This window comes from Octodon degus, unplaced genomic scaffold (assembly GCF_000260255.1).
Source record: "Octodon degus isolate 3935 unplaced genomic scaffold, OctDeg1.0 scaffold00282, whole genome shotgun sequence".
Lineage (NCBI taxonomy): Eukaryota > Metazoa > Chordata > Mammalia > Rodentia > Octodontidae > Octodon > Octodon degus.
Window position 1 is genome coordinate 695,735 of NW_004524858.1, and position 113,214 is coordinate 808,948.

Genomic DNA, 113,214 nt, shown 5'->3' on the forward strand with positions numbered 1-113,214 from the left:
AAAAAAAAAAAAAAAAAAAGAAGTGATCTAAGATGGTGTCGTGGGATGAATGGAATAAGGACCAAAAGGCGACCCATTGCTGTGCAAGGTGGGAAGGCAGGCTGGCCTCGCGTTACCGTAAGTGTTCAAAGTCTGAGGAGGCTAAGCATGGAGGTGCACACCCATCAGCCCAGCAGTGCTCAGGAGGCTGAGGCAGGAGGGTCGCTGCAAGCTTGAGGCTAGCCTGGGCCACACAGCAAGGCCTGTTTAAAATTGTAAAAACAGTAAAAAACAGTCACAGTTCATTCCCAGACATGAGCTGATTTAAGGAGCCAGGACCTCTTAAATGATGGGAGAACAGATCCCCTCAAAAAGGAACTGGGGTCATGGCTGAACTTGTGTATGACGTTCATCTTTTTCCCAGCTCCATTTCCAGGGAAGCTTTACCTTACGGAAAGGAAGGCCAGTCCTTTCAGGGACAGCTGGACACTGACCCGGAACTAGTACTGATTCCCTGAGACACATGGCACCACTGTGCTGCCACTTTCTGAGGGGCCCTTACTGAGGTCAGGTGGTTAGCGGGGCTCTGGCTCAGGTCTGTCTCATGGCGGGCCCAGTGGACCGCCAAACCCATTGGCCTGATTTTGGTGGACACCTGAGATCTAAGCCATGACATTCCACTCTGTTCCCCAAATGGCTCCTGTCTGTTTCATTATACAAAATCCATGTAGTCTACCTCTAAGAGTTGCTAGCCTGGTGTGGTGGCACACAACTATAATCCAAGCACTCAGGAGGCTGAGGCAGGAGGGTCACTGCAAGTTCGAGGTCAGCCTTGGCTGCAAAGTGAGCTCAAGGCCAGTCTGAACTGCATATGAGACCCTGTCTCAAAAAAAAAAAAAAAAAAAAAAAAAAAAAAAAAAAAAAAAAAAAAAAAAAAAAAAAAAAAAAAAAGTGAAACTACAAATGAAAAAGGAAGTTAAACACACAGGGTTGTGTCCTAGCACACATTGTTAGAATAAAGTACAGCTATTCCAACTTCAGGCTGCCCTGTTTAGACTTACAATTTGTCTTTTTTTTTTTTTTTTTTTTTTTTTTTTTTTGAGAGTGGCATTGTAAGGCCAGGGAGATAGTTCAGTAGAGTAAGTGCTTGCCTGGCAAGCGCAGGGTCCTGAGTTCAATCCCTGGTATTGAAGAAAAAAAAAAAAAGAGTGGAGCTCTATATACTTTGTTTGTACAGGCTTTTTTCTTTTTTTGGCACAGTATGTCTGTGTACACAGAGCTGTGACTTCTGCTAATCGTGCCGCACAGAACCTCGCTGCAGCCTGAGGTCTCGTCACCTGTCACGGCACTGCGTGGAAGAGCTGCGGAAGTCGAAGCAAAGCCACCCCGGGGCCTGCTGGGTCCCTCCTCGGCCTGCATGCTGTACTGGCCTCCCAGACACACTTCCTCATTCTTTCCATTTTTGCACCTTGAGTGCGGGGTCTGCAGGGTCTCACTGCACAGATGGGACTCCCAGGGCTCCTCCTGTTTCAGTCTCCCCAGCGCCAGGATTGCAGGCGTGCGCCACCACACTGTCTCGAGCGCCGTCTCAGCATGCCCCTGGGGCCAGCACAGCATGCCGGGAATGGAACCCAGTCCCTGCCTAAGCAGGCACTTTAATCTGCTGAGGTATCTGCCTGCCTGGCAATTCTTCACATAGCCATCAATTTATTTAACAAGCCCACAGCTCGGCCATTACGCAAGGAACATCTGTACTCAGCAGCTACCTGCCCAGCAAGGACCACAACAGTAGGAAGACCACGTGGAGCCGTGGACACGGCTCTGCCTCAGAGAAGCATAAAACAAGAGCAGGGCCACGCTGCTGGAGGGACGGCAGAGCTTGGTGTCACTGTTAGGATCCAAGGCCCAGGGGTGGCAGCTCCCGCCCCGTCCTCCTCGCTTGCCCATGTGGACCATGGAGAACACAGGTGGATAAGCCAGGAGCGTAGCACCTGCCTGCAATCCCAGCTGCTTCAGAGCTGAGGCAAGAGGATCATGAGTTGAAAACCAGCCTTAGCAACTTAGTCTTAAAATAAAAATCACCCAGGGAGATAGCTCAGCAGCATAAGAGCTGGCCAGGCAGGCTCAGGGTCCCAAACTCAATCCCCGGTACAAAATAAATAAATAAAAATAAAAAATAAAGAGGAGGGCCGGCGAGATAGCTCAGTGGGCTAAGCACCTGCTTTGGTAAGTGCAGAGACCAGGGTTCGATCCCCGGTCCCAAATGCCATGCTGGCCCCGCCCCCGAGGTGCGCTGAGCCATCGAGAGTCTGGACGTGGTGGCGCATATGTGTAATCCCAGCGCTGGGGAGGCTGGGGAGGATCACTAGGAGTATGAGCTGCGCAGTGAGACCCTGAACCAGATATACAAATGAAAAACAAACAAATAAATAACAAAGAGGGCTGGGGATGTAGCTCAGTGGGAGTGCACCTGCTGAGGTGCCATTCCAAGTATCACAAAGGAGTAGGAGAGAAAGGGAAGGAGAAACAGGAGGAGGAGGAGGAGGGGGCCCGATGGGCAGTAGTAAGGTGCCGAGTGGCACCTGTTGTTGAGCTGCTCTACCAAATGCCATTTCACTGCTTAAGCCAAGCAACACAGCGCCGGGCCTGCTGCACAGGTATGGCCTGGCTGACATGTTTCCTTGGGCTTCTCTGTAAAGACCACCAGGTGCAGCTTGCTTTCACCTGCTGAAGTCACTCTGCGCCTTCCCGGTGGCACCCGCGTGGTCCTTTGTCCACCAGGCTCGTGGCTCTCGGGCATTTGCCCCTTCCACAAGACGGGCAGCCCGTTGCACAACGCCTGCAGCACCCCCAGGGGGACAGGATGCGGGGAGGCAGAGAGAACTCTAGATGTGTTGGCAAGACACTTGCACGTCAGAGGGCAGGAAATCAATCAGAACTTCCAGAGGCGTCTGTGACATTGCTCAGCTTCCTGCAATTTGGAACAGCAGTCCTCAAGCTTTTTTTTTTTTTTTTTCTTTTTGAGACAGGGTCTTACTATGTATACCCAGGCTGGCCTTGGACTCACAGTGTTCCTCCTGCCTCAGCCTCCTGAATGCTGGGACCACAGGCACATGCCACCACACCTGGCTGCTAGCACCACCTGGCTTTGTGGAAGACAGTTTTTTCATTGACTGGGGTTGAAGCTTTGGGGGGATTGAAAGCAGTGGGTGACCTCCATACTGTGCGTGTGCAGTTCACAGTGTGGGAGGGGTCAGTGCTGCCTGAGAAGCTACGGCCTCCTGGGATCAGGCCGTGACAGGGTTCAGCCCTGGGGACCCGGGTTCCCTGACTCAGGCAGAATACATGGCTGGGTCTGGTCGTTCCACAGCCAAGATAGGAGGCCCAGATGTTAATCAACTTTCTGGGTCCTGAAGACACTGCCACAGCCTGGGACTCTGTCAGCTGTCCTGGCCGAGTCACAGGCTCCATCCAGCACACCCAGAGGTGCTCTGGGGCACGTGCCAGAGCGGAGTGCTGGGCACCACCCCCGAGGCTGTGAGGGAGTCGCTCGGGCATGCGTGGCGAGGCTCTGCGCCCTACGCCGCTGCATTCCTTTGAGAAACGCCTCTCATCAGGCTGGAGGTGGTGGCGCAGGCCTGCGATCCCTGTGCTGGGGCGGCTGAGGCAGGAGGACCCCTGCGGCCCCAGGCTGAACCTCCGGCCTTTCCTTCTCTGCTCCCCTCTTTCTCTTTACATCTCACGCGTGAGCTCCTGGGCGCTCTGACATCACCAGACTGAGGCGAGAGGGGCTGGCCCAGTTCACAGGGGCTCCTGTCATGGGCGGCCACCACCCCAGAGGGGCCGCTTGAGCCTCGCCCACACCAGATCCTGACCCGTGGGCCATGGCCGTCGCCTTTGGCCTGGGGCGCCGCAGGCTTGGCAGGATGCTGGAAGTCAGTGACCGGAAATGTTGGGACAAGAAATGTGAACAAAGCTCCCTGAATGGCGGAAAATGGGGACATACTGGTGTCTTGTGGGTGTGGAGCCCAGGGTGGCTTCCAGAGGGAGATTTTAATGATGGAGCAATGGGAGGACCCGTCCGAGGCCACCCGTGCCATCGCCCTGTGGGCTCAGGAGCAGGGCGACCCAGGGGCCCGGGTGTGGGCACTCACCAGGGCCACCCCCCAGGGACTAGGCCAGAGGCCGCAGCTGATGGGAGCCCCCAAGCCAGTGCCGCCGGTGGCCAGCTGTGACCTGGTGGCAGTTTGGTTATTTTGGGCCACTTTTTTCTAGGAGACATCATCTGACCGATGCTCTGGATTGAGACTTACGCCCCCAGACACCAGACTCGGCCTCATGCTGCCAGAACAGCATCCACACAGCACTATGAGCAGCTGGGGTGCGCCTCATGCCTGAGCCGCAGGGCGGCAGTCCTGGCCTGCGGGCCTCCCCATGCCTTTCTTTCTTTCTTTCTTTCTTTCTTTCTTTCTTTCTTTCTTTCTTTCTTTCTTTCCTTCTTTCTCTTTCTTTCTTTCTTTTTTTTTTTTTTGGCAGAACTGGGGATAGATCTCAGGCCCTTGCACTTGCCAAGGAAGAGCTTATTCTGCTGGGCCCTCTCCCCGGCCCACCGTTAGATTTTCCAACTCCTATGCTCCTCCTGCGGCTCAGTGTCCTGGATTCCAGAGGTGCTGCCTGCTCGCTTCCACACCCTGCGGCCCCAGCCCGTGAGAGCCAGAGCAGGGGCAACGTCTATCGTCCTGCTCCACCTCACAGTATGCTCTACACCTGCCATGTGACACACTCGGTTCCTATCCCGGACAGAAGCGGGGTGCCCTGCCAGCAGGAGCTCATTCGCCCTCGGCAGTAACCAACAGCTAAGGGAAAGAGGATGGGTTCAGGCCAAAGACTGCAGTCCATTCCTGTCTTTCTGAAGCAGCTGACTTGGCAGAACAGGCCAGGATGCCCTGAGGACCTGGTCATGGGCCCAAGCAGGAGGCGGCCCCCGCAGAGGTCAAGGCTCTCCCAAGAGCCGTTTTGGGTCCAGGTCAGCGTCTAGGCTCCAAGGCTGTTTCGGCCATCGCTGACTCTCACAGCCCAGGAGTGGGAGGCGGGGGGACAGTGCCTCTCCCCTGCAACCCTGGTGACTGCCAATGAGATGTCCAAGGTGCAGAGGAGGCCACTGGGGCCTACGTCAAGCCGGCTGGCTTTTCGGCGCTGCCGAGGCCTGCAGTACACACGGCAGGGCATGAGCACAGCCCAGACCGCGGTGGGCCCTGGGATTCAGGCCTCCTGGCCAGACGCGCCTCCTTCCCTAGGACAGCAGGGGTTTGGACCATGCAGTGGTAAGCCAGGCCTTGCTTTCGGGCTTTCCTACAGGGACAGCTGTTACCTCACTGGGGGCAGCTGCCCTCCCCGTGACTAAGACTGTCGCAAACCAAGGCTGAGCAGTCACCCTGAGCCTGTGCTAGGCATCCACGTCCACCTCACCGTCGGATCAGTGCTGGCTCAGCAGCTGTACTTGTGATCTTGCTGGTGGATTATAGTTTGTCCCATGTTGGGCCCACCTTGTCACGTTGCCCTGCAGGACAGACAGCCCAGTAGCACCCACTTGGGAGCCCTCCTGTCTCTCAGGAGCTGTTCCCCATTGTGTGTACCCTATATCTCTTTCTGTAAACCTTTCCCACATTTCACTGCTACTGTTCCTTGGAATTTATTCTTGATTTCAGGGAACATGAACAGATTAGGAGTTGAAGCTCACCTATGTCAACCTCGCCACCAAAAGAACAAGGATCTGGCCACACGTGGTGGGGCACACTTGTAATCTCAAGCACTCTGGAGGCTGAGGCAGGAGGGTTGCCACCAGTTGAAAGCCAGCCTGGGCTAGAGTGAATTGAAGGCCAGCCTGAACTACATAGTTGTATCTTCAACAAACAAACAAAACAAACAAAAATTTTGGACAAGAGCTGGGCATAGTGACTTGTGTCTGTCATCCCAGCACTCAGGAGGCTGAGGCAGGAGGATTTTGGGAGTTCGAGGCCAGCCTGGGCTACAAAGTGAGCTTAAGGCCAGCCTGAGCTGCAAAGCAAGAGCCTGTCTCAGTGGGACTCAAAGCTCAACGGATTAGAGTGCTTGTTGTTTCAAAGCTCAATGGCTTAAAGCACATGCAAACAGGCACGGGGGCCAGGGGTTCAATCCCTGGGCCTGCCAAGACTAGGCATGGTGGCGCATGGGCAACTGAGTATGGCATGCGCCTGTAATCCCAGCTCTTGGGAGGCTGTAAGCAGGCGGATCACTACAAGTCCGATCTAGTAGTGAGACCCTGAACACCCTGTAGACCCTTCCCTAAAAAAAAAAAAAAAAAGCCTCTCTCAAAGAGACAAACAAAAAAGTGTGAGTCCAGCCTGGGGAATTTAAGAACTTAGAAAGACCTTGTCTCACAGTCAATCCAATCAGTGGGGTGGAGTTGTAGTTCAGTGACATGACAGGCCTTGAACTCTTTTTGTAGCCCAGGCTGGCTTCAAACTCAGAGAGATCCTCCTGCCTCAGCCTCCCGGGTGCTGGAATGACAGGCATGCACCATCATGCCTGGCTGCTCCAGCTGTTATGTCTGGAAACCTTTGTTCTGACTCTTTTTTTTTATTTTTTTATTTTTTTTATTTTAGTACAGAAGTCTACAGAGTCTCACTACACAGATCGGACTCATAGTGATCCTCCTGTTTTCAGCCTCCCGAGCGCTAGTTATAATTTTGTGCCACCATGCCCAGTCTTTTCCTGCCTCTTTTTTTTAACAATTCATTATGGAAATAAGAAAATTTTGTAGACCACTTGACATCCAGCCCAGCTGGATTCCAGACAGGAGGATGCTGCCCACAAGCAGGACCAAACCCGCCCTGTGTGGGTCCACCAGAGCCTCAGGCCTGGATTCACAGCTCAGGCCCTAGTCCTGGCCCCGCTCCAGGTGTCCCCGCCCCTCTCCGAGGTCCCTGGCAGCTCTTGGACCCAGAAAACCAAAAGAGGTTTTTTTTTTCTCTTGTACCAAAAGAGGTCCCCCGAGGGCAAAAGCAGCAAGCTTGGCTGCAACAGGGAAATTCCGCAGCCCTGGAAAGGACACTGGGTCTGGGCTGCATCCCAGCTTGGCCCTGGCTTCTGCAAAGCCCCCACCATGAGCCCTGGGTGTCTAGTGACGTGGCCCTGCTGTCGCCACCCTGGCCAAGCCTCCCTGTTGGCCACCAGGGCGCCTGTGGGCCAGGGGCTACACTTCCCTGCCCCATCCCGGCTGAAAGTGCTCTACAGGCCTCACCTCCCATGGTGGCCGCCGGCCCCCTTTGATGGTGACCACAGTCTTGGGTGGGGACGGCTGGCGGCCACCTTGATTCTGAAACCACAGGTTGCTTTTTTGGGGAGCGGCAGGGGTGTTGGGGGATGGGTAGGAGCCTGACTCAAAGCCTATTCCCTGTGGGCACTCAAGGCTCCATTGAGGCATTGAGGGCAGTGACAGCCGCCCAGTGTGTCCCAGAGGGGTGGCTCCGGGGACCCTCTGAAAGGACTTGTGAGCCCGGCTGCAGGCTGGGAGTTATTTGGGTGGGTTTCACTGCAAACAGAGAGAGGGAAGGAATCTAAGCCACACCTCCTGGGGCCCTGCCTCTCCCCACCCCGAGTCACCCTGAGGTGGGGGGTCGGGGCCCCCAAGTCACAAGCCAATGGCTGGGTGGCCTGATGTTCCAGCGGCGAGATGGAGGTAAAGCAACATCATTAGAGATGTGTCACCCACGTGTGTCACCCGCGCATGGTGCGTGACGTGCCAGAAGAGGACCACGGCACACCTATAGCGATGGCCTTCAGAGGCTGGAAGTGATGAGCAGCAGAGTGGGGGTGCTGGGGCCGTGTGCAGGGCATGGGCTTGTGGAGTGGCGCAGCGGCTGTGGAAAGCAGGCTGACCCAACTGTAGCAGCCTACAGAGCACCAGGGACTCGGAGCACGCTCCCTCTGCAGGTATTCTTTGCAGCTTCCTTCCTGGGTAGAAAGTGGGAGCAACCCAGATGAGACAGATGGGTACATGGGTCCAGTCTGTGCTGCAGAATGTTACTCAGCCCCGAGAAGGGGCACACTGCGTGGGAGGTGGAGATGTCCTGCCTTCAGACGGTGGTGACAGCGCCATGGGATTGTGAGTGTGCTACATGCCATGGGCCGCTCACACTTTGGGGATTGAACTCAGGCCCTTCTGCTTGCCATGCAAGCGCTTATTCTACTGCGCCATCTCCCCAGCCCTTCAAAACACTTGATGGTGGCTTTTATATTATGTGAATTTTATCTCCATTTTAAAAATTGCTTTGGAGGGCTGGAGAGATGGCTCAGTGGTCTAAAGCACCTACTTGAAACAAGCTTGGCAAAGCACAAGGACCACGGTTCAATCCTCCAGCACCACATGCCAGCCAGCCCCGTGCCCTGGTGGGCTGAGCTGGCCACACACACACACACACACACACAATAAATAAATGTAATAAATAAAAATAAATAAATATTTTTAAAAAAATAAAATAAAAATAAAAATTGCTTTGGAGCTGAGCATGGTGACGCACGCTTGTAATCCCAGCACTGGGGAGGCTGAGACAGGAGGATCACTGAGTCCGAACTGCATAGTGAGATCCTGTATCAATTTTTTTAAAATGTACTGCTAAAAAGACCAAAAAAAAAATTGCTTTGGAATCACCCAGGCACCTTGGGGAGATGCCATGTTGCCCAGAGACATTGGCACCAATTCTTAAGTGACAGTACACAGAGTTGCAGCCATAACCTGGGTGTGGACTATGGCAACCATGTTCAAATCAGTCCAACTCCTCCTCCTCCTCAAGGTGTGTCATTTGTGCAGGGTGTGTATCTTCTTCTGGGAGCTTAGTCCTCAGTGTAATTGGAATTGAGGTGGAGGATCCTTTAAGAGGTGGGGCCTAATGGGAGGAGGCTAGGTCATAGCTCCACCCCCCAATACACAAAGTCTTTCTCAGGAGACTGGGTTGGGTCTCTGCTGGGAGTCAGGCTACCAGAAATCAGGTTTAGCTTCCTGTCATCCAGGACTCTGGAAGGCCAAGGCAGGAAGAACACAAGCTGGAGCCCAGCATGAGCAACTTAATGATCCTGTCTGAGAATAAAAAATAGCTGGGGAAGGACCTCAGGTGAGGGCCCTGGGTTCCATCCCCACCACCGAAGAGAGAGGTGGGGCAGTGGGGGAGGAAGGGCAGGTTCGGCTGAGGAGGAATGAGTGATGTGGAACCAGGTGGCTGAAATAGTAGGCACTCCGCCTCTCAGGGCTCCGGAGGAGAGCATCCCAGCCTGGGGACAGAGGGTGGCCCCCGTGGGCTGCGACAGTCTCCAAGCCTCTGCCCTGCTTGGCAAAGGCTCTCTCCCTGCGGGTAGGAGTCAGTCTCCAAATGTCACCTCTCTTTTCCACGCCAGGACTGGGCACATAGTAGCATGCACCACCACATCCACAAGTGGGTAGTTCCTCAGGAGGTTAAACCTAGCGTGGCCGCATGACCCAGCAATTCCATTCTTCATGTGGACCCAAAGAACTGAAGACAAACAAGGTGCAGACAAATCCTTGGCAGCCATGGGATGCCCTCCTCCAGAGCCCTGAGAGGCGGAGTGCCTACTGTTTCAGCCACCTGGTTCCACATCACTCATTCCCAACAGCCAAAAGGGAGAAGCCAGCCAGGCACCCATCAGGCAATGATGGGTTTGGAAAATGTTGGCCATTCACCAGAAGAATATTATGTGGCCATAAAAAAGGAACGGACATCTCCACATGCCACAAGCTGCTACTAAATGACACAGTATGTGACCATGTTGCCATGAGAACTCCAGCCCAGGGGAATCCACAGACACAGGAAACAGGTCAGTGGCTGCCAACCAGACAAAGGATGGGAAGGAGGGATCGTTCGTTGGGCTAGACACACTCTGAAGCCCACCAACAGGGGTGGGGTGGGGCCCTGCTGCCTGCCTAGTGCCTTTGGGACAAGTTGGTTCCCCCCATCAGCCCTGTGAGAGGGGGATCACTGAGAGGCCCGCTTTGGATCTAAAGAGGCCAAGGCAGGAACTCAGAAGGCAGGAGGCCCTGGCCCAGGGAAAGGAGGGTGGCCTGGGCCAGCCGCGGGGCAGCAGGCGCAGCGTGACGCGGCCTTTCCACTCTGCAGTCCGCCTGCCGCCTGCCCGGCCCAACAGCCGTAAAACAGCCAGGCTCAGACGGAAACCTTACCCTTAATGTGTTCCTGAATGCGCTGGCGCGAGGGGACATTCCTGGCTGATGAGGAGCAAGGCTGGGGCGCTGAGGCTGGGCCTGGCCAGCGTAGGGCCAGGGGCTGGCGGGCTGGGTGGTTTCTGTGGACAGGGGGCCTCCTGAGCCCTGTGGTGGCCAGGACGGCGGGTGGCCCGGCCATCTGGGGACAGGCATCCACAGGAATCCACACAGGCCACTCCCTAGGACACCCCTGCTGCTGTACCCTGCAGCTCCCCAGTGCTCTGAATGGAGTCCAGGTCCCGCTGCCCCAGACCCCGCTGGCCGGTCCAGCTCTGTCACCATCTCCTCTCCCCCGTGTGACCTGGGCCACACCACACCCAATTCCCAGAACACCGCCTGCTGCAGCTTCTTGGCTACCTCCAAGCCTTGCCCCTCCCGCCCCCCCCCCCACAACTGACCTTCAGTCACAGGGGAGCAGTCCCTTCTCGAACCCCTGCAGCTTGCAGGCCACCCCATCACGCCTGCAGCACACTCTGTGCTGGGAGTGCCCCCGGACCCCCGGCTCTCACCACTGAGCTGCACCCCAGCCACACTCTGGCATTCATTCGGGGAGAAGCTCCGAGTTATAAATCCTGGGCTCCTGCTGGGCGACTTGTGGGTCCAGACTTGTCCCTGACCTTGTCTGACAGGATGCCACTCCGCCTACCGTGTGCCCACTTGTGGGGGCAATGTCAGTGCCAGTCTCAGGAAGATGCAAAAGAGGAGATGTCGCGGAATGAAGAGTTTGGATGAAAAAAACAGTGTTCGGGTGAAGTTGTGTCTGCTCGGAGTTTGGGTGGGGCCTGCCGGGGTGGTGACATCTAAACCAAGGCCTGAGTGGCAGAAGGTGCTGTGGCCATAGGAGGAAGATTCCGGAAAGGGGGTTTGTGCAAAAGCCCTGGGGTAGGAAAGGGTGTGGTTGTTGGGGGACAAGGGAGGGGGGGTCGTTGTGGCTGAGACAGTGGAGGGAGGAGGGCGGGGAGGCCAGGCGAGCTCAGAGCACAGCAGGCTTTGAAGGAGTGGGCTGCCCCAGCAGCCAGGGGGAGCCATGGGAGGCTTGCAAGCAGAGGAGGAGCGTGATCCCAAGTGTTGTTTGGTGGGGAGCGGGGTGGAGTTGCAGGGAGGGAGAAATGGCTAGGTTAGTGCCTTCTGGAGGCTGGGAGACCTGGGTGCCAAGGATGGGGGAAGGAGACTTCACGGCTCTCAGGTCCAGAACCAGCACTGGAAGGATGATGGGGTTGTTGACTGACACAAGTGCCTTGGAGAGGTGGCACTGAGGGGCCAGACCCAACCTTTGTGCCAACAGGAAGGGGCCCCGTCTCCCCCTCCTGTACCCCCTGGTCCTGGCTGAACACAGGATGGAGCAGAGCTGGCCAGCTGTGGCTTGGGACAGTTGTGGCCTGGCTGGGTGGGGACAAGTCAGCTTTGGCCTGGCTGAGACTGCAAAGGTTAACAAAATAACAGCAGCTGCCCTTACTGAGGCATGGACGCCAGCAGCAGGCAGTGAGAACAGGCTCCTCCACCCGCAGCTGCAGCCTGCAGCCTGCAGCCTGCAGCAGAGACCTCAGGGTCTGGGCAGTAGCAGGCCCAAGGTCTGGGAGCCCAAATAAACAAACAATGAAAGGGCTGAGGATGTAGCTCAGTGTGAAAGGACCTGAGTTTGAACCCCAGGACCAGGAATTGGGGGGAGCAGAAAACCAGGATGGTGGAGAGGCTGAAGTCAGACCCACCTCTGCACGCTGTGACTGCGCAGGCTTCCTGCCGTCTCTGGGCTCCTGGCTTTGGGTCTTCCCACCCTAATCCCAAAGTCATTGCCCCAGACTCTTTGTGAGCCCCTCTCCACCCTCCAGGGTGCTGGGGGCTTGTGCACAGATGCACGGGAGCAGCGTCCCATCAGTGACCTTGCCAGTGTCCCGCACCTCCACCCACCATAGCCACTTGGAAAGAACAGAGTGGTGGCGGCGCCCGGCCAGCACGACTGTTTTCTTGTGATGCTCTGGGTTGCCTGGTGCCTGGGAGGTTGTGAGGCTAGCAGAGCTGGGAGGCGCCAGCCAGCCTTGGCACCACCAGGCACTGCCTAGGGCAACGACGTGGCCTCCAGCATAGCAGGTGCCTCTGGGGCAGCAGACAGAGGCCTGGCTGCCACCAGGGTCCCCCATGAGAGCTTCTGGGGCCCCCACAGTCCAGGAGGCAGGAGATGAGGGTGGCCCTGCCCACTGCAGCCTCCAAAGGTCACAGGCAGAATCCTGGACCGGCCAATCCAAGCCCCCCACTCACTAACCACTGTGATTAGTTCAGGGATGTCCAGGGGACCTGAGTTGGGCCAATGAGAGCCAGCCCTGTGATCTTTGCTGGGCCAATCAGGGGAAAGATGCTCCCAGGCACAGTGGACTGGGACATTCAAACCAGAACCGCTGGGACCTCTATGTCACCCCAAGGGACAAGCACACAGCTGACAGATGAGGTACAAATTTGAGTCTCTGGATATCAGAAAATGTGAAGACATTCTTTGGTATTGGAAGAACCAATACAGTGAAAATTGCCTTACTTCCAAAATTGCTATGCAGATTTAATGCAATCCTAATCAAAATACCATCAGCATACCTCACAGGTCTAGAGAAAGCATTTCTAAAATTCATCTGTAACCAAAAGAGACTTACAATAGCAAAAGTAATCCTGGGCAACAAAGGCAAGGAGGAGGCATCACAATCCCTGGCTTGAAATTATACTACAAAGCTACTGTTATAAAGTCAGCATGGTACAAAAAAAAAAAAAAAAAAGACCTGAAGATCAATAGAACAGATTAGAAGATACAGACACAATTACAAGCACAGTCAGCCACCTTATTTTTGACAAAGGGGCCAGACATGTTCATTGGAAGAAAGACAGCCTCTTCAACAAGTGGTGCTGGAAAAACTGGCTTTCCACATGACAAAGACTAAAACTCGATCCATGCCTATCATCCTGCACAGTCCAAAGGAACCAAAGATCTAAATATGAAAATAGAAACCCTAAAGCTACGAGAAGACAAAGTAGATTGAAATTTTGAAGACACGGAGCTAGGCAGAGAGTTCACGAACAAAAACCAAACTATACGGGCAATGCTTCAAAGAATCTACCGGGATCTTATTAAAAACTTTTGTACAGCGAACAAAGTATGAACAGAGTGAAAAAATAATCCACAGAGTAGGAAAAAATGTTGTCAGCTGTTCTTCAGACAAGGGGCTACTATCTAGGACATATAAAGAACTCCAAAATATCCGGCCCCCCAGATTTAAAGGCCTACTCTAAAAATGAGCATCAGTTTGTTTTGTTTATTTATTTATCTATTTATTTTGGAGCACTGGGAATTGAACTCACACCCTTACACTTGCTGGGAGGTGCTGTGCCCCTGTACTACCTCCCTGGTCCCACAAACACAGGCATCTGAAATGAACAGACATTTCTTCAAGAAGTAGAAACGGAGGGGCTGGGGAGATGGCTCAGTGGTCTAAAGCACCTTCTTAGAACAAACTTAGCAAAGCGCAGGGACCGCGGTTCAATCCCCCAGCACCACATGCCAGCCAGCCCTGCCCCCTGGTGGGTTGAGCTGGCCACACACACATAAATAAATAAATTTTTTTTTAAAAAAAGTAGAAACAGAAAATAAATATATGAGGAAGTATTGAGCATCACTGGTCATTTGAGAAACACAACTGCAAACCAGCCTGTGATCGCATCTTCCACGGGAAAGAAAGCCTGTCATCAAGAGATCAGCCGGTGACACGCTGTGGGGCTGTGGGCAGAAGGAGCCTTCTCCAGCTGGCGGGAGTGCAGGCTGGTGCCACCACTGTGGCAGTCAGTGTGGAGAGTCCTCACAAAGCTAGAGGTAGCGGTCCCATGCAAGCCAGCTATTCCTCTTCTGAGTATTTTCCTGGAAGAATTAAAACCCTCATAGCACAGTGACATATGTGCACCCATGTTTATAGCAGCACAACTTGTAACACCTAGATCTTGGAAACAAGCAAAACAGTTATCACCAGACAAATGGATGAAGAAGATGTGGTGTTTTTATAGACTACTAAGCAATAAAGGATCTGCTTGACACATCTCTAGGTAAACAACATACCTTGAGACCATTCTCTTAAATGCAATAAATCAGACACACATGGGTAAGTACCACATCGTTCATCTAGTGGGAGAAGCCAAAAGTGTAAATGAGGACCAAAATGTATAGCAGATACTGGGGAGCCGGGGAGATGGCGCAGTAGAATAAGCACTTGCCTGGCAAGTGCAAGGGCCTGAGTTCAATCCCTGCTTCCGCAAAAAAAAAAAAAAAAAAAAAAAAAAAAAAAAAAAAAAAAGGTACTGGGAATTGGGAAGAAAATGTTCAAAATAGAAATGGAACAAGAGAGGAGAAAGGATGGAAGAGACAGGAAAAAAGAGAAAGGAATAAATGGAAACAAAGCTTTTATAAATGAGGAGGGGAGTAGGGCCAGCAAGCTAGCTCAGCAGACTAAATGCCTGCTTTGGTAAGTGCAGGGCCAGGGTTCGATCCCCGGTGCCACATGCCATACCGCCCCGCTCCCGGCGTGCACTGAGCCAGCAACTGAGTCTGGGCATGATGGCGCACACCTGTAACCCCAGCCCTGGGGAGGCTGAGGCGGGAGGATCACTAGGAGTCAGAGCTGCAAAGAGAGACCCTGTACCAAATACATACATGAAAAAAAATGAGGGGAAGGAAGAGAGGTTGGGAAAAGGAAGCAAGCTGTACCGCATGCGGGCACAGAGCCCTGTGATGGCTATGATCATGATGTAACCCTAAAATGTACCAAAAGAAAAAAATGAGCCTGCGCAGGAGGCCGCCTCAGAGCCAGGCGTGGTGGCCCAGGGCAGTAACGCTAGCAGGCGGGAAGGTTGCCTGGGCAACCTAATGATTCAGCAAGGTCCTATCTCAAAATGAAAAATGAGCTAGGGCTGGGCTTGGAGGTGCACACCTGTCACCCCAGCCCTTGGGAGGCTGAGGCGGGAGGATCACCGTGAGCTCAAGGCCAGCCTGGGCTAAATAGTGAGCTCAAGGCCAGTCGGAACTACATGGGTTCAAGCCCTACTACTGCAAGAAAATTCTTTTTAAAATTTTAGGGCCGGCCAAATAGCTCAACGGATTAAAGCACCTGCAAGCAGGCATCAGGACCCAGGTTCGATTCCTGGGGCCTGCCATGCTGGCCCCACCTCAGGGGTGCCGAGAGGGTAATTGAGACTTGGTGCGCGCCTGTAATCCCAGCTCTTGGGAGGCTGTAAACAGGTAGATGATCACCACGAGTCTGATCTAGAGTGAGACCCTGAACACCCTGTAGACCCTTCCCTAAAATACAAAAAACAATAATAAATAAAATGTTATAAAGAAGGCCGCAGCACATGCCAAGTCATGGAAGAACTCGAAGACATCTCGCAGACACCGCAGGCCATGCGGCGCATGCCTGCACTGAGGAAACCAGAAGCGCATGGGAGGCCCCCTGGTGCAGCGGAGCGGAAGAGCCGACTGCTGCGGGCAGTGACTGCCATCGGGGAGATGACCGTATCCTGGCAGGAGAGCTGTGGGCGCCAGACACACACCGGATGGACGCCGGCGAAGCGCGCACCTCTGCTACTGAGTGAGTGGCTCAGGTCAGGGTGACTGCGTAGCTGAAAGCACAGGGACAGGCAGGCGGCTGGGCCCAGCCATGCCCGAAGGCCGGCGCTGCGGGCCTCTGCAGCCCGGAGCCCGTGCCCTCCCTCACAGGGCTCCGCACAGTGTCAGCCTGCGTCCCTACGGCACAGCACAGGGAAGCTGGGTCTGCCTTCCTGTGGACCCAGCGATGCAGCTGTCTTTTCTGTGGCCAGGTCACCGTGGCTGAGGTCCCCTCACTGTGCCGTTGAGGGAGAGACAGTCAGAAAGGCGCCGTGCATGTTCAGCAGGCGGCACTGTTGCTGCTGTTTTCAGTCCATGGTTGGAGGAGCCCACAAATGCAGGCGTGAGAGGCTGGCTTTCTTGTTTTGCCACATCTGGAAGCCAACATCTGGGACCCCAGAAGAAGAGGGGCTCAGGGGCCTCACCTGGAGGGCTCCCACGTAGGCCAAGCCAGACCTGAGTTCAAGGAGCCTCAGTTCAGGGCCACTGTGCTCCAGGGGCAACCTGTGTCCTGCCCGGGCCTCAGTTTTCCCCTGCCTGAAGTGGGCTGGGGCTCTGGGCATCAGGATGGGGTCAACCGGGGAGCCCATTCCCATGGCTGAGTCTGTAGCAGTCTGAGCTGGCAGCCACCCCACACCCTGTTGCTCTTGGCACTGGACAGAATGCCGGTGGAGAAGTGGCTCATTGATTCTTTTTCCACTTGTTGTCCAGCACTTGGCATCCTAGGCGCCTGGCAGAGGCTGGCCCTGGGTCCTGGGGCTCGGGTGGGCAGCCATACCAGGAGGAAGGAGGCCTTCCACCAGCCAGGGGGATGTGTGGCTGTGGCTCTGTCCTGTGCTTTAGGCCCTGGAGGTCTACAGGCCCCAGGAAAGTACACTCACCCAACCTAATGGAAGGCATGTCTAGGTTCCCCAGAGCCTGGCCAGCTCCTGTGGCCCAGTGGCAACCAGGCCATCGCCTGTGATTATCACAGCGCAGTCTCCTCCCATACTCCCCAGCGGCTGAGGCTGAGGCAGGGCTGCTCACCGGAGGGGTGGGGTGAACATCTCCCCCTCTTGGAGGGGCAGTGGGCAGCTTATAGGCCAAGGGAAGCAGAGGCCAGGCAGAATTGGGGGGACAGCTCAAGGGCCTCTTCTTGGCACCAAGGCTGGAGGAAGGTGGAGCTGGGAGCAGGAGGGGCAGAGGGGGAGGAGGCATAGCCAAGGCGGCTGAGACCTAGCGGGGGGGAAGCACTGAGAAAACACAGAAATGACCTACTGTGCAGTCACCTTCATTCTCATGAACTCCACACAGTGATCTCTGGATGGGGGTGCTACACATCAAAACTTCCAGGTGGATCCATCTGCCCACCATCCCTCCATCTCCATCTCCATCCACCACCCATCTACCCACCCGCCCATCTGTCCACCTAGCCATCTATCCACCCACCCATCCACCTATGCATCTATCTACCCACCCACTCACCTATCCACCCACCCATCCACCCACTCATCTATCCATCCACCCACCCATCCATTCACCCACCCACCCATCCACCAATCCATCCATCCATTCACCCTCCCATCCATCCACCTATTCACTCCCTCCTCACCCGTCCACACGCCCTCTCATCCACCCCACCCACCCACCACCTATCCATCCTTCAACCTGTCCTTCAGCCATCTGTTCTCTGCCCTACTTGAGTCCACCCTTGACCTCACCCATCCTGTGTGTACCACACCAGAGCCACAGAGGGGACCAGATGGCATAGGGCAGCATCCTAGAGAGGTGGCCATGTGCCACACGCTGCCCAGCAGTGCCCACACAGTGTGTCGAGAGCTTGACAGCACACCTGCCAGGCGGAGGCCAGCTTGTGGGCGAGGGATGGCGCAGGCAGGAGGAGGGTGCGGTGCCAGCCGGGGCCTGTGGAGTGTGGAGAGGCGGGTGTGAGACCTGCCAAACCCGGCTGCAGCTCACATCTCTGGTACATCTCTGCGCCTGCTGAGGGGCTCTCCCACTATCTCTGCCACCACCCAGTTGGGCCTCCTTGCGGGTGCCTCCTGGGACAGGGATCACATTCATGTCCTCCCAGTCCCTCCTGAAGCTCCCAGCCCAGGGCTCCACCTCCACCAGGAGCTCCCTGAGAAGGCAGCCTGCACCTTCTCCAGCACCACGGCCACGTGATACAGGGTCCCATCTGGCCGAGGATGGGGTGTGATCTCGAGCAGCCCACCCACCAGCATGGACTGGTTCCTTTCAGGAAGTGGCCCCGCGACCCTCCCCACGGCCTTGGGCTTTAGCTGTGTAGCTGGGAACGGTGGCCTCGTGCCTGCTAAGCGAGCACTCACTGCACTTCAGCTTTTCCTGTGGGCGGCTCCGGCTTTACCTCCTTCGCTGGGAGCAGGGCCTGGGGAACAGATGCCTACAGCTCCTCCTCCTCACAAGGACAGATGTGCTTCTGTTCTGTAGTACTGCACTAGGTGGAGGAGCAGGGAAGGGGAGTGTGCACCCCCGCAGCTGTACCTGGGGAGCCAGCAGGGGCGTGGCTGTGTCTCACCACCCTCTGAACACGCACCCACCAAGAGGGAATGTGTGCCCTGCCAGCTGCTTGCCTAGTGCAGTTCTTTCTCTACTCTTTGGTAGGCTTAACCCAGAGAAGGAAAACTTCAGGTAAAATAAACTTTGAGAGGTAACAGAAAGAATGAGATAGAGAGATGAGAGAGAGAGAGAGAGAGAGAGAGAGAGAGAGAGAGAGAGAGAGAGAGAGAGAGAGAGAGAGAGAGAGAGAGAAAATAGGGAGAAAAACCAGAAGAAACTGAGGCACAGAGGTGTTGAGCCAGTGCTGTAGGTCACACAGCAGTGCCCCAGGTGCGGGACTCAAGTCCTAGGTGCCAGAAACGATCCCCTTCCTCACTCACTGTCCCTGCTGCCTTCTGTGGTCACAAATTCCAGGCAGGAGGAGAGGGCAAATTCACCAAAGCCTGATGGCAAAGCTTGGGGCACTTGTGCTTGCTCCATAAAACTGTAGCTCTTATGGTTATTGCTTTCGGTCCCTTTCTGGTCATCCCCAGGCGGGCTGAGGTGGATGGGGACAGGGCTGCAGGCCCAGCACAGCAGTGCTCTGCGCCCTCCTGGGCAGGCAGGCTCTGGGCCCTGCTGCTCCCACTTGATGGGCTCCGCAGCCCTGCTGGCCAGGCCCAGCATGCTTTCCCAGGGATTCACTGGGAGGCACTCCCAGGGCTGAGCTGGGCGCCACGCGTCTCCTGGCCCAAGGCAGCTGCAGGAAGGGCCCTGGGGCCTGGCCCGGCTCCCAGAACCAGCAAACCTGGTGGGGCAGGAAGGGGGCAGCTGGGCTGACTGGCGCGTGTAGTCTGGATCCTGCTACTAGTGCCATCCCACACCCTTCAGGGCCGAGCCCGGCTCCTGTCTGCACAGGACACAAGTATCTGAGACGTACTTGGGTCTAATTCCACATTGTGAAGCCTCATGTACAGGGAGCCTGGCACTGGGCCTCTGATTCCCACAAGGAATTCAGTCCTGGCCACAATCGCTCTTTTTCTAGGTGAGGAAAGGGAGGCACAGACAGGGCAAGCAGCCTGCCCGTGGTCACATAGCCGGGCCATGCTCACATGCTATTCGGAGCCAGACTTCCAAGTACGGGGCTTTGCAGGTTACTATTATGAACAGTAGCAAGGACATTGAGTATAAGGAGCAGTGATAGGGTTGTGCTGCTTCCAGGGGCGTGCTCCTGGCTGCCCAAACTTCTCAGCCTGTCCTTCGTGTGCCAACCCAGGCCCCTGCAAGCCCTGGCAGCCCAGGAGGGAGGGAGAGAACTGCAGACCGGCTGAGCTCCTGCTGTCAGGGCTGGGAATGCTGGGTCAGCCTGGCCACATCTTTCTGCCAGGAACTAGGGCTTGGGAGGGCTTCCCAGAACAGGGAGCATTGAAATTGCCCCAGGATGACAGGGAAAGCCACACAGGTGTGGGCACAGTGGGCCCCGAGACCAGAAAGCCTACTAAAGCAAGGGGAAGCCAGCATAGCCTTGCCTGGCAGGGACTGCACCCAGAAGGCGGACTGCAGGTCGAGCGAGATCCAGGGTCCAGCCCCACACAGCACTCTGGGGCCCTGCTGCTCAGGCTGTGCATGTGACATCCCCAAGACCTCGGCCCCGGGGGTCCCCTCTGCTGAATTGCAGCCCTGTGTGTCCCACAGCCAGCTGCTGCGAAGGCCACATGTGCCGAGCCCCAGCCCCGTGCCTGGCCTGTGGCAGGGCCTGGCTGCCATGTGCGCCTGTCCCAGGTGCAGCAGGCACACATGAGGCACAGGGCCTGGCTGCTTGTGGTTTTCCTGAGGCCTGGTGTTGGCCCCAGCTGAGGGCCAAGGCAAACAGGAGGTGAGCTCACGGCTGTGGCGCAGCAGCAGGGCAGACGCCTTAGGGCTCACGGAAAATGCCCAGGCAGGGTGGCCGCCCCCGTACGGCGCCTTCCTCTCACCCTTGTGGTTCCCGAGTGCCCTCAGAGGACAGCTCGAGCCTGCGCCCACCTTTTCATGCCCTGTCCCCTGCCTCTCTCCAAGCCCTAAGATCTCACTGCCACCCTTCTAGACCCCTCCCTTCCCCTACAGGTCACTCCCCTTGGGGACCCCAACCATTTCTTGTAAGTCTCCTGCACCCCTTTCCCCTCCGCTGCTCCGAGGCCGCTTTTCCATCCGTCCCCTCCCCACCTCCTCCAGGAAGCCCACTGAGATGTCTCTGCAGCTGTGTGTTCTCCAGAGACAGCAGATCGGGCTGACTCTGGGTCTCCTCCTGCTGTATGGGGCGGCCTCGACCAGTCCCTTCCCTTCCCTGGGTCTCAGTTTCCCCGGCTGGAGGATGTAGGATGTCCTTGAGTGCTGCAAGGCGGGAGTGGAGAGGGTTAACAGGCTCCGGAAAACCAAGGTGTTTTATAGCTCAGGAATATAGCTGAGAGCAGGGGAGATTTTCCTGATTAACAGTGATTTTTATTTTTATTACAGGCTGTTCCCATTTGTGGCTGCGAGCTGCTGGGAAGGTATGGCGCAGCTCAAAGGAATGCCAGCCCCTGGCTCCCTGGGACCTCTGCCTCCTGGAGCCACCTCTGGAGGGCCTAGTTAATACCCCACCCACGCATTTGCTCCTTTGTGTAAACTACCAGGGGCCCTGGGCAATCCTGAGGCCTTGGCCACTGATGGAGAACCCCAGGGAGGGGGACCCTTCTGGGCCAGGGGGGCCACTTGGAAGCTGTCAAGATGGGGGACCTCCTTTGGGTGGGGCAGGATCTGGGGGCTCCCTGCTCACCCGCCCCTCCCTCACTGTCCTATAATGACAATCACCAACTCAAACGTTATCACTTCTGCTGTGAAAGGGGGAAACTGAGGCACGGAGCCACATCCTGGGCCCCAGAATCCCTCACCACCACACCAGGGGTAGCTCAGGACCTCTTGAGTGCCAACAACCCGCATGGCAGGTGCCCGGCCATGGAGCCACACTGCATCCCTTTTAGCTGGGGCATCCCATACCTGAGGATTAACTAGGGGAGAAACGGGGGACCTTCTCACTAAGTAACATTCTCAGCCCTTTTAAATTTTGATACAGGGTCTCATTAAGTTGCTAAGTTGCCCAGGCTGGGCTAATTTGCCATCCTCCTGCCTCAGCTTCCCAGGTGAGAGCCACCACACTTGGCTATTGGCCTGGGCTCAAGGCAAGTGAGGAGAGCGTGGCAGCCCAGCCAAGCTGACTTTCCCAAGGGGAGCTGTCTGGGGAGCCCTGCGACACCTCAGGCTGCACAGGCAGGTGCTTGGTGGACTGGAGCAAGCCAGAATGTGGGGAGGGGGCCCAGCCGGCCCTGCCCGTGGTTCCTGTCCTGAACCCCCAGCCCCGCAGTGTCTCCTCCTCGCGGGGGGCGCGGCCTGGAGCGGCGGGTGTTTACCCTTGCGGCGGCTGGGCAGGGCAGGGCCAGGATCCTGGGCATAAATATGCTCCACAGCCCCGGTGCAGGAGCTGCAGTGCCCCTCATCCCGTGTTCCCGCCATGGCCCACGCTGCCTCCTGCGTCCTGTTGCTCGTGCTGGGAGCCCTGGGTGTGGCTGGCCAGGGCCAGGTTTTGCTCGGTAAGGACAGGGGACACTGTGGACCCTGGGGAATCCGGGTCACCAGCTCCACCGGGCTGGCTCCGAGAAGATCGCGGGAGATGGGGTGCAGAGAGCGAGGGCAGGGCCGAGCTGGGCGTCCAGGTCTCTCATGGTGGTCAGGTGAGGGTGGATGGGGACCGGACCGATGCCACTGCATCCTGGCCCACAGGCGGAGACCTGGGCCCACAGATGCTGCGTGAGCTGCAGGACACCAACGCGGCGCTGCGGGAAGTGCGCGAGCTGCTCAGGCAGCAGGTGCGGGGTCCACGGTGCGGGTGTGTGTGGGGGTGTGGGGCTCGGGGCCTGAGGTGCGCAGGGAGAGGGTGCTGGGGGCTTCTTGGGAAGGAAGCTGCACGACGGGGCCCCCGACGGGTCTGGAGCGGCGGGGCGCGGCCAGGGCCAGGGCCAGCGACGCTGACCGGCCCTTCTTCAGGTCAAGGAGATCACCTTCCTGAAGAACACGGTGATGGAGTGCGACGCATGCGGTGAGCGCGGCTGGGACGGCGGCGACAGCTGGATGGGGCAGGCGAGGCAGGAGTAGGGAGCCCGGGACGCGGGAGCAGGGTTGGCGGGGAGGGAGGAAGAAGGTGAGAGAGGGAGAGGTGGACGCGGAGGGCAGATGGAGGCCGCGGGGATGCGGGTGCGGAGGGAACGAGGAGGTATCAAAGAAGCTGAAGCAGAGTCCTAGCGTGCCGGGCTACTACAGCGCGGGGCGTGGCCTAGGCGGGCCCCGCCCACACCAGCTGCGTGTCGCGCCCCTGGATGTGACCACAGCTCCATTCCGCCGCGCAGGGATGCAGCAGGCGCACACGCCCGGCTTGACCGTGCGGCCTCTGCCCCTGTGCGCTCCCGACTCCTGCTTCCCCGGCGTGGTCTGCACCCAGACGGCGAGCGGCGCGCGCTGCGGGCCCTGCCCCGAGGGCTTCACGGGCAACGGCTCGCACTGCACCGACGTTAACGAGGTGCGCGGGGTCCTGGCTCATCCGCCTTCTCCCCACCAACCTCCCGCCATCCCGACTACCCTCGCCTCCAGTGGGGGCCTCCCCACCGCCAGGGGTCGCCCACCAGGACTGTCCCCGTCACCTCCTGCTGCGCCCACCCTGCCGCTATCCCCTACAGCCAGTAACGCTCAACTCTCAAGACTCCTGCCGCCCCAGCCACCCCGCTCGATGCCCAGGGTCCTCTGCCCCAACGGGCCTTCTCCGGCTCAAGGGCTCCCGGCTCCACCGCCCCGCCGCCGCTTGGCGCGCTCTCCCCGGCGCCTGCTCCCTCCTTCGGCAGGCGATGCCCGTTCCTCAAACTTCACACCCCGCCCCTGAAGGAACAGACCCTCCCGGGACGCCCTCTCCCATACCCCTAAAGCTGATTGCCTCCACCAAACCTGGAGCTCAAGGGCTGAGTGAAGCTCTTGAACCTCCAAACCCCGGAAACGCTGAGGGGGCTCTTGGGGAGCAGCCTCGTGCGCTCTGACCCCAGGACCTGTCCCCAGTGCAACGCCCACCCCTGCTTTCCTCGCGTCCGCTGCGTCAATACCAGCCCGGGGTTCCGCTGTGAGCCTTGCCCGCCCGGCTTCAGTGGGCCCGCGCACGAGGGCGTCGGCCTGGCCTTCGCCAAGGCCAGCAAGCAGGTGAGGGGTGTGGGGCCCCCTTTGCCGAGGCGGGAAATGAGAAGCGGCTTCCTACAGCTCTGCTCCGGTGGGAGGGTTGATGCCAGGAAGGGGCCTCAGCGATAGGATCAGTCTGGGAGCAGTGTCGTGGGGGACCCACACGCAGGAGGCGTGGATGAAATGTGAGGTGGGTGCGTGACCCCTGAGTCCCCTCCTCTAGGTCTGCACGGACATCGACGAGTGTGAGACTGGGCAGCACAATTGCGTTCCCAACTCCGTGTGCGTCAACACCCGGGTAAGGTGGGAAGGGGAGCGGGGTGGTGGAGAGGAGCCCCAACCCGGCAGCGTGCTGACCGCCGCCGGGCACAGGGCTCCTTCCAGTGTGGCCCGTGCCAGCAGGGCTTCGTGGGTGACCAGGCGTCTGGCTGCCAGCGGCGCGCGCAGCGCTTCTGCCCCGACGGGACGCCCAGCCCGTGCCATGAGAAGGCGCACTGTGTCCTCCAGCGCGACGGCTCCCGGACCTGTGTGGTGAGTGCGGGCGGGGAGGAGGAGGGACTGTGGCCCTGGCCACGGCCACCTCGCGCACCCACTGACACTCCCCACAGTGCGCTGTCGGCTGGGCTGGCAACGGGCTCCTCTGCGGGCGCGACACCGACCTGGACGGCTTCCCAGATGAGAAGCTGCGTTGCCCTGAGCGCCATTGCAGGAAGGTGAGCAGGGTCGAATGGGCGTGGCTTAGTGACATATGGGGGCGTGGGTTTAGGGCGCATGGGCGGAGCTTCAAGTCACGCCCTTATGCTATCCTTCCGCACACTCCCAGGACAACTGCGTTACAGTGCCCAACTCAGGGCAGGAGGACGTGGATCGCGACAGCATCGGAGACGCCTGTGACCCGGATGCAGATGGGGACGGGGTCCCCAATGAGGGGGTGAGGCCGTGGGCAGGTTCTAGGCAAGACAGGATGTGGCCGGAGGGAGAGAGGCCCTGCACAGGAGCCCAGACCGCCCAGACCCAGGGCCTGCCCATGAAGTGATCTCTTCCCCTAAATTGCCTTTATACCAGGACAACTGCCCCTTGGTGCGCAACCCTGACCAGCAGAACACAGACAATGACAAATGGGGCGATGCATGCGACAACTGCCGGTCCCAGAAGAACGATGACCAGAAGGACACAGACCGAGATGGCCGTGGTGATGCCTGTGATGATGACATCGATGGCGACCGTGAGCTGGGCTGGGTTGGGCTTAACCCTCTCACAAGCCCAGGAGATGAGCTCCGTTTTACAGGGCTGGGCCAGAAAACCATGAGCTGGTCCCTGAGATGGGGAGGGGGAACAGGCCATTGAAGAAGGGGAGGTGGTCTTTGCACCGAAGGCTGCAGGCCAGGCACTGGCCACTCTTACCCCCATAGGCTCAGGAGGCCGGTACCGGGTACCCAGTTTGGATGCGTAGGGAAGGAGGGCCATCCCCTGGCTTCATTCACTAAGGGTTGTAGGGGCTGGGCTGTGTCCCAGGCTGGCCTGAGGCCTGGCCCAGTCATGGTCCTGGGCCCTGTCTCGCCCCCTGGTTCCTGCAGGGATCCGCAACACGGTGGACAACTGTCCCAGGGTTCCCAACTCAGACCAGAAGGACAGTGATGGCGATAGCGTAGGGGATGCCTGTGACAACTGTCCCCAGAAGGACAACCCCGACCAGGTGAGAGTAGGCTGGCCCTTGATCCTGGCTGAGCCCCAGCTGGGGGTTGGGGACCCCAACCCAGTATGGAGTATCTACCTGCCCTTTGGACCCACATCCTCCCAGCCCAAGATGCCTGGGGGTCCTTGGGATCAGCAGGACCTTGCTGTAGAGCTGGGGGATGGGTGTCATCTGAGCCTCTACCCTGATCTGACCGTGGTCTCTGTTCCTGCACCTTCTCCTACCCCAGGGGGATGTGGACCATGACTTCGTGGGAGATGCATGTGACAGCGACCAGGACCAGTAAGGAAGGCCCCTGAGAAGGCTTCTGGGCAGCCCTGGTGAGTCTTTCTGGGTGTCTCATTGTTGCCTTGTCCCCCACCCATTCTAGAGATGGGGACGGGCACCAGGACTCTCGGGACAACTGCCCCACAGTGCCCAACAGTGCCCAGGAGGACTCAGACCATGACGGCCAGGGCGATGCCTGTGATGAGGATGATGACAATGACGGCATCCCTGATAGTCGGGACAACTGCCGTTTGGTGCCCAACCGGGACCAGGAGGACATAGATAGTATGACAAGGGCAGGGCATGGGGCTGTGGAGCCAGTGCCGGCTGTGGGTGGGCAGTGTGGGGTGGGTGTGGAGGGAGGGACTCAAGGTGGGGGGACTTTGAGAGCTGAGCCCACTGGGGGATTGCCTCTTACTTCCTCTTAGGGGACGGTGTGGGCGACAAGTGCCAGGGTGACTTTGATGCTGACCAGGTGGTAGACCAGATTGACGTGTGTCCAGAGAACGCAGAGGTCACTCTCACCGACTTCCGGGCCTTCCAGACAGTTGTGCTGGACCCTGAGGGGGATGCACAGATTGACCCCAACTGGGTGGTGCTCAATCAGGTGGGGGCCAGGCTCAGACGGGGTGGGCAAGTGGGGGCTGCATAGGGCCTCCACAGTGGGTCTGAGCTGGGAACAGGAAAAGTAGGGCATCCATGGCTGACCCGAGCTCTTCTCTTCCACATCAGGGGATGGAGATTGTGCAAACGATGAACAGTGATCCTGGCCTGGCTGTGGGTGCGTGCAAGGGGTGGGCCCCTGGAGGGGCTTCCGGTGGGCAGGAGCAGTTGCTCTGGGGGCGTGGCCCTCTGTGGGTGGGGCCAGGGCGGGATAGGGCCTACACCACTGCTGTGCCATGAACAGGCTACACAGCCTTCAACGGGGTGGACTTCGAGGGCACATTCCACGTGAACACGGCTACGGACGACGATTACGCGGGCTTCATCTTCGGCTACCAGGACAGCTCAAGCTTCTACGTGGTCATGTGGAAGCAGATGGAGCAGACGTACTGGCAGGCCAACCCCTTCCGTGCTGTGGCTGAGCCTGGCATTCAGCTCAAGGTGCCTGCGCCAGCCCTGAGGCCTCTGCAGCCCCCAGCCCTACATCACTGTGCTGACCTCATCTGGTTCTAAATCCCCCTGCTCTAATTCCTGAGGCCACAGCCTGGTCTCTGGAGTCCTCCTGGGGCTCCAGGCCATCCAGCAGACACCTGGCCCCGCCCCCGGCCTCAGAAGCTCTCTGGGCCCAGGAAGGCGGCTTGAGGGACTACCGCCCCACAGCGGCCCCCCCCCCCCCCCCCCCCCCCCCCCCCCCCCCGCCAGCCCAGGGCCTGCAGGGTTCTGCGCTCTGACGCCTGTTCCCTGTACTACCTCAGGCAGTGAAGTCCTCCACAGGACCCGGGGAGCAGCTGCGGAATGCGCTGTGGCACACGGGAGACACGGCATCGCAGGTCCAGCTGCTCTGGAAAGACCCACGCAATGTGGGCTGGAAGGACAAGACGTCCTATCGCTGGTTCCTGCAGCACCGGCCTCAAGTGGGCTACATCAGGTGGGGCTGGCACTCTGGCCAAGGGCTGGGGGTGCCCTGCCCTCCCTAGCTCCAGGGCCCTTTTTCTGTCAAATGGAAATGCTGGTGCACACTCGGGGAGGCTGAGGCAGGAGCATCCCAAGTTCAGATGCAGCCTGGGGACTTCACGACTTCATGAGACCTTGTCTAGAGCAGCGGGAAGCACTGAGCATATAGCTGAAGGTGGCAGCCCAGAGTTCAGTCCTCATCACCAAAACTCAAAACAAACAAAAATCAAACTTGTGTGGCCCCGGGCACGTGTGCTGAGGGGAACCCAGTTAGAACTTGATCCCTCAGCCACGATGCTAGGGTGTCTTGGCTTACTGCACAGCACCTACTGTGTGCAGGGCCCTTTGTATGCATTCTCATGAGGACACTGAGGCCCAGGTCAGGGCTCCCAGGGCTCTGATGCCACCTGGAGGGGCAAAGGGGCCCTCTTCCTGTCTGCAGAGGCTCTGAAAGGGAAGGGCCAGGTAGGACCCTACCTCAAGTGTCCCCTGCCCACAGGGTGCGGTTCTACGAGGGCCCCGAGCTGGTGGCTGACAGCAACGTGATCCTGGACACAACCATGCGGGGTGGGCGTCTGGGCGTCTTCTGCTTCTCCCAGGAGAACATCATCTGGGCCAACCTGCGTTACCGCTGCAATGGTGAGTGGGGTTGGTGGGTGGGAGGGGGGACGGGGTCCCCAGGCCCAAGCAGACCTTCACCCGGCCACCCTCCCTCCCTCCCTCCAGACACCATTCCTGAAGACTATGAGATCCAGCGGCTGCAGAGGGCCTAGGGACCAGGCTGGGGACCTGCTGCCAACCAAGGACACCCTCACTGCAACTGGGCTGGAGGGCAGGGGAGGGGCCAGGAGGCAATAAAGTGCGCATGTGCGGGACACACTGAGCCTCTGCTGTGGGAGCCTGCCACTAACCCCAGGCCCTTGGCGACCCCAGCTGGCCTGGTACCTCTCCTGCCAACTCCCACTGCAGGACTGGGGCACTGGTCTTCCATCAACACAAGCATAAAGACCCCTTCCCTGGCCTGGCATTAGGGTACAAGGCGGGTTGGTCCTACCTGTGATATCAGGGAACAACTTCGCAAGCCTAGGGCTCAGACTGGAGGGAGGAAGGGAGGGAAGAGGCAGAGACGAAAACGTTGGATTTTTATTACATTTCATTACAAAGGATGCAAAGGTACAAAGACAAAAGCGTCCACGCCAGAGGGCAGGCAGGGGCGGCCGAGAGTGCCCTGAGCCGCCTGCCTCCGGCCTGCCACGGAGCCCGGCCACTGCGGCAGTGCATGCATGCTGACACAGCCAGCGGTCAGGGCTGCGGGGCAGGGCCGGCAGGCAGGCAGCTTGCATATATCTGTGGCACCAGCGCTGGGCAGCTTCCCTGCGGCACATGGGCCTGTGTCCCTGCACTGGGCTGCTGCCAAACTGCACCAGGTCTCCATACCTGGTGTACGCTTCATGAGCTTCAGAACTACCTAATTTGTCTCCACATCCTGGGCCTGGGGTATGGATGCGGAAGCCTGAAGGAAGCTGGAGGGGTGGCGCTTGGGCCCAGCACCCCCCACCATGCCCAGGAAGCACCCAGGGCCCTGAGACCTTCAGGTCTAAGAAAACGACGGGAAGAAACCGAGACTCTGGTCCCAGGAGGCTCACTCCTGACCCTACTGCCTATCTTCCTAGAGGGATGATGGCATCTGTGATAGTGACATACTGCAGGCCACAGGGCAGCTGAGGGCATGGTTGGCTCAGGCTCCAGTGACAGGGAAAGGCCCAGCCATCCTGCAGAAACCCCCGGAGGGCGTGGAGGACCAGGGCCAAGGGACCCAGGTGTTTACCCACTACTGGGCCACAGCCCCACCACTGACTGGTGGCCCCACAGCCTGTGGCAAGCAGTTTCTAAGGGCCAGTGGAGGATGCAGGCCTGAGTCCAGAGCATGACTTTGGAGCGATGTTTGGTTTGGAACCAGCCTGAGGCCCACAGAGGGTGGGAGGGCTAAGGGGGTTTCAGGCTCCCGCTAGCAATGTGCAGCAACACAGGGTGGCCGCCCCACGCCCAAGCCTAGCTGGCCCAGTGGACCTCTGGCCTGCTCCTGTCCCCCATGAAGGAGCCGTAATGAGCTTCTACAAATGACCTCGCACTGGCACCCCAGCTCCAGCTGCCCTGTCCTGATGACACAGAGTGACACACAGCATGGGAAGGCCTCCTGGCTGAGTGGCCTCTGGGACCACATGTACTATGTTAGACCCTGCTCCCACGCCACCCAAAGCCCAGAAGCCAGTGCTGGAGGGGAGGGCACAAGCCCTCCTCAGCACAGGGAGGCACTGCCTGCCTCCAGCCTCAGCTGATGAACCTCTTGGGGAGTAAACTCACCCCTTGGGAAAAGGAGGACAGAAAGCAAACCGAGGCAAGTAGGGCACAGCATTCTTGGGAGCAATGCCCATGCTGCCATCCCAGGAAAGAGGTGTGCATGGCCGGGAGCCTGGTGGACGCCAGGGCAGCAGGAGGGGTCGGGTCCAGCCTGTCCAGGCCAGCAAGGACGAGGGGCGGGTCTATATACAGGACACGGTGGGGGCCGTCTGCTTGCGCACACGGCGAGCTCGGCTGAAATCACAGTATTTTCATGTTACAAAGGGACGACTCCCTTAGGTTGTCTTATTTCTGAAAGTCTTGGCAATTCAGGAGTAAGCGGTAGAAAAATGATATTGAGAAGTCGGAAAAAAAAACCTATCACAAGCCCCCTGTGCAGGCCTGGGACAGTGAGACCACTCGAGAACACAGGGCTGCTCCAGCCTGGCCCCACGCCCTGGCACAATGTCACCTGTGCCCTTGCTGTGGGACACTTACAGGGCGATGTCCCCCCTCGCCTGCCTGTTTGCACCGAGAACCTGGAAAAACAGAGGGTAGTGGCCAGACAGATGGGAAGGGGGGCTGCTGGGCTCCCTGTGGGGTCGCCTACCCGCGCCTGTTTGAAAATGGCATCCAGGTGGGTTGCATGTCATTTTATTAAGGCCATTTTTTAAAAAGTTCTACATACAGGTCTAATGGTAACCAAACACTATGTACATGTAGTTTTTCTTTTATAAAAGACAAAGTCCCCACTCTTTGCTCGCAGTTTAACCTGCAGTCAGACTGGGCCTGAGACCTGGGAGGGTGGGGAGGGGACGAGGCGCAACAGTGGCTCAGGGGTGACTTTCTCATGCCAGCGGCGCCGGCAGGTGCTCGTGGCACTGGGACAAGGGTTCCCACGGCCCCGCAGAGGGGTGGCTTTGACACCACAAAGAAATATGCCAGCAGGAGGGGTGCCTGGTGGGGCGGGGCTGCCGGAGCAGCAGGGGCCAACTGGGCAGAAGGCCAGAACTCCGGCAGAAGCCATGCCTGTGTCACCGGCCCCTTCTCACCCTGGCCTCTATGGAAAGGCCCTGCTTCAGTACCTGACCAGCTGCCACAGAAATGCAGGCCCCTCAACCCCCACCTCTAGCTCATCCTGGCATAGAGGCCAGAGCATGCGGCCTAGGGACAGCTGCCCGACTGCAGGGACAGGCTGGGCTGTGAGAGCAGGTGTGGAAGGAAGCGCAGCCCTTTCTGGCTCCTGCGGTTCATCCTTCCTGCCAGCCCCGACACCCGGCCCTGGGTGCTGCTGGTGGTCAAGGCGGTTTAAGGCGCCCGACCTGGGGTCTGCGGGGCACCCGAGGGGTGGGGTACACAATAAAGCCAAGGCCACTCCCCAGAAGTCTGCCACATGGCCTCAGTAATGAAGGGCCTGGGCCACCAAGGGTCTTGACAAAGTCCATGCTTGTCCCCACCAGCCTGGAAGGAAGCAGCTCTTTCATTTTTAAGGAACTTGGGAATGAAACGAAAAAGGTCGGGACATGGAGGGGCCTGGGCGCTGGGGTGGCCGTGCACCTGCATTTCCAGTTAGCTTCAGAGATGGGCAGTGGGGGAGCTCGGGAGTAGAAAGACATGCTCTCAGGCAGGCGCTGGCTGGAAGGGTTCAGCTACTCGTCTACAACCCACATGTAACTACAAACCAGAGAAGAAGGAAGGCCTACAGCGAGCATCCCACCCCTTGAATAAACTGCACTCATCTAGCACGTCTGCCACGAGCAGGACAGGGATGACCCCTGCCTCATGGTGGCCCGGGAACCCCTCTAGGGCCTGGGCCCGGATGAAGGTGGCCCCAGAAAGACCTGGCTTGGGGGCCAGGGTGAAGACAGTGGGGGGCACCGCTGCTGAGCACAACCTCCTGCACTGCACGCTCTGCCACAGAAAGACTCGCCATCAAGATAGTGTTTATTTCACTCCTCACCCACCCCCACTCCCCACTGGATACCTGGCCTGGGCCGGGGCAGACGGCGCGCGGGTGTGGGGACCAGGGACCGAGGAAGGCAGTGAGAGCTGAACAACAGTCGGAAAACGCACCTCTGCCCAGACACCCCACCTGCACTGACCGGCTCCCACACGGTTGGCATCTTACAAGGGGCACCTGGGGTTGAGCGCAGGGACCATCCCAGCCTGGCTTGGGCACCGGGCAGCAGCAGGAGGTGGACAACCAGGAGGCGGGCTGGTAGGGGCGCTCAGCGGCATTGCAAGCTCAGAACCACACGCTTGGCCGTTGGCGAGGGATGGAGGCGGCTGTCCCCAGGCTCTGGGAGATGCCGGTGGTGGTGGTGGCTGGGTGCTGGGTGTGGTCACTCACAGTCGATCCATCCGGAAGGTGTCCTCAGTGGCCGGGTCGGCCAGGACCATGTCAGGGTCGTTGAGCATGTGCAGTCCGTCAAGGGTCAGGGGGTCGATCTTGAGTTCGTCCAGGGGGAACTGGCTGTCGGGGTCAAAACCGACGTCGCTGACCCCAGCCAGAGAACTGGTCAGTTCTTTGGAGAGACTTGGGGGTGACTCTCCTGTCACTAGAGGGGGACAAAGGATACAGCTTAGCCTGGGCTTCACCGCACTAGACATGGGCTTTCGTGGCCCTGGTGTGCTCACTTTGGTGGTACTGTCCTCCAGGAGACGCGGCCATGAGTGGGATGTCCTGGCCACCACCACTGGGGGGCGGTGGCAGACAGAGATGCTGTTCAGTGCCTCGGAGGGAGCACAGCGGCTGCCAGCAGCAGCCGAGAGTGGCGTCCAGCACTCCCTCAGTGCCACCCAGCAGGAGCACAGTCACTCTGCTCTACCAGGTGCCCTGGCTCTAGCGTGGTTCTTTGTAGCACTACTGGGGCTGTTTCCAGATCTGGAAATGGCCTGAAAGCCTCCGACTTTCTGAGCTGTCTGCGGCATCTCTGGCCCTGCACCTTCATGGCAGAGCAGGGCACTGGGCTTTCCAGGTGAGCTGGGTCATGGGGTCTCTGAGGATGCTGCTCCTCCCTGGAGACATCTCTGGGGACCACCAGGAGGAGAACCAAGGGGAAGACAGGGAGGGGTGGCCTCTGGACAGCACGGGTCCCTCCTTCCCACCACCGTGCAGGACCAGGCGTCCTGGGCCTGTCCTCAAGCCTGCAGTGAGCCTCATCCCAGCAGGAGGTGGGTGTGGGCTCCTGGCACCTCACCTGTGAGGATGATGTTTGGGATAGCGCTGTGGCCGGCGTAGCCCAGCTGCTGTGCGTCCTGCAGGCTCCCAGGGCTGCCCGCCAGCCCCATCATGGCCACCTGCGAGTAGTTGAGCGTGGAGTTCGGGCTGTATAGGCCGCTGGGGCTCATAGCATTTTCCACCATGTTGAACTGCTCCAGCTGGGGACAGAGGGCACTGGGGTGAGCACCGCCCACTGTGGCTGGCACCACTCTCCCAAGACTCATGGGTGACGGATGATGGGAGAGTGATCCGGCACCCCAAGGCCCAGGCCTGGCCACCATGCAAGGCTGCCACACGGCTCACAGCAGCTCTCCCCGCGTCCGCCCCGCCTCCTTGCCCTGGGCTCTATTCCGCTAGCTGGGCATGGAAGCCAAGGGGCCGAGGCCAGTCATCCCACTGCACCTTGGTTTCTGCAGCCCAAGTAACAGGATTGGGACCAAGGGGGCAAGCAGAGCGCCTGGCAGGTGACTGGTGCGAGAGGCCTGGGTCCTGGCAAGTGCCTATTATGGCACCGGCCGGCGGCCCGGACACCCGCTCACCTGGTGGGACAGAGCATTAGCCTGCCTGGCCGCCATCTGCTGCTCATAGTACACGTCCCCAAACACGCTGCCCAGGGTGGAAGAGTGCTGCAGACAGAAGAGAGCCTGCTGGGGTCCCAGCCCGAGGCCCACGGGGCTGGGACCCTGCTGGATGATGTCTGGACTCAGGAGGCTGAGGTCCATGTCTATCTTGGGCCGCGGCATGCATCCCAATCCTAGATTACTGCTGCTTCCCCCAGCTGTGCCCTGCATCTGGTGCTCCCGGAAGTGCTGCCCCTCATCCCTGCCCTGTAAACCCAAGTGTGGGAGACTGCACACAGGGAAGATGGGGACAGACACAGGTGCCTAACAGCTCTATGGGAGAGCCTGAGGTGTGGCTGTGGCAGAGGACCCCCATGGGACACCCAGGATGGGGTTTGTGCTGGGTGGCCCTAGACTGGTCCCAGGAAGACAGAGGTCAGAGCATAGGCCATGTACGTGGGGACAGGACAAAGCACAGAGCTGGCCACCAGCTGGACAAGTCAGGGAAGGCCAGGCTGTGGGATGAAGGGGTAGAGATGCTGGAACAGGGACTCTAGAGCTTTGCGTGGGGGGTGGCACCCAGAGAGGATAAAGGAGGTGGATCCCCAAGGAAGAAGACCTCAGAAGACAGTCCAGCCTGGGTAGGGACAGGAAGGCCCCATGGGAGCCACCAGCCCTCAGCAGGCCCCAGCTGCTCCTAGTGAGAAGAAAGGCCCAGGACCTCCTTTGCCTGAGCACCTGGCCTGGACTTTGTCTAGAAAAACCCCATGCCCAGGCCTCCCAGAGCTTGGAAGCCAGGCCCTCAGTCCCAGACAAGGGTGGGCTGCAGGCTCAGCAGCCGCCATCAGGCTGGCAGGGGTTGTGGGAGGGCGAGTACTCAGATCAGACACTGACAGAAAGTTAAAGGGACTTGAGAGGAACAGTAAAATGGCAAAAAGCAAAACAAAACAACAAAAAACCTTGTTGCCCTAAAATCCTGCTCTTTCAGGGTGGGGTGTGGTTTGGTGACAAAGTGCTTGCCTGGCATGCACAAGGCCCTGGGTTCCACCCCACACTGTAAAATCCAAACAGCAGCGCCCGATCCAAGCCAGGACACCAGCTCCATTGGGAAGGGTGGGCCCCAGAGGGTCCTGAGCCCTAGGGTGTGCGGCTGGGCCTGGCTGGGATAACGTGACAGCTGGCTGAGGGCAAATGTGGCAGGTGGAACAGGCGCAGGGAGCTGGCCAGGTTACGAGCTCATCCTGGGAGACTGGGCCCAGCCGGGGGCAGGTCTGGCCCCTGCCTGGTGCCTGGGCTGAGGCCCGTCTCTTGTCTCCTGCTGTACTGCCCTCATGACCTATAGCAGACACAGATAGGGCTGATGGGACAGTGACATGCCCTTGCCCACCAGGCAACCAGCCAAGCACGATGGCTCACCCTCTGTGAGGACTCCCACCCCAACCCTGTGCTGTCCAGCCTGCCACACAGGAGTGGCACACACACCCAGGCAAGGGCCCGCGCTGCCCAGCTAGCACCTCCACCCTGCCCCTGGTGGCACTACACACAGAGGCAAATGAAGCACTCACAGCATGCAGGGGCCTGGGGGGCAGAGCCAGCTGACCCCAGCTGCCCTCCCCTCCTCACTGCAGGGCTGCAGGAGGCACATGGTCCTGGGACCCTGCAGACCCAGAGACAGCCGGCAAGGCCCCTGGCTTTGGCGCTCCACACTCTCCTTCTGGGTGAGGACAAGGCCCCAAGGGCTGCTCAGATGAGCTTCCGGGGCAAGGGCCCCTTGGCCAGTGGAGGAGAGGCAGGTGGCTGGGCTGGCGTGGCCCTCCTTTAGGAGCAGATGCTGACCTCAGGTGAGTCCTGAGGACAGAGGAGTCATCCCTGAAGCTGAGCTGCTGAGCACGTTGCCCAGGTATGGTCACCTATGCCAATCTTCTGTGTCACTGATCTGAGAGAAGCCCCTGCCACCCCTGGCTGGCAGCATTCTCAGAGACCACAAAAGCCGATGGGAAGGCGACCACTTCCAGGAAAGGGCTCTGTGTGAGTGCTCTCCTCTCCGAGCCCCGGCCACCCTCACCAGGCCACAGCCCCAGCAACCCGCCGAGTACACACCAGCCGCCCAGGGGAGGGTGGATGTGGGCAGAAGGATGTCCACAGCAGCTGAGCATCAGCAGGCAGCACAGTGGGCAGGGCAGGTGCTGGAGGAGGGAGTGGGAGGGACAGGCACTGGGGAGCAGTGGGAGGGGCATGGGGAAGGGCAGGCACTGGGGAGCAGTGGGAGGGGCATGGGGAAGGGCAGGCACTGGGGAGCAGTGGGAGGGGCATGGGGGGTGGGTACTGGGGGAGCAGTGGGAGGGGCATGGGGGGCAGCTACTGGGGAGCAGTGGGAGGGGCATGGGGGCAGGTGGAGGGTGCCCAGTGCATGAAGTAGGGCTCTTACTTGCGGAGAGCTCCCTGGAGAAAAGCCTTGATTGGAGACCGGCGAGGTGGGAGACTGGTTAGCCGGGGAACCAGCGCTGGTGCGGTACTGCTGCAGAGCTGGCGCCTGCGATGACGGACAGGTCAGGCCGGGAGGGCCACTGGGCCCCCCAGTTGCCTCCACCCTGGCGCCTGGTGTCTTGCCTTGCTTGTGCTACAACAGCTCCTGCAGGCACCCTCATCAAGGATGCCACGATGCCAGTGCAGCTCCCAGGTGGCTGAAGAACCCAGGCAGCTCGCAGCCCTGCATGAGCCTGAGCTTCGCAAACAGGGCCTGGGGGGTCGCCACGGAGCTCTCAAAAGTGGGGGCAACCTAGCTCAGCACATCTGGGGCCCGGTGGCACCATACAGGCTCACCCACTGACGCAGTCACCCAGACACAACGCACAAACACACACACCCTCAAACTCATATGCACATACATCCACACATGTAAACCCACACGTGCATGGCACACCCATGTACAGACTTATGTATGCATACCTACAAAGATACATGTAGCCTCATGTGTGCATATACCCACTTGTGCACTCAGGACACGCACACATGTGCAAATGGGTGCACACCACACGTACACACTCCTGCACCTGAGCAACATACTCCCACTTGCACCCACATGTGCACACTGGCAGCCGCAGCCTCCTGACTCCCCCTCGCTCAGTGCCTGGCAGATTTCAGCCCTCTGAGCCCCAGGACTGCAGTGACAAGGCTGGTACTCCTCAGAGGGTAGTCACAGAGGCAGCCACCACTGCAGGAGTCGTGGGCCCAGCTGCGACGTGGGAGGGTACCCAAGCTTGAGCCCTGGGAAGGCAGCAAGGCCAGGCTAGGACCTGAGCTCGCCCCTGCTGCCCTCTAATGGCTGTGGCCTTGGGGGCCTTCCTGAGGAGTCTGGAGGTGGGAGTGGGGTGTGGGTGATGCAGGGGCTGGCACAGTCACTCGGGGATGACAAGGTTGGCTAAAGAATTTTTATTGGGGGCAGGGGTCCCACAGAGGCTGAACCAGCTTGTGCCCTGGGGAAGCTGCAGTCCTAGGAGGGTGAGTCTCTGGAGCCCTAGGTGGACACCATGTGTGCAGTGTCACCCACTTCCAGGCCAACCTAGACACTAGCTGGGTCCTCCAGTCTGGGGACCTGGGTGGGTCAGAGTCCCTGCAGCCAGTACCAGGGAGGGGCCTGTTTTCTGCAAAGCACCTGGTCACGGGAACCCTGGGGCTGGCACCCAGGCTAAGTGGTATGCTTGCTGTACTCTGGCATGACCAGGATGCTTTTCCCATCATCTGGAAGGTCCTGGAGTCCAGGAGCTAACAGCACCAAAGCCCCTGCTCAGCTGACGTGAGCCAGGGAACCTTGCCACTTGTGTCATAGAGCATCCTTCACAGGCCTCGTCCCTCCTTCACCTGTCCCCAGCTTCCAGAATACTCTTCCCAAGCCTGGGAGCTGCAGGGGCACCTGGGGGGACTCTAGGCCAGCGACCCTTGCCTGCCTGGTTCCCCACCTATGCATGGAGTGACAGCCTCAGATTGGCTTCTACTGGGACCCCAGAATCCTCCTCAGCAAGCCCCCCTCTGGCTTCCACTGGGACCCCAGAATCCTCTGCAGGTACCCCCTCCCCTGGGCCCATCACAGGCTCACCGCGGTAATGTCGATCCCCATCGATGGCTGGCCAGGATTCTCTGGGGGGGACTGAGGGAGAGAGGATGGCATGGTGACCGCAAGTGGGGGCAGCTGTGGCCCCCGTGTCAGGCTGGCACTAGGCATCAGAGGGCCACCAGGGGGGAGGCCAAGGGGCACCTGCGGGGGCTGCGGCTGCTGGGAGGCAGGAGGCGGGGGTGGCGCAGGCTGGGGCTGTGGGGGTGGAGGCTGTTGGGAGCCCGCCTGGGTGAAGAAGGCGTAGGGCAGCTGTTGCTCCAGCGACAGGGCATCCATGGCCACCGCCTGTGGAGGGAGAAGGCATCAGGCGGGGCACACTGGCCCCTGGAGTGCTGGGCAGGGGCAGGTGGAGGAGCCCAGGCCAAGCCTTAGGACACCCTGCAGAGCATGTGGCAATGGAAACTATCTCAGGTCAGAGCCGCCCAGGCCGGAAGAGCTGAGCCAAGGGAAGGCAGGATGCCCACCCAGTATGCAGACCTGTTTTGGGGCAGGCGGGGTCCCTCACTCCCTATAATGCTGGATGGGAAGCCTGGCCTCCCAAAAGCAGAGGGGACTTGGTGAACAAAAGACTTGCTGGCCAGGAGTTGAGCTGCACTCCTGTCACCTCAGCCATGTGGGAGGCTGAGGCGGGAGGATGAAAAATTCAGCGCCAGCCTGGGTAACTTAGTGGCACAGTGAGACCCAGTCTGAAATATGAACAGGCCTGGTATACAGCTCAGGGTACAGCACTCACCTAATGTGTGCGAGGCCTTTGGTTGAAATAAATACTCTTATTTTTAAATGGAGTTTCCAGAAAGGAAAGAGGCAGGAGGCAGGGTGGACAGCAGCCAGCCCAGGCAGACTGCAGACGCAGCTGCAGGAGCCCCCACACTGCATGGTGGGGCTCGGGGCTCCCAAGTAGGAAGAGACAGGAACAAGGGCAGGGGGCAGGCCTGGCCTCAGAAGGGTCCAGGAATTCCTACTGCTGCTTTGGTGGTAGACAGGCCACACCTTGGCGTTAAGGTTAAAAAATAAAACAATGCATGTTCCCTATTCGGGATTTTAAAGTATAAATAGTGGCTAGGGCGTGGCTCCCAGGTGGAGCCCTTGTCTAGCATGGGTGAGGACCTCAGTTCCATCCTGGGTTGGAAAAAAGGGAGACAGAGACACAGGAGGAGGGAGGAGGAGGAGAAGGGACAAAGAACAAACTGCTTGAAACACTTAAATTACAAAAGCTCAACAAAGAAGAAAGAGAAACCGGCAACAGCCTTAGGAGACCGGAGCTGGGAGATGGCTCAGAGGCATAAGTGCCTGCCTGGCAAGTGCAAGGGCCTGAGTTTGATCCCAGAACCAATAGACAGACAGGGGCCGGGAGAGGGCTCAGTGGAATAAGTGCTTCCCTGGCAAGCACAAGGGCCTGAGTTCAATCCCCGGTTCCGAGAAAAAAAAAAATTACAATAGACAGACAGCCGACAGATGAACGGACAGAAGGACACTACATCAGCATAAAAAAAAAAAAAAAAAAACCCTCCCAACAGATTGGGTGAATTCCTTGGTAAATTTTACCCAAGATTTAAAAAAATTTTTTTTTTTTTATTTATGTGTGTGTGGGTGTGTGTGTGTGTGTGGCCAGCTCAGCCCACCAGGGGGCGGGGCTGGCTGGCATGTGGTGCTGGGGGATTGAACCGCGGTCCCTGTGCTTTGCTAAGCTTGTTCTAAGTAGGTGCGTTAGACCACTGAGCCATCTCAAGCCCAAGAACTGAGCTAGGGCTGGGCCCCCCCAAGATTTCAAAGAGAAACTGAAATGCATTTTCCAAGCAACAGGAAAGAAACCAATTCTGAACTGGTTCTGCAAGGTGGGCGACTTGTGTGATCAACTGGGGTTGGGCACAAGGCAGGGGCTTCGCGTCCCATCCACTTCCCAGGGCCAAGAGGGCGGAGGAAGCAACATGAGCTGTTGTGAGCCGCTCTGTGCCAGCAGGCAGGAAGGCGAGAGCAGAGGGCCAAATGCACATCAACACTCAAAAAAAAAAAAAAAAAAAAAAAAAAAAAAAAAAAAAAAAAAAACCGGAAAAAAAAAAGTTAAAAATACAAAAACCATAATCCTAGCACTCTGGAGGCTGAAGCAGCAGCATTTCCATGGAGTTGGAGGCCACCTCAACTACACCTAGCTTCTGCCTCGAAACATCAAAAAATGAAAATAAAAACCAAACTCTAGTATTTTATTATGAAAACTTTCAATTACCAGACCAAAAGCAAAAGTGGCAAAGTGAGAAACACTTGCTCATACGGGGCCTTCACCAAGGACACTGGCCCTGCTGGAAACAGGCACCCTCCATGTCACCGAGCTCGGCATTTTCTGTGAGACTGAAGATCTGATGGTAAGAAGCAAACTCAAGGGATGTTCTCAGCACCCTATGACCCCATCTTCCCACTCCCTTGCCCTCGTACCTGTGTGATGGGCGACACCTGCTGGGCCTGCTGCCGCCTTGCCTCTGTGCCCAGGGCCAGGGGGCTGACTCCAGCTGGTCGGTGTTGCGGAGACGAGCCCGGTGTGCTCACCCCTGGAGAGAAAGATGGGAGGCAGAGGGAGGCTAAGGAGACGCCGCTGCGGCCGCGCCTGTGGGCGCTGCAGGGAGGGCCGGCCCTACTGGTCCGGGGTAGCCCTCCAGGCCCAGCCCTGACAGCCCTGGCTCAGGGTGCAGATCCTTCCCGCAGGCCCCCATCCGGGTGTTCCTGCTGGCCCAGCCAAGCAGCATGTCTCCCTTCAGGACTAGCAACTGTCCCTCCATAACCAGGCTTGGTCAATGAGAGCCTGCCTCAGGTCTTGGGAGGGAATTCCAGGAAGGGCTGGCTGCGGAGTGTGGGAGACATCAGGAGTGGGCTGGGGAGCTCGCAGAGACAGGTGGCACCTGGCCTCCGCCCAGCCACCCCAGCACTCTGGCTTTGGGCAGTTACGCATCCTCTTTGCTGCTTAACCAGGCTTGCGTTGCCCTTAGCATTGAACAAGTCCACTGGGCGTTGATGCAACTCCAACAGCCTCGTGGCCTCCAACAGCCTCGTGGCCAACCAGATGCTTTTCTGGATGGACTGTCTCCTACTGCAGCTCTAAGCGCCCTGTGGCCCTCATCCGGGCCTCCCTCGCACACCTCACGCACTCCAGCCCCTTCACTCTTCCCTCCCTGCCGCACACAGGCTCTGCCTGGGCTTCTCACTGCCCCTTCCCTCACCCTGAGCAATCTGATTCCTGGATCCAGGGTGGTGAGGGAGGCTGGTGAGATCAGGCACAGAGCTGTAGTTGGGGCCTGCTGGGGGACCCTGGGGCACTGTGCCAGCCAAGGAGCAGGCCCCTGTGATGACATGGGGAGCCCTGAGGGCCCAGTATGACCCCCAATCAACCCTGAGCCTTGGCTGCAAAGATGACAGCACCCTGTGGGGTTTACCACGCAGCCAGTGAGGTCATGAACAGGCCCTGAAGAGGGGTTGGCCTGCAGCCAAGGCTGGGTGCAGCCACCTGACTCACCAGGGAGATCCGGGCCCGTCCTGCCGTGGGCACCAGACCAGCCCTGTTCCGGCAGATGGCACGGCAAGGTTACGAGCCTGTGGGAACACACCCAGAGTGTACAGGGGAGAGTGTTGCTGTCGCCTATGCCCCAGGCAGCTGCTCCACGGGGCAAGCCCTGTCACAACTGCACTTCCCTTCCTCTGCTGCAGCGCCTGGGGGCCAGACCTGGGCCCCTCTGCAGGCCTCAGTGCCTACAGACCACAGGACGCCTAGCACAAGTCCAGAGCGGATGCCAGACAAAAGGGCAGAAGCAAAAGCTGAGTATGGGGTCCACAGGGGCCAATGAGCTCAGTGGCCTGTCCTGGGGTGTGGGGCACTGGTCCCAGGCCACTGGGTCTGCTGACGTCATCTTCCCCAGGGACTCACATATGCTAGGCAAGTGCTCTATACTGTGCTATACCCCAGCCCTTTAAATAAGTTCTTTTTCCTTTTGGTTTTTTTGAGACAGAGTCTGCCTACGTAGCCCAGGCTTGCCTTGAACTTGTAGTGAGCCTCCTGCTTCGGCCTGCCCAGTGCTGGGGTCATAGGCATGAGCCAATACACCCTACAAATTCTCTTTTGGGACAGTGCGGTCATGTTGCCCAGGGTGACCTCAAGTTTCCCATTCTTGTGCCTCAGCCTCCCAGGAGCTGGGGCTACAGGCGCACATCGCGATGCCTGGCTCCCTCCTGACCTTAGGGCTCTACCTGCATTTTCCTGATTTTTAAATGTCAATCTGAAGTGTCCCATGCACTCTTGCACAAATATACCAACATGCGCATGGGCTACATGAACGCACAGCGAGCGGGCCTGGCCCTCGGCCTGCCACTCCACAGCGCCTGTCCTCAGCACAAGGGTGCTCCGTGCCCATGCTGGGTTTTCGGGCACATGCCCAACCTCACCACCCTTGTGGCCAGCTGGGCCAGCAGGGCGGTCGGGATACCTGGATACCTTACTGTAGGGCCCTTTTCGCAAACTAGGTCACCTTTGGACCAGGAGTGCGGCCAGCTGGAAGGGAAGTCTGTGGCGGGCGGGCAGGCAGGTGGGCCGGCAGGGACAACAGCCAGGAGGGCAGGTGGGTGGGCCAGGCGGCAGGGGCCCGCCCCATGGCATGCGAGCCCTGCTGGTGGGGCCGGCTGGCCTCGGAGCTGGGCCAGGCGGGACATGGGGGCCTGCCCTGCTCCTGCACACTGTGAGCTGCCAGAGACACAGCCCAGGTAAACGCAAAGGAAGCAGCAGGGCAAGTCTCCAGGCCCCTTCCTCCTCCTGGGGTGGCAGAGGGAAATGAGAAGGGGCCGTGGCTTGGTCTGACCTAAAAGGCACCCAGAAAGCAAGACCACTGCTGGGGAGCAGCAGGGTCACAGGGCCACACGTGTTAGGCCAGCCAGGCCCCCGGGCCCCAGGCTGTGTCCCCACCTGCAGTGCAGGTCCCTCCGAGCTTGTTCAGCCCCTGTGGGCTGGGGGGTCCACAGAGTGGGCCCTCGAGAGGCTCCTACATGGCTGTATGACAGTACTTCTGTTCGGCCGGATGGCGACACCAGTGGCTGAGGCTGCCTGTGGGCTTCTCATGTCCACCCTATGTGGCAGAAGGTGTCCGCCCGGCCAGGGGATGGTACATCTGGGATTACCCTGAACCTGCACCTCCCTTCTCCAGTGTCTCCTGTGCCCTCTGCCTGGCAGTGGAGCCCTGGCAGCCACCAGGTCAGGGTGTGGAAGGACAGCACCGGTGCCCTGGGGCCAGCCCTGCTCTCCTCTTCAGTTCTGGCCTCACCCCTCGGATGCCAGCCCAGGGCAGGGGCTGGTGCGGCTCGGGCCTGAGCATGAGCCCAGTGCACAGGAAGCATCCATGCCACCTCTACCCTGACCTCATGCCCACCTCCTGCCCCATTGGCACCACAGTGACCAGGTCCCTGTCTACTCCACCCCTGGCCACACTGATGTCTCTGCAAAGCTCCCACACCAACTCCTGGCCCTGCCCGAGAGTGGCAGGGTAAGCCTGAGCCTGGCACCCTCAGGAAAGCCCATAGTGCTGCCTACAGAGCAGACATGGATACAGCAGCAGTGGGCAAGTGCACAGGGAGAGCCAGTTTCACCCCAGGCCTGGCCTGTCCCATCCCCTAGGGCTGGTTGAGCCACTGCTGTCCTCTGTCTGCTGCTCCAAGAATGCAAACCCATGCCCCACAAAAGAGTGCACTGGGGTGCAGGCAGATAGCATGGACAGGAAAACCGAGGCTCAGCCCAGGCAGCGGATGAGGAACAGAGGAACAGTGGTGCCACGGGTGAACACGGAGCAATGGCGGTGAGGTGGGGACAGCCAAAGGCCAGAACTGCAGGTCTGGGCGGCAGGTGCAAAGTCCCAAGCTCATGGTCCAGCCACGGTGCTAGAAGTTGAGAGGCAGGGTCAGGATAGCCCAGGCCCAGCCCTGGCAGTCTTGGGCTTTCGTGGGGAGGAGACGGGGAACCATGCCAGGCCACACTCAGGAAAGACAGGTGAGCTGGGCTACGTCGGGACCTAAGGGTGGGGCTGAAAGGTCCTGCCTGTGATACACAGGGGAAGATGGGGAAGGTGGGGAAGCTCTCCCATCCTTGGTGGAGCCACCAGAGTCCTCAGGAAGACAGGACAAGCACCCCAGGCTGACCCCACAGACCAGGCAAGGCAGGTAAAGCTCAGGAGGTGCCAGGCCACGGTGCACAGGCGGGCAGTGAGCTGCCAGTCAGAACCCATGAGGGGTTGCAAAGAGGCAGTCTGCTGGCCCCAGGGCCCTCCAGGGTATCCCAGCTTCCCCAGAAGCCACCTGGAGTGCCCACACCCCACAAACCCCAGACGCATCTCTGCCCATTCAGGCCCACCCCACAGGATGATGTAGCCCGATGGCCTCACCCTGGCCGGCGCCACCAAGGCCCAGGTGGGTCAGGTTGCCTGCCAGGTTGCCAGTACTGCTGGAGCCACTGAGTGTGGGGAATGGGGGCTCCTCGGGATCCAGCGGGGTCGGCAGCGGGGATGGAAAGTGGATGTTGGTCAGGTCAGGCAGGGAGCCCCCTGTGTTGTGGGTTGCGGGGATCAACGCCGTCGTACTCTCCTGGTCGGTAGATGGGAAGATGCTGGGGAGAGGCCAGATGGGCAGGGTGAGCTCAGGGCTCAGGGCTGCCCCAGAAGCCGGGGGAGGGAGGGTGAGGGTGCATGAGGAGGGCCTGGCCGCCAGACGGGCAGGACTTACTTGATGCCTGGGACCTCGCAGGACTTGGGCCTGGACCCTGTCTGAAAGAGACGATAGCAAAGGCTGAGAGGTACACTCCAGGGCTGGCCCAATCTGCCCTTCCCGACAGAGGCCAGCTTGCCAGGGATCTGAGGTCTCTCAGTGAACAGTGGTGTCCCCAGGGGGTGGGGTCATCCCGCCTGTGGGGGCTCTAGAAGGAGAGGCATGGGCCAGGAGCCACAGCACCATGAGGGCAGGTATGGGGGAAGTCACAGCAGTCCCTGAGGACCAAGGCCAGGGCTTTGGCTCTGCCACCATTCTTGGTCCTAGGAGAGGCTGCACCTGTTCCCAGCCACGAGGGAGTCCATGAGCAGCTGGCAGTCTCCAGGCGAGGGAAGGACAGGGGGAGGCGCCCCATGCAGCTTGAAGCAGGTGCCCCAGCACAGCCGAGGACGGGCAGATGTGTGACGCCCACACAGGCCCTCACACCCCCTGGGCTTCAGGACAGCTCTCTGCTGGGCCCTGGACGGCAGCCCCGACGCCCCTCCCTGTCCAAGGGGAGGACTCCCCAGCCAGAGTGCATCAGCAGAATCCGCCCTGAAGTGGGAGACACACCTCCATCCCAAGCACCCGGGCCACAGGCTGGGGGGACACACCCAGCCCCTAGTCCCCTAGCTCAGCCAGGGGCAGGCCACCAGACCCTCCGTCCTTGGGGCCGGATGTTCCTGGCCAAGTAAACGCTCCCTCTTTCCCAGGATTTCCACAAAGCCCTGCTGCTGACTTTCTGGAGACAACTCTGAAGAGTGCTCTGCCCTGCCCACCAGCCAGGAGACAGAACGCGACGGTGGAACACAGCAGAAATGCCATATCAGAGGCCCCGCCTGGGTGGGTCCTGCCCTGCTGAGAGGGAGGCCCACAAGCTGGGGCCACAGACCCACCTTCCCGCTACCGGACATTGAACTGGCTTCTGGCTGCATCTGGAGGGCCTGGTGTCTGGTTTTGGCTTGGGGCTTATTAGTGCGCCAGGTGAGCACCCCGCCCTGTCTCGCCAGGTGACAGCATTACTACAGGTCTTCATTTCTTCAGAATTCCTTTATTTCTTTACTTCTGTTGCAGTACTGGGGGCGGAATACAGGGCCTTTATATACAGCTACAGTCCTGGTCCTTTTTTATTTTTCATTCTGACACAGGGTTTTGCTTGGCGGCCGAAGCTGGGCTCAAACTCCAGATCCTCCTGCTTCAGCTTCCTGAACAGCTTGGATTACAGGAATATGCCATGGTCCCCAGCCGAGATGAAGACCTGTGCTGCTGTCCTTGTCACTGTGACGGCTGGACACTGCGTTAGCTGCTCTGTGTGTTTCTATTATTCGTTTAGTACAAGGTCTTGCTATTCAGCTTGGACTGCAGCTCAGACTTGCCGTGATCCTCCTGTCTCAGCCCCCCAGTGCTGGGACTGCAGCATGCACCACCACGCTTGGTTTCGGAGCAGGGCACACCTGGGGTTCCAAGGCCAGCACAGCATATGGCACCAGGGATTGAATCCAGGTACTTGCACTTTCCAGGCATGCACTTAGACTACCGAGCTAGCTCCCCAACCTCTTGGTGTGCTTCTCGCCAGGGAGAGGGCCTAGTGTCACTGAGGCACAGATTGGAATACTCCATTTTGGGCAGTGGCACATCTGAGCAAGGGCCACTCCTTGGGGCGAGGGGAGCCACTGCAGTGTGGCGTTGGCTCGGAAAGAGCCAGGCAACCAGTAGCCCTTACCTTCTTGGCATCCCAGGTCGGCTTGGACAAAGTCTTGTCTGCCTCTGATGTGGCCTCGTCCATCCCTGGGACCGTCAACAGCAAGACTGGGGCGGAGACAGGGACCTTGAGGGCAAAACTTCACCACACAGCCCCCTGTGGAACATGCCTGACTCGCTAGGACTGCAGGAGACCTTATCTTATGGAGACCTCGAAAGGGCTATGAAAGGGTCCACTGATGAGCAAAGACTGGCATCTTATAAAAAACAAGAAGAGCTCTGCACTCAAGGCTGAGGCCCCCAAGGACCGTGGGGCCTACTGCTTCTTGGCCTTTTGGCTAAGGCCAAATGCAGAGCCACAGAGTCCTGAGGCAGCAAGAAGAGCCCCGCCCCACCATGCTGCACCCTCCATCCCAGCTCCACCCCCATTCAGGGTGTCAGGGAACACAAGTCCCAAGCACAGTCCCAGGGCCCCAGGGCCCTATGCTGGGGCACCCACTGGAGGAGACTCAGGCACACCCTTGCTCGTTCCTGGACTCCTGGCCCTCCTCTTGGGACAGGATGCCACTGTCTGTGGTGAGGGTTGCAGGCGCCTCCCACGTGCAGTACTGTGCCAGGCAGGCCCCCCCTCCACGCAGACCTCAGCATGCACCCCTTGCTTGAAGCTAAAGGTCCACCCCTGGCTGCCAAGTCCCCTCCCTGTGGGCTTGCTGCCCTACATCTGCAATAGCTATCTGTATCCCCCCTCCCCCAGCTGCTATGAGACAGTGTCCATTCACAGGAGCATTTTTCTCTGCCCAGAAAACTCCGATGTACTCTTTCAAACCCACCCCCTACCTCTGACGGTGTCCCTGCACCCCTCATCCCATATCACAGGCTGACCCTTTGATGATCTGTCAGCCCATCGGTGGTGGCCTCCCAGAGCACAAAGGCCACCTGCTGGCCCTCCTGACCCCACTGGAGACCCAAGTGCCCTGCCCATACCTCTCTTCTGGTGTGTGTCCTGAGACCCCCCCATGAAGGGCTCCAACTGGGTGGGCGTCATTGTGCTCTGGTGCAGGGCAGAATCAGAGTTGGTCCTGGGAAAGGGAGGCAGATGTGGGGCTGGGCACCGGGCTGGGGTCCCTCTGCCAGTGCCTGGACTGCGGCCCAAACCCAAAGACTCAAGTCCAGAGGACACTGCAGTGGCTGTGCGGGCCTCGGCAAGCAGCCACCCCACCCTCTGGGGCAATGATGCAGGGTGAGGAACGGCAGGGCCCTGCACGGCAGCCCCAGGGAGGCGGCTGTGCCACAGGGCCCCACAGCAGGCACAGGCCCTCATACACACGTCAGCTGTGGCACGAATGGGTGCAAGGCCCAGCCTTGCCCTTAATTCTGTGCTGTCAGAAGGCACAGAGCCAGGCAGCCCACTCCCCGAGCCCCAGCCATGGGGGAGCTGGGAGGCGCTGTGCTCTGGGCCTGTTGGCGGCCACCCAGGATAGCGAGGACAGAGCTGCCCAGGCGGTCCCCAAAACGGCTCCCTGGCTAGGAAAGCCTGTGTTGGGGCGCGGCCGGGAGTTTAAGGAGCACAGGACACCTGATGGGGATGCAGTGACCAGAAAGGAACCTGGTGCAAGGCCAAAGGTCATAAGGACCCTGGCCCTGAACTACGCCCCTGCGGGTCCCTGCAGGTCCCTGCAGGTCCTGAGCCAGTGTCAGAGCTCCCTGCCCAGCTCCCTCCTTGCCTCCTGGCCTCCTTTCGTGCATGTGTGCATGTGGGGACTCCAAGGCCTGCGCTCAGAGCTGCACCAGCCGCTCTTATTCTGAGACAGGTGTGCACGAGTCACTGAGCTCCCAGGGGACTGCACTGGACCTTGCAATCCTCCCGCCCCAGCCACAGCGCCAGGCCACAGGGGTGTGCCCCCGTGCTCAACCATTTCGATCTTTCCTGATGACAGCAACAATGAGGGCTCCTTTCCTTCTGACAGATATAGTTGTGTATTTTCCTAGTTTTCCATCATTGATATAGAACACACTATAATTTTTCAGTGACTATTTAGCAACATATAACGAACCCACAACATAGCATTAAGTTAGAAGTGAGCAGCTTCGGGGGCACGGTGCCTGCCTGGCAAGTGCAAGATCATGAGTTGGAGTCCTGGTGTCACACACACAAAAAGGAGCAGCTGGGCCTGGTGAAGCGGCCTCTTGTCCCAGCTACTGAGGAGGCTGAGGCCAGAGAATCACTGGGGTGCAGGACTCTAAGAGCCCTTTCACAAAATAAAATGTAAAAGAATAAATAAAAATGACATGGAACATCCAATTTTGGTTGAGGAAAAAAGCAGCAGAAAAAATTAAGTCATAAGTAAGTGGAAGAGGGCTGGTGAGATGGCTCAGTGGTCTAAAGCACCTACTTAGAACAAGCTAAGCTAAGCAAAGCACAGGGACCGCGGTTTAATCCCCCAGCACCACATGCCAGACAGCCCCACCCCCTGGTGGGCTGAGCTGGCCACACACACACACACACACACACACAAAATTAATTAATTAAAAAAAAAAAAAAAAGTAAGTGGAAGGGCCTGCCAAATAGCTCAGAGGATTAAAGCGCCTGCGCGCCAGCACTGCCCCGGGGGCACACTGAACCAGTGATTGAGACTGGGCATGGTGGTGCGCGCCAGTAATCTCAGCTCTTGGGAGGCTGTAAACAGGTGGATCACTACGAGTCTGATCTAGTAGTGAGACCCTGAGCACCTGGCAGACCCTTCCCTAAAATACAGAACAACAACAAAAAGTAAGTGGAGACTCTGAAGACTCTCCAGGCTGTGACCTCGGTGTGGCGGGAGGGCCCACTTCCAGCAACTCCCAGTTGTGCTGAGTGTGTGGCTCTGAACGGCGGCGCCTGCTTGGCACACGCACTCGGAGGACACAGCAGGCAGCCTGACACTGACCTCCTCCAGCTGCTGTCCGAGGGGGGCGAGAGGTACACGGTGCCATACGGGCAGCTGTCAGCGTGTGAGGAGTTAAGGGGACTCAGCTGTCACCTCAGACCCATTCAGACGGCACCCGCGCCTTGCTCCTGGCCAGGGCAGGAAGCCCACAGGCCCTAGACTGCACTGCGGGGCTGAGGCAGGACTTCCTGCCTGCCTTCATGCTGATCCAGGGCACCCTATGACCACCCCCGAGCACAGACCCCTCACACATGCGCGCCCAGGTGTGGCAGGAATGGGGCTCAAGGCCCAGCCTTGCCCTTAATTCTGTGCTGTCAGAAGGCACCAATTCCTCCAGGAAGTCCTCCCAGGTTGGCCTGATTCCAGCCCTGGAGCTGGCAGAAGCTGGCAGTGGGCAGCTAAACCACAGCCTAGTAGGCAAACTCAGGGTACAGCTGCCACTGGGGCCTAGGCTCCAAGGGGCTCCATCCTGGGAAAGGATATCTGCCGTCCATGCTTGTCCACCGACAGGGGCCGGCGGTGTGGGGACCCGAGGCGGCCACGCTCACGGTACACTCTGTCCACCAGCCCATGGTGTCGGGTAGTCCGGCTGGTGTCCAGGCCCGAGGACTGGAAGGGCGTCTGAGGACGAGGAAGGGATGGAGACACAGGGCGGGAGGAGAGGGAGGGGGAGAGAGAGATACGGAGGCAATGGTTACAGAGTGCAGCTTGGGCTGCCCTAGTCCCCTGATTGGATCTCAGGGACCCCGCTCCAATACCCTAGATGCCACGCTGCGGCCAAGATGGCCTCCTCCTGCGGCCTCAGCCCCCAACCCTGAGCACAAGAACGGGGCACATGAGCCAGTGGGGGGTCCCAGGCTAGGGACACAGGCGAGCGGCACAGCTGGCATGCACGGCCAGGCAGAGCGGCACAAGCTCAGGGCCTAGCACCGGCCGGGTGCCAGGTTGCAACGGCTGAGCAGCCCATGGCCAGGTGCACACAGGCCTCCCCACACCTGACCCTTGAAGGGTTGCCAAGACAGGGCCAGGCTTCCGGCAGAGCCAGCTGCAGGGCTGGCCTGGCCAGGCACGCACTCTGGGCTCCGGGCACCGTCCTGGGCTGCCCTCCCCCACACTCATCCAGGCCTGCCAGAGCCAAGGCAGGCCCTGGCTGGACGGGACTTCCTTCCGGCACCCAAGCCGCCTGAAACCTGTGCTCTGCCCGTCCTGGCCCTGCACTGCCACCTGACCAGGCGAGATCTGCTGCCTCTGCCAGCTCCGGATGGGGTGGGGTGCCTGCCTGGCCATCTGGTCCCTGGACCCTGTCTTGTGCAGGCAGCGGGCACAGGGCGAGGCTGACATGAGAGAAGCCTCACTCGCAGAGGTACCCACAGCAGGGATCCTGGGGGCCCACTTGCCCCAGGGTCCAGCTGGACCCAGGAAGGACCGCTGCAATGGGTATTCCAGCACTGTTGCCCCGAAGGCTGAGAGCCCAGGAGATGGTGACTGAGCAAGGGCAGGGAACCTGCTGGCTCTGAGCAGCACCTAGGCCATGGGTAACCAAGGGACAGAAGCCAGGGGAGAGGAAAGAGCCGCGCAGAGCCTGTGGCCTGCTCTGGGCTCTGTGCACACGCATGTGCAGAGGGGACCATGCAGCACGGGACGCATGCTCGGATCCCACTTGGTGCACCCTAGACTGGGAGATGTGGGTGTAGCACTGTGCAGACCCCAAGAGCTTGGGGCCCTGATGCGACCAACATTCTTCCCAAGGTGGGGGATGGGGGATGGGATGCTTCCTTGGGAGCCACAGGGGCAGCCAAGGGGGACTTGAAGACACCCAGTGCCCACGCATTGGGGGTCTCGAGGACTGGCGCCAGGGATACTGTGGCCTCAGCTGGGGGCTCAATTACCAGAGAGACAGGAGCCGCCGCCAGGGCCTCCCCCAGAAATCCGCTGGGCTGAAAATGCAAGAACCAAGACTTTCAGACACCTGGCAGGCGGAATGCATGGGGCCCCCTACTGCGGGCCTCAGGCAGCAGACACCCAGTAGGGCCTGTGTCCCCTTGGCCTGGAAGGGCTCACGCAACTCCCTGTGGGCTGAGGCAAGAGTGCCTGGAGCAAGCCCTTCTAGAGGGGCCAGAGCCCTCTGCGAGACAGATGCAGGAAGGGGAGAGGAGGCCTGGAGTGGTATGAAAACCTCAGGGGAAGTCAAGGTAACACGTAGTCTCAAAGTCTGTACCCCTGGGGTATACCCCACCCTTCCCACAGCAGGTGGAGGGGCTGCTGTGACTCAGGGCGCAGGAGGGACAGCCTGGTCCCCTTGGCCCTCATGGCCTCAGCTATCTGCAGGCTGAGTCCCATCACCAGGGCAGCTGGCCCTGTGGACACCGGGGCCTGTGGGCCAGGACAGGGAGAGGCCTGGCCCACCTTGCTCGGGTGAGTTCTGGTAAGGCAGAGCGGAGCCACACCCTGGTCTGTCCAGAGGGTCCTGCCCCAATAGTGGGGCCAGGCAGCTGGGCCTTCCCCTGAGAAGCAAGGGGCTTACAGCTTCTGCAGCCAGAGCCTAGGCTGCTGTTTCCTAGGGTGGGGCCAGGGATGGCAGAGTTCAGGGAGGCCACTGCAAGTCCAGCTCACCTGGAAGGGCAGATCTGCAGCGCTGCTCCCGATCTGGTTTACGTTGGGCAAGGACCCACCATAGTACTGGCCGCGGCTCGGGCCCAGCTGCAGGTACTGAGACTTCTGAAGCTGCAGCTGCAAAAGAGAGGCAACGGCTGTGGTGAAGGTGCCACAGCAGACACCCGAGGGAGCGCGGACCCCAAATGTGGCTGGCTGCAAGCTATGCAAGAGGACATCAGGCCCGGGTCTCACCCCAGCCGATGGCTCTGTGTGGACCCAGGAGAAACCATCCTTCCTCCAGCTAGAACCAGGGTAGAAGCCCAGCGCAGACACACAGGGCCAGATGCCCGGGACCCCAGGGACCTACCTGAGCCCCCATGTCCCCACAGCTCCTACCAGGCGGCACCGCTGCTCAAGCTGGGCCTGCAGTTCTCCACATGCCCTGCTCCTTGGAGTGGCCCTGCAGATGTGTGGGCACCCTGAAAGGCCGTGTGTGGCCCTCGGGCAGGAGGGACCGCCACACTGCAGAGGAATGACCAGTAGGTCTGCACTGTGTCCCCCCACATGCAGCCCCTCGTGCCAACCTGGCTGTGGGGTGGGAAGAGCCCCGGGAATTGGGCAGATGCCAGGAGCCCCAGCAGCATGTCAAAGCCCAGGTAGATGCTGTTTCCTGTAGGCCAGGTGGACCAGAGCAGGTGGCTGCCATTAGAAAGAGAGCACCCTCCCCTACTGGACCTGGCGGGGGGGGGGAGGTGCTGCCCCTCCCGGATAGGGGTCCCTCAGGACTGTCCACATCCTCCTCGCATCCCAGCTTCATGCAGCAGGCTGCCCTGCAGCCACCTCCCGTGGGCCCTGGGGCCAGAGGCCCTTCGTGCTGCACTTTCCCTCTCCCTAGCAGAAGTGGCATAGGCAAATGCAGCGCAGGGGGGCGGGAAGGAAGGGCTCCTGCAGCATGGGTCCAACTTTGTTTCTGAGACTGGGTCTTGCCGCATAGTTCAGGCTGGCATTAGGCTCCTGAGTGCTGGGATACCAGGCAAGCACCATGACCCCTGGCAAGTACTGCACACTTCTGCACAGAGAAACTGCCTGCTGCCAGGCCCCAGGGCAAGAGCACCTTGACGTCACTCCATGTCACAACCAAAAGAAGGGTCACAGTGTCCCTGATCCTTGAGCCATAGTAAATGGTTTGTGCCGGCCATGACTCAGGGGAGGCCATGGCCAGGAACACAGGCCAACAGAGATGGGCCAGGTGCAGTGCAGGCAGCAGTCCTGGGCCGTCACACCCTGCACATCCTCACAGCGCAAGCAGCGCCACAGTCTACTGGGAGGGGGCACCTGGAGGCCCACCTGGCCTCTGCTGTTTCTGCACCAGGTCCTTCACTGGTATAGACTGCAGCTAAGTCCCAACCATGACTGTCAGACCTGAGGGTGGACTGGGGATGCCACCCGGTGGCAGCAGGGCCTTCTTCTCCCTGGGCCTGGATGGGGCCAGCCTGGCCTTGGCCCTGTGACCTTTACTTCAGCCACAGAGTAGCGGGGCAGCACTGCTCTTGGAGCAAGCAGAAGTCTCTTCCCAGGGCCACACCGCTCTGGCCTTCCCCTGGCATCATCATCCTGTCCCCAGACAGAGACCTTGCGAACAGACTGCACAAAGCCTGCAGCCAGCAGCACACTCCTAGAAGAGTGAATGAGGAGCACGGGAGCAGGAGGTGGTGAACAGATAGATGGGAGGCCAGATGACAGACGAACCAAGTACACAAATACTGCAGTCTTCACCCACCAAAGGAGGCACAAAGCAGTAGCTCGGCGGGCAGCAGATGAGGGGCACCTGGGAGGCGTGATGCCCGTGCCCTGGTTTTCACCCCCACAGCCCCATCCATGGGCAGCAACGCCCACCAGGGAGCAGCCCATTCACACTGCATCAGGCCCTGGCTTTGCCACATTCTTTGGCTTTCTGGTACCAGGAATCACACTCAGGACCCTGCACTTGCCAGGCAGCTGCACCACTCAGTCACATGCCTAGCTTCGCCACATTCTGATACCCTTTCCACTGGGGAGTTGTAGGTTTTCAGGAAAACAACAAGGACAGCAGAGAGGGTTCCTCATTACCCCTCACCTGCTTCCCCAAAAGCTCAACTCCTCAGTTCCAGGGATGTTGTCAAAATCATAGCAACAACTTCAGGATGGCATTGATCCTGGCACTCTACGCAGACCCTGGGCCTCTCATGGCCATGACAACGACCTCATCAGAGATGACCTCACTCTGATGCAGTCCTTCTGGATCGAGTCTCAGCCTGCTGATGGCCACTGCATCCAGGGCAGGCCTGCATGGCCACACAGACAGTGGGAGGCGCTGGGCCCATCCTGCCCTGCCCAGCCTCCACCCAGTTGCTGCTGCCCTGGGCCCCCCCAGAACACCAGGCCTGCAGGCTACCGCCACCCTGGGTTTGGGGTCAGAGGAGCTAGAAAGGAAGCACAGCGCCCCATGCAGGCACCTGTGTCTGGGGACTGAGGCTGTGGCCCCCACAGAGGGCAACAGGGTCCCGGCAAAGCCCTGAGAAGCCCATGTTGGCCTCTGGCCCCCCATGCCTAAGCTCCTCGGCCCTGAGCCTCCAGGGTGGCAGTCAGCAGGGACATGAGGTATCTTGGGGCAATCACAGCACCATAAACAATCTGGGGTCACCCAGCCCCAAACCCAGGACTTTAGGCAGCTTCCTCCTGGGTCTGAGGGGTGCCAGGCGTGACCCGGCTTGTGGCAGTAGACTCTGCTCTCCCCTGGCACCAAGTGGCCTTCTCTGGGCTCAACCTCCCTCCCCTTCTGCAGTAGCAGCTCAGTGCTCTGTCATGAGCCAGAACTCCCACTTGCCAGCGCCATCAGCAGGAAGCGACCAAGTCCCCGGTTGGAAGCGTGGCTCTGGGTAAACACCAGGCCACTGCGTAGAGGGACCTGAGTGCATGGACTGAGGACGACCCTGCCAGCACCCAGGGACACTGTGGAGGTCTGGCTGCCCTGGCCTAGAGAGAGTGCTCCCAGACACTCCACAGGGGTCCTTGTCCCCAAATGGCCCACTGTCAGGCCCTGGGGGTGAGGGTATGGACATAAAGTTGGAAACACAAGAGACCCACCCAGGCCCTTCAAGGAAAGCATGCTCCACAGCGTAGATGGGTAAACCAAGGCCCAGAAGGACCAGGCTACCCACGCACCTAGACCCCAGTGCGGAACTAGAACTGGAGCCTGTGTGACTGGCAGGCCTGGGACCACACTGGCTCAGGGTCCACTCACTGCCAGCCTCACAAGGAACCCCTCATTTCTGCCAGGGACACCCCCCCCCAAAGCAGCCTGTGCTTACATCCTGGGGCCTGCACAAATCCTTCCACTGCGGCTAGGGAACCCTGCATACAGGGCAGGCTCAAGGCTCCCACTGTACCCCCATGGCACCCACAGGGCAGGCTCAGAGGCTGAGTGGCCCAGTGTGACCACTTCTCCAGCATGAGCAGACACATGGGCAGCCCCCATCTCCTGGGAACCTTGCACAAAACAAGGGGACACCCCTGCCCCCCATCTGCAGATGGAGCTGTCCTTGGGCAGGCCAGGGCTATGGGCAGTCACCATGGCAATGGGCTGGCCTTCTAACGAGATTAAGGGGAGCAGCCAGCTGCCGCTGAGCTCTGCCTGTGCAGGACCAGGCTGCTGAGGGGACGGAGGCAGGGGTGCTCTACACAGGCTGTGCCCTCACTAAGAAGGCCTGTAGGGTCCCCCATTGCCTCTGCCCACCACATTCTAGTACAGGCCTGCGGGCCCCTCCACACCAAGCTACCCCTGCCCCAGGGCCTTTGCACAGGCACTGCCTCTGGTGGGAGACCGTGGCCACCTGGAGCCTTCCTGCTCTGCTCTAGGGCCCTCCGGCTACCCTGCTGCGCCTCAGGGCTGGGGAAGCATGTAGTGTGGCAGAGGGGCTCAGGGTGCGGCTGAGCACAGCAACATCTCTCAGCACACAAAGCCTGGGGACTGCATCCCCTGCACTCCACCACTACCCCACTCCCTCAGCGTCAGGAGGGAAAACTGAGGCTTAAGAAGGGCAGGGGCCAACTGGGTGTGGTGATTCACACCTGTAATCCCAGCACTGGGAAGGCTGAGACAGGAGGATCACCAGGAGTCGGAGCTGCACAGCAAAACTCTATACCAAATAAATAAATAAATAAATAAATAAATAAGAAGGGGAAAAAAAATGGCAGAGGGCAGAGGTGGGGCTTTCCCAGCCTGCAGAGCACACAGGACAGTCAGAAGGGCATACACACCCAGCCTGCAGTCCCAACTCCGTTCCCTGACAGCCCTGAGCACTCCTTAGCTCCAGATGGCGATGGTGCACAGCCCATATTCCAAGCCAAACTCAGCACCCACCCAACTCTGCCAGGGGCCAGTCTACAGCATCCTGCCTCCCTCCAGACTCCAAGGGGTCAGGCACCAGGTGCTGCTAGTAGTGGGGACACAAGAGCCAGACAGAGAGGCAAGGTGCTGCCTTCAGGAGCATGTGGCCCAGTTGGGGATCCAGAGAGCACAGCGAGGCCTCAAGGAGGTGGCACAGGAAAGCACAGCAAGAGGGCAAATGCACAGGTGCTGGGGCTGCGGCGCACAGGCCTGAGGACGTCGCAGTCGCTGAGGGAAGGAAAGCTGCCCTAATCCTCGGAGCCAGCCAGGCTCCTCCTGCAGCCCGTAGTGCCACCTCTGCCCCGCCCCACGATCCAGCGGCACCATCTGCTGCCTGCAGCTAAGGTCTTGGCTTCCACATGAGGCCGGCTCAATGCACCCTGAGCAGGTGCAGCAGGTGCACCTCCACCCGTGCACACCACCTCTGGGAGGGGCTGGGCCAGGAGGGGCCAGGCAGGCATCTGTCCCCTACTCCGCCCCATCTCCCCGGGGATAGGAGTGAAGCCTTGTGCTCCCCACTTTTAGGCATCTGAGCCCTGAGTTTCTGTGTGGCTCTGAGGGTAAAGAAAAGTACAGCACTTGACATGGCCAAGAGGAAGCACGGCGCTCAAAGGCTCAGGCAGGAAGGTCCCAGTGGGAGAAGCCTGGGCTCCCACAGAAGCCATGCTTCAAAATAAAACAACTGAAAGGGGCCAGGATGCAGCTTAGTCCAAGGTCCCTGGGTTCCATCCCTGTAATAAAGGGTGCAGGCCAGAAAGCATTTTTCTGAGGCCCAACACCCCCATTCAGGCTGAGGTGAAGATTTTGTGCCTCAAAGCCCAGTTTCACAGGTAAGACGATGCCCTCTTGCACACCATGACAGGTTCTCTGCCGCCTGCGCACTGCACAGGACCCTGGGCAGCCCAGAGAGATGGCACAGGTGCGCCAAGTCAGGGGCAGGGCAGCCTGGTGGCCAGGGACACCGACCTGGCTGGTGAGCATGCAGGCTCCCCCGCCTCACTGCTGTTGGCTCCAGGTCCGGCCCTCTAGCCCCGCAGGAGCCGGTCCCCGAGCAGCCTCCTGGCGGCCCCAGCCGCTTCCTGTCTCCGGGCTCCGCTGTCCGGATGTGCTGCACACATGGCATCGCAAGTGTGTGGCCGTGGCTCTGGCTTCTCTCACTCAGTGTATTCTGCGGGTCACCTCTGTCCTGAGGCCCGGCAGATTTGCTGGTGCGGGTGCCACACTTCTGTTTATTTGTGAACCAGCTGACAGACACCTGGGTTATTTTCCTGTGTCCGGGCCCTGTGAGCAGTCTGCTATGGACCTGGAGGGCTGAGCATCTGGACTCCGGCCTGCTTTATTTATTTTCTCCATCACTGGGGACTGAACCCAGGACCTTGCAAACTCTACCACTGAGCTCCATCCCCAGCTCTTTTTAGTTTACTTTGAGGCAGGGTCTTGCTAGCTTTCCCAGGGTGGGCTGACTGCCACCCTCCTGCCTCACCCTCCCAGACAGCTGGCACCATAGGTGGGCATCACTACACTCTGCAGAATCTCTGCTCCAGGTCTCCTGGATCTAAGCAGAAGAACAGCTGAGCCACAGGAGCTGCTGTGTGTGTCCTGCTGAGGAGCCGCCACTGCTGCAAGTCCACGGCCACAAGCCCAAAGCCTCCCACTTCTCCTCGGGCCCTGCTGCTCCCCACTGAGCTGCACCATAGTGGGCAAGCTGTTCTGCTTGCAGACAGGATTTCAGGTTTCTCCCTGTGCTTGTGCCCTGCTGGTGCCTCGGGCTCTACCACCTTCCCAAGGCCAGGATACTTCGCCCTCGGTCTCCTGGGCCTCTGGTCACCAAGTGATCGCTGTGGCACTGCCAGGCCCAGGCCTGGCACATGGGATGACAACTGTGTGAAGGGAATGGGCACAGGCAAAACTGGCATGCCAAGCTGGGCTGCCACGGCCCTGCCAGCGTGGTCCTCAGAGCCGCTCCCCGCCTGCGCCCCAAACATAAACACAGACCGAACACTGAACCCCTGGGAGCAGGCGCAGATGCCTCTAATCAGGCACAGCCTGCAGACTTCCAGCAGGCAGGGTCCCCACATGGAGGGGAGCACGGCGGGGGAAGGGGAGGTCAGGGCCTGAGGGGCCTGGTTGGCCACCCCCACCTCCAGACCCTGCCTGCTAGCTGGCCCAGCGCAAGCTCTGCGTGGGAGGAGAGGGACCACAGCCTCACTTTACAAGTAGGTAAACCAAGGCACTGAGGAGCATATGCATGGGGGGCTGTGCTCCAGTCATACACTCTCCCCAGCTATCTCTAACATAAAAGCACTGTCTGCCAGCACTCCAGGAGGCTGAGGCAGGACTGACAGTTCCAGCCTGGCCTGGGCCGCTCGCTTGGTGACCCAGTGAGGCCTGATGTCAGAATACAAAATGAAGCCGACTAGGGGTGCGACTCAGTGGGAGGCCCTGCACTCTGGCTCCAGTGCTGCAAAAACAAAGTTTCCCTGGGCGCTAAGCCGCCCCTGACTTACCACCATGTGCCCAGGGCCACCCATGCACTCTGCCTGGGCCTAGTATCAATACGCCTCACCTAGGTCCTTCCTCTCATTGCCTGGCTTTTCTTTCTGCTTTGATTTTTCAGTCCTGAGGCTACCACCCAGGGCCTTCAAACCAAGCTGCATCCCTTGTTTGTTTGTTTATATATTTATTGAAAGAGTCTTGCTATGCAGCTCAGGCTGGCCTTGAGCTCACTTTGTAGCCCTGGCTGGTCTAGAACTCCCAATGATCCTCTTGCCTCAGCCTCCCAGTGCTGGGATTATAGGCGTGTGCCACCACACCTGGCTCTTTTTTTATTTTGAAAGGGAGTCTCACTAAGTCACGAAGTAGACAAAACTATATTGGAACTTGTGATCCTCCTGCCTCAGCCTCCCAAGTGCTGGGATAACAGATGTGTGCCCCCAGTGACCACCTGAAAGCCCCAGCTCCTCACAGTCACCTAAGGCTTGCACACTGCAGGCCGCAGCACATTCCCAGGACATGCCATCTGCCTGGTGGCACCCAGGAAGTATGCGGACAGCTGGCAGGCTGCACTGAGGGCCAGCCAAGCCCAGGGCCCAGGGCCCCTAAGGGAGGGCTGTGGCGACCATGGCCACTTGCTCTGGAGGCCCTGCAGCCCAGGCACAGCAGATAGGGACTCTCAGGGTCTTGTCTCCAGAGCACTAGGTAATACTCCTGCTTACAGGGACACAGGGCTGGCCAGGGACCACGGCGCAGTGGGTGTCTCAGGTGGCTAAGAGGACAGCAGCTTAGTGCAAATGGCCCAGCCCCACCAGAGATGAAACCCTGCCCCACAAATGTCTGCCACTAGACCCCAGAACGCAGCCTTCTTTGCAGCCAAGTGTTTGTGGACATCATTAGTTTAGAATCTAAATTTGGGTCACCTAGAACAGAGGATCTCTATAGCCAGTGCCTGCTGTCCTCCTAGGACAACGAGGAGCGCTCAGAGGCACCTGGACTCCATGGGGACAGGGGAAGAGCCTGGAGGACAGGGCCAGAAGCCAGGGACTATCCAACATGTGGAGCCAAATTCAGGCCTGTCATGGGGCCTTAGGAAAGGAGCCCTTCCCTGGCCTCTCCTCTGCACGATGCACTTGTGCCACAGCCCACACACAACTTGGGGTGCAGCAGGAAGAGGCAGCCAGCTCTGCAGGGCAAGGACAGACATGGGGCTCCCAGGGTCCCTGGAGCATGGGGATGTGCCAAGGTCTCCAGAGCCACTAAAGAGCCCCCATGGGGACAGGGATGCCCCAGGGCACACGCTGAAGCCACTGCCCACACATAGCAGGGCCTGCTGGGCAACACCTGAGGCCAGGGACCCCCAGGTAAGGGACCAGCCAGGCAGAGCTGGCATAGGGAATGGTGCGCAGATGGGGTTCCAGAGGTATGCGGAGCAGGAATGGGGTGAGGGCTGCTGCAGAGGAACAGGGCCCAGCCAGGACACCCCCGGGAGAGCAGGGTCCGGCAGGAACCTACAGCACACAGCCAGGTGTGGTGTCTGGGTACCTCCGTGAGGTCAAACCCCCTCCCACCTCAACCTCACAGCTCAAGGGGACCAGCTCAGCCCCAGGTATACCTGCCCCTCACTGACAGCTGACCCACCAGTCTCTCGGGGTCCTCGATGGGAAGTGGGGAGACAGCAGGCATCATGAGGCTCACTCAGCCAAGGAGAGGCTGGAGTGGCCTGGCAGGGGCTGCTGAGGGTCCAGTGGCCGCAGGGTGCCAGAGGGCACCACCTGTAAGGGCCAGCTTCCCATCAGCATCTGGATGTCCTTAGCCCAGGGCCAGTGAAGCAGAGCCAGCACAGGATGACAGTCACCAAGGGCCCCTCCCCAGCCCGCAAAGGACAGCCGGGTCCCTGCTGCACACCAAGGCCCTCCAGACACCGCTGCAGGAGCCAGGCCAAGGGCACAGGTGGGCTTAGGCCCTGGGGTGAGGAGTGGGCAACCAGAGGGTCCGGAGGGGCTCTCTGCTAGGTGATGGCTTCTCAAAATTTCAAGACCTGACCAAGTCAGCTCTTTTCAGGTTTTGCTTCTGTACAACTCATTCTATGCCTCTGTGGGCGAGGCCTGGTGTCCATGTGGCTTCAGGCAAAGGACAGAGAAGTGGACAGCAGTGCAGGCTGGTTTGAGAAGGAGAAAGAAGAGAACAGTAGAAAGGGAAGGCGGAGGCGGGGAGTAGACACAGAAGTCCCACCCACTGGGAAGCTGAGGCAGGGAGATCTATAGTTCCCGCCCTCCTACCAGTCTCCTCACCATCCTTCATCCTTCAAGTTGGGCCACATCACCCCACCTCTGCCCTTCCTGGGCCCCTTCCTTTCCTTCACTGTGCTGCAAGGGCACAGGCCCTGGGCTTAGGCCCCACCCACGCTGTAGCCCCGGCTGTCTGCCAAGGCCCTACTTCACTCCCAACGAGGTGCCGTGCTGAGGCTCTGGTGGATGTGACTTCTAGGAACACTACCCAGTCTGCCCCTGGCGCCCGCATCCCCACACTAAGGGCTGTCCCAGGGCGGCAGAGGAGGCTGAAGTTCCAGCACTGCAAGCTGGCACCCCAGGGCCACACCCCCCCTTCCCAGGACTCGGTTTCCTTCTGTTACCTGGGGGTAGCAGGGGTGGTGCAGGCTGGAAATGGCCAGGACAGGCAGGCAGGTAGCTGGCTATATCACAGCCATCTGGCAGTGGCCACGAGGACCAGGGCGACCTTCCTACCCCGACCCTGTAATCACACTCTGGGAAGCCAGCCCGCAGGGAACAGTGCAGGCACAGATTAGGCACAAAGACGTCCTTGTGTCCTCGGGAGATCAATGAGTGGAGTCCATGCCCCAGGCCCAGCTCCCCCAGCTGGTCAGAAGACACCAGCCCCTGAGGCAGGAGGAGCTGAGCAGGCTGGTGCCAAGGTGCAGGGGCAAGTGGCGGCTTCTAGGACAGCTCTGCAGCACAGTACGAGCAGGTGAGGGAGTGGAGCTGCCAAGGGCAGGCAGGCAGCAACTGGGAAGCCACCAAGGTGAGGCCACACCCAGTGCCCAGGAGGGCCAGCCAGGCTGCCACAGGGACAGGTGTGGGGCTAGGCATGGCGGCCCACATCTGCATCCTGGTACTCTGGAGCGGAGGCAGGAGGATTGTCGAAAACTTGAGGCCAGCCTGTGCTACACAGAGAGTTCAAGGGCCAGCCTAGAATACACAGCGAGGACCTGTCTCAAACGGCAATAAAGGGCTGGAGAGATGGCTCAGTGGTCTAAAGCACCTACTTGAAACAAGCTTGGCAAAACACAGGGACCGCGGTTCGATCCCCCAGCACCGCATGCCAGCCAGCCCTGCCCCCTGGTGGGCTGAGCTGGCCACACACACACACACAATAAATAAATGTAATAAAAATAAATAAATAATTAAAAAAAAAAAAAAGGCAATAAAGTCCCAAACAAGAACACAAACCACACATGGACAAAAGTGGCTGAATATGTCTCCCAGTCTGGGGTGTCACATGAGTCCTCTGTGGTGCAGGCTGAGGGCCAGGCATGGAGTGACACCACCACACTGTCCTCTGGAAGTGACCAGAGCTTCTGGGCTACAGGAGGGGTCCAAGTACCTCAACACCCTTCTCTCCAGGCCTGGCCCCTAAGCCCCTAGATACCCAGGTACCCCAGCCGCAAGGGCTCTGGAGAGTGCTGTGACCAGCACTGGAAAGGACGGAACTGGAGGCTGGGGAGGCTCCAACGCATGACCGCCTGCTCAGAGCCCCAGAGAAAGGACACCAGAGTCCGCCGGGGCGGGGCATGCAGAGGTCCATGCAGGTGTTCTGGGGACAGGGAGGGTCACTCTCAGATTGGACCAGTGTGCTGAGGAGACAGGGTGGGGTCTTTGGGAGGCTAGGGCAAGGACATGGTATCAGCAGGACCACACGCCTGGCCCTCAGCCCACAGTCACCAGCTGCACCCCTAGTGCCAGCCCTGACAGCAACGGGGCCCGGGAGGCCAAAGCACATTTGCAGGGAGCTACACACAGCCTTGGTGCAGGGCTCACCCAGAGGACCAGGGAGGAGTTGCTGGCCAAGGCTGCTGCCCTTGGAGTCAGGAGAGACAGGGCAGGCGGGTGGGGACACAGCACAGGAGGGTCATTGAGCTCCAGAAGCTGTAGGTGGCCAGGAAACAGCTTCCCCTGGAGCCCAGGAGGGAGCATGGTTCAAGGACCCTTGTCACCACTCTATTACAGCACAGTGACCCCAGACCCCCCACCAGGACAAGTGGTCCCAGGCCTCTTCCAGGAATGCAGAGGCCCCTTTTAAGAGGTGGGGCCTAGCAGGAGGCAGACCTCAGGGACAGGAGCACCCCTCTTCCTTGCTGCTCTCCTGTGGCCAGGCAGAGCCTGGAGGAGCCTCTCCCTCCTCCCTCCTTCCTGAGGGGCTGCTGATGCACCACCTGTGGCTCTGCACTGCAGCCCACTCCTCGGATTCTCAGACCTCAGGAAATCCTGAGTAACTCACCTTTCTAGTCTCCTCCAAGGTCCTCTGTCTAAGCAGCAAGTGACTACACCTGATCCCAGGACCCTGTCCCTAACCCTGGGCCCCAGGCTGGCCACTGCCTTGAGCTTCTGGACCTGGGCTGTACCTGTCCCCTGCAGCTCCCTGCTATGAGCCCACCCTCCCTGCCCCTGCCCTCCCTGTCCTTGCCAAGTGCTGCACCCAGGGCATACTGAAGAGAGATGGATGCCGAGTTATAATCAGGGTGGACTGCTTGCAAAGAAAGGTGCCAGAGCACGGCAACAAACGCACAGAAAAGTGGATCGACACAAGGCAAATGGGGTGGAGAGCAGAGTATTACTCCAGCACGCAAAGGCAGGAACAAAGCACTGACACCTGCTGCGGTGTACGTGAGCTTAAAAACATGACGACGCTAAATGACAGGAGCCCGGCACTGATGGCCACCCTGGGCGTGGCGCTTTTGCCCTGAAAGGTCTCAGGGACACAGCCGCAGAGATGAGCAAAGGGCGGGGCAAGGCAGGCAGGGCTGAGAGGGACGCTGGGGAGGGGACAGTCTCCTTCGGAGCGTGGGGTTGTCTAGGATGATATAAACACCCAGAAAGCATATTTGATTCCAGACAGCTCACTCCCCCGCCATAGACGCCACCTCAGTCGCAGCCACTGACCCCTTGTGACCCTCAGCACTCTGGCCCCCACTGTCCCTGGGCGACCTCACTGCTGGGTGTTAGTTACCTCTTTTCACCAGGACTCCTACCCCTGGATTCAGGCTACTCCCAATCTAGGGCCACCTGCCCTACTGTCTCATCCCACCCATGGCCCTGTCCCCATCATGCCAGTCCTGGGTTCCCAGGTCAGGACATCTGGGGACACCGAGCATGGCCCAATGCTGTTTGGGCTGAGTGGAGACACAGTGCGTCCACCGGCTGTGTCTGGGGCCCTGGTCTGCCCCTTCCTGGCCAAGGGACCCAGACAGGTTCCTAAACACCTGCCTCAGTTTCCTCATCCCTGTGGGTGGGTCAGGATGCATTCTCCATGTGGGGGCACAAAGCCTGTGCTTGGGCCAGCAGTCAGCAGCCATAGCCTGACACAGCCCAGGGAAGAGCAGGCATCACTGCCCACGCGGGAAGCTGGGGCGGGGCCGGTCCCACCCGGGCCCTGGCCTCCATCGCAGAGCCTAGTGAGGAAGGCGAGCGAGCAGGCCAGTGCACAAGGGGTGTGCGGTGTTGGAGAGGAGGGCGTCCTGCCGCCCTCGGGGGCCACACCGCCCAGGAACGTGCGGGTGCAGCTCTGTGTGTAGCCGGGGAACAGATCCTCTGGGGTTTAATTTTAAACTTCCTTACCCACTGAAGAATGCAAACCACCAGCAGGGGCTGCGGGCGGCCTCCCAGACAGGCAGCAGCAGCCCCTCATCCCAACAGGAAGCCCACCACAAGGATGAGGACGCCCCTCCACCCCTCCACTGCCTGGGGCTCCCAAGGCCACAGGCCGTCTTGAAAACATCAAGCCTGGTTTCTGACAAGTGCCTGACCCAGCCTGAGGGAGTTGGAGCCAGCTGCAGTGAGGCCCCCTCGGCTGACCCCGAGTGAGGCTGAGCGGCCCATCAGCTCCCAGACCCAGCATCACCCGCTGGGCCCTGGAGCTGAGCCCTTTTCCCGTGGAGACTGAGTTGCTGGCCTTCCTTGAGCTGCCCAAGCTGAGCTCAAGCTTGGAATTCTCCTGCCTCAGCTTCCCAGAGTGCTGGGATTGCAGGCCTGTGCTGCGGTGCCTGGCTCGGAAACTCTTTGGGAGTGCCACTGCCCCACACCACTGGCCGAGCAGGCCTCTCCCAGTAGCGCAGCACACCACATCCCAGCAAGACAGCATGAGTAGGGGAGACGAGCGTGCTGCCCTCGTTACCTCAAGCCCAAAATAGCTGCAATGCTCCATTTTTTAGGTGCAGTTCGACGGCATGTTGCATAAGAACAGAGAGCCACCACGCAACCTGAAAGGCCAGAGGGCTGCCAGGGCTCACCTAGAACGCCTGGGCACCGTCGCTTCGGAGTCAGGCCTTGCCGAGCTGGTCTTCAGGCTGCACCCCAGGCCAGCGCCAGCTGGGGTCCCCACCACGCCTCCCTTCATGCTCCAAGACCCTTCCTCTGAGCCCGGCCTCTGCTGGGCAGCCTGGCCAGGGCCACCGTACCAGCCACCTGCGCGACCCCGTCCAGAGCAGAAAGCCAAAAGTCTCTCATGTGGCTGCCACAGACTCCTTCTTTCCTTTATTAATTCAGTTCAAACGGTGTCACTCTCCTTTTTTAAACATGCCAGTAGGTTTCCATGCTATTTAAAATAAAACCCGACCTGCTTGGCAATTCGAGAAGTTAAATGAGTTACCACAGGTCCCAGCAATAGAAAACTTCACAGACACACACGCACACATGAACACATGCCAGAGGCAGCACGAGCGCTAACAGCCACGGGGCAGTGCCCGTTACTGTGCCTGATGGGGCATGTCTGTGGCAGAAGTGTTACTCTGCCAGGAACAAAAGCAGCATGCAGGCACACAGCACCACGTGGGTCACTTCTGGAGCCCAATGCGAGTGAGGAGCAGGCACAGAGGGACCTAGGCTCTAGAAGTGGCTGTCAAGGGAGGGCCTCCTTTGGCAGAGACGGAAACACCCAGGATGAGGCGAGGTGCTGGCTGCTCAACTTGGTGAGTGTACCCTTGTGCTGCACTCTGCTCACGATGTGCAGCTCACCCCACCAACAGCCCAGGCTGTGAAGGCCCCTACGCAAGGTGGCCTGCCACTCCCTATCACACCCTGCGCCAGCTGCTGGGCCCCCTTCTGCCCACTTGCCTGTGCCCACACCCTTGGCCTGAGCCAGCTATGCCCACAGTGTCCCCAGCAAGGCCACTACAGGCCCCAGGCCAGGACAGCATCGCCACCCTCCCGATCAGGGAACACAGAGCCATCACCAGCACCCACCAGCCCCCCCCCCCCCCCGCAAGCAGAGTGCCACCTCCCACCCCACATGCTCACAGAGCCCTGCGGCCGCACACATTGCATCTCTGCACACTCACGCTGCTGCTGCACATGCCCACCCTACATGCGGACATGACACTGACCTGCCCAAGCCTGGGCTCCTGGGGACCCTCCCCCTGCGACACCACACCCCCACGCTTGTGGTCCCTGAGCCCAAAGGCTCGCAGCTCCTGCACGGGTCTCTAACCCAGATTCCCAGGCCTCAGGGTCACTGCTGACCTGGGCGTGGCCGTGGAGGCATCAACAACTCTAAGAAGGACCTAAGCCTGCAACCCCCTGCCGCCCCGATGCTTCCTCCAGGCAGGCAGGAGCTGTAACCTTCCCAAGGGCCAAGGGACACTTCCAAACAATGCAAACTTTGGTCAACTTTTGTTTTTTAATTCACTTTCATATCACACCTGTCCACTGTCCTGACGCACTAGCCATGCCCACAGCAGCCAGCGGCACCTCTCCAGGGCAGGGTCTGTGATCCCCAATCCTGGTTCCAAGGGGCTGGCGTGCACACAGTGGGCCACGGGCCAGGGCCACCAAGGCTGAATGTGACCTGGCTTCTCACTGCGGCCCAGGTGGAGTGGCAGTCCCCTCTCAAAAGGCAGGGACAGGAAGGTAAAGAGCTGGGTGTCACGGTGAAGCAGACACCATAGCTGCCCACCGCTGCCCACCACACTCACTGTCCCCGAACTGAGGTCTGCTGAGTGCTGGGAGAAGACCTTGTGGGAAGGGATGCGCTCGGGCGCAGGAGGGGTGGCCAGCCTGCAGAGGGCTTCCTCCAGGGTCAGGGCCTGGCCCAACTGGGATGCAGGCTTCTGGGCAGTACCTCGTTGAATCCTGCATGTCCAGCCCAGCTGGCAGGACTGGTCTCCCAGGGACGGAGGGTCAGTCAGCTGGCAAGCACTGTCCCCAGGTGGGGACAAGGTAATAGCCCTTAGCAGCAAGGCTGAGTTGCACCAGGGGCCAGAGGTTTGGGGGATGGAGCAGGGCATGTGATGAAGAGGCAGCTGGAGGTCATGGGTGAGCAAGGAACAGAAGGACCAAGACAGAAGGATCAGAGAGGCAGCTGACCGGGTGAGGGCCACTGCACCAGAACAGGGACACAGGCACAGAAGGCGTCCCAGGGCCCTGGGCACAGCAACAGCAGGCTTAGCCACCAAAGGCGCCCTGGGTGGCCACACCCCTCCAGGGCCAGCAGCCCTCCCAGCCTCCCCACTGCCCAGCTCCCTCCCCAGCACCAGCCCTCCACCCCCCACCCCCCCACCCGCACCTCCAAAGCACACAGGGCTAGGCAGTGCGTTCCCACCTGCCCACGCCCCACACCTACTCAGCCTACGCGGAAAGCACCAGACCCTCTTGACATATGGAGCCTCAGCCCTACAAACCCAGCCATTCTGTGATTTTATTTTGGGACAAGGACTTACAAGGTACACAGCATGGAGTGGCCTCAGACTTACAGCCTTCTGAGTAGCTGACTGACAGGTGAGCCACTGCACCCGCTGGAGCTGTCCCTTCTGTCCCATGCAGAGCTGTCCTCTTCCAGGCAGCCTTCCTGCAGGGAACCCGCTCACAGCCACAGCAGACCTTCCGCAGGGTGTCACAGACACAGGAGCCAGGGCAGCGCCAGCTACATGCTCTAGGCCACGCAGCAAGGATGGGTGAGCTACCGCGGTTCAGACTCAGTGCTACCTAACGCCAGCTACACACCTATCCGGACATTTCAGCAAACATGAAAAACCCCACCCTAAAATTCACACAAAACTCAAGGGACCTCAAGTATCTAACACAGTCTCTTTTTTCATTGGTATATTTTAGATCTACACAGTGATCACAATCATCTTCGGGATCCAGCACTGTACACGACAGAACTCACTTCCTTTTTGCCCCCCTCCCCGCCTTCGACCCTCTTACCCTCTTTATTTATAAAAGTTGTCTCCATTTTCCTTCTACTCTTACTTTCTTGTTCATTTCTGCCTCCCCCTTGTTCCCCTACTCATTTGAGCATTTTCTCCCCATTTCCCAGCACCTGTTGTACACTTCGGTCGTTATTTGTACTTGTGGTTTATTACGCCAGAGAAACAATGCGATGGTTCTTGTGTTTTCTGTGTTTTTTTTTTTAATAAGCTCTGTATTTTATGACACAAGAATGAGGCAAGTTATCGGTTAACAACAGCTGCTGTACAGCTATATTTTCTAATTAAACAAAATAGAAAAAAATGTTTACAAAGAGCAAAGGCAGTGAGTTTTTTCAACTATAACTAGCAACAAAATGAAATATAAAAGGTATAAAAATAATGTTTATAGAAGAAGCCCGGCGGGGTTGCTCATGCCTATAATCCTAGCACCCGAGAGGCTGAGGCAGGAGGATCACTGTAAGCTTGAGGCCAGCCTGGGATACAAAGTGAGTTCAAGGCCAGCCTGGACTGCATGGTGAGACCCTGTCTCAAAAAGAGGAAAAAAAAAAGTTTACGGTCATATAAACTACTTTCTTAAAATCTTAAATAAGTATATTTGAGGGCTGGCCAGCCAGATAGCTCAGAGGATTAAAGCGCCTGCTTAGGCAGATGCAGGGAATAGGGTTCGACCCCAGGGTGCTGCGCGGGCCCCACCCCCTGGGCAAGCTGAGATGACAATTGAGACCTAGCGTGGTGGTGCACGCCTGCGATCCCAGCACTTGGAAGGCTGAAAACAGGAGGATCACTAGTCTGGTCTACGTAGTGAGACTCTGTAGACCCTGTACTACATACATTAAAAAAACCCACTTCGGCTATAATTGAAAAATAACTAAAATGTACTACTATAATGCTGGTTTCACAGTGCTGTATTTTTTCACTGATTTCTTTGTCCGCTTAATATTCTTCACTAGGTCTTGATGATCCTGCTTTAAAATACATCAAAGACACCTCCATCCTCCTCCTAGCAGCATTCCAGCTACCACTGCTCTCACAAGCCAAGCCTTTACCTTCCTTCCAATCACTTTTTGCCCCAAAGCAGCTGCAGTGGATGGCTGGCCACTAGGCCTTCCTGGGCCATCCAAGATGAGTCGCCATTAGAATGTGTCTCAGATAATTCCCCACGTATCTCCAAGCAGTCATGTTCTTAGTGCACCCAGTAAAATCCAGGAGGCCAAACAACACTTCTCTCCCCTGGTTACAGGGTTCTTTTCCTGATTTTTTTTTTTTTTTTTTTTTTTTTTTTTTTTTGTCTGTATTTTAGGGAAGGGTCTACAGGGTGTTCAGGGCCTCACTACTAGATCAGACTCGTAGTATATCGCCTGTTTATAGCTCCCTGTAAGAGCTGGGATTACAGGTACCGTCACCACACCCAGTCTTGATCGCTTTCTTAGTGTGCCCCAGGCCGCGGCCAGACAGCAGGCCCAGGATAGAAGGCCCGGGCCCTGCGCCTGCTTGCAGGTGCCTTAATCTGCTGAGTTATTTGGCTGGCCCTTCTTTTCCTGATTTCCTAAGCAACGTGCAATTCTAACGTCAGCTTATGACATCATACAACCTGGCACAAAACCCTAGGCACACTCAGCAGCTCCGCTCCTGGTGCCTCTTTGCTCCCTTTATTTATTTACTTTTTTTTTTTTTTTTGGTGGTACTGGGGATTGAACTCAGGACCTTGTGCTTGCCAGGCAAGTGCTTATTCTACTGAGCCATCTCCCCAGCCCTCCCTTTAGAAAGCTGTACGAGTAGATGTGGGCATCGGATGGGCTGGGAGCTTTCCCTCACATGTGTAACTGGTGTACATTGGGCCCGTCTGGTCACCATAGAATTCCAGCACCTCTACGTAACTTTTCACAAAAGGGCCCCAAACTGCAGGAGTTTTAATCAGCGCACTAAAATGCACACCTGTCTCCCAGCTGTGGCTGTACTTCAGGCTTCTGTGCTACAAGCATAATCACCCTCATCCAGCTGTGACAACAGCCATCTTCTCCTTAGACCAGCTACCCTGTTTCCAAAGCCCTGCCCAGGCCCGAGAAAGGTGGGTCGGTGACTCCTGGGCAGCCGACTTCTCACCGCGCCTCCACATCTCAGCTGGGCTAAGATTTCGGCCCCATCTTCCCACATCCCACGATGGAGAAGCTGCAGCGTGGGCTACAAGGAGATCGTCAACTAATTCAAGACGCCAATGTTTTTCATGTGGTCCACAAAGGTATCAAGAGCCTGCACGGAGCCAGCCAGCCAGTTCAGCAGATGGAAGGGCCTGCTTAGACAGTGCACAGTGAGTGGCCAGGATCGACCCCTGGCTGGCCATGCCAGTGCTGCCCCTGGGCGCGCTGAGATGGTGACTGATAATGGGCGTAGCGGTATGTGCCTATAGTCCCAGTGCTCGGGAGGCTGCAAACAGGAGAATCACTACGAGTCTCATCTGTGTAGCGAGACCCTGCAGACCCTGAAGACTCTGTACTGAATACATTAAAAAAAAAAAAAAAGTCTCCACGTTGCTCTTGGGGTGGTAATGCACAATCCCGCTGCCTAGCTTCCAGCCTCAGCGCCGCCCACCCACCCGCCCACCAGCCCACCCACTGCTCGCTGCTACTGGAGTCCTCCAAGGCCTGCAGGTAGCTGCACGTGAACTCTGGCCTGTGGCCACTGGTGCTCCAACAGCGCCTCCGGGGTGAGACTCAGACACCTGTGGTCTCAGCGAAGTCCTTGTTCCCTCCAGTCACGAAGGTGTCTAGACCCTCCAAAGCTACGGAAAGTGCCTTCCCGCACCAGAGACCATCGACATCCCCCCTTGCTCATCCTCTGACCCAGGCCTTGTCAGCGCTTCACTGGAATCACCCACCTCTGGCGTCCTTGGAACCCAAGGCTCCAGAGCAACAATACACCCAGAAGGAAATGCGGGTGTGCCCCAGCATACCTTCCGCTCCCCAGGGTCTCTGGACAACATCTGTTGCATACAATCAGCCAAAACGAGCTCCAGGGAGCACCTACACTCTGCCTGCTCCAGACTGCGCCAACAGCGCAGGATTCACACATGCGTGTGTAGCTCATCTCGTGTAAGGGTGTGCCCTCAGGGCGTCCCCGTGCCTGAAGCCGCTCCCAGCACCTCCTTCACAGCAGAGGTCTGCTCCATTGCATGTAAAGAGCACCTCTCCTGGATCCAAGCATCTGCAGATGGCATTTGGGCTGTGCAGCTACTGAAATCTGTGCCGTTGTACGTGAGAGCGTGTCAAATGCTATAGTGCGATACTTTTAATTCTTTCTGGGAAGATACCAAAAAAGGGGGCAGCTGGCTTCAGTGGGACCTCCAATCCAAGTTTGTGAGTGGTGGTGCTTTTTTGAGGACTCTCCACCCTGAGTTCCACAGTGGTTGCACCAGCCTGCCTTCCCACCAATAGTGGAGAAGAGTTCCTGTTCCCCCACAGCCCCTCCAGCATTCGTTATTGGCTGATTTCCTGATGACAGCCATTCTTTCTGGGGTGAGATGGAATCTCAGCCTTGTTTTAATTTGAATTTCTCAAATGACCAGCAATGTTGAACATTTTTTTCATATATTCATCTGCTATTTCTACATCTTTATCTGAGAAAAGTATGTTCATTTCAGCTTATTTTTGGACTGGGCCTTTAAATTGGGGGGGGTCTGTTTGGGGTTTTTTTTGTTTTTTTAGCTCTTCATATATTCTAGATAGTAATCCTTTGTCTGAGAAACAGCTGGCAAATTTTTTCCCACACTGTGTGTTGTCTCTTCACTCCACTGATGGTTTCTCTCTGTGCAAATGCAGTACCAGGGATTGAACTCAGGCCCTTGCATTTGCCAGGCAAGCGTTTATTCTACTGAGCCGTCTCCCCAGCCCCTAAAAGCTCACTAAGATGAGCTCTCAGTCACTGATTCTTCATGATAGGCCCTGTGCAAGCAGGGTTTTGCTCAGGTCTTAGCCTACACCTACATCTTCATCTAACAAAGTCTTGAAGAAAAATGAAGCTGAAAGACTGCCACATTTTTGTTTCAGAAGTCACTATAAGGCCACAGTGATCACAACAGTGGGAGCAGGCGCATGCAGAGGCCTGCAACTGCTGCCCCAGCTGCTCTGGAGGCTGAGGCAGGAGGACTGCAGGTTGAAGGTTCACCTGGGCAACTGATCAAGACTCTATCTCAAATTCAAAAGGATGGGCTGGGGAGATAGCTTGGCGGCCTAAGTGCCTGCCTGGCAAGCACAAGGTCCCCTGCTCAAATTCTGGTACCACATGCCGCACCAGCCCCAGAACTCTGGACACACTGTGCTGGCCCTCAAAACTGGGCATGATGACACATGCCTGTAATTCCAGTGCTGGGTAGGCGGAGACAGGAGGATCACCACGAGTTCAAGGCCAGCCTGCACTACAATAGTGAGACTCCGTGGTGGCCCACACCTGTAATTCAAGCACTTGGGAGGCTCAGGCACAAGGACTGCTGTGAGATAGAGGCCAGCCTGAGCTATATGACAAGACCCTGTCTCAAAAACAAACTTCAAAAACAAAATGAAAAACAAAAGGACTAGGTATACAGCTCAGTGTTCTTAGCACTTGCCTGGCAGGCGCAAGATCCTGAGTTCAAATCCCAGCACCCAAAAAATGAAAAAGGGTTGGGAATGTAACTCAGTATGAGGCCCTGGCTTCCATCCCTAGTACTGCAGGAAATGAAAATTAGCACAACACTGGCACAATGACAGATGTGCAGATCAATGGGGTCAAAGACAGCCCAGAAACGAAACCTCACAGTATTCTCAACAATGGCAGCTGCACACCAACAAGGAAAGGACAGGGCTCAGGACATGGGACTCCCGTGTCATTATGGACTGTGTCCAGATGCCCCCAAGCTTCCTGTGGTCACAGCCAGGGATGGGTCTGTGGTGTGTGAGGTTGGACTGACCTATGGTGCAATGCCAGGATCAGGGGTGCTGGGACTAAAGGTGTAAGTGGTGCCCGCCCTGAGTAGCCTGGATGAGATGGAAGGCACAGAAAGAGCTGCGGTCACCCCGGCCTGCGTGCTGCCCACCATGAGCGGCTGCACCTCTGCCACGCCACCCTGCCTTGGAGCCGGCCAATTATGGGCTGAAACTTCTACAGACCAGACCTCTCTTCCTTTAACTCTGGGTGTTGGATACCTCTCTCAGCAACAAGAAGTCACTAAGACACACATGCAGCAGGAGGAGTAGGACCTTCCCCGCAGGACGCATATAAATTGAACTATGGGTGGACCCAGGACCAGTGGGACAGCCATGAGCTGCAAGCTGCAACTCTCAACATGGAACTGAATCTACAAATGCTGATGCCATAAATCTAAGCTGCACATAGCTGGAACTATGAAACTCCCTGAAGAAAGTGGAGGGAAGGCTCTGGAACACTGGCTCTGGCACTGGTTTCTTGGATCTCAAAGCAAAAGCACAGGCAACAAAAGGAAAAATATAGAAATTGGACTTCGGCCGAATTAAAACCATTTGTGCATCAAAGACAAGATCCGCAGAAGGGGAAGGTCCCGTTCCCAGGGAATGAGAGAAATATTTGCAAATCATGTAGCTGATAAGGAATTAATATCCAGAATACGTAAAAAGGCGACACAGTTTAAAGTGGTCTGTGAAAGCCTCGCGGAGACATTTTCCGGAGGAGGAGCAGCCGCAGCCCCAGGGCGCGTGAAGGGCTCTGCAGCAGCCGGCACAGGGGAGGCAGGCCGGGGCCAGGCAGAGGATGCCACACCCTGGCACCACACAGTGAAGGAAACAGGAAGGCGGCACACGTCTGTCATCCCAGCGCTCTGGGAGGCTGAGGCAAGAGGGCCTCAACAAGCCCAGCCTGGACAACTCAGTAAGACTCTGTCTCCAAATTAAAAGGTAGAACATGAAACAGGCCAGTGGTGCAGCTCTGTGGTGAGCGTTCGCCTTGCCCACAGGTGGCTCTGCACAGGGAATGGCAGAGTATCCATAAGCCACCCAGATGCACCCGGCCCGCGCCCAGTACAAGGAGGACACAGCGGCACCAGGCCAGTTGCCACGTGCACATTCCAGTGGCACCTTGTGGTGGCTGGTCACCATCCCAGAGTGTACGCCTGCTGCAGGACCTGCCATCTAACCCACATGGCTCCTCCACATGGGGCTCCACAGCCTTCATTCCAGATGGGAAACAGGCTCAGACGTGTGTCCTGGCATGGGGCTCCCAGGCACGGCTGGCCCTCACAGGCAGCACATCCCTACACTTGCTGTGCAGAGCCAGCTGCAGAGGGTCACATCGCCATGCCACTGCGGCTGGCAGGGTGGAGTGAGCGAGGGTTCAGGGAGCTTAAAGCCAACCCGTCCCGATCACAGCCTCGGCCCACCCGCCCAGGGCTGCAGGAGCGCTGGTGTGATGGGTGCTGGGTGCTCACAGCAGAGGTGAGCGAGTGTTGTCGGGGCTCTCTGGACGTGCAAGGACCACTGAGACACCTATGCCAGTGAGGCCATTCTGCAGCCACAGAGCCTCTATGCTGCATCCAGGGCCCGGCTGTGGCCCCAAAGAACCGGTCCGGCGCCCTGCCTGGCCACCCTGATGCTTCCTCGCAGAGACTGCTGGGCGCGGGTCCAGCTGGCACTTCATCCCACCTCTGCAGCCAGGTAAGGCGTGCCAGATGACAGAGCAAACGGGAAGCCTCTGCTTTCTTTTCAATTGTAACTGAAGTTTGGACACACACACAGTTTAATTTCCTTACAAGTCAAGGCAGGGGCCGGGTGTGAACACAAGGCCTAGGCTCTACCCCTGCCCATGGGTCAGTGGGCTGTGGGGAGGGGCGGGTTCTTTAGCCTACAAAAGTGGACGACGAAAGCTGGAAAGGCAGCGCACAGCCGCATCCCAGGTACTCAGAGGCTGAGGGAGGGGAATCGCAAACTTAAGGCGGCACACAGCTGGCATCCCAGGTACTGGGAGGCTGAGGGAGGGGAATCTCAAATTTAAACCTAACCTCGGCAACTTAGCAAGACCCTGTCTCAGAATAAACTACAAGGTCTGCAGGTGCAACTCGGTGCAAGTCCTAGATTCCATCGCCAGTATTGGAGAGAAAGAAAAAAGACTGGAATATGTCCTTGGGGACTTCCCCATACAGCACCCAGAGCAGGACAGTGCGCTGCAGGCTGCTCTACACTGAGGGCACCATGGCGTCTCTGCAGCTGCCCCCTTCCTTCCAGTGTCTCTGGGCCCAGCTGTGCTGCAGGCAGATGCCCAGAGCCCAAGTCTGGGGCAGCAGAAGTGACCGTGCAGTCTCTGCTGCAGAAGTGATGCTATTATTCCACGTGGCAGCCACCACAGAAAGGACGTGGCCATGTAACGCACACTTCCTTGCCAGCTTTCCTGTGAGCCAGACTCCCAACCCCTCCGCGGTGTGCAGGGCCAGGAGGAGAACCAGGCCTCTCACCCATCACAGAGCAGCACCCAGCCGCACCTGTGCCTAGACACATGGGCTGGCACCCAGCAGGCCTTACACGGCCCCACACCCTATCCTGGGGCCTGTCCTTGTCCTCATGGCTCCGCTCAACTGTTCCCTCACGCAGACAGTCTCTGTGAGGCTCCAGGGTCAACACTGTCATGCACTCCTTGGGACCAGGGCTCCAGCAGACCTACGGGCAGCGTCCCCAGGGCCGGGCACAGCCAGTGTAGACTACCACAGAGGGGACAGGCTCTGCTGCCCACCCCAGCCTGCAGGGCAACCATCTCACACTGGCCTGGGAGCTCCGAGGGCAATGGCGCTGCAGCTCCCTCTCTCCCAGGCCAGCCTGTGCCCTCAAGTCATGGGAGGACATGGGAGGAGCTGTGGCCACAGCGTGTGGCCCATGCCAGGCACACTGTGCCTGCCCCTGTGGCACTGCCCTCTGCACCTAGCCGAAAACCGCAGGACGGGGCCAGCCACGCCTCATCTCCTCTTGGCAAATAATCAATATTGACGCTCTGCATCCCGGCCCTCAAGGCATGTGGCGACTTTCTTGTTTGCACGTCTGAACCCCCATCTGGCCAGTGGCACCCCTACCATCCCCGGCCAGGGCAGGGAGCTCCCTCTGCTCAGGGCTCAGGATGTGGCAGCCCGAGGAGAAGAGAGGAAGGAGCCTTGGTCTGTGACACACACTGGCCAGAAGTTGGGGTCACCTCCTGCACACCCCAGCCCTCCTCCCACCAGGGCAAGTGCAGGGTTGGGGCCACCAGCCTTCCACAGGGGGCAGGACCGGGCAGGGCTATTCTGGGCACATGAAGCATGCAAGGGATGGACATGAAGACCTTGGGGTTCAGGAAGGGCCAGGGCCAGGGCCAGCCCAGTGAGCTTCCACAGATGGGGCCCAGTGGAAAACTGGGGCCCCACCCTGGTGCTGAGCCCGGCTCCACTTCACATTACGGCCCTCCTGGGCCTCAATCCGCTCTAGGCCAGGGGGTGGCCACAGGCTCCACCACAGGTCACTGCCACAATCCCCTGGGCACAGACACACAGACCCCAGCGAGGTCATTCCTGCCACCCCTGTGCCCCACCACACCTGCTGTCGCCCCACTGGAGCCTCCCTTTCCCCAACACCCACGGCCGGCACGCCCACCCCAGCCCATCACCCTCCCATGCTGAGAACCATCTCTGCCACATATGGGGTCCCAGCAGCCCACAGCATCTGCCCACCCAACCAGGCGCAGGGCCTGGAGCGGCAGCCCAAGAGGGAACACAACGCCAGGCTGCCTTGGGATGGCCCATGGCACACGGGTGCTCAGAGCCACGGTTTCCCCACCATGACACATGGAGGCGGGACTGGTGCCATGGGCTGTCACATGCTGTAACCTGCAGCAGGCTCAGCTTGCACCACACAGCATGGGGAGAACTCTGTGGGTGGGGCACCCTGAGCAACCTGGGGTACCAGCAGTACCTTTGCTCCCTGCCCACTGTCCCAGCCCATCCTGACAAACAAAAACAGCCCGAGGCTTCCAAATGCTCACAGTGGCAGAGTGGCCAGCATCCCGTGGGACAGAGCGCACTGTGGTGCCCAGGCACCCTTCTCCCCCAGGTCAGACGGTGCCCTGTGCCCCCTGCACTGCCAGCACATCCCCAGGGGCCCACACTGCGCCGGACAGCTGCTGGCCTAGCTGACCTGGCCTACCCCAAGCAGACAGGGCCACCAGGAGACAGGGTGGCTGCACTGTGCTCCAGGCTGGGGCACTCTGGCCGGGCGGGGCAGATGTGAGCAGGACAGCAGCTGACGCCTATCGGCGCTAACTTCCTTCCAGAGTCCATGCACGTGAGATAAGCATGTGGCGACTGTGCCTGTGTGATGACTGGGAGGTGGCCCTCCAGCATGATCCCCCATGGCCTCACGCCTAGAAACCTACCCTAGACCCTTTCAACAAACTTACAAAATAAGTTTTCTGAAAACTATATTTTTGCCACAAAGAAAAACACATTCCCCGTAGGGCCAGCATGTGCCATCCACATGCACACTGTGTGAGACCTGCATGCGCGGCTCGCACCAAGCTCCCTGCGGCAAGAGGGCGCTCGTGACTGCTCCAGGGCTCTGCCCGGGTGCTGCCTGTCGCAGAGCAATCGTCAGCCACCAGCGCTGCGCCTGTCTGAACACGGGAGGCCCCACTTGGCTCCCCGGCTGCCCTCCCCGGGTGGCCGTGAGCTCCAGCACTACCCACCGCCATGCCCTCCACTTGTTCTCAAGGCTGCCGGCACCGCCTCCAGCACCCAGCTTGCGCTGCATGCACGGCCCTGTGTACTGCAGTAAACAGGATCAATGCTCCGTAGACATCATATCAGGAGAAGGCCCAGCTCTTGGGATCTCTGGCAGATGTACTGACTCCCTTCGGCTTCTCCGAGCCCCAAAGCAGCCGAACTCAGAGGGCCTGTGGCCTCAAGAGTACCTCCACGGCCACTGGCAACACCACCCAGCACCAGCTGACCAGCTGTCCCATTTCATAGGAACCCGGACTCCCAGACCTCCAAGCAGGGCCACAAACAGAGTCCTTGACCCCACTCACAACCCTGAACCCATTCAGGGCTACACAGCAGAATGCTGGTGGGCCTGGGGGCTGCTCCTTGGGTTCCCAGGGGGCCCAGACATGGAGCACCACGGCTGGTGTGGCCTCCTCCAGCCTCTCAGGCTGTGCCTTCTCCCCGCTGGAGCTGCGGGCCAGCGGGCACCCACCCAAGAGGGCTTCACAGTTGCTGTAAGAAATCATCTCCACTGTCCTACAGAAGCTGCCACAGACACTGCAGAAGGGAAGTGGGTGTGGCCTACGTTCTAATAAAATTTTATTTATTTATTTATTTATTTTATTTTTGGCGGTACTGGGGATTGAACTCATGGCCTTGAACTTGCCAGGCAAGCACTTATTCTACTGAGCTATCTCCCCAGCCCTAAAACTTTATTTACAAAAGCAGCTATAGTCAGCCAAGCCCTGGCCTAGCAAGTTAGACTATCAATCCAGTGGCTAACAACTGGCACAAGTTATTAAACAACAGACTACATAAACGTTATGGCACAAAGATGAAAGGGTTTACTTCTTTGTGGGTGCTGGGATACCACGAAAAACAAAGTGCAACCGTGAGCTACCATCAGGTACACGAGTGAAGCGCACACCTGTAATCGCTCATGGGAAACTGAGGCAGGAGGATCACGGGTTTGAGGCCAGCCTGGGCTACATAACAAGACCTTGTCTCAAAATAGGGGATGAAATGGCCTGGGGGTGCAGCTCAGGGGTAGTGTGCCTGTCCAGAAACCTGGTATGCAACACTCCAGCATCACGGTAAAAAAATAAAAGAAAGCCTGAGGGCCAGCCAGGGAAAAGGGCCTCAACAGCAGGTCCCACCCTCAGCTGGCAACAGTCTGCACCCAGCCTGGCACCCAGGAGCTATGCATGCTGCGGGTCACAAAGCCCTCCTGGACTCCCTGAGTAGGTGGCCCACAGACCCTGTCAGGTATCTGCCACCTGAGGAATGCTCCTTGGCGGCAGGGATGCAGGCAGATCCTGTACTATCGGGCAGTGTCCACAGCAGCCCAGAAGTGGGGACAGAGCAAGAAGCAGGTGGCCCAGACCTACAAGACACGTGGATGGAGCTTGACACTGTGTTGCTGAGCTAGAGATGCCTGACAGGGCCACACTGTGTGTGACCCAGCAACAGCACGGGTCCAGCCTGGGAAACCACCAAGACAGGATGCAGGTCAGCAGCTGCTGGGGCTGGGGTGGGCTGGCTTGTGGAGATGGGGCCTCTGGGGTGGACATGCTCTGGAGCCTAGAGGTGAAGGCTGCATGACCTGGGGCAGTGCCAGCACCAGAGTGCCAGGCTGCACTGTTTTGTTCTGCAGAGCCACCATCTCAATATTCGCAAACATGAAAAGGGCTGTGCTGGACCCTTAGGGCTCGCTTGGGGAGCGCACAGAACGCACCTGGGGACGCATGGTAGGGATGCCCCCAGACAGAGCACGGGACACAATGTGGCCCTCAGCCTGCAGACCCTGGGGACACAGCCCTCATGGGATAGGCACTGTGGGCCACACACACAGGTCCCTGTGGCCACACCCCAGGGCCACCTTCTCCAAAAGCAAGGTGATCCACCCAAAACTATGACTGCCACGTTTAGGTCATGGGGAAATGTGGGCTTGGCTCCAAAAACTGAGGTACATGAAGGAAAACAGGCCGCTGGGCAATGCGAGTGTCACCTTGGCCCTCCGGTTTGCTTGGGGGGGGGGGGGGCGCGTCTGACAGTGTTGCCCAGGGTGGCTCAGGCGCCTGACCTCCGGGCACTCTCCTGTCTCCACCTCATGAGTAGCAGGAACCAAGCTGTGCGCCATCGTAGCTGCTGCTCTCAACCCAGGGATGGAGCCCCTGCCCTGCCAGCCCTGTCTACAAGGCCTCAGGAAGTTGACAACCTGCTTGGGCTGAGCATGAACTTGTGATCCTCCTGCCTCAGCTCCCAATTTCTCACACAGCTCCTCCTGTTCCCTGCTGAGACACTACCATGGGCCTCCATCTGTAAGATAGGGGAGAAACACCTCCTTGGGTGTGAGACTGAGCACCCGTTCTCAGTAAGGAGAAAGGCCAGTCCAGGGCAGGGTAACCTCTGCCCTGTCCTGGAGAAGCTCCGGTCACTCCCCTGGCCCTCCTCAAGGCACCACCCAAGCCAGGCAGAGTGTCACACACTCATCACACCAGCTACTCGGGAGGCTAATGCAGGAGGGTGATGCAGAAGGGTCTAAGTCCTGGGGCAGGCTGGGAAACTTAGTAAGCATCTGTCTCAGCTCAAACAACAAAAGGGCTGGGATGTGGCTCAGTGGGCTGGCTGGCGTGCATGCGTCTCTGGGTGTCATCCCGTGTGGCCAAAAAAAAAAGGTACAACCCCAAACTCTCACTCTTCATCGTGCATGTCACCACCAGTGCTTGTCACTGTCTTCTTGCCATGCTCAGAGCACAGTGTGGGGTGGGGCCCTTCACTCTGCAGGAAAGGCAGAGAGCCATCTTCCCCCTGCGCCAGGCAGCATCCAGGGGTGCTAGGCACACTCTGCGCTGGCTTGGGAAGGTCCACAGCAGCCGCCACAAGTGACCACAGACAGGTGGGAGCAAAGTGACCACAGGCACCACCTACAGGAGGTGGAAGTGTGACACAGGCACACCATGCGCTCCTGACCTTCCCTTCCCTGCGCTCCTGCAGCCAGCATCTCCTCCTCAGGGGGACATGACAGCTGGATGAGGCCACTCCACATTCAATCCCAACCCCAGCTACACCCACAGAAGCCCCTCTCCAAACAGGGCCTGTTCCATCCCAGGCGTGACAAAAGCCTTCTCAGCCAACCCAGGCCAAGGCAGGGGCTGCACTCACAGAGCAGGCTGTGGTCCTGAGACGGTGCCCAGGGATGCCTGTGTGGCTGCCGAGGCCACAGATGGCCCAGGCAGTGGCAGCAGCCGGCCTGGAGGCGACAGTGCCAGTGCCGGGACGGAGGCCAGCATGGGGGCAGCCTCCGCACTCAGTCACCCGCGCCCTGACAGGGCTGTGCTGTGGCCTGGGCCTGCTTCATAGGAGGCGCCAACCACGGGAAGACTCTTCAACAGAGCCACCAGTCACAGGAAGCCTCCGCCAGGGCACCGCGGCTCTTGTTATTTGCTATGTTTGGTGACAAGGTCTTATTGTGCTATGTCGTCCATGCTGATTCTAAACATCTGAGCTCAAGTGACCATCTTGCCACAGCCTCCCAGGTACCCAGGACCTCGGGTGTGTGCCACTGCGCCCAGCTGGCCAGAGCCTCTCACCAGCCCACCTGCTCAATGGCCCATCCATGAGAGATGCTGTGTCCTGAGCCCCAGCTGGCAGGGCACAGACCCCAGCCCTTCTCTCCCATCTGGAGGCTCTGCTGACAGAACGACACCAACATACACTCACCCCTGGGCACCCCCAGACCAGCTCATCACCCCTGGCCTGGATGCCGAGGCAACCACGCATCCCACATCCACTCCACTCACAGCCACAGCCACTTCCTAGGGGAAGGGACAGCCACCAAGCAGGGCCACTCCTCAGCACTGAGCCACAAACAGAGATCCGCGTCCACCAGACACAGGACACAGCTGGACACAGCAACACCCCCCCCCCATCCCAGCCATTCGGAAGGCTGAGGCTGGCCTGGGCAACTTGGTGAGACCCTACCCCAAAACGAAACTGGACACGGGTTGCCAATTTTCCCCAAAAAAACAGATTCCAATATCTATGGCAGCACGATTCCTGGCATCAAGAAGGTGGAAATCACCCAAGAGTCCAAGCGCAGGTGACAGAAGAGCAGGACAGCCCATGCGACAGGAGCGCGCTGCGGTCTGGAGGCGGCAAGGAGCGGCAGCAGCGACCACATAACAGTATGAGTGCTTTTCTTTCTCTTTCATCTTTTGAGACAGGGTCTCCCTCCGCAGCTCAGGACAGCCTTGAGCTCACTCTGTCGCCCAGGCTGGTCTGGATCCTCCCCTGCCTCAGCCTCCTGCTGCCAGGACGGCAGGCGTGTGGCCCACATCCAGGGCTCGAACTGAACGAACACCTGAAGACCACGGTGATGGGTGTGACTCAGTGTCTGTCTTTACCTCCAAACATTTTAAAAAGAAATAAAACGTCGATATAGGTTATGACATGAATGGACCTCAAAAACATGCCCCGGGTGACAAGCTAGACGCAAAGGTCACATGGTATGTGACTGAATTGATACAAAACACCCTGAACAGGGGAATCCAGACAGAAAGCCGATTAGCAGGCTGTCAGGTCAGGGGCTGGGGGAGGGGACGGGGTCTCCTTGGAAGGGGGAAGAAATTTCAAAGCCACTACTGACAGCTCTCAGCTGCGTGTATAACACCCCACCAAAGGTGAGGGTCCAGGAACCCTAGAGACCCCAAAGCCAGCAGGTTGCAAGCCCTTGTAAGTGCAGGCAGCCTCCCAAATGCACGCTTAACACAGAGAGGAGGGGGATGAACCCATGGCTGTACATCCCCAGCCCTTTTGTTAAAATTTGAAGACAGGCTCTTTAAAAATATATATATTTTATTTATTTACATATTTATTTATTTATTCTGTACAAGGTCTCGCTACACAGCTCAGACTCAGTGAGCCTCCTGTCTCAGCCTCCCCAGCGCTGGGATTATAGGCATGTACCACCTTGCCCAGTTTTGGTGGCCAGCTCAGCACAGGGCGCATGGCATCAGTATGGGACCTCGAACCCGGGTCCTTGCACTTTTCAGGCAGGCACTTAGACCACCGAGCTATTTCCCTGGCCTAAAGACAGGGTCTTGCTGAGTTGCAAAGTTGCCCAGGCTGGACTCAAAACTTTCTATCCTCTTGCCTCAGCCTCCAGAGGCTGGAGTGACAAGTGTGTACCGTCACACCCAGCTCAGGTACAATTTTTATTTTTCAAAGACTTCTGATCTACTGTCAGTTGGACCTAAGGTGCAGGGACCACAGGAGGCAGCAGCTCCTCCCTCCCTTGCTGATGGTACCCGCCCAGCCCAGGCATGCTTCAGGCTGTTACCTCTCTCGCTCCTGTTTCCCCCAAGACCACACCAGCTCAACATGCCCCTAACCTTATGTGGCCTGTGCACCTCTGTCCCGACACCCAACACCCTCTCAGGTGCAAAAAGTGTCACTAAGTGAATGGCTGGCCTGTCTTAATTTTACAGGGCTGGGTTCTGAGGCCCAGGGAGGTTAAAAAACCTGTCTGGTGTCATGCAGCACAGGGCCACAGCACCCCCAGCACAGCAGGCAGCCTCCCCATGGAGGACCCAGGCACCTGTGGTAAAGGACTGCTGTCCCCAGACATTCCCAGCAGAGAGCCTGAGCAACAGCTATGCCTCTCCTGTCTACAGGTGCAAGCACCCTGGCGTCCAAGCAGGGACAGGTGCCGGCCACAGCAGGCCACCAGCCTGGGCGTGAGCCTGCTCATGCTGGTCCTAGCCGGCCCACAGTGGCACAGGGCAGGGTACAGAGCCTAACTCTAGAGCGCTGCAGGGTTGCTGACTGCCAGAAGTGTCACGGCCTCAGGGCCCAGACAGGGGGCAAGGACCCTTCAGGTGACACCAGCTGCCACCATTTACAATGACAAATAATGCCCTCAGATGCAAACAAATGTCCCCTGCAGAGCAGCTATGGAATTGACTCCTTGAAAGCCCAGCTGTTTCTATGTCCAGAACACGTTCACCTCGCCTCAGGGTCGGTGGCTCCCAACCAGGTAAACAGGAGGCAACAGACAGTGGGAGGGAGGAGATGAGGAACTGAGGCCAGGGCTGGGAGAACCGCACCTGCAAATGCATTGACCATTGAGCAAACCACAAATGGGATACACAGTCATCCAAGGAATACTACTCAGCCATGAAAAGGAACGAGAAACTGACACACTGCTCCAATGCACATGTACCTAAAACACACGATGCTGAGTGACAGCAGCCAACCACACAGACACACAGGGTGTGAACTCTCAGACACAGGGACTGGAAGCAGATCGGGGGCCGCTAGGGTCAGGGATGGAAGTGGAAGGACCTCTCTCTGTGTGCTGGAGCAGGAGTAGAGGTGGCCCTGGCACATTCAAGGCAGTGCCTGGCCAACAGTGAGCACATGGACAGATGTGGGCTAAACAAACCCAAAGAATAAAGAAGACACACTTCCTAGGTTAATGAGTGACTGATTATAAAATAATATGATCCAAAAATTCTATCTGAGGAAGCAGATGGTAGTGAACAACCCCCACGCACACCTTTCCGGAGTGCCCAGGGGGCGCGACTGGGTCCCACCAAGAGCAAGGGAGGAAACCAGGATAGCAAAGCTGCAGGGCCCGGAGCAGCCAGGCTCTGGGCTCAATCCCAGCCAGGCCTGGCTCCAGCCATGCAGCTTCCAGGTGACACTGCAGGGTACCTGCTCAGACCGCCAGGAGCCTGGCAGAGCCCAGCCTGCCCCGCAGGCCCAGTGTGCTGAGCCAGCCGAGCAGCTGAGGCAAACCCATCCCCCGCTCTGGCCCACATGTGGCCAACTGTCCCCATCCCACTGGCAGGACCATCACAGGCCCCCCCTTCTGCCCAGGGATGGGACAACTGTCCCCTCTCCAAGGTCCAGGACTCCACACCTTCTTGAATGCTCTCCAGATCCCCACGGCGGCAGCAGCTGAGCTCATTTCAAGTGTCCCAGAGAGAGGGTCACCTGTCCCACCCCAGGTCTGCCCCTGCCACAGCACCCGAGCAGGACAGAGATGACAACTATGCAGACGCCATTCTCCCTGAGGAGGCAGTGATGCGGGGGCAGTTGCTCCCCTCTGGTCCCAACATGTGGGGACGCCTGTCCCTCCCAGGTCCCTCCCTAGTGGCAATGATGAGGAAGCCCTAGTCCTGCCTGGGTACCCATGATGGGGAAGCGCCTGCACCCCAACTCCCAGCTCACAGTTCTGCTTGCCAACAGCACTCAGCTGCTACACCCCAGTGCCAGCCGTTGTGACTCCCAGGTAGCAAGAGCGTGGGGGTACCTGTCCCCTGCTGAAGTCCTGACACGGGACACTGCCCCTCGGGGTAGTAACAACGCGGGGCGGCTGTTCCCCTCAGGTAACGGCGAAACAGGGACACCTGTTCTCTCCCGGTAGTAACGGTGCGATGACCACGACAGGGTGGCACCTGTCCTGCCCGAGTAGCAATACTAAGGAGCACCTGCCCGCCCAGGTAGCGATGCTGCGGGACCGCACCGCCCACGACTGTCGCTGGGACGCGGTGGGGGACACCCGTCCCCGTGGGCTGCGCAGGCCCCGCCCGCGCAGGCCCCGCCCCCGCCGCGCCCCGCCCCCGCCGCGCGCCCCCAGCCCGTGCACGCGCCAGACACGCGCCCCCTCCCAGCGCCCTCCTGGCCGGGTCGGCGCCAGCAGCCTCCTTACCCGCGCGGCCCGCGTCAGGCTCAGGTCTTTCATGACCTCCTCGAAGGCCGCCGTCTCCTCCGCCTGCTTCTGATTGTGCAGCGCGATCTTCTCGCTGAATTTCCGCGGATTGTTCGAAGTCGCCATCTTCTCGCCGCCGCCTCCTCCTCCTCCTCCTCCTCCTCCACCACCTCTTCTCCCCCCCACTCGCCCAAGCCACCGCGCAGGCGTCGGCCGGGCCCACGAGCGGCCAGCAGAGCGCAGGCGTACCAGCGGGTATGAGCGGGGCGCAGGCGCACCGCAGCGGCGCGCGGCAGGGGCCGAGGGCGCATGCGCGCGCCTGGGGGCGGGGCAGGGCGCCCGGGGGAGGGGGCGGGGGAGTGGGAAGAGTGGGAACTTGGGCGCGGGCGCACTGGTGACAGCGGCCGCTTGGGTGATAACAAAATTAGCGAAGAGGCTGTGGTGCTCAAGCCATCAAGAGGGAGGTATTCTAAACCATGTCCTCCCAATTCACAAAGGCGAACCAGGCATACCCCACGGACAGGCAGCAAACTCCCCGAGGCTGAGTCTGGGCGCGGACCCGGAGCTGTGGCTACAGTTCGGGACTTCGACCATTCACAGACGTGTGCATTCGTTCAAATTCATTTCGTTCCCTGCACGTGTGCGAAGCGCCTACTGTGTTCCGAGCAAACTGGGGTGCGCATGAACAAGCAGACGCGGTCCCGTTCTTTCAGGATGCGCAGTGAGGGAGGGGAAGGCAACACCCACGAGTGACCAAGAAGACCACTGCTGGGCGGCTTGAGAACGACACGAGGACCACCAAGGTCAGGAAAGCAGGGGCCCTCGGCCTCAGCCCTGACCCATGCACGCTCTGCAGAATCACCTCTCACACCTTCCTTTTTCTTCCCCCTCACATACTTCAGCCCTGAGGACTGGAAATATGGAGGCTCAGCCTCCTCACTGCGCGCTTCCCCAGCTGCGGTCTTGAGCTAGGATTTCTGCCTTGCCGTGGGGTGCCAACAGAAGGACCCAGGGATCCCACCCACGGCCGCCAGTGCCGGGGGCGGAGTCTCCCCGCAGCACGGAGAGAACCTTTAGCTATATGCCAGCAAGCGAGGGACCCCAGCCACCAATGAGAAGAACCAGATTCCGGGGTGGAATTGCAGAGTGGGAGGCAAGAAAGGCTGCAGGGGAAGATGGGGATGGGGGTGGGGTCTCCAGATTCGTTTTATCCTAGAGTTGGGAACTGTGGAGGCATGCTGACAGAGATTATACGGGACACCAATTTTTTCCAAGCATGCTTTTACTCACGTTTTACGAGCTTAATAAAATGTGCATATTAAATACATGTGCATACACAGATTTTCATTTGGAGTGGCTTGGGCATTTGCCACTGCCCTATTTTAGGTTTTTTTTATTCATATGGCTTCCAGCATTTTCATGTACTTCTTTATTACCTAATAAGTATCTTCCCTGCCCCACCCTTTCTAGTGTCAAGAGCCATCCTTCCGAGACTTTCAATACCTGAGACGTGGACCAAACTAGCCTGAAGTGGAAGGACCCCGCCCTAAATGAAAGGCTTGGCCAATCACCGCAGCCCAATGCTAACCCCCCCATTGTGATTGGCTCGAACCAGGCACGTGATCTAGTTCCCCCAATGAGATGCAATTCTGGAACTTTTGTTTGAACCGTGGGAAAGAGAAGACCCTTTCTTTGGCCATCTAGTTTATAAAGACTGGTAGGAGTCTGCCACTGCTCGAGTTCGCCACGTGAAGAAGAGGGTCTCACAGAAAACATCTGAGCCAAAAGGTAGCAAGGCCTGGGCAATTTAGCGAGACCTCATCTCAAAATAAAAATCAAAAATAAACCAAGCGGGGCCGGGGAGATGGCCCAGTGGAATAAGCGCTTCCCTGGCAAGCACAAGGACCTGAGTTCAATCCCCGGTTCCGCAAAAAAAAAAAAAAAAAAGTTAAAAAAATAAAAAAAAATAAACCAAGCATGGTGGCACACAGCGGGCATATCACCATTCAGGAGGCTGAGGCAGGAGGATCTCAAGTTTGAGCCTACCTTTGACAACTTAGTGACTTCATGAGACACTGTCTCGAAATAAAATTTTTTAAAAAATGGAGAAGGGGAAACTGGAGACATAGCTCAGTGTGAAGGCCTTGGATTCGATGCCCAGCACAGCAAAAATAAATGAGTAAGTGTTGGGGATGTAGCTCAGTGGTAGACCACTTATCAAGCACTTGCCTAGCCTCATCATAATAGTACAAAAAGAAAAAAAACGGCAGCAGACATTATCTGAGCCCCCCTATCAATCTGTTTCTCCAGCTCTTCACCCCTGCCTGCCCTTTACATTATGAGCTGGAAGTATACTCCCTTGTTGTGTAAGTTTAGTTAGCATCCCCTTCCTGACCCTGGCGCTGAGTCTACAGCTCCTGTGCGTCAAGGGTGAGGCTGAGTGCTCTGCATCTGGCCACCCCAAGGTCATAGAGGACACAGGACAGCAACAAAGACAGCGGCTGCTGAGAGCAAGGTAAGCAAGTCTGGGAGCCGGGACTGGACCTGAGCCTGACCGCAGGCAGAGCGTGGCTCCTGACCCACGCCGGTGTCCACATGGTTTAAATGCAGTTAGTGTGTGGCAACCGCCCAGCCCATGCAAAGTGCCTGGCTGGCTGACGAGCTGGTACATGCCTGTAATCCCAGCTAATCTGGTGGCTGAGGCAGGAGGATCGCCAAGTTCAAGATGAGCCTTGCCAATTTAGCAAGAAAGACCCTCTCACAAGAAGGAGGAAAGGCTGAAGAACCCCTCCTGCACCCCTTTCACCCTACTGGGTCCCCAGAACCTGAGTGATCAGTGGGAGCACCAGCCTGCTCGCTGCATGATGCCAGGACACGGACCCAGGCCAGGGGAGGAGGGCAACAGGGTCAGAGCCTAGGCCCAGGGTTCCCACTTCCCCTCCGTGCTCCCTGCCTCCCTTCTTCCTTTCCCCTCACAGCAAGTCACCGCTGCTCACAGGGGCACAGACCTGCCTGAGGTTTCTGGGGGGACCCCCTTCTGCCACCCCCCACCACCACTCCCTGCAGATCTCCAAGTGCTGTCTCCTCTGCATCCTCTGACGCGCCCCCGCGGCACCTTGTCAGTGACTAGGCTTCTCCACAGGACCTGGCCTCCAGCAGCACCTCCCCCATCCCGGGAGCACTGTGCTCTCCGGGCCCTGGGCTCCTCCCTGCAGACTGAGTTCAAAGGCTGGCAGTATCTCCCTCTCCTTTTCCCTCTCCCCTAAAGCATCTGAGAACCTGGGGGTGCCTTTTGTGCCCACCTGAGCTCGTTCTGTTTCCTCAGACACAGCACAGAAATGTTCCCTGAGAGCTGGAGAAACTCCTGCTCATCCCTTAAAGCCCATCGCAAATGTTCCCGTCTCCCAGACCAATCCGGTATCCACGGAGAGCCAGGTCCTTCTGCCTGGGCTCACTCTCTCTAGGTCACTCTCTGGCTGGCCCTGATCCCAGAGGGCTAGGCAGGGCCAAGTGCTAATGTCTCCCTCAAGTTACAGTGCATCTTGCACACCACAGCCAGGTCTGCTTGTAGCTTTGTAGCCCCGCCTGGCTCATCTGTTACCTGCCAGCTTCCCTAGCAGCACCGCCCTTCTGTGGCTCCCCCCTCACTGTGCCTTGCCCGGGACCGTTGCACGGCCCACCCCGCTCCCCAGACTGCCCTTTGCCCTGTCTGTGTGCACACCTCCCGCAAGCCTCTGAGGCACCTTATGGAGAGGCCGCAACTCAGGAGAGTGCCCATGTGGGCCAGGCCTCAGCCAGGGTGCTCCTAGGGCCCACCGGCCTCTGCCAGCAAGTGTAGCGAATGGCACTTGTTGGGGCGGGCTGCCAGGAGGACTAAACATAACCTTGTATGCAGCATGCAGCTTGGCAGCCAAGAGAAGATGCTAATTTCATGCTGCTTCCCAGTTCTTATGAGGGACTTAGGTGTCTTGAGGTACCTGCATGATATGGAGGCGAATTCGGACTGTCCAGGCTGCAGACACAGAAGCATCCCCTGCTCAGAGCTCTTACCACTTCCAGCCCCCAGCAGAAACAAGAACAAGGCCAGCATTGTGGTGCACACCTGAAATCCCAGGGCTCTGGGAGGCTGAGTTGGCCGGGTTGGAAGTTGGAGGCCATCCTGGGCAACTTATGAAGACCCTGTCTCAAAATGTAAAAGAAAAAAGTTGGGAGTCGGTGCAGTGCATGGTAATCCCAGCACTGCAGAGGCTGAGGCAGGAGGGTCGAGGCCAGCCTGAACTGCATAGCCAGACACTGTCTCAAGGAAAAAGAAATACAACAGAAAAGACGGGGGGAAGGGGGAGTTTGCAGCTCAGCAGTAGAATGCTTGCCTAGCAAGCTGGAGGCCCCTGGTTCAGTCCTCTGCAGAAAAAAAAAAAAAAAAGGAAAAAAAGACTGGGGCTGTGGCTAGGTGTGAAGGCCCTGGGCTCCATCCCTATCATCCACACCAAGTGCAGACATGAAGCCCATGCCTGGTGGACAGGCAGAGAGCACGAGGGCCCCATGGGGTAGGTGAGCCAGGATGGGCTCAGGTTGCCCCTGAAGACAGCCAGCAGTGACTTAGGGCCATCTGGGCCCTGTTCCCGATAACACCCACAATTCCATGCATGTCCTAAAAGCCAGCTGAGCCCAGCAGGCTCCCCAACCTAGGTCCCTCCTCTGATGTCCCAAGTCCAGGATGCCTAGGGCCCCACCTACCTGATGGAGAAGTCAAGCTGGATTTATCTTTTTTTTTTTTTTTTTTCCTTTTTGATGCAGGGTCTCACTATGCAGAGCTCAGGCTGGCCTTGTGCTCACTTTGTTGTGCAGGCTGGTCTTGAACTCTCAGCCACTCTCCTGCCTTCTTTTTCCTTTTCCAGCACTGAGGATCGAGGGACTCATGAGTGCTTGGCAGGTGTTCAACCACTGAGCCCACCCAGCCTTTTCACTTTTTTTTTTTTTTTTTTTTTTGGTGATGCTAGGGATCCAACTCAGGACCTTGCACTTGCCAGGCTTTCACTCATGTACGGACTGGATCTCACTAAGTTGCCCAGGCTGCCTTGAACTTGCCACCCTTCTGCCTCAGCCTCCCGAGTAGCTAGGAGCACAGGCATGTGCCTCCTGGTCAGTGCTGACAACTACTGTTTTCCATGTGTAGTTGCAACTTTCCTGCCACCTCTGTGAGATGCCAGTTTCTTAGCACGTGCTTGGGCTACTTACATTGATGCTTGCTGCTTGCAAATAAAAACCCTGACTCAGATACAGTGGAAAGACTCCAGCTTGTTGATCATAACTGAAGCATTCGGGTGCGAGTGTCGGGGCAGGCACTGTGATCTCTCATCACAAGGAGTCTGGAGGGCAGGGGCCAGGATGCAGCTGGCATGCTTTTTGAGTTCAGGGATCTAAGAAAAGAATATATTTCTTCTTCCCTTAACTTGCTCTTCATGGCCACAAGATGGCTGCAGAAGCTCCTGGCATCATCTCCACAGAGGAAGCAGTAAGCGAGAGAAGGAACAAGGCCTCTCCCTGTCTAGAACAGCCAGCCCCTTAAAGCTTGCTGGCCTGAGCTGGGAAACACGGCCAGATGGAAAGCCACCCCAGTGGAAGACCCAGCCAACAAAGGCTCAAGGGAACCTTAAATCTGCCCCCAAGGCTCAGCACAATATTGCTGGCACCAAGTCAGGTTCTGAGGGTAGCTGGGGCATGGGTGGGGGCCCAGCTGGGTCTCCTCCTGCCTGGAGCCAGCACCCAGATGGTGCCCCGGGGTGTGCTGGCTTTCTGCTCTTGCCTGCTCAACCAGGATCTTTGGTGCCACCCGCTCCAGCGCAGTGCCCAGCCTGGGCAGGCTCAGTCGAGGCTCCCGTGCGAGGCGTGAGAGCCAGGACTTGGCGCCAACGACTGGGCGGAAGCCACCCTAGCGACTCTCCGGAGCCCCCCCGCACCCCCTCGCTGGCTTCAAGGCCCCAGAGTCGCTCTAGGCCCCTCTCGGGATGGCGTTTTCCCACAGCCGGAGCCCAGGTGCGGAGGAAGGCTCCACAGGAGCAGGGCCAGGCCTGGCGGAGAGGCTCGGCCGCAGGAAGCAGCAACCCCAGGGAGGTGCGGGCTCCAGGCCCCTGGGAGGCTCGGGCCAGCAGCACGAGGGCTTGTGCGCACACGCGTGTGAGTGAGCAGATATGTGACCCACTGCTGTGTACACAAGTGAGCAGGGGTGCTGGCACGCACACCCACACACACAGGTGTGCTCCTGAGCGTGCGCGCGCAGGCCTGTTCCCCCTTTCTCGGAAGCACACAGACCTTCACAAAGTGAACGTTCAAGCCAGTTTCTGCTAAATTAAAAACAGCTTTTGCGTGTTTAAAGTTTACAATACGAAAAATAATTTTCCTTTCTTCTGGGGGCGGGGCGGGGGCCGAGGACATTCCTTGGGCTGCTGTGTGGTTCTGCGCGGTCAGTGGCGCGACGCCCCCCACCCAGCCCACACCCCTGCCAGCTCATCGGGGACAAGATGTTCCAAGGTGTGAGCTGATTGGGGACTTGCAGCTGGCAGAGGCCCCTCTGCCCCCCTGGTGGGCCGAGCCTGCAGCAGGAAGCCTGCTTTTGGGGAGGGGGCAGCGTGTTGTGCTGAGGCCCAGGAAAGGACCCAGCTTTCCAAAGCCCGAATCCAAGCGCCCTGCAGTGCCCAATCAGGTCCCCACCAGGTGCTGCTTGGCCCAGATCTAGAGGCTGTCGGGCACTGACCCCTGGTGTGTGGGCCATACGGCTCTCACAGCAAGCAGACCGCCACTCTGGGGACTCCAGGAAGCACTCTTTGAGCCTGAGGGACACTGCTGACTATTCTGGAAAGGAGAGGCTGTGCCCGAGCTGAGGCCTGACACAGGACTGGAGCTGCTCCCCTGGCCCATGAGGCACTGGCCCCAGCCAGAGCCCGGCCTCACTCCGGGTACCACGTGAAGGGCCTGGCAGACGATGGCCCCAGCCCTGGGTAGCAGGAGCCCAGCCCCCAGCTCCTCTGTGGCGGGCAGAGGAGCCGCAGAGGCATGGAAGCCACCGCCAATCTGTGACCAATCAGCTGAGCCACCCAGGCTCAGCGCCGGCCGCTCCATTTTTCCACCATAACATTTTTATTAAATAAAAGGAGACATTAAGAGGCGATGTTGGCGGAGGCATGAGGTTAATCCTTTGCACGGTGCGCAGGCCGCGCAAACACGACATCCATCGTTTGTTAGCAGCAAGAAGACGCTTTAAGCTGCCCCCAGAGTACAGATCTCATTTTGAAGACAGCAGTGCTGCCTCCTTACAAAAACAGAAAGTAAAACAAAACAGAAAGGAGCAGTTTTGAGGTTTGGAGCTCAAAATGAATGTGGCTGCAGAAGCCACAGAGCCGTGAAGGGGAGACTTGCCCGCCCTGGGTTCCCAGCTGGCCTAGCTGATGGGCCCACCTGAGCTGGGGGCCTCAGGCACTTCCATCTGGGAACGGGATACAACAGGTGGGTACTGCATGCCTGCCCTCTGCGAGCGCTGGGACGCAGCTCAGGGCCAACTCAGGGTGAGGGCCAGGACAGGTGGTGTCCGGACGGGCAGGGAGGCAGACACAGCCCACACGGCCTGGCCCTCACGGCGCCTCATCCTGGCCATCCTCGTGCACACCACATGGTGGGGTGAGCTCATTCCAGAGCAGGGGCACCCAGGCGTGGGAAGGCCTGAGGACCTTACGTCGTAAAGCCAATGCAGGTAGGGAGAGCAGGAGTTGAGGAGAGCCCCTGACAGGGACCCTGAGGCGACCCCAGTGCCCACTGCCAGGACTCTAGGGGAACAAGGAGTCAAGCCCAGATCCAGCTGGCTGGGAGGGACGGGGGACCCAGAGCGGGGGACTCGTCCAGCCTGGGAGCGCCCAGGTCCTGCACCATTGGACGTGCGGCCCAGCAGGCTCCCAGGTCACCAGGGCTATCTCCTGGCCCCAGCGCGGGGCAGCAGGACGGGTGCACAGGCGATACCCGCGAAGGACTCGGGGAAGTGCAGGTCGCGCTCCCACTCATCCGTCTCCGTGTTGTATACCTGCACAATGCCCGTGACGTTGTTGAGGCGCCAGTTGTAGCCCCCGACAATGTAGATCTTCCGCTCCAGCAGGCAGCAGCCAGCCTCAGACTGGCCAGCCCGCATGGGCGTCACACTGGTCCACTGGTCTGTCTCAGGCACGTAGTACTCCACGGCCAGCACGTCGAAGCAGCGGTCCACATGGTCCATGCGGCCGCCCAGCGCATAGATGCGGCCTCCAGCGCCCACCATGGCATGCAGCACGCGCGGCTCGCTCATAGGGGCCTTGAACTCCCACTGGTCAGCCACAGGGTCGTAGCAGTGCAGTGCCTTCTTGTCTTCCACCGAGATGCCATAGCCCCCCGAGATGTAGAGGCGGCCCCCCGAGGAGGCGCCAGCGTGGCCCCAGGTGCGGCGCTTCAGCGAGCAGGCATAGCCCCACTCGTTGCGCCGCGGGCAGTAGCGCTCCACAGATGCCAGGCTGCCGGCGCGGTTGCGGCCCCCTGTGGCATACACCATGCCACACAGCACATTCAGCTGGAACTGGATACGGCTCTCCTGCATGGCCTGCAGCCGCAGCCAGCGGTTCAGGTGCGGGTCGTACCGGTAGCAGGCATCCACTGCACCCTCGCCACTGCGATACTGCAGGTGCTGGCCACCGGCCACATACACGAAGTTGTCCAACACAGCCACACAGGTGTGACTGCACCCCACCTCCATCTCCGTGAGCTCGCGGAAGTGGCGGGCACCGGGCTCGGGTAGCTGGTACACCTTGCTGCTGACAGAGCGGTCACTGTCTGTGTAGGGCGTGCCGCCAAAGGTGACCAGCGAGGGCACATCGGAGCGCACTGCGGTGCGTGGCGACTGCATCTCATGCTGCCGGAAGGGCAGCACCTGGTAGTTGAAGGCCTCCAGTAGGTACTGGCGGCACAGCACGTCCTCCACCATGATGTCCAGGGTCTGCACGCTATCCACCAGCTCCGAGGACTGCATGAGCGGGAAGCGGATGTGGCACAGCACATGGCTGGCACGTGGCCGCCGGGCTGGGTCGTGCTGCAGCCAGCGGACAGCAGCACGGAACAAGTCAATTTCAGCACAGCTCTGCAGCCGATTGCTCTGCAGGAAGAAGACCAGGCGCTCGAGTGGCAGGCGCAGGAAGTCCTCCTCCTCCGCGATCTGCAGGAAGTGGCGGAAGGTGAAGGTGTCCACTGACTCGCGCAGCGAGGCCAGGCTGAAGGTGGTGGCCATCTGGCCGATGTTGAGGCAGGTCTCCACACTCATGGCTGCCTTGAGGAACTCCTCGCACAGCTCCACCACCGGCAGCATCTGCAGGAACACGGCGGCGCCGAGCACGTCCTGCACGCAGTCCAGGTCCAGCGTCACCTCAGCGCTGTAGGCAAAGTCTATGATATGCCGCAGGCCGCGGGCCGACACACCCTTCAGCTCGATGATGTCCTGGCTTGCCTCCCGCATGCCGCCCGTGAACATGGCCCTGTGGGGTGGCAACATAGGCTGTGGGCAGGGGTGTAGCCCAGGGGTGCCAGGGAGCCAGACACAGCCTGGCCTGGTGCGCAAGAGAAACACAGACGGGGTGCAGTACTACAGCTGAACCAGGGCCCCCAGTGAACCACATCTGCAGCCCTTTTTGGTTTTTATTTTGAGACAGTCTCATTGAGTTGCCCAGGCTGGACTCAAACCTTGTGGTCCTCCTGCCTCAGCCTCCCCATGTTCTGGGATGACGGCATACACCATTGCAACTAGAAAGAAAGGAAGTTTTACTCCATCCCGGGGCGGCCTCCAGGAACAGACTTGCTGCTCACCCTCAACATGCACCTGGCCCAGGCCTGTCACTCGCCAGATGGCAGAGCCACAGGACGCACACCAGCAGTGTGCTTCCAGGTTCTGGAGCCCAGGGCTCCCCTCTGCGTCTCCTACTTACCACTGGACACAAGGCCTCCACTTCACTGGCCTGGGTCTCTGCGGCCACAGGGATAGGGAGGACACACACCCCAGGAATACCCAGGTGTCCCACACTGCTCTGCTGTGGGAGGCAGCAGGGAGGCTCAAGGTCCAGGCTGTGGCTCCCAGGGACCTGGAGGGAACCCAGCAGGGGGCCCTTCCCACAGTGTGGCTGGTGCTCACACCAAGTTTTGCATTTTTGTTTTTGTTTTTGAACCCACAGCCATCACACTAAACTCCATCCCCAGGCCTTACTTTTTATTTTAAGGCAAAATCTTGCTAAGCCACTAAATTGTCCAGGGCTGGGCTTAAACTTGCAGTCCTCCTGCCTCAGCCTCCCAGAGTGCTGCGATGTGGCCATGCACCACCATACCTGCCCAAGCTCACACTGATGCTTCCTGCAATGGGGCACCACATGTCTTGCCTCAGTGGTACCTGGCTCAGGGACATAGTGGGAGGACATCTCTGAGGATGCCGTAGGCGCCCCCATCCTGCCCCTGCCTGTCGCCCCTTGTCCTTGGGTGCTATGATGAAGACAGGCAGTGGGCCATGGGCGACAGAGAGAGCTTTGCCTTTTAAGGTCTCGCGGGCTGCAGTGCCAGCACGGGGGAGCCTTTAAAGGGCATTGCTGGCTGGCTGGCCCACCCGTCCCCAAATCTGAAATAAAAATAGCAGCGCCCCAGTTGGCTTGGGTGCTGCAACGCCCCAAAACAACCTCACAAAGCCCACAGGGCGGGTAGCCAGGCCTGGAGGCATGGTCAGCCGGTCACCAAAGGAGGGTGCCATTGCTCCCGTGCCATGGCAACCCCAGCTCCAGGTATCCCTCACTTCTAGCCCAGCCACTGCACAGGACAGATGGACAGACCCATAGACTCACCAAGGCTGTGGCCACCATGCAAGGAATGGGGACAGAGCCCAGCGCACAGGCATTGGCAAGACCCAGGTCACTGCAGTTCTCAGGCCCCCCTCCCCTTTGGCTGGTCTGCTGTAGGCACCCTGATGTAGATGCCAGGCTGCATCCCCAAGGCTGAGACCACTGCCTGGCATACAGTAGGCATGAAATACAGACTCTGGGAGGCTGAGGCAGGAGGGTCACAAGCTCAAGCTGAGACTGGACAACTTAGCAATTAGTAAGACCTCATCTCAAAATAAAAAATAGGACTGCAGATACAGCTCAGTGCAAAGGCTGAGTTCAATCCATACTATGGCTTAAAAAAAGAGAAAGAGCTGGTCAGATAGCTCAGTGTACTAAGTACCTGCTTAAGCAAGCGCAGGGACTGGGTTTTAGTGCCCAGCACCATGTGCTGCACCAGCCCTGCCCCCAGATGTACTGAGCAGGCCACTGAGATCAGGGGTGGTGGCACACACCTGTAATCCCAGCACGGGGGAGGCTGAAACAGGAGGATCACTACGAGTCCGAGCCGCATAATGAGACCCTGTACCAAATACATTAAAAAAATGACAATTAAAAGAAAAAGATTTCAAGGGACAGTCCTACAGCGCCCACCGCTGTGCCCAGAGCCAGGGCTGCCCATCAGGTACCTGAGTAGCTGTCTGCCCGGCACTTCTGCCCCTCTGTGACAACTGAGAACTCAGCAGGTCCACCAGCCCGGAGGAGAGGCCAGCACCACCCGCCCCTCCTCGGGTCCCTGGCCGCTGCCCCCACCCACTGCTGGGTGCTCACCGGAAGTAGTCACTGCAGGCAGCCAGGACCACCTTGTGCGCATGGAAGGCCTCTCTGCTGACGGTGAGCACGACGTCCAGCAGCTGGCCCTGCGCACGGAGGGCGGCCAGGCCCTGCAGGAGGCTGGCACTGTGGCCGGGGGCTGAGAAGGTGCACTTGAGAGTCCCATGCTTATCAGCCACGCTGTGGGGAGAGCAGAGGTGGACACGGCTCAGGGCCATGGAAGGCCAGTGAGCATGCAAGTCCACAGCAAAGGGCTGGGTACCCTGGGATGTGGTGTGGAGATGAGGGGAATGTCAGTATGCACAGGGCCTCCTTTTGGGGTGAGGAAGTGCTCCAGAGTCAGCCAGCGAGGAAGCTGCACAACACTGTAGAGGCACCAATTACTGCTGAACTGCCCACTTCCCAACAGCTTAGAGCTGGCCAGGGTGGCACAGGCATGTCAGGCCAGCACTCCAGGAGGCTGAGGCAGGAGGAGCACGGTTCACGCCTAGCCTGGGAAACCCAGCAACTTAGCAAGACCCTGTCTCAAAGAGTAAAAGAGTACAAGGATGCAGCTCAGAGTGAAGGTACTGGGTTTCATCCCCAGCACCAAAACCAAAAATACAAGTACGGCACACGCGACTCCTCCCAGGTCTTGTATCAACAGTGCACACCCGCCCTCAGAGGCCATCCCACAGGCCACAGCCACCCTCCCCAGCACCACATTCTCCCTGCACTCAGAGGCCCCTGCCTCCGCATGGCCCTTGGAAGACCCTCGAGAAAGGGCAGCCAGGGAGAGCAAGGTACCTGCAGTCCAGCACTGACTGCCGGAAGTAGGAGGACACAGTATAGAAAGCTGCAGGTCCCTCACAGGTAGGGCTCAGTGGTGGCAAGCAATGCAGGGGTCTGGGGAAGCAGTGCTGGGTGCTGGGTGCCGGGTGCCAGGTGCCTTCTCCTGGCTGAGGGGAGCAGGTGGAAGGGATGCCCACCTCGGCACTGCCCGCCCAGTCAGGAGCAGCTGCCTCAGCTCCTCCATGCCCCCAACAGCCCGGAAGTCTTGAAGGCTGGGAAGAAGACAATGATGGTCCCAGAGCCCTTGATCAGGCTGCCCCTGTCACAACCTGCTCAGCCCCTCGGCAGCTGGTGCACTAAGAGGCAAAGCAGCCCTGCACCAGCAGAGGCAGGCCAGAACAGACCCAGAGCAGGCACACCAGGGCATCTAAGCCCATCAGGGACAACGGGCAAGGGAGCCACAGGGCCATGCAGTAGAGCTTCTGGCCCCAGGTCCTCACCTCAGCCCATCGCCCACGCCCTCCTTCATGCTTGCACTGGGCCAGCACTCTGCTGATGGGTCTGGGCCTGGCATAGGGCACTCATGGCTCCTTATAAGGGTGAGGACAGACATCAATGGACTGGATGGGACATTTAGAAGAAGTAGCCAGAGCTGAGATCAGAGATGGAAGGAAAGGACAGGATGAGCGGGAACAGGACAGGACAGGATGGGACAGTATGGGACGGGACAGGGAAAGCCGGAATTCCTGACCACCATGCAGAAGCCTCAGAAGCCCCAATGCACACATGTGCCATAGTGTGGGCGTCCCTGCAGCCCACCCTGGGGAGTTGATGTCCGTGAAGATGTGGTGGACACACAAGGGACTTGGAAGGGACCCCAGAGGTCTGAACCCAGACACCAGCCCTTGGGCTGCCTGAGAACCCTGCCACTGTCCCGAAGGCCAGAGCAAGGTTACAGCTGGAGCCTCTCGCAACAGCAGCAGGGGAGGGTGCCATGCAAGCCAAGCCTCTTGTGGACACTTTGCCTCACAGATCCCTGTGGCCCCACCACAGCCTCTACCATTCTGCTTCACTCTGGCACTTTGTCCCCCAGAGCTGGAGGAGACCAGGCAGTGCAGGAGGACTTCTCGTGTCTCTCTGCACCCGCAGGGCAGGTGCGCATGTATGGTTGACCCCCAAAAAGGGGTTCACACAGAGACAGTGGCATCACGAGGCCACTCAGAGACCCCAGCCCCCTCACAGAGGCCCTGTCGGTCACTCGTGTTGTCTCTGCCTTCCGGGTGCCTGCCCACCTCTCTAGCCTCTGCTTTCCAATAAAAACAGCAGCACGGGGCAGGAGGCACAGGCACCTTCACTCCTCAGAAGCGTGCCCCTCCACGCACAGAAAGTACACGAAATCAGCACAGGCAGCAGCCTTGAGGGAGGAAAGCGGTGCACCCAGAAAAGGTGGGAGAGTAAGGAGGAAGAGACCTGTGTGGCTTCACAGCATCCTGGTGAGGACGAGTCCCAGGAGGAAGGCATGGCACGGCTGGCCACACTCTAGAGCCCCAGACTCCAGCCCAGAGATGGCCTCTGCGACCATTTGAGGGATGCAACATGGTGTTCCCTCAGGAACCCCAGATGCTCAGGTATGGACCCACACCCCCATGAGGGCGACACCCCATGCAGGGAGATGCTGGAAAAGGGCTATGGCGAAGTATCATCAAGGGAGGAACAGCAGAAAACGCCTGGGCCTGGTGGCACAGGTGCAGCTTCTGTTCCCAGTACTCCTGTTCCCAGTACTCCTGCAGGTGTGTGAGCCAGGGCCAAATGTGCCGCCTCCAACTTGGGCACAAGCAGGTAGGGGGCCACGTGACAGCAGCCAGCAGGGAGGCCGTGGCTGCACCTCACCCAGACGGAGGAGGAACCCACGCCCTGTGTGCCAAGAATGCCCCCAGAGGGCAGAAAAGCTGGCAGCGGTGCTGCTCTGGGGGAGGACAGGGACAGGGTGTCCACTTCCCTGCCCTGGGCTAGTCTCCTCAGCGGACAGCGGGCGACCACGAAGGCAGGCAAGAGCCTTCCTGGCATGGGTGTTCCTGGGGTTCTCAGGGATAGCACAAGTGACCAACAGGCCTCCGAGAGGGGAAGCTAGGCTGGGTCTTGGTGGCCAATGGTCTGGTCACCCCAGCTCTGGTGATCTGGGAGCTCAGGGACATGCGAGGTGCACAGGCCTTGGCCACAGGTGGGCGAGGCCGCCTTACCGCCAGCGTGTGGCAGCGGGGCACTCCAGGAACGCACAGGTTCCTCTCCAGGAGTCAGGACAGCCCCGCCCAGGAGACACCCAGCTGGATCAAAAAGGGAGAGCAGCCCCATCCCCCGCCCCTTCATGTCCCATGCAACAGAGGCCCGCATGGCTGTGTCCCTCCCTGTCCTACAAAGACTCCTCTGTCCCAGAGCCCCCACCACCCTGAGGGCAGCCACAGTGGCAGGCACCCCCAGAAGCTTAGACAGCGAGGTACAGCCCGGGTTGAGGTGGGCAGGAGCAAAGGGCAGCCTCACTGGTGACTAGGGAGGGAAAGAACCCATCACTCAGGTTGGACCCAGACAGGGGGCGGCTAGCCCCAGGAAGGCAGTGGCCCTCGGCCCGCCCAAGTCTCCAGACAGCCACTCAAGTCACAATCACCCGCACGTGAGTCATCGGAGTCCGTGCGTCAGCAGCCGGGTCAGGGTGTCCCTGGAGGCCACTCACCCTGGCTGCGTCCTTGGCCTGGCCCCGGCCTCCACATGGCTGCTCGCCCCACCATCCTCACCCTGCCTTGCCTGTGTCCCCCTGTGTGGCACCGGGTGGGGCATGTCCTCAGGGACATCTGTGTCAGGGAATGGCGTCCTCGTGGGGCAGCCTGGCCTTGTGTCTCCTCTGGAAATAGTGAAGGGATGCAGGAGGGGTCACAGGACACTCAGAGCCATGCCAGCTGTGGCCAGTGTCACAGTGACCAGGCCGGTTGGGGAGCAGGAGTGGGGGCCATGGGACTGCTCCTAGGGCTGGTGGGGGAGCAGAGCTGAGCACCCACCAGGGTGGGCGCCCCTCCTCTGGCCTCAACCCAGCTGCCGGCCTCATCCCTGCAGTTGCCTCCCGGCTGGCTAGAAACATTTGAAGCCCCAGATCATTCTCATTGGAATGTCCAAAAAGGAAAAAGAAAAAAAAAGCAAGAACAAGAAGAATTTCATGGAAACGTTTCTTTGGGGCTTTGTTAAGCCCTTTCCCACCCCCACGCCGAGCGGACAGCCAGCGCGCCTGTGAGCGTCCCGCACACACTGTTCTGAGCGCAGGCTCGCTTCCCCGGCTGAGAGCACTTCCACTTTCCAAGCCAGCTCCAGGTTTATTGTCCATGTGGCTGGGCGCGGCACATCGGAGCAGCACAGCTGGCTGGCTTGCACCCCGGCCCTTCAAAGCCTGCCCCGCCCAGGGTCCCTGTGTGGAGGGGCGAAGGACGGCAGTGCCCTCTTCAGCTCTGCCCCAGCCGGCAACTGGAGCACCGCCATGGATGAATGTAGAGCCTCATCAGAGACCCAGAGGGAAGGGGTGCAGACCCGGAGGGTGCGAAAGATGGGGCAGAGACAGGGAAGGGGGCCAGGGCCCTGGAACTGTGAGTGGAGCTCTGCGCCCACCGAACACATCTGGGCTCCTTTACATGCATGTATATGCGCAGACTCACTCTCCTCCTCTCCAACCACAGGAGACGCTGATATACCCCCCATTAACATGGACCCTTCCCCACACACCTCCCAGAGAGCAGGTGCCAGGCTTTGGGGAAACCGAGGCCCTATGCAGCCCTCACAACTGCAGGCAGCTTCTTTCCATTTGTACGCAGCCTGCCAATGGCACCAGGCTTATGTGGCATCTGGGACCAAGGCCCCAGGATCAAGAGGTGCAGAAGACTATGGTACGACGTACTCCCTGAGGCAGCTGACCCCAGTTGCTGTTGCTGTGGTTACCACAATATTTCACAGTTCTGGGTACTTGTGCTCCCGGCCGGCAGGATAAAGTCATTGTGTTCTGGCACCTGGAACTGGCCTCAGACTCGAAGGCCAGCCAGCAGCCCCCACACTCACGTCAGTGAGCCTTCCCCTGGGACTGTGTGGTGGCCCCATCCCCCTTCCCGGCCGCCCCTCCTGAGCAAGGCCCACTCCTTCCCAAAGGGTTCCCAGAAGGGGGGTGCACAGGCAAGAGCAGTTCTACTGGGAGATAGCAGGGGGCCCAGGAACTGAGAAGGTCCCCACAGCAGTGTGCCCCTGCAGGCCAGGAACCCAAATGCTGAAGAGCTGAGGAGGAGGAATCAGCAACCCAGAACAGACTGACTGACAGAAAGGATCTGCCTGGGCAGAAGTGGGTGGGTTGGGGTCTGGCACTACCCCACCACATGTGAGTCCTGGTCCCTTCCCTACCCAGTACTGCAAGTGCCCGCCCCCTGCTGTGGCTCCCTCCAGCTCCCAGTGCATCAGCAGTCTACTGGGGTTCCCCTCACCCTGGTCTGCATGTGCCTGGCTCTGCCACGGCAGATCTGTGCGTGCCCAGGTGGTAGGTGTGATGGGAACACAGGCCCTGCTGCTGGGATGCAGGCAGACAGACCCTGCCAGCCCTGAGGATCGCCACACACAGCCTGTGTCCTGGGCCCTGTGTGTGTCTTCAGCTTCACCAAGCACACAGGAAGACAGTAAACAGCACCTGCAGCATCGCGGGGAGGCAAACCGGCAACCTGGCCACTCGCAGGCCCAACACTACAGCCAAGAGAAAAGGCACCCCTCTGCCTGGCTGCAGCACACCCCATCACGGCTCTGTCCCACCACCTGGAAGGCAGGGCAGAGAGGGAAGTCAGAGGAGCAGGAGTTTCATCCCAGTCTCCAGAAGGAAAGGGCCTCCAGAAAGGAAGCAGGCTGGCAGCTGGGCAAGGCACCATGTACCTGCTCCCGGGGTCACTACAGGTGCTACCCGAGGCTGACCCATGGGGTCTTTACGCCAGCTCCTGGCCCGTGGCCCATGGAGCGCAGTATTCAAAGAGCTCTGGCCACTGCCAATGGACAGGAAGCCCTTGGGTGATGCCCCAGCCCCAGAGCGCCCAACTGCAGCTAGGCACTTCTCCAGGCCAGCAAGTGAGGTCCTGCCATCCAGAAGAGCACAGGATGAGAGGACACACTCAGCCCCACTTTCCCGTCCAACAGCAAGCTCTCTGCATCCATGGCACATGGTCACTGGTACACAGCAAGACCCAACACAGGAGCATCCCTTTAAAACAGGCCCCACCTGCCAAGTGACCACCCCTGCACTAGGCTATAGGAGGCCACACACAAACCCATCTCCCGACTTTCCACTCGCTACTGTGTCCTCATTATCCCCATTTAATAGATAGCCAGAGAGGGTCGACACTTGTCTAGTACCACACAGCAGGCAGGGGGAAGGACACCAGGTTTGCCAGTGGAGACGCCTCACCTGTACCACACCAAGTCCCAGGACCACCGCCAAGATGCAAGATGAGCAGACTGAGGCCCAGAGGGCTGGGACTGCTCCTGGAGACTTGGCCCACACTCGAGGGTGGGTAAGGAAGCTCCTAGTGCCAGCCCAGGGGAGAAAGGTGCACCCCACTAACCTTCCAGCTGCCTGCAAGAGAGGTGGAGTACCTGCCAGGTCACACTGCTACCCTGTCTCCCCTGAGCCTCAGCCTGGCTGTCCTCTCTGCTCATGTCCCATCCATTCATCACTTGTCTGTGTTAGCCTATCTCCCCACAGCTGACACAAGAGTCCTCCAGATCGAGCAGGGGAGGAGCTCACTGTGTCTACTCCATGGGGCTGGGGCTGGGGCATGTGTGCGTAGGTGTAGGGCAGGTAGGTGAGCAGGCCAGCTGGACACCTGGGTGATATGTGTGAGTGGATCAATGAGTGTATATGGGGGTGGTTGGATGGGTAACTGGAGGGTAGGAGGATACACAGATGGATGGATAGGTGGACGGATGGATAGATGGTTGCCGGCTAGGTGGACGGATGTCTAGGTGAATGAAGAAGTGGTCATGAGATGAATGGATGGGTGGATGGACAGGCGGATGAAGGGAAGGCTGGGTGAGTGCAGAGACAGGCAGCTAGGGTAGCAGATCTGTGCTCCTAGGTGGCAGCACTGGGCCAGAGCCTTCACACTGTTCAGCCTCTGCCCTGCAGCTCCTGGCCCAAGTCCTAACGCCAGGCTTGGTGTCTCACAGGCAGCACCAGGAAGCCCTGGCCAGGGCCTGCTTGCTCTGCCCCTGGTGCTCCCTGACCCCTCCACCTGGCCCCATACCTGGCTCCCGAGTCTACCAGCTCCTCCACACTGGTACCACCACTACCACCAGCAGCTCCACTTCCCTCTCAGCCTTCTCTGAAAGTATAGTCTCTACCACAACCTCCCGCACTTCCACCCCAGCTGGGTCCACCACAGCCCCTCACCCTCACAGCCCAGCTGGGTCCGCTGCCAGAGGCAAGCCAGCGGGCAGCTCTCAGGCTGAGGTTCCCTCCTGCCTCCAGATGATCAGGCAATGGCCCATCCCCCTCAGCACCCCACTGTGCCAGGCTGAGAGACAGGGCCACTCGAACAAGCACACCCCCGGCTCTCCAGATTAGGCAAGTAGGTGCATGAGCACTGCTCGAAAACCCAGTGAATTCCAGCACCGATGAATTCCAGCATGGCAGGGCAGAAACGTGCCGTGAGGCAGCCCAGCCCGCTGCCTCCCCTGGCAGGGCCGGTGCTGAGGCCCCAGAAGGGTCGGGGCTGCCAAGCAGCACATGTTCACCCCAGTGGAGCTGAGCCAGATGCAGCATCCCTCCAACTCAGCATGGGGCCTTCTGACGACAGCAAATTTCAGCACCAGAAGGAGCCTGTTCAGGAACATCTCCATTTTAGGGTGCTTAAATCTCTCCTCTCTCCTCCCAAGGATCTTGTGTTTTCCTTGCAGAACCTCCTTTTCTCCACACTCAAGCCCAGTGGCAGACCCTATCCATGGGTTGAGGCACAGGGCCCAGCCTGGCCAACCTGAGCCTCTGAGAATGGCTTTGGTGATTGGCCCCAGGATGGGGGTGTGGCCCACCTGGTCCAATCAGTGTCTTCCCTGGGAATTTTGCTGGAGCTACCAGATGAAGGTTTGCCTTTCCTTTGGGGTTGCCAGGCTGATGGGCTTATAAAATAGGGTGACCTTTCCATCGGGTGGGTGGGTGCCAGGGAGAGGGAGGTCAGAACTGAAAGATGGATCTGCTGGGGACTCTGCTGGCGACATCTTTCCAACCTTAAACAAAATGCCTTTAAAGCTAGAAACCTCAAAAAGAAAGAAAGAAAGAACTCTTCCTGAATTTTCTATGTGACCTCTGAGCTTTAATGGAAAGGAACAGAACAAACTGGTTTCCTGCCTGTTCTACCCTAAAGAGGCCCTGCATGGCAGATGCTCAGAGTCACCAATGGCATTCCAGACAAGCCCCTGGAGGACTGCCGCAGATGCAGTGCCTCTCTAGCTGCAGCTTCTGCGACACAGCTCAAGAGCCTCTGAGGGGGTCTGGGGTGAGGAAGTCACCCAGGGGTGAGTCTGAGGTGAGTAGGCGGTGGCTGTCCCAGCCAGAGTCCCGCCCGTCTGTGGCAAGCAGACGGCTCCATTCTGCCCACCACAGCTCCCCAGGAAAGGTCAGCAGGCTGCCTGCACGCTGATACTGATGGGCTGACACGGAGGTTCAGCCACTCCAAATGCTGATGTGGGGTGGGTGCCAGGGCTAGGACAGTGGGGGGCCAGTGCCACCATCTTGAAGGCTAGAACACTGTGGGCCACACGTGCAAGTGATTCATGAGGCGCAGACACGATGTGCTCCCCACTGCACCACTCTGGGGGCCTGGGCCACAGGGAACTGGCAGAGAGAGCAAGAGCGCCCTCCTGGTGGACAGATTCCACCAAGGCCCTGGAAGGCCCCCAGCATGCCTGCTGCAGCACAGCCACCTGTCCACACTGTCCACCCACCTAGGAAAGTGCCCTGCGCTCGACTCAGGTAACAGGAGAATCTGGGCAGTCACATGTCCCCTGCTTGACCGCCTCTGGCAGACTGCCTCAAATTCTAACAGCCCATGGAGGACATAGCTCGCCGGATATCCACCCAGACCGCTCCGCCCGATTCCCGTCTCTGACCCCTGTGGAATTTCACGGCTGTGGTGTCAGAAAACATCTTCGGCCTCGATCCTCGGGTGACCCCCCTCAGGGCCTTTAAAAAACCTGAAGGTCCACCCCTGCGGGCTGAGCATGTTCAATTCCGGAAGCCCTTGCCCTCGCAGGAAAGGTCTGCGATTCCCCCAAGGTGCTGGTTACTTCCTCCCGGATCACAATATTTGCAGTGTGCACCGTGGTAGTGCACATGGAGTGGTCAGGCGCTGCGCTGCACTGCTCGGTGAGGGGTCTGAAAGCACTCTGGACGCGCCCCAAAATCCGCTCTGCAGAGCAGGAATGCTAGGGAAATGCTGGCGCAGCCGTCAGAGACGAGTCCTGCGAACTGCACAGCCCTCTCTGGAGAGAAGTGGGGAAGGGTGGAGAGGAAGGGATGGAGGCGCGGGGTTAACAAGTGTTAAGAGAGCTCGTCCGCACAGCTGCAGCGCGGCTACCAGAGGAGGAGGGTGGGCCGGCCGGCAGTGGGGGCCCAGCGGGCTCAGCCCCCACCTCCCACTTCAGGCAGCTGGACAGAGAGGCCAGCCGGTGGTGGCTTGCTTTAACTTTCACATGCAGTGCTGAAATTCTGCTCATTAAATAAATGGAGCACAAGCAGCATGGCGCAGCCGCTGGCCGCCCCGTCCATAGCAGGGCTGATTTACTGATGACAGGCTGTGAACTTCTGCTGCTCTGCCCCGACCCTGCTGGGGAAATGCCATAAAGTGGAGGACGGCTGTGCAGAGCCTGGGTGGGGCTAGTGCCCCTGGAAATCCAGTCCAGATGGTGTGGGGGCACTGATCTGTTGGGGGCCCTGCTAACTGATCTCATCAAGCACTGCCCCCAGGGAGTGCACTTCCCAGGGGACACAGAGCCTCGGCACAGAATGAACTGTGATGGCAGGGATGGGATGGGCAGCGAGGCCAGGCCCTGAGGAGGCAACACTTGAGCCGTGCAAATTGCTGGGACAGGGACAGGACATTCTGGCCGGGTATGTCTGGGCCCAATAGGGCGGGGGCGGGGGACCACGCAGAGAATCAGATTCTGTTCTGAGGACAGGGAGCCCTGGCAGGTGTCAGGCAGGGGGTGACAAGGGCTGATATCAGGCAGGGCCTGGTGGCCAGAATCTGGGACAGGGCACTGGCTCAGAAGGAAAAGGAGGGCCAGGAGCCAGGTTGTGGCTGCAAAGTGAACACAAAAGACATGTCAGCCAGTAGTCCGCCGGAGCGTCTATGACCCTCCCTCTGGAGAAGGGGCAGTCTCAGAATTGGGACCTGCTGTTCAGATGACCTGAGGCCAACAAGGACTATAGGTCCCAGGCTGGCTCGAGCCCAGAGCCCAGAGGCACGAGGGGCCTTTCTGGAACGGGGACGCAGGTGCCACCTCTGTGTCCACTAAATACTCACAGCCAGCATGGCCACTCAAGGCCAAGAGTGTTCTCAGCTCTTCCTCCCACAAGGTTCCTCTAGCACCAGGCCTTCAACACAGAGAGAGCCAAGGACCCTCAAAGCCACTGCTACAGGTCCCCAAGCCCCTCATCACTGGGACCTCTGGGCCCCTTGTCCACCACCAGAGGGACCCTTCCAACATGGGAGTCCAACCCAAGAGCTTCACACAAACCATGCCCTGCACCCTGACCTCACTCTCATCGGGAAAGAGACACTGACTCCTCCTGAGGTGAGCCCCAACTCAGTCTCGGAGCCGTAGGGCACTCTAGTACCCAGTTCACATGGGGCCAGCCTGTCCTGTGGACACTAGGCCAGTGGAAGGTCATAGGAGGCCCTCGACCCACACCACAAGGCAGGACAGATGTGGAATGAGCCTGTCAACAAAAGCAAGGAACTGGGTACCAGGGCACAGGCCTCACATCACACAGGGCTGTGTTCTGAGCTATTTCCCCTTACACTGCCATCCTTTCCCCTCTCACCTCTTCCTACTTCTGTCTTCTTCCTCCTGCAGGATCTACACCCCAAGTCTAAAGCATTCCTTAAAGCCAAGGGGCAGGGCTAGGGATAAAGCTCAGTAGCACAGTGCCAGCCTGGCAGGCATGAAGTCCTGATTTACATTCCTAGTACAAAAAATAAATAAATAAAAACAAAAGCCAGATGTGCTAGGCCATACCTGTCATCTCAGCACTCAGGCTAAAATAGGAAGATCCCAAGATCAAGGCCAGGGTGTGCTACAAAGCCAGTTCAAAGGCAGCCTGTACCATAGCAAACTCTGCCTCAAAACAAAATGAAACAATGAAGGAAGGAAGGGAGATTGGGAAAAATAAAGAAATCAAAATATATCATGTACAGGAACAAATTCCCTATACTGAATACAATCATTTTGTATATCTAAAATGTACCAATAAACTTTTCTTTTTACTTTTTTTTTTGGGGGGGGGGGATGGGGATTGAACTCAAGCCCTTGCGCTTACCAGGCAAGTGCTTATTCTACTGAACTATCTCCCCGTCCCCAATAAATAATCAAAAAAAAAAAAAAAAAAAAAAAAAAAAAAAAGAAAGAAAAGAAATGGAACACCAAAGGCCAGAGCTGGGCTCAGAGGCGCACTCCTGAAATCCCAGCTACTCACAAGGCTGAGACAGGATTGCAAGGTTCAGGCAGCCTGGGAACCTAGTGAAATACTACCTGAAAATTAAAAATAAAAAAGGCTGAGGGGCCAGGAAGATAGCTGTAGGGGTCAGGGAGATAGCTAAGTAGAATAAGCACTTGCCTGGCAAGCACAAGGTCCTCAGTTCAATCCCTGGTACCATAAAAAAAGGCTGAAGGCAATGGCATGAGTTCAATGGTGGAGCACCGTGGATACTCCTCAGTATGTCACCCCCCAAAATAAACAAGAGGCAGGGCTGGAGTGAAACTCAGTGGGCCCTGGGCTCCATACTCAGCACCAAAAAGTGGGGGGAAGGGACAGTATACAATTTTAAAAATTGAAAGATACCCATACAATGAAGGGCAAAAGTGAGCCTGACTTTTCAAGTGTCTGGGAGACACTAGGTACAATATAAAAGCCACCATGAGGAAGGTGGGTGACAAGTTGCCCCAGCTGCCTGGTGTTAGCTCAGTGATAACACAAACTGCCCTGGGTGGTGACAGCCACCAGCTCATGGCAGCAATCCAGTCATGAGACAGCTGTGCTGTGCTCTGGGGAGCCTGCTGACAGGAGGTGAGGCAGGCTGGCCTCCTCTACCATGCACTGAGCTGCCAGAGCCCTGGGGCCCAACACTGCCTGCAGCTCGCCTGACTCCCATCACCCCATAAGCCACACCAGGCTGCACCACGGCCAGACTCCACATCGCTGTCACCACCCCGCCATCTCATGGCTACCAAGCCACAATGCCACCATCTTCCCAAAAGCAGGGGCCAACTTTCACTTCCCACCACCTGACACATGAGTCCCACACCGGGGCAGTGGGTAGGACCCGTGCAGCATCGCTGCTGAAAGACAATGTCTCCCAAGGCAGCATGGAACACGGCTGTGTCTCCAGCACAGCACCTCCCAGGCCCCTACCTAGGAACCCGGCCTACTTGGAGGCTGCCTGTGGGAAGGGGGGACCACAGTCATGCGTCTCTGGACACAGGCATTCATGTCCTGAGAGCCAAAGCCCAGGCTCTGCAGGGCCAACACTGCACCTTTCTCTCCCAAGGAGTGGAGGAGCGGCCCAAGGGACAAAACCTTCCCAGAAGGCCAGGTGGTCCCCCAGTTATTCTCAGCACAGGCAGGGGCTCAAAGGAGACAGCCTAGGGACAGGCAGCCAGGGAGGGTCTATGGGGAGTTTAAAGGAGCACAGGCCACTATGTCAGGCCGCACTGTGACCAGCCTGCTAGGCACAAATTCCTAAGGGGACCCCCATGGCCAGCTCAGCCCTTGCACTGGTGTGCGCTCCTTACCCCAGGAACAGTGTTATTCAGCAACACCTTCACAGGGGACAGGCTGAGAGGGAAGGGTGGCTGGGCTGGGAGGCGCCTCTCAGCCTTGGGGCTTTCGCCTGAGTCTCTCCCTCAAGGAGCCTGGCTGGGGAGGCCGAGGCTCGGCCAGGAGCAGGCGGCTGCAGAACAAGTGTCTTTTGTTTTGAGAGCTCACGGCCAGGCACCACCTTCCCTCCATCGGCAGGCTAGCCACCTCATCCATCCCTGAGGTTCTGCGGGTGCTGAAGGACCATCTCCACTAGGCAACAGCGTTTTGTTGATCCCTCGAGATAGGAAGCAAGTAGAGAATCAGCTCTGCTTTCTTTCTTCTCCCCCTCGGTTGCAGAAGAGAGAAGTTGGAACAAACAAGTTACATAATGCTGGGGGGGCAACCCTCTTGAGGACACTTGCCTGAGTTGTGGGACCGCAGGAAGAGCCAGGGGAAGTCAGGTACCGCCCCCACCCCTGGCCAGATGACAAAACCCCTTCCTGCTGCCTGGCAGGCTGGAAGATCGGTACCACAGACAAGGCCACCCTCCCTGACAGCACTGCAGGTCCCCCCCAAAAGATGTGATCCCCCTGACTCTGGACCTGCCAGGCTGTGCATCAGGGGCCACAGGAAGCCTGTGCACTCAGTTGGTCTCCCCGCCCCTCCCTGCTGTGCTCCTTACCTTGAGCCCCTCTGGGCCACCCACACTCCAGGCCCCCAAGCTGTACCACGGGGACCTGCTGTCACCCACACGGTACTGCCACAGAGGAGCTCACCATGTTAGGCCACCCAGTCTGGGGTAGGCCTGTTTTCTATATATTCATGTGTTCACTTGTCCTCTAGGTATGGAAACTGGCCTTGCATATAAGCTGTGTGCCCAGCCTTCTGGTATTCTTTAGTGACAGAAAATGTGCTAAGGCATCCAGCCAGCGGTGAATGGATAAACAACCCGGTCTGCCTGCACTGTGTAGTAGCACTCAGCCAGGAAGAGCACAGAGCACCAACACAGCTACAGCACTGCTACTGACAACGGCCCTAAGTGAGGAAAGCCAGACACCGGTGGGCACATCTTGTTCCCACTGATAGAAGACATCCAGAACAGGCAGATCCAAAGACAGGAAGAGGACCCGCAGTGGCCAGCAGCTGCGCTGGGAACAGGAAGTGAGCGCTGCTAGGTGGGGGCTCTACCTGGCATGGGAGCACACACCTGTAATCCCAGACTCAGGAGGTAGAAGAAGGAAGAACATGAGCTCGAGGGCAGCTGAGGCCACATAGTGAGTCCCAGCCTGGTCTGGACTATTTCAGAACAAACCAAGGGCAGGTATGGGGTCTCCTTTTAGAGTGACAATAATAATTTTGAACTAGATAGAGATCGCAGTTGCACAATTCTGTGGATGTACTAAATGCCACTGAATGGTTCACTCGAAAAGGGTAAACTTGGCTCTTTAAATTTCACCTCAAGAAAACCCGCAAAGTGACCAGAGAACAGGCTCTGTGAGCTATCTGGTCTCCCACCAGGCCCCACCCAGTGAAAACATGGGCGAAAAATTGAAAAGATAATTTGCCAAGGACCTGAATAGCAACTACTACGGCTTATATCCCGCTGTCTTACAAAGGCTCACACAGTCAGAGGTGGCTGGATCTAGAGTGGGTGCGCTGGAACTCACTCACGGTGCAATGCTAGGATTAAGAATGCTGGACTGCTGGTCATGGTGGCTTGCAGCGGGAGGACCAGTACAAATTCAAGGCCAGCCTGGGCTACAAAGTGAGTTCAAGGCCCTGAACTACAGAGTGAAACTCTGTCTCAAAAAGAAAAAAAAAAGGGCTGGGAAATAGCTCAGCCACATCAGTACCTCCCTGGCAAGTGCAAAGTCCTGAGTTTGATCCTATTACAAAAAAACCACTAGGATTAAAGGTGTGAATGCTACCTGCCCTAGATAAGATAGAAGGGACAAAAGAGGCTTGTCTCAGCTTACTGGCCTCGCATCGGTCTGCTACTGTCTTCCATGAACCTTTGTCCTCTGCATGCCCCTCTCCCATGCTGCCTGCCTTGGAGCCAGCCAATTAGGAACTGAATCCTATGACCTGTGAGCCAAATAAACTCTTGGGCTGGGGAAATGGCTCAGAAGAATAAGCGCTTGCCTGGCAAACTCAAGGGCCTGAGTTTAAGCCCCAGTTCCGCCAAAACAAGACGGGACAAATAAACTCTTACTCCTCTTACTCTGGGTGTCTGGCATTTTGTCTCAACGATAAGAAAAGGAGAGACATCCAGAAAATCCATAAAAATAGCCAAACTCACTAGCTACTGGGGAAATGCAAATTGAAACCACAATAAGCAATGAAGCACATCTATAAGAGTGGCTAAAAGAAGGACTGGCCATGCCAGCTGGTGGTGAAGATGCAGAACAAACGCAACTTTGTTTTTTGAGATAGGATCTCACTATGTAGTCCAGGCTGAACTTGAGCTCACAGCAATCCTCCTACCTTAGGCTCCCACATGTTGGGATTAGACGTGCACCGTGCCCTGCATTCCGATTCCTTTTCTAAAATGTTTTATTTTCAGATAGTATCTTATTTAGTTGGCCTTGCTAGCCTACAACTTGTGACCCTCCTGCCCCGGCCCCCTAAGTAGCTAGGATTATAGGCATGTACCTCTGTTCTGCTTGCAAATGGAACTCTTGAACACTGCTGGTAGGGATACCAAATGTAATTGTTTTACACAGTAGGCTTGACAGTTTCTTCTCTCTCTCTTTCTCTTTCTCTTTCTCTCTCTCTTTTTTGGTCATTTTGAGGCAGGGTATTTTGCCTCAGCAATGCACGTCAGGCTGGCCTTGAGCTCACTTTGTAGCCCAGGCTGGTCTCAAACTCACAGTGATCCTCCTGTCTCAGCCACCCGAGTGCTGGGATTACAGGCATGAGCCACGACACCCAGCTGGCTTGACGGTTTCTTAAAAAGCTGGACGCACATCTATCCCGTGACCCATCGGCCCGCTTTTAGCTACCTCCTCAATAGGGCAACTGTGCTGCATCCACACAAAGACACTACCTGGATGTTCCCAGTGGCTTTATTTACAATTGCCAAGATGGAAGCAACCAAACAGTCCTCCAATCGGGTTAAACAAACTGTGTCCACACACTTGGCACTATAAGGGTAATCAGTTTGTTGCTGTTCATTCACCAGTGATAAAGAACAAACTTCTGGGCCAGCAAGATAGCTTAGCGGACTAAAGCACCTGCTTAGGCAAGCTTAGGCAAGCGCAGGGACAACGGTTTGATCTACAGCACCACATGCCACGCCAGCCTCAGAAAGAAAAGAGAAAGAGGGGCTGGAGAGATGGCTCAGTGGTCTAAAGCACCTACTTGGAACTAGCTTGGCAAAGCATCAGGGACCGCGGTTCGATCCCCCAGCACCACATGCCAGCCAGCCCCGCCCCCTGGTGGGCTGAGCTGGCCACACACACACA

General features: G+C 58.4%; 3 protein-coding genes across 7 annotated transcripts in view; 1 reads left to right on the plus strand and 2 right to left on the minus strand.

The window, feature by feature from the left end:
* Positions 1–21,879: 21,879 nt before the first annotated feature.
* On the plus strand, positions 21,880–28,006 carry Comp (cartilage oligomeric matrix protein). Its single transcript, XM_004646851.3, has 19 exons — positions 21,880–21,985; positions 22,176–22,261; positions 22,440–22,491; positions 22,799–22,968; positions 23,496–23,633; positions 23,833–23,907; positions 23,982–24,140; positions 24,218–24,322; positions 24,433–24,540; positions 24,675–24,834; positions 25,187–25,305; positions 25,535–25,587; positions 25,676–25,857; positions 26,001–26,179; positions 26,305–26,353; positions 26,480–26,676; positions 26,991–27,163; positions 27,689–27,828; positions 27,916–28,006. The coding sequence occupies exons 1-19, from the start codon at positions 21,907–21,909 to the stop codon at positions 27,960–27,962; spliced, it is 2,271 nt and encodes a 756-aa protein (XP_004646908.2). The 5' UTR covers positions 21,880–21,906; the 3' UTR covers positions 27,963–28,006.
* Positions 28,007–30,167: 2,161 nt separating this feature from the next.
* On the minus strand, positions 30,168–85,360 carry Crtc1 (CREB regulated transcription coactivator 1). Of its 5 annotated transcripts, XM_023707204.1 has the most exons (16): positions 85,208–85,360; positions 51,430–51,546; positions 50,706–50,753; positions 49,300–49,437; positions 48,817–48,878; positions 46,874–46,968; positions 45,912–45,997; positions 44,168–44,208; positions 43,831–44,051; positions 39,857–39,969; positions 37,568–37,711; positions 37,409–37,459; positions 35,741–35,845; positions 33,292–33,378; positions 32,730–32,910; positions 30,168–32,087 (listed from the first exon to the last, which is right to left on the minus strand). In XM_023707204.1, exons 1-16 carry the CDS (start codon positions 85,331–85,333, stop codon positions 31,876–31,878), a joined length of 1,827 nt encoding a protein of 608 aa, XP_023562972.1. In that variant the 5' UTR covers positions 85,334–85,360; the 3' UTR covers positions 30,168–31,875. The 5 variants fall into 5 exon arrangements, with proteins under 5 accessions (XP_023562972.1, XP_023562973.1, XP_004646909.1 ...); XM_023707205.1 differs by lacking the exon at positions 37,568–37,711; XM_004646852.2 differs by having other exon boundaries at positions 37,409–37,711.
* Positions 85,361–91,246: 5,886 nt separating this feature from the next.
* Positions 91,247–113,214, minus strand: part of Klhl26 (kelch like family member 26) — a 24,477-nt gene continuing 2,509 nt past the window's right edge. The window contains exons 2-3 of the mRNA XM_023707218.1: positions 96,901–97,083; positions 91,247–94,749 (exon numbers count right to left, since the gene is read on the minus strand). Coding sequence (XP_023562986.1) covers positions 93,168–94,749; positions 96,901–97,083 — 1,765 coding nt within the window. The 3' untranslated portion in view covers positions 91,247–93,167. The remainder of the gene's footprint in view (positions 94,750–96,900; positions 97,084–113,214) is intronic.

Bases quoted from the DNA above. Each gene is read 5' to 3' on its own strand.
- Comp (XM_004646851.3), top strand. From the start codon at position 21,907: ATGGCCCACGCTGCCTCCTGCGTCCTGTTGCTCGTGCTGGGAGCCCTG. The intron at 27,164-27,688 runs GTGGGGCTGGCA...CCCTGCCCACAG, and splicing joins CCTCAAGTGGGCTACATCAG to GGTGCGGTTCTACGAGGGCC. The intron at 27,829-27,915 runs GTGAGTGGGGTT...CCCTCCCTCCAG, and splicing joins CCTGCGTTACCGCTGCAATG to ACACCATTCCTGAAGACTAT.
- Crtc1 (XM_004646852.2), bottom strand. From the start codon at position 85,333: ATGGCGACTTCGAACAATCCGCGGAAATTCAGCGAGAAGATCGCGCTG. The intron at 44,209-45,911 runs GTAAGGGCTACT...CGTCTCTTTCAG, and splicing joins CGACCTGGGATGCCAAGAAG to ACAGGGTCCAGGCCCAAGTC. The intron at 35,846-37,408 runs GTGAGCCTGTGA...CCGTCATCGCAG, and splicing joins TGGGGATCGACATTACCGCG to GCGCCAGCTCTGCAGCAGTA.